This window comes from Thermobia domestica, chromosome 3 (genome assembly GCF_964235325.1).
Source record: "Thermobia domestica chromosome 3, izTheDome1.hap1.1, whole genome shotgun sequence".
Taxonomy (NCBI): domain Eukaryota; kingdom Metazoa; phylum Arthropoda; class Insecta; order Zygentoma; family Lepismatidae; genus Thermobia; species Thermobia domestica.
Window position 1 is genome coordinate 235350537 of NC_137456.1, and position 103915 is coordinate 235454451.

Genomic DNA, 103915 nt, shown 5'->3' on the forward strand with positions numbered 1-103915 from the left:
GAAATTGGGAAGCGATAAACTTAAGATGTAACCATTTCTAGTCAAAGAAGTAGCAAGTAATTGAGCCAAAACTCAAGCACTGATCGCTTGATTGTGACTTGAGCTTCATATCACAATAACTTCTGAAAAACATACACTAATGTCCAAAACTTAAGCACGAACTATGAAGTGACCTAAGACCTGAATATACAGGTTCTATGAGTGTTGGTTGGGGTTAGAAATACAATACATGAGGTAACATTATAGTCATTGTATTCATAGAGTGTCTAGTACAGAAACAGAATGTCATACATGGTGGATATGACAAGCAGACATATTCAATGTCGAAACTTATGTCCAGAATACACCAAAGAGGAGTACAGTAGAGTATTCATGTAGAGACATGAGTATGGAATGTGCCTTCCTCGAACAGAAATCACGATTGACATCGACATGCCACAGTGGAAACAAGATTACCAAGCAGTTCTTGTGGCATGGTTTGCCACTCCTCCTTGAGGGTCCTCGGAGGTCTGGAAGAGTACTGGGTGGAGGTTTATTCTCGGCAACCCGTCTCCCTAGAGTATTCCAAGCATGCTCTGCGGGAGTTGAGATCCAAGGAGTACGCTGGCCACTCTATTCAATGATTATCCTCTTCCTCAAGGAGGGTAGCTACGGCAGCTTACGATGTGGACGAGCATTGTCGTCCATAAAACAAAACTCTAGAGTCCCTCCCTCTAGAGTTAGAGTCCCTCCTTCTACAAACTGTAACTCACTACGTTCTTCCATCATTATGCCAGCCCAGACCAAAATTCCGCCGACTGGTTTGTTTATTTCACAATGTTTTCTTAGCGGTACCGACTGCCAGATTACGAATCTTCATTACCTCTTATTTACTGGATTTGTACTAGAAAAAAAGACTAAATGAAAATTACATGTTGCATTTTTCTTCACTATATCCAATCCATAGAATTTTTATACGTTTCACTAGTTCTTCATGCTCAAAATTTTCTAATCTTATTTTGACATTGTTACGGCTAGCTGAAATTTCTTATGGAAACTACCAAATCTGATATCTATCTCATAAAATTGATGGAATTACATTTTTGATCAACATTTCTTTATTATCATATTTTTGATCAACAACATCAAGTGTTTCATTTAACTACTCTCATTTATAACACTTTCTTTGCTGGAATGTTTGATGTAAGAATAAAATCAACATAAGTTTTTATTACGATCATCTTTATTGTATTAGAAGCATCGTTTCATTCCTTAACTCACAATCTTTTGTTTTGGAATACGAATAACATGCTTTAAAGCAAGAAGTTTACAACAGCGTTTCTTTGTCACCTTGAAGGGAAAAAGATAACTTCCAAACACCATGAAGTTTAAATATGAACTATCACAAGCTTAGAGCGCTTACAGATGAAATATGTAAAACAATGACCAGGAGTGAAACTTGATTCCCTTAAGCACAGAACGCGCTGTATATCGGAGCATTAGCTAAAGAACTCATAATATGGGTAAAAGAATTTCGAAATCTGCGGATTTTTTTTATTTAACATACTTTATTTGACCTAAAGGGCTTTTAATCATCTTTATTGAAGAGTACAAACAATAATTACCACGAATAACTAGATAATGGAAGCGTTCAGAGGATGAAGGCGTTATGTGACAAACTGTACATTTCGAGAAAATTGAAGTTTTATGATTGCATGTTTTATTGAATCAATATAAATATTGCAAATTGCATGACTTTAATTGTTGATGTATATATACGAAATTCGTACTAAGGCTTCTAACTTTCAAATGTTTCATGTTTCCTCGCCCATGAAAGAGATTGTGTACATAACTCTTTCATCTGCTAATAGTATAAACAGTATTGATAGCTCTAAAAAAAAGTTCTATAGGTGCTATGGATAAACTTATGATAAAGGCATGCACATGCTGGTGTCTATATCTTAGAGCAGAATAAAATTAAACAAAGTATGTGATATAATAGAGAACAACATACTAAACAGAAAAAAATCCCCAGACACTTTTAATACTAGTTTCATTCATCTTTCACAATATTGTTACGTAAATATAGAGAGAGACTATGTAGACCATTAAAAAAAAACAAAAAAAAAACTTAAATCTTAATTTATTGTGCAGTTTGCCATATTGATAATACTCGTTGAATACTCGATGAAATTACATTGCTGTTGTGAACATTGAGTTGCCAATCTGTTTTAAATCGACGAATTCCCACTTTTCTAAAAGGTGTGAAAGTATCGTAGAATTCTTTAAACAAATAAGAACCTAATTATTCTACTCCTATCCATTTAATTCCATCGCTGAAGGGAACGTTTTCTTCAAGCATATATTTTTTCCTATTTGTGAGTTTGAAAGGCGACGACAGGTTATCAATATCTGTGGCTCCATATCAATTACATGATTTCCTTTACTTGCTTAGATAATAACATGACGCCATTCCTTTGGCACACACACATTTGGATGGCGTCGCATTTCCTTCTCTATCTTGCCGAAATCATGATCTAAGTCTAGTTAACTGTGACCCACCTCGGGGAATTTGTGTTAGATTGAGTTGAAATAACCGATCAAAATCGGTATTGATACTCAGAAATTATTTGCAAATTTTTATTCTGTCCAGCACATGAGTTTGTATGTACGTATTACAGGATTGTCTTTTCCCCGCATGTCTTGATCTAATTCTGCGACAGTAGTGAACTTGCAGGGGCCGCGGTGGCTCAGTGGTAGAGCATTCAACTCTGGTACTTGGAGTCCCGGGTTCGATTCCAGTCGCCAAGTGAACTTTGTGGTGGACAAACACCGTGTGCGTGGGTTTTCTTGGGGTTCTCCCTTTTCCTCCCACTTTATTCATTCCACCATTTCATTCATTACTCATCATCACCGTCTCTTTTAGCCTAATCGGCATAACTGTGGGACGTAGAACTCAAAGATTTCATTTCATTTTTGATTTAGTGAACTTGCAACTACCGCGAGAACCATCATCTTCTGTCCAAGTGCAAAATACAGCTGTATCCATATCTCGAGAGATGATGTATAAACCACATTTGTCTTCTATAATACACTTTCGAACTACTCAGTTTTGGAAGAAGCATAGTTTACTGCAGATCTGTGGTAATAGGCTTACTTATCGTTTGTAGACCTTGCTACTTCTCCATCACATTTTTCCATATTGAAAACAATTTTGTACAACTCAATATGCTCAATATGTACAAGCATATTGAGTGGTTTGGGTACAAAACCTCGCGGCCCAAAATCTCGCCGAGCTGAAACCTCGCCGCCCAAAACCTCGCGGGACAAAATCTCGCCTGGCCAAAACCTCGCCGCCCAAAACGTCGCGGGGCCAAAACCTCGCCTGGCCAAAACCTCGCGGGCCAAAATCTCGCCGGGCCAAAACCTCGCCTTGCCGAAACCTCGTCTTCCAAAACCTCGCGCCACAAAATATCGCCATACCCAAAATCTCGCTTGACCAAAATGTAATGTTCCAACAGATGATAAGGATGACGGTATAAAAGACGCTGTTTCAGAAGAAGTATCACGGGTATTTGACCAAGTCCCGCGATACCATATGAAAATTCTATTTCTGTATTAGAGGATTTCAATGTGAAGATAGGGCAACAGGATGTTTCAAACTGGTTATAGGGAAAGAAAATCTGCGTAAGGAAAGTAATGACAACTAACGGGGTTAGTTTCGTGAACTTTGGAACATCCAAAAACTTAAAGTTTTAACAAAAATCTAATAATATTTATGAAAGTATGAAATAATATATGAGTTTTTACGACGTCCCTTGATTATGTCCTGTAGGTTAAAGGAGACGTAGATGACCAGGATGAAGGAAATGATCGAATAAAGAAAGTGGGAGGAAACGGGAATAACTCGAGAAAGCCCACGCACACGATGTTTTGTATCTTATTATTATTATTATTATTATTATTATTATTATTATTATTATTATTATTATTATTATTATTATTATTATTATTATTATTATTATTATTATTATTTGTAATGTGGAATTGCATATTAAGAAACTCATTGTGTAATTTTAAAGAAAAGTTTCATTCGCTGCGAGGTTTCGGCCCGGCGAGATTTTGTCCCGCGAGGTTTTGGGCGGCGAGGTTTTGGCCACGCGAGGTTTTGGCCCGGCGATATTTTGTCCCGCGAGGTTTTGGGCGTCGAGGTTTTGGCCACGCGAAATTTTGGCCCGGCGAGATTTTGTCCCGCGAGGTTTTGGGCGGCGAGGTTTTGGCCACGCGAGGTTTTGGCCCGGCGAGATTTTGTCCCGCGAGGTTTTGGCCGGCGAGATTTTGGGCGGCGATGTTTCGGCCGCGAGATTTTGTCCGTATCCCCTTCGGTACACTGTCCATCATCATAAGTCTACACGTATCGCTTTTGGGACGAGTGAAAGATAGGTTAAATTCGCTAACAAACGACTTGGTGTTGAGTTGTAGTAAGAGTTAGCTTAGTAGGAAGAGTTAGTAATAAGAGCACACATTTGTTACGTGACACCTTCTTTCACAATCAAACTCGTTTGTCGGTGTAATATATCCACTTCATCAATTTTTAATCTCTTTATTCAGAGGAGAAATCACTTAAATGTGCTGTCGTAAAGCAAGAATAACGTATAATACTTTCATCTACCGCCAGAACTCATTTTTTCGAAAAATGTAACATGACACCTTTATCCTGTAAGCGCTTCAATTGTAATCACATACATATGCAATTTGTAAGAGGTAGGTGCTTCTTACTACCAAAGGTGGGTTCAGCGTGATAAAATGTTGCAAAGAATTATAGACTTATGTCATTTAGTTTTATTTATTGTCATGTATATCACAGTAGTTTCTGCGATGCCACGGTAATAATTTTTTATTGACATTGCATCCACGTAATGTCTTAGGATGGTATGTAACAGATGGACGCGGGGACACAGTCAAAGATAAGGCCTACGGAGCTTAATGCGGTGTTGAGTCAATAGTTTAAGCGTCAAGAATTTGAGCATAAAATTTATTATAAAAGTCAACACCTGTAACTCCAACTCTATTATTGCGTCAGGTATAGATATAGAAGGGACTTGTGAGTTTTATATTAAAGCATTGTGTTATAAACCCCAAGTATGTAAGTTAGTTACAAGGAAACTTTCCAAAAGATTAAGTCTGCTGGTTACTATTTCTAATATTACAATACTAATGTTTCGAATCACTCCTAAATACGTTCCACTACAACTTAAGCTTCCCTTAGTTACATGAATCTTAGTATTGAAAACTAATTAATTACTTTAAAAAAATAGTTTCAGCATTGAAGTTAAACGACTGTAATTATTTCTGAATCAAAGCTATTCGAATATTTTGATAAGTGAATAAAAAAAGTTAAGTAATGGTAGCTCAGTGTTTTATGCTCATTACTTTTCTGGGAAGCATTTACATTAACCTAACTTGTACACTTTCAACCAGTTTAATATTAGTATTGTACATACAGATGGTGATCAGAAAAATGGAAACACTTGAACGAAATTGCAACTTACCAGATTAATATGGTGTCGGGCCACCTTTCGCCTTCAGAACAGCCTTGATGCGATGTGGGATGGAGGCATAGAGGTCGTGAATGGTAGCAAGTGGAATTTTACACCATTCCTCGTGCAGGGCATCGGCCAGTTCTGTGAGAGAGGATGAAGGTGGAAATCGTCGCCGGAGTCGTGTTTCCAAGACGGACCACAGATGTTCAATTATGTTCAAATCTGGGGATTGGGCGGGCCAGGGGAGGTGTTGAACTTCATCCCGATGTTCCTCAAACCACGCTGCAACAACGCCAGCTGTGTGAATGGGTGCATTATCATCCTGGAAGATGGCATCATTGTCCGGGAACAACATCCGGACCATAGGATGCAAGTGGTCTCCTAAAATTGAGACATAATCGTTGGCAGTGATTCGTCCGCTAAGTGTGACCACAGGACCCAATGAAAACCATGATAGGCGGCCCACAGCATCACCGAGCCGCCGCCATGTTTCACAGTTGGGCGGAGACACTGCAGATCATAAGCTTCTTTGGGCGTTCCCCACACATAAACACGGCTCGTGGTTGAGAATAGGGTGAAGGATGACTCATCCGACCAAATCACACGTTTCCAATCCTCAACGGTCGAAGTTGCATGGTCACGGCACCATTTGCGGCGTGCGAAAGCGTTATGGTCCCTGATGAGCGGTTTGGCCGTGCAACACGACCCCGTAAGTACATGTCATGTAATTCGCGGCGGACTGTGATTGTCGAAACAGGGTGGGGGAGGTGTTGATTGAGTTCCTCCGTCACTTGCTCCGCAGTGGCACGACGGTTCTGCGTGACAATCCGTTTTAATACACGGCGTGACCTGTCACTCATGATTTTCTTCCGTCCACTGTTCCGCTTCCCCGATGTTTTTTCCCGTGAGTTGTGTACGCCGTGATCACCTTCGACACTGTTCCACGCGACACACCTAACACAGTAGCCACTGCCGTCACACTCACTCCACATAACCGCGCACCAACAATTTACCCTCTTTGAAAATCTGAGAGGTCTCCCATTTTACACTACCTCCGTCTGCTGCAGCCACTGGACACTGCTGATCCACTGCGCCTGACGTAGTATGGAGACCGACCTAACACACCACAACCAGCGGCCCGGCGCTGAGGGCGCCACGACACCACTGCCAACCCATACATCTGATTTGTTGCCAACTACTCTTTTTCTGATCACCATCTGTATGTGGACTATATTTACACCTTTCATCCTGAATTATTACTTTAATATGTGTGTATAGTTTTAATTGTATGAAAATTTAGTCTGCTTGAAATGAAAGTTTTTAGATTTTCTGTGATTATTGTAAAGCTTCGTAAAGTAATTTAACTCAGGTTATAATCATACTTTTTCACATTTATTTTAGAATACTGAGGTAGGATACTCAACACGATAAGAAGGACAGTTTAAAGGTTAATCTGGATATCCATCACGGGATACTGGATCACTAGTTGGTATTTTATTAATTTCAGAAGTAATTTACTAACTTTCAGTAGTAGTCCGGTAATTTTAGTAGCATTTCAGTAAATGTAGTAGTAGTTTAGTAATTGTTAGTAGTGGTTTTGTAATTTTAACTGTAGTTTGGTAAATTTTAGTAGTAGTAGTAGTTACAAATTACTGAAGAATACTCTGGCAGTTGTGATCCTCCAGTTTAAAAGTTGACATGAGATTGGCATGAGAACAATTGCCAAATCAAATATGAATCAGAAGAGAAGTATCAGTGAGAAAAAAGAGACTAGGGCTTAACCCAGAAGTGGCCGATCGCCCTGGGTCGTTAGAAGAAGCAAGAGCTACTCCTTCACAACGGACTGAGGGAGCTAAAAAATCAGTAGTAAGTCAAGAAACAGCAGATCAGAATAGAAATGTGGATCGTCGAGACCTTGACAGGTAGAATCTACGAGTTATCGGAGACGCTGGCAAGAAAAGGAGTAAGCATAGCATGCATCCGGGAGACTAAATGGAAGGGTTCAAGATAAGGGGAAATAGGAAATGAATACAAGCTTATATACATGGGAAACAAGAACGGCGTTGAGATTATCTTGGTTATGAATATGGAAGAGAAATTAGAGAACGTAAAGAGAATAAGTAACTTAGTTATGACAGAAAACGCCGAGCTTTTTAACTTCCAGTATAAGAATTCGACGTAATTAATCTAATGCTATATGATGTGTTAAGATTTTTGAGTAACGGAATCTGCCTTGTGAAAAGATAAAAGGTGCACATGCCACATTTATGGAAAGAAATTATTTCATTGCATAATGTTGCAGTCAGCGTCAACGATCTCATACATACATATCTATCCATTACATTCTTTTAAATTTTTTTACAAACCAGGACACGTGACTTCGTTAGACAAGAAAATAAACCACCGTTTACGTAATTGAAGATGGAAACTTCCTTCAGTTTACATACTTGTATTATGAATTCACTTTATTTGTCTTTGTCTATGAATAGATATTTCTTGGTCTACATAAAAAGAATACACACTGAAGTGTCGCCGAATTGTGGATAGACGGCAACATGCACATATCATGGTGCTACTGTTCCCTGTTCCATTTCTGAATGTGTGGATGCTGCAAATGATAAAAGTGATAGAATAGGTGAAACGGGTGATTTAGGCGGGCGCCTTTGTTCGAGGATGAATAAGAGGAATTAGGGGCATTCAGTTTCAGAAATCTTGCAAGAAATTGAGTTTTCCTGTTCCACATTGTAACAGAAGAGAGTACGGCAAAAGGAAGAGTACATGGATAACGGTAAAAGGAAGAGTACTCGGGTAAATAAACGGCTAGGGACAAGTAGTCTTAAATGATAATGATAATTGAAGACTCACCCATATCGTTCGTTACTAGTGCTATCAAACCTTAGCAGAGGTAACCGCCCAACTGAATGATTGTCCATTCAGGTAATCAGTGGTAGAACTGTGCTTTCATACTTTATGTCTGCAGCGTTCACTTTGCAGTGTGAGATTCAGAAGCTGAGGACCCACAATAATAGCGTTACTCGTTGTACACTACCACACTCATCGTTTTTCATGACACATAGAACACTATGACTGGAGTATTGGCGATTGGAAGAGAGTAGCATGGAGTGATCAGAGTCGATTCCAGCTACATCACACTGTTGACAAGCTACACATATGGCGCCAGCATCGTGAAGGCATGGAACCAGCGTTGTTGGTGTGGACTATTCAGGGTGGTTCAGTGGTTGTCTGGTTTGTTAAATTTTATCATTGTTTCGCATCTTTGCTGCATGTACTACGCAGTCTCACTACATCGAAGTACGCAAAGTAAATGGGCGACTACTTACATCTCTTCATGTTTTTATTTATTTATTTATTTTTTGGCATCCGGATGGAAACCGAGTCTACCACCAGCAGAGTTTTCTCCCATCGTAGATCTCAGATGCCCATCACCTGCTTTGTGGAGCATTACATTTAGTTCTCCCTGCTGAAATGGCGATCTAGAATTCCAGACTTAAGGCACTTCAGTGCATTACATTTATTAATCTGATTGTCTAATATAATACCTTATTTAATTGTTGTAATTTGTGTGTATTGCAGTGTTGGGTACCAGTACTTTTTATACAGTGAATATGTAGAAGCTGTTACTGTTTACAATTAGACAGCTGCTTTATTTTGAGCTATCATAGTTTGAAATTTCTGCTAGTTTCTGAAAGGTGACTTGGGATTGTATCCTTTGTCTGGTATCTTACCTTGATTTCTCATAAATAATTCGGTAAATTAAATATTCATAGTCAACCATTAACGAACTGCACATATTTTCAGATGTGGATCAAGAATTAAATAAACACATAAAGAAAATATTTCAAACGACTTTATTCCATCATATTAATACTTAGTTCATAACAAATGCCAGATATATGATTCATAGTTTCAGTTCTTCATCCACGGGAAGCAAGATTTCTTACGTCCTTCATGAATGATACAGGTAAATTAGTGAACATCTGCAAAGAATAACAAAACAAGTTTCAAGTATGTACTATGTATGTATTGTAGTCTTGTCAAAAGTAACCTGGCCTCTTTGAAAAGTTCCGCAGACTTACCTACAGTTGGAATCAAATCAAACCAGTGTAAGTTCTCTTTTGCCAAATCAAATCTTTATTTAAGACTAAACTATTAATTATAATTTCCTACCTCTGGTTTCCAGAATATTGTCATCTAAAGCGAGGTGGTTTGCTAAGATTTTTATGAACAAGACTTATCACGATTATGCAATCATATACATAACAAATATGTAACCATTTTAAACTCATACATATTGCCATATAACCAATTATTAACCCTAAAACACATATGCTTGCTTGTGATTTTTTTTTTTTTTTTGTCTCATAGTTTGTAATAGTAAAACGCGTTTTCCACGCCACGCTTTGAGTACGAGGCGATTACGTCATTTGAAGCTTGGCCTAGTACCAAAGTCAAGTGTTTTAGGTTAGCATATCTGCCTTTGGTCCTCAACAGTTGAAGGAAAAAAAGTTTATCAGTAATGTTGATTTGTACTTTAGGTCCACACTTCATGCACTTACATTGAGAAATGAAATGCACTGAATGCTTACTGAATTGCGACCACTCCTCCATACAAGAAGGTGTGGCCAGCAGCTGAGCTGATAACATGACCACCCCGACTGGGAGCATTGCAGAGAAAGAACACACTCGATGCTACATGTTGGCAGACAGCACACTGTTACAATAGAAGGTAGGTAGGATTTATTCGCATTCCAAAAAGACATGATTGTGGGTAGCCGAACTACAAATAGGTCTAATAACACAGACAGCAACACTTGTCGGATGCGCCCGTTCCAGTGTAGTGAGGGTTTACTAGAAGTGGCAAGAAAATGGAGCAACTGTGCAGACAATTGTCGTGAATTGTAATCTTGTAATTGAATAATTTAATCAAAATATGAAATTAAAATAAATTAATGAATTTTGGAAATGCTTTGTGTATGTTTTAGGATTAACTAATTCATATCAAGCTTCCGGAGAAAAAAATTATGATCGTGTCAATAGCGACAACTCCCAGTCACGACCCCTCTTCAGTTTTATTAGAAAGAGGAAAAGAAAGAGAGATAAAGAAGAGAAGGAGGTAGAAGGAAGGAGGAAAAGAGAAAGAGGAAAAGGAGAAATTGGGGATAAATGTTTACTGTATAATTATGGACATGTGGTAAAGAAACTTGAATAGTTATTGAAAAGGTGGTTCATACTCAAAGGTTATTACTTGAGGATTGTCTCTGAAATGAACCTGAAGAGACACATGTTCTCTCATACTATCCCGATCTGGCTCCAGGCAACTGCGCAAGTGGGAGTTGCCCTAACCCAGCCCAGGTGACGAGAAGTTTTAATTTAATTGCTTGTCTATTGTTTCGAAATGTTGAATAATCTGTATCCAGTATTTGAACTTCTATAAAAGAGATCGAACACACATTTGAATCAGCCAAGAAAGAAAATCAAAATGTATATTTTCCACAGATAGAAGTTTTGAGATTTCTGAAAAGACTGTCGTTATTCTGGCTCATCCTGTTATTTTGTCTTTTCTTCTAGAGTCGATTTAAACTACTCTAGAGTCGGTTATCTTTCATGACCTCAACCATACACTAATACATATAACATGCTATTATACACTTATTATGAACATTATCACAGTAAATCAATATTAAATGCTACCGCTTAAGACTAAATTTACCATTCATTCACACACACTCACATACATACAAAACAGCGTATTAACATGGGTAATAATAGTTTTAAGTGAAACTATCTAACTACAATTTGGTTAACATTTATTACATTTACTGAGAAATTAAAACGCAGATATTTTATAAACATTCAATAAGTGTATATATTAACATATCAATTTATACATGAAGTTGAATACTAGTATTGTAATAGTACACACACACACACACACACACATATATATATATATATATATATATATATATATATATATATATATATATATATATATATATATATATTAATAGACAGCTTAAAAGAAAGAAAAAAATATATTTTATTTAACTTTTGGTAAAAATGATATATATTCATGAATAAGTTTAATATACAAAATGATGAATGGAAAGAAAAAATCTTAAAATGAGGGTTAGTAATGAGTCTTTATCTCATTTATGAGCATTTTGAAAGTAACTAAAACGAGTCCTTTCTCGTACTTTCAAAGTAGCTATAATAATATGCATATTGTCGAAGCACCCATCTAGTGTACACACGTTTCACTTTTTGCATTTCTTATATTCGCACATAAGGATGTATATACGTTAGTTATAATCAACACATTCAACAAGAAAAGATCACTCCTAACTAGCAGGCTCAATATTGGACTTACGAAGAAGTTGGTCAAGTGCTATATATGAAACATTGGACTGTATGGTTCAAAGACTTGAACATTACAGAAGTTAGAGAGGAAATATTTGGAGAGCTTCGAAATGTGGTGTTGGAGTAAGATGGAGAAGATAAAATGGACAGAGAGAGCAACAAACGAAGATGTTTTAAAACGGATAGAAGAAAAGAGGACACTTCTAGTCACCATCCTTCGTAGAAAGGCCAATTGGATTGGACACATCTTGCGAAGAAATTGTCTTCTTCACTGCCATAGAAGGAAAGATGGAAGGGAAGCGAGGAATAGGAAGAAGAAGAACACAGCTGATCGATGATTTGAAAGATAGGATAAAATATTGGGGGTTAAAAGAGGAAGCTGAAGATCGACAAAGTGGAAGAAACACTTTCAGGCCAAAATCTAAAATTGAAAAAAAAATCCTCATTAGTCCCAGGACCTGCCGAAAGGCAGACTACTTAATAATAATTCCCCGAAATATAATTCCTACTGGGTTATATCAAAGCTTCCACATTGATTTCGGTTTAAATAAAAAAAATAATGAATATACTACATGGACCGAAAAATATATTGTAAAAAATTGCATAGTACAGTAGGTTCAAAAAATATTGAACCTCTCCAAAAAAAATTCATTACACGACTGTAATGGTACATTACAACTGCCTCCAAGAGATGGAACTGCAGGGGCAAGAGAAAAGTCACACAGTGGGGCGAGCGTCCCCTCAAACTGCTTGTGACAGCCAAACAGCCCCAGTGTCCGGGAATTACATGACCAACACAATAGTGCACAACACCCATATCTCACGCAGCTACGTGACGTACATTGGCACGCATGAAATTCCTCAGCAGACATCCTACTCGTCACCTACTCCTCATGACTCATCACCGCCGACTTCGTCGCACTTGGGAACAGGAACACGCTAATCGGACAGCGAATGATTGGAAAATGGTGTGTTGGTCCGATGAATCATGGTTTTCACTACACCACTCGGACGGGCGCGTGCCTGTGTGGCGTCAAACACGAATCTATGGATCCCTCTTGCATAGTGCGTACTGTATAGGCAGGTGGGGCTGGGTATATAGTTTGGGGATGTTTCTGTGAGCACGGACTTAGACTGTTAGTGTGCATGGATCACAGTGTGACATCCGTTGTGTATATGTAGGTTTAAAGGATTACGTATATCCTACATTGCCACTACTCACACGGAAACTGCATTTTCCAGGACAACAATGTACGGTGCCACTGAGACAAGACTGTACTTACTTGGTTTGAGGAACATCTCACGGACCTGCAGTATATGAATTGGTTATCTAACTCATCGGATCTTAATCCTATAGAAAATCTTTGGGTTCCTGCATCGACTTCAGTGAGCTCATTGTGGAATGCCACCAGGAATATATAATGTTAGATTCCCGTGAAAGCATATCAGCAACTTGCAGAAACCATGCCACACCGTATCCAGGCCATCTTTCGAGCAAAAGATGGACCAACAAAGTATTAGGTAGGTTGTTGAAGTTCAGCGAGCACTAAGTGTATATATATCTTTTCCCATTCACCCTTCTCCTTACCTCCCCTTATGTTCAGAAAATTTTGTTTACGTAGTTATTTGTGAACCAAAGGAGAGAAATAAGCTGCTAGTGCTAGCTTGTTGGTTTGTAGTATCTCTACTAGCAAATAATAATTGAGTGGAGTAATTTGAGTGTATTGTATGGTAGCTGTTAATGAATTCATTTCTCCCATAGTATCTCATTGAAAGCACTTACGGTGTTTCTTTCTTAACCTGAAATTCTCGAGCCTCTCAAAGGATTTAATATAGGCGAAGAGGCGATGGATGTTGAGGTTGGTTCTGACAGTGAAACTGTTGGTGAAGAGCAAGGAGGAGAGAGGGGAAAGGTGTTGATGGTGAGGAAGGGATGAAAGAGGCTTAAGGATATTTGATGATGATGGGGAAATACGTACCTCCATCGGAGAAAGTGAAAATGAGTCTGACGATCCTATTCTACCGTCAACTAGCACGCACCTCCTTAGCTTGCTGCTTAATTGAGAGTAAATAGGGTCATAGATAGAATGCCATGATACCACATGTGTCCCCCTTTACGAGAGCACAAGAGATCAAAAACCCTTGGGACAAGGAAAAACAATCAGATGGATAACCTAACTTTCCTTCCACTTGCTTGACGCCACTGTTGTCAATTCGTACGTCATGAAGGATAAGGTAAAGGGACGGATGAGATGGCATGATTTCTCTCGACAAGCACAATTGAAAGAATTGGTCGAATTCGGAAAGAGTGGAATTGCAGGTCCGTCGCAGGTACACATGGGCAGCACATCATGAAGTACACTCATGTAAAATTGAGGATGTGATTTTGCCGCAAAAAGGAAGACAACAGAAGGAAAATAAGAATGAGAAAATTTGAAAGAAGCTACAAAGCTGTTTAATTGGGTTGTAGTTCATGTTGGCAGGAGTTTCATTATAAACGAGTGTGTGGTAAGTAACATATGTTGTACATGTCTGTGCAAAAATTGTTTTATGTATTGCTTTATGTCTTATGAAATGTGGTATTGTCCATAAGATTTCGAAAGTTTTTCCTCGTAACTATTCTAGACACTACAATGAAACTTGGCACGCGCATTATATGTATAGTTTACAAGATAGATTATATTTGAGTACCTGTAGCCTAGGTCGCTGCAGATGGTATAAAATTATATATATATTAGGAGAAAGTATCCCCCATTTATCTCCATCTCCATGTTAAGGAAATATGTACTGAAATAATTACCTCACAAAATTATTGAAAATAGAAATTGTACGTACAGAATAGCCTCCTGTTACCTGCTACTATAGCGGTATATTGGAAATTTAGTTGTTACTGTTTAATGTTTGCGATGATGAATAAAAACAGGCACCGACATGTTGCGAGTATTAGTACCTTCTTGCTATATGTAAAGTTCAGAATACATAGTAGTAAAAATCCTAAAAGTAAACAGCAAATCTGGTTAGCTGCGCTATTGCTTGCCTACCTGACGTTAATAGATGTCGCTGTCGACTGTTTTAAAACCATGCCGACAATTCGATAGCAACTTAAAACTGTATTTTTTAAAATAATTCCAAAAGTAAATAATTTTGATAAATATTACCAATTAGAGCTTCTATTAAGTACTATTTAACCTATAATGTACAGAAAGCTGAACCCTCGAGCGAAACCATTAGTAATTTTAATTTATGTATGTATAACGTAGTAATTTATTTATGTATTTATGTAGTTCAAAAGCTGCGTGGATGAACATGAGGAAAGGAGTAGGAAATATCGAACACTATTTGGGTATTTCAGTTAATTAGCAATATTAGACAGAACCTTGTTACAGAACCCGCTTTTGGTGCAAATAGCTCCAAGTTTGATATCCAGTATAAACAAAGCATATTCAATGTTTGCTCAATGTCGAGAACCATTTGGTCATGGAATTAAGAAGTACGTGATCTCCGTCTGGAAGGACCAAATAAAGTACTGTGAACTGATGTTCTGATACGCATTGTTTAGCTCTTTGATAACTCTCAACAGCTTTTTCTGGTTTAGTTTCCAAATTCTTTATCTAATTTTTGCAGAGATATTTATAAAGTAAAAAATAGATCATTTTGATTTTCCATTCACGACCTCACTTCATTCCTAAAACAAAACAATGTACAGTATAAACTACTTCGTATGGATGATTCTGAAGTGAAATTAAATTGTTACTGCACTTCACTTCTAAAAGTAGATTCAGATATAAAGATTAACGAACGTGAGAATAAAGATAAGAATAGAACAAAGAAGAATAACTTACCTTCAAGAGATGATCGGCAATATTACCCATCACTCTTCCATTTTCCCAGAAAAGATCTCTAAATCGAACTAGTTGCCCAGCTATCTTTCTCGTAGCTTCCGTTAATTTTTGGTCATACTGAAATGTGACCAAAAGAAAAAGTATTTCAATCTTGTGTTTAAGAATGTAACTACTTTCTCTATGATATCTTTATTTAAAAAAAAAGAAAGAAATGACATGAATATGCCCTTTTGGAGTAAAAGTAACCGATGATTAATGAAAGTGAATGATCGTGAAACAATTCAAGGAATAAGGGAACGGGTGTACATCACGGACACAATGATGTACACCAGTGGTGCCCACCCCCTCATGTCTATGACGCACCCCCTCAATTGTCTATCCGTAAGTGTTCTTCCATGAAAAAAAACTTTTCGATTAATTTTTACCCCCCCTCAAACATATTTATATAGATTTTAACCTCCCCCAAATATTTCAATGACGCAGTTTGCGTCATAGCCCCCCTTGTGGGCACCCCTGATGTACACTACAAACTCGTATGACTTGGGTTCGAACCAGTCACTTTCACACCAGAGGTGAGCGCTCTGCCACTTAGCCACCGTATTCAGCGTATTTTGATACAGTGTGGTGTATATACCTTTCGAGTCTTTCTGACAATATCTATCAAAGATGGAGTGGGTCAGTGGGTTATGGGACAACAGAACGTGACCCATTATGACCCACTCTGACCCACTACGACCCACCGATCCACTCTGCTAATGCATTGTACACATCTGAACGCTGGTGAATTAGTCTATATTTTACTTTCAAGGCCTCTATTTGTCTTCCTTTTTCATCTGTTTCTATTTACTTTCGTGACATGAGTATATCTAAGTGAAGAAAGAACTTCAGGTACTTTTGAATATTGATATTTGTAGTTGTAATAATATAATAGGATTTACTACTTGCCTTTCGAAACAGTCGATTTTTACTTTTTTCGTGAAAAGTACTGCAATTCAACAAGAAAATAATTATATATGATAATTAAATTGAAATTCATCGTAATGTGTCCTATGAGAAACACTTTAACATTTTATATCGTAAAGATCAGATGCACCCATATTGTAACAGAGTGGTGTTTACGCTCCTTTCCTTTAGTCCAAAATTATTACGCAATTTCCTATTTTAATTATATATCTATATTTCGCCTTCTCATAATTCATATTTACTTTATTTCCCTCTCTCTGTCTCTATATATACATATATCGTACGTAGATTATTACATTTAATATATAGTTCTTCTTAATACAATAACTAATATTTCCCTTTTTTATTCACAGGCCAGTCGACTTCCACCACCTAAAATGAATCTCCAGGGAAAACAATGTGTATGGCAATTATTGAACCTTTTAGACAATATATTTTATGAGATACCACTTTCCTACTACTGAAAAACATTAATTAAGTTTGTTCAATCACAAATAGAATAATTCCTACTATATCTCTTCCAACTTGATGTCAATTGTTATAACATTGTCAAAAAATAATTTGTAGTTTGATAGAAATTTAAACATATCTGGGATTCGGAAAGTATAGAATTTGATAAAACATGAAATTTTGAAGAGTTTATTTATACTCTTATATTTTTGGATTTCATTTTATGGTGGCAGAAGATTTAAGGAGAGGAAGAAAGTCTCTCCCGACCTAAAACTTGAACTTAACGTTACATAGCCATTTCTTTTCTTCCTGCCACAAAACAATTAAAATAAATATATTTATATATTACCTGTTGATATTTTATTTCTTTAAATCACTCTGTCGTTATACGTGCAGGAAAATATTAAAATTACTTATTTTAAACACACTTCAGCTGACAGTTTAATTTTCCGATATCAATATATTTGTTTTCTTGTCTTGTCTTGTCTTTTACACTATTATCAGTGTTCTATGGGCGCACCAGGTTTTTCACCAGTATGTGCTATAAATGTGAAAGAAATTTGTTATTCATTTTCCAAAAAAGTATTTATAAACAACAAATTGCATAAATTTTCAACAAAGTAATATATTTCCCATTTTGAATTACTGTTTCTGTTGATCTATTTTCACTGTGAATGTAATGTTTATCAGGATTTCCTGTGGCGTAATTGATATCTGGATTAGTAAAAAGATGAATAAAAAGGTTTTCTAGAATTCTTGTAGTTGCATATTGCTTCACTGTATTTCATATAATCCATTAGTAAATATTATGTAGTGTATTTTTTTTTCAAAATATTTATACCAGATTTTACGAAAAAATGTACTAGTGCTTTGATTGGTAGCCAGTTGTTAGTTGCCAATATGTATTTATAGGAAAAAGGTGCATATCCAAGATAAGAATATAATTGTTTTAATATCTGAGGACGTAGAAATTGAAACAATTCACACTCAAAAATGATATGATTAATAGTTCCTATTCCTTTATCACACCAACAATGATATGTGGTTTTTTTTCCTTATTTGAAATAATTTTAGAGGTGATAATGCTGTTCCAAGAATAAGGCGGTAGTAAATTATAATTTCTCGACTAGTCCACGTTTTAATATTTTGTTTCATTGAATTTTGAAGAGGAGTAGTAATTAACCAATAAAATTCACCAGGCAGTGGTTGTTGTTTATCGTACCAATTGTTTAACTCATCCTTATGATATTCTTTAATAAGATTAAAATAATTTCTGGATGATAATTTTATATGCGTTGGTTTTCCTTCTAGACATGCTGTTTTCGCCGCATTATCTATAATGTTACTATTTATTTCAATATTAACATGAGCCTTAATAAAAGTGAAATAAATTTTATAGTTATTTTCAGTCATGTTAAGATATAAATATTTAATAATCAGAATGCTCCAGGTTGTAGAGTTGTTCCAGTGAATAGAGTTCAATGCTGTTAGCACACTTAACGAATCTGAGCAAATAACAGATTTTTTATTTTATATTTTTTAAGATATAATAATGCTTGCCGGATGGCAAATGCTTCTCCTTCGAATATTGTTGTATTGATGGGTAACTTATACTTAAGTGTTGTTGTTCTAGATGGAATATATATTGCTGCTCCTACATTGATATTATTAAATTTTGATGCGTCTGTATAGATGAATGTAGCATCTTCATCAAATCTTTGTTTAAATTCTTTCCATAAATGTTGATAATTTATTTTCTTTTAGATCTTCATTTGATACCGAGATATAAGTAGGTTTCACCACTGCTATTTGTATCGTATTAACCTTATACTTCCAGACAAAGCATGGAAGTGATGGAACTTTATGTACCCTCGTATTTAATATTTTAAAATTGAGATATGCTTGGACTATCCATGGATAATTACGAGTGTAAGGAAGATTTCGTTTCTTAAGTAATATTTCTAAATGTTGAAGTTTGGTAATAATAGGTGATTTTGATTTACCAAATGCTTTTAATATAAATTTTGATGCCAACATAGAAAATAAAATTGGTAATGGAGTATATTTTGATTCCTTTAATAAGGCCATTTTTGGGCAGAATGACGATTGTAAAAATATTATTTTTGTTGAATTATATATTGATTGTTCTAAACAGTTATAATATAAACCAGACTTGTTATAAAATATACTACCATATGAAATTTTCGAAATATATCCTTGATGTAGTATTGGTAATAACGTAAATGGGTTGATTCCCCATTGCTTAGAGGATAGACATTTAATTATACTTAAGTATTTTATATATTCTTTGCTCAGTGATTGTAGTTGTAATTTCCAATTTAATTTCCGATCTAATAGTATACTCAAATATTTTATGTTTTTCTTATTTCAATTTATTATCATGGTATGTCAATTGATATTGTTGTAAACTCCTTTTCCTGGAAAAAATAATGAATTTTGTTTTATTCCAGTTTAGTGCTAGTCCATTATTATTCATCCATTTATTAATGATATCTAAGTTTTTCTCCATGTTTGGTATTGAACGTTCAACTTGTGTTGTATAAGAGCATATCTGAAGATCGTCAGCAAAATAAGTGATGCTGGTATTATCCCATGTTAAATTTATTAAATCAGCATATATCAGCAATATAAATATTAAATAAAATCGGACTTAATTTACTCCCTTGTAACAAGCCTAATGAAGTTATCCTCGGTGCTGAATATGAATTCTTCACTTTTATAAATACTTGCCTGTTAATCAAAGTATTATGTATGATTCTAATCATCTTTCCAGGGATATGAAGATTACGCATGCGGATGGATGTACACGAATCAAAATCACGGTGTCTTTAAAAGCGTTACTTTTGTGGATCAAAAGATCCAATAAATTTCAATCAAAAATTTCTTGTACGTCTTATATCTGGAGACCTACATAAAGTGTAGCCAAACCCAAACCATCACTTAACTCAGTATGATGTGCTTATTTCGTGGAAAATACGAAAACTCGATTTACGGGCCGTTGAAAAATTTTGTGGCCCCTAACAAAATTTAAGGTGTTATGGACCAGAAGGATAGGATACGCGGCTTCAAAAGTTGAATATCCAGAAATTTATATCATGGAATTATGTAAGTTTAAAGTAAATATCTTGAAAACCGTTAAAACAATCAAAACAAAAGTTGCGCAATATAATGAGAACAAAATGTCCTATCGAAAACCACAAACAGTGTTGCCATAGATGAAGCAGTGTTGCCAACTCAGTATAAAAGTGTTTTGTCTGAAATAGCACCATATACAAGTGTGCACAGATTTAAAATGCAGTATTATCACTAAAGATAACAGTGAAGTGTAATGGTACAATGTTGCACATTGTTGGAGCTACGTGTGCTGAAAATGTACAATAAACAGGTCTGGTATGTGGCAACAGATCATAATAAAGGAATCTGGGTCTCATACTATGAATTTAGTTCAAATGCATAACACCGATAGTATAACCTAGCAAAATGTCAGCAGTTTCACAAAATATTGATGCATTTGATCAACGAAATTAAGTGATGCCATTTTTACGTCCTGTGTCAGCACCGAAGCTATAGAGGACGGGACCTATAGTGTAAACTGGGATCCGAACCACTATGAAAGAGAAAGGTAACAATGAAATGTAAGATGAAAAGTACAACAAAAACATGTTCGAGGCGGGATGGAACTCGCGATCCCTAATATGTTGGTTGTCTAGCCTTCTAGACCACACGGCTATGACGGCCACTAAAAACGAAATGAGATAGTAATAAAATAATTATATTTCCAATGTGAATATGGTAATATTATAGTGTACAAACATAATCATATGGTATGTAGGAGAGGAAGTAAAAGAATATGTCACTTAACACGAGACATAAACTAACAGAGTACTCTTCCAAATATTGATAATCTGGATAACCTGTTTACAGAATTAGAAAATACGTGTTTCTTTCTTCGCGTGTATTATTTTGTTTTTGCGAGTTGTCTGCTTATTCACCTGGGCTACGGAAATGTAATGCAGATCCCTCACTTTTTCTAATGCATTCCATTATTACCCTCTGTTGCCACATACCAGACCAGAGATGTTCACCCTCGCGAGGGTGGCCCTCTCGAGGGCATCCTCACCCTCAAGTTCCCTCGCCCACAGTGACGCGAGGGCGAGGACAAGTTTTGGCCGCGAGGGCGAGGGTGCGCGAGGGCGAGGACAAGCGTCGATGGCGAGGGAGAGGGTGCGCGAGGGCGAGGAAAAGCTTCGACGAAGAGGGCGAGGGTGCGCGAGGGCGAGGACAAGTTTCGGCAGCGATGGCGAGGGTGCGCGAGGGCGAGGACAAGCTTCGATGGCAAGGGTGAGGGTGCGCGAGGGCGAGGAAAAGCTTCGACGAAGAGGGCGAGGGTGCGCGACGGCGAGGACAAGTTTCGGCAGCGAGGGTGAGGATGCGCGAGGGCGAGGACAAGCTTCGATGGCGGGGGTGAGGGTGCGCGAGGGCGAGGAAAAGCTTCGATGAAGAGGGCGAGGGTGAACGAGGGTGAGGGCCAAGTGTTACTGCGGGAGCGAGGGTGCACGATGGCTAGAGACAACTTCCTTCAGGAGAACGAGGGCACGCGAGGGAGGAGGACAAGCTTCCTTAAAAGCAACTGTTTTGGAGTTTGCTGTTTGACCTCTTTTGGAGAGAGGCAAAATTTAAAATATCATCTGCCATGTCCCCTAGATGAAAAGTTAGTGTCATAGCAAGGTTATACATTAATCGTATTTTTCCTTTCAATTAATTGCAGTAGACAATTTCTCGTGTGTACGTACATAATTATTAAAAATAATAATGCAAATAATATTTGAATAATATTTGAATAATATTTGATTTTTCCCATGAAAGTTTCCGGGTAGAAATAGCGCTACATTAAGAAGTAAGTGTGCCTCATTGTTGCCCTCCCTGTGATGGAGACGTTTTAGATAAGAAGTGTCTACTACACTGTCATGTTTAAAGAGTGTTGGTAGACAGACAGACAGTCACTCACGTCATTCAGCAGTAAATGACAAGAGCGCTGATATCTGAACAAACACAATCAATGAGAGAAACATCAGAATGCAGTAGAACAGATGGAAAAAGACTTGATGGAATGACTTTGGTTTATAGATGGCCATTTTGCTCTGGACTCTCTCGGACTCGGGCTCATTTTTTCCAACTGGGCTCTTGCTCATTTATTCCTTTGGGAATCGTGCTCGGGCTCACTTCCCTCAGTTGGACTCGCGCTGACTTATTTCATTGGCGCTCGGGGTAGCGCTTAATTATTGAACCCGAGAACGGTCGAGCGCGAATGCCGAGCTAGCAAGCGTTGGGCTTGTGAGTTTGGATGCCCATGAAATGGGCTGATTAACAGCATACATCCTCCTCCAATGTCCACCACTGATGAAGTTGTTACAATTAATCGGAATTTTTAACTTTTCATAGTTTTGTGACAGCCCAAACTATTATCTGAATCGATATTTGTTAAAATAATGTCAGTCACTATTGTATCGATTTTCATTGTTTCTGCTTTTATAATCTACGTGGGTAGAGCTATCATTTAGTTACAAAATAAATAATATGTTTTTTCTTGTCCTTAAATAGAAATATCTGACACGTTAATACTGAAATTTTGTTAAAAGAGCTGCTTTAACAAAATAAATTTAATAAGTTCCACAAGACATAAGTTGTTTATGCAGCCGAAATTTGCAACTGTTGACTGATTGCCGTTTAGCGTCCTCTTTCGTCGGCGAGGCTATGAGAAGTGGACCTATAGGTTTAACGCGGAATTCGATCCACTGTCGTTCAATGTTCTCCCACACGGAATTGTCCCCAGGACCCCATGCACCAAAGGTTCGCGTGCAAGCTAGTGAGATAGGGTTTGTATGTTGTGTTGTTCAATGCTTTTTATTAGGAATAAAATACGTTACAGGATGATATACTGATTGTAAATAATATAGTGCAAGTATTGAACGATTGTGTGGTAAAAGGAGAAATATAAATTTGGACAAATTAAAAAAAAAAGGCCTGAAAAAAACTGTAGGATATATGAAACATATAAAACTTAGGAAAAACCACTTCAGTAAAACGAGCAGGATTTTGTTGTGGGTAAACAGTTTAATCATATTATAATTAATTTCGCACAAATGTGCCACACATCATAGCATGGGCGGCGATTAGGGGGGCAAAGGGGGACAGCTACCCCCCACTATTTTGAAATGACCCATTAATGTCGCCATATAGTTTCATTTGGAAATAAAGTTTTTGTATGTATTAAGGTTCATAGAATGAAAATGGTGCCATAAAATATTTGCCGTTCCGTGAGTACGTATTAGTTGTCTTCCCGTGCAGTTAAGAAAGCTACAGGAGTTGCGTTTTAATTGCCACGAAAAATGGCTCCATAATTAACCTATCCGAGTGTACTTTCATATTCATTTCTTCTTACAAGGGCTCGATATGTTGTTAGTCAGCCGCTTTGGAACTAATTGAGATAACATTTCGCAGAAAAAGAAGTCCTTCATAAGCAGTGTTTCTTTCAGAAACAATGTTCTGGGGGGTGGGGCACACTTAGTATCCCGGGGCGGCACTGCAGGTACCATTCTATTCATTATTATATTATAGACGTATTATTTTGGTCTCCTTCGGGGGGAGGCTCTCAGAGCTTCGGGGAGCAGTACCCCCCAAAAAAACATGTCTGGAAGAAACACTCTTCAGACTGTTGATAAATGATGTAAACGTCACTATCGACCGAGATCTCCACTGTAACAGTTGTTCCATTTTAGGTGTTCCACAGTAAGTTATACGATGATAAGTTTAGTTTCCTTTCTTTAGGACTAAGCAAGGGCGGATCCAGGACGGACTTCTGGTGGGGGTGGTGGGTTGTAATACTGCTACTTAGAGCTACTTTTAAGAGCTCCAAACTCTGGGATGCGTTTTATTTGTATATATAAAATAAAGAAGTTTCCTCTTCTGGCGGGAGCGATCGCCCCGATCGCCCCCGCTGGATCCTCCACTGACGATAAGGAAATAATTCAACAAATAGATTGAATAATTGATGCTCTGATCCTCACGAAGGAGGCCCTCTCGAGGTCTCCTCACCCTCAATTACCCTCGCCCTCAATGATATGAGGGCGGGGTGCGCGAGGGCGAGGAAAAGTTTTGAGCACGAAGGCGAGGGCGAGCGAGGATAATGGACAACACCTATCGCGAGGGTGAGGGTGCGCGAGGGCGAGGACAAGCTTCGATGGCGAGGGCGAGGAAAAGCTTCGACGAAAAGGGCGAGGGTGTGCGAGGGCGAGGAGAAGCTTCGACAGCGAGGGTGAGGGTGCGCGAGGGCGAGGAAAAGCTTCGACAGCGAGGGCGAGGGTGCGCGAGGACGAGGACAAGCTTCGATGGCGAGGGTGAGGGTGCGCGAGGGCGAGGACAAGTTTTGGCCGCGAGGGCGAGGACAAGCTTCGACGGCGAGGGCGAGGGTGAGGACAAGTCTCGACAGCGAGGGTGAGGGCGCGCGAGGGCGATTGACATTTCCATTCGCGAGGGCGAGGGTGAACGAGGGCGAGGGCCAACTGCTACTGCGAGGACGAGGGTGAGTGAGGTCGAAGTAAAATGAACATCTATGTACCAGACTTCTTCATTGTTCATTTTCAGCACACGTAGCTCCAACAATGTGCAACACTGTACCACTAAACTTCACTGTTATGTTAGTGATAATCAGAGCCCGGATCTTGTTGACCTAAAATTTTCTAAAAAGTGGCCTATAAAATGACACTAAAATTCCTGAAAAATGACCCTAAAATTCACAAAAATTGACCTTAAAACTTGCGTTTTTTAAAACGTTTATTTTGTTAAACATTGCCATTTTTTGAATGTCTATTAGATTATAATTAAAATTTCTCACTCAAAAGTTTTGTTTCAGTTAGTTGCATGCAGTCTATTGATCAGTCCATTGTACGGTATTGTACGTACTGAAAGGCTAATTCACTCTCGAATTGAAACTAGGAAGCACACTTAAAGAATAAAAGTTCGCAAGTGTAGACTGTATACGTGAGAATAATATATAAAAACCCTTTCAAATCTTTGTACGTCTTTTAATCCATTTTTAGTTATTCAAGTGATCACATCCTTCACGTGGTCAATAATCTAAAACCATCTGTTTGGCCACTTATTAAACCCTACCCCTAGTCAACCTGCTACAGCTTAGTGTTCATTAACTTTTTAGGAATGCAGTTTTCCACCCCAATAGTCAGGAAGCAGGAAAAAAGAGATGACTTAGTATTTTTCAAATCTGTAAACAGTGTTCATTTTAAGATTTCCTTGTAGAAGAAAAAGACTAAAAAGACCGCAAGTGACCTGAAAATTACCTTTAAAAAATGACCTGAAACTTCAAAACGGCAAAAAGTGAGCAAAAGTTGACCCTAAGACAAAATACTTTTAGAACCTTGAGTTGATGGATAACGTTTTTATTTGAAGTTGCCTTGTCCTATGCGTAACGGAAAAAAGTTGACTTGTCAACAAGATCCGGGCCCTGGTGATAATACTGCATTTTAAATCTGTGCACATTTGTATATGGTGCTATTTCAGACAAAACACTTTTATGCTGAGTTCTCAACAGTGCTTCATCTATGGCAACACTGTTTGTGGTTTTCGATAGGGCATTTTGTCCTCATTATATTGTGAAATTTTTGGTTTGATTGTTTTAACGGTTTTCAAGATATTTACTTTAAACTTACATAATTCCATGATATAAATTTCTGGATATTCAGCTTTTGAAGCCCCGTAACTCCTATCCTTCTGGTCCATTACACCTTAAATTTTGCTCATTTCCATTTCTCATGATGCTCTATCAGATGTGCTATGTGGCAATCAGATTTTAGCGACAACTTGTGGGATCTTCCTGGGTCGGTATGATGTGCTAATTTCGTAAAAAAGTCGTTTGCGAAAATAAAGCGTACTCAAGAGAGTTTTGAAACCTTACCATGAATATACTCACACGAATACTAAATTTTCACGTGGAAATGAACGTACAATGCAAGCTCAGAGTTGTAAAAGATTATCAGCTCTTAGTAAGACATAAAAAGTAAAGATAATTGAAATACAGACAAATATGTACTACACTCTCTACTTACCGTTCCTGAATCTATAACATTTTCATCCAGTTTCATGGCTGTCGAGAAAAATTCTCCCATGGCATGGAATAGCTCAAAACTATATGTAAGGAACTTGAATACGGATTTCATGAACTGAAAAATAAATACATTAATAATAATAATAATAATAATAATAATAATAATAATAATAATAATAATAATAATAATAATAATAATAATAATAATAATAATATAATGCATAATTTAAGGTAAGTCTTTTTCCTCATCATAATGGATGTTGGAAATTTTCTTTCAAATTGGAAGGTGGTTGTGTAGCATATGAAATAAAACGATAGTTATCTCATAAATTCCTTGCGTTACCCAGATGTAACTCATGTGCTTCTGTTCAAGAGTTATTAACAGAAAAATAAAACTGCAACTATTTGTTTCCCAGAGAAATGTCACCAGTTCTCAAATAATACTTCCGCTCGCGCCAAGTGAGTTTTCTGGTGGACAAAGACCGTGTATTTTGAAGGTGTTCTCCCGTTTCCTCCCACTTACTTCATTCCATTATTTCATTCATTTCTCTTCATCACTGTCTCCTTTACCCTAGCCGGCATGACCGTGAGACATAAATCTTAAGGATTTCATTTTATTAAAGTAATACTTTCGATAAAGTGGACACTTTTAAATATCTAGGATCGATATTAAAGAGACCAAATCTATATTTACGAAGAAAATAAATGTCGAGTGAAAGAAGGGACTTCGTGTTATTATTCAGTCCAAGGTATTTGTCTTCGAGAATTCTGTCGAACAATTTGAATCTTAAAATACATAAAATGACAATTATGCTGTTCTGCTGTACGAGTGCTAAATATGGTTGTTTACTTTGAAAGAAGAACGCAGACTAGAAGTATTTGAAAATAAAATCTTGAAGCGAATATTCGGATCCAAGAGGAATGAAAATGGAGAATGACGGAAACATCATACAGAGGAACTGCATGATTTAAACCGTTTACTAATATTGTTAGGGTCTTAAAGTATATGAGGCTAAGGTGGACAGGTTATGTAGCCAGAATGGAAGAAAGTATGGACGAGAATTTTCTAGAAGGTCAATCAGGAAAAGATCATTAGAAAGACTTATGCGCAGATGGCAGGACAATATTAAGATGGATCCCGGAGAAATAGGAATACAAAATAGTGGCTGGATCCAGTTGGCCAAGGACGGAAGTCAAAGCAGAGCGTTTCTATGAATGCGGTATTGAACCCTTACAGTTGGTGCTATAGTACTACTACTACTACTGCTGCACATTGAAATAGAGCAAGTAATCAGTGTGCAATTAATTTTGTAAAAAAAAACAAAAAAAAAACAATTATAACAAATCATGACACCACTCACACCATGGCCTTTAACATTTTGCCACCCCCGGCCATGGAAAAACTTGCCACTTCCTCAATATCAATGAATACCGGAGTAAATAATATTTAAGGCAGTGAAGTGAATAATCAGTATAACATTCTAGTTCATGGGTTTATTTGCTTCGAGCTTCCGAGCTTAAGGTATAAGTAAAAGAACATTAAGAACAGATAATAAAGAAACTAAGTCTACCTGATGGATAACAATAAGAAATTACTATATAAAATACAATGAGCTGATAGGGCCGGCTTTAAGCCGATTGGACCGATTGCTTCCAATCGGGCCCCGCGCCTAAGGGGGCCCCGCGCTAGTGCCGTTTAATCTACTGTCCAGTCTCGAGTCTAATCTACTTTTCAGTGAAGTTTCAACAGCATATTAAGCCCTAGAGCAAACAAATGTGTTGCGGTCCCTATTACTAAATTTTGCTCCTAATACATGCCATTCTGCTCACGGGGCCCCCAATGCTTGTGAGCCCTCAACCAAGTAACTATGGTACCGTTAAGATGGCTCTGGTACTCTCGGTTGTCAAGTACACACAACAACATATTTCAATACAGGTACAGCCAGACTTCACAAGGGAGGTTTGGCCTCTCACTAACAAGTAAATGAATAGTTTGTAACCCCTCTCCCTAACAAGTAAATTAATAGTTTATATTAAGTTTCCGGGCATAAGTAAATATTTTCTGAATTTAATGCTGCAGTAGTTTCTTTATTTTTTTACGTTTACAACTTCTGTTGTAAAAAATGATATTATGTCCAGGGAGAATTCTGCTCACCCCAACACCCCTAACACTCTCCCAAATTTCCTTACCCCTGGGTGTAAAAATAGTGTCTTCTTTGACTTTGTGTAAAAATGTGTATCATTATTCTGGGTGCACACCCTCTTTTATTTTGAACACTCCACTAAGTAAAACTTCCTGGCATTCTTACTGATTATGCCATGTGATACTACCGTGAAAACCGAGATGTTATCAAATAAATCAGCCTCAGTGCGACTTCCATGCATATTCTTTCCTTATTATAGGCATATTAAAAATACAAAACCAGAGGACAAACTTTGCCTTCTCCTGCGAAAATACCCGTAGATTTTTTTTTTAATGAAGTCAGGAAAACGGAATATATACTAGTGCGTACTGAATAGGTAGCTTCTTTGAAGGTTTGTCTTCTAACTCAAATAGTCAAATGTTAAATATGTCATCCATCTTCCATCAGTTCCTTAAGGTTTGTGATCGTCTCATCACCATTTCATTTTATCTGTAGTCGATAACGATTTCAAACTGATTATACCTTTCATAAGTAGCTCCCTACAATGTTTTCACTAACGTACAGAGGTTTAGGTTTTCCTAACTAGAAATCTTTTCAAAAACATACAGCTGTTAAGAAATCTTTCAACCAACAAATTCATATCAATCTGCATTTCATTATCTCTTACAGCTATAAACTTATGGAAACATATACTTCACCATTGTATTTATCGTAAAATTCTAGCCCAACTTGATATACTATATAAACCCCTTCCTATTTTATTTAAAAAAAAAAGTCGAGCGAGATACAAGATAGGCAACTTCAAGATGGCGACCATGATAAGCATACACTCAAATAGATGTCTACTTCCTCCCGGTTTCGGTTAATGTGTTTTTGTTTTTATCTCTTTACCCGTTTTACAAATAAAATGAAATTTTCAAACTTGAAACACATTAATAAATATTCTCCATGGTTCTGGATAATCACAATAACATTTTAAAACACATTTTTCTGACCAGAACAAAATGAATTATTTAATAATTATACGATTTTTGTTACAGTTTCAAGGACCTAACGTCCTCTTCATCAGACATTGAGAAAAGACAGATGACAGCAAATCTTATATCTTCCTCAGCCGTTAGTTAGCATTTTCATTTATATAATTTTAATTGTTGTTTTTTATATATAAAATTTAAATTTGTAATATGTAACAATTTCATATAATTACATTGTTAATATATGTTAATTGTCAATGCAATTTACAATTCTATTGATCTTTATATAAAATAAAATAAAATAACAGAAATTTGGAAATATTCAAATTGCACTAATAGTCTTATGCATTTTTCTTTTCTATCACTTCTAATAATTTCTCCCATTGCTCATGTATATTTATACCATTTGTCCAGTTCATTAAGTTCTCCTCTTGTTCTTTCTTTATTCTTCTCGCTTCCTTCCACTTCCTAATAATCTTTCTTTTTTCTCTTTCTAAACCTTTAGCCCCTTCCCAATCTATCCTATGTCCCGTTTCTTTCACATGTTTGTAAATAGCATTATTTTCTCTTCTCATTCGAACATCATCTTTATGTTGTTTCAATCTGTCCATGAACCTTTTTCCTGTCTCCCCTATGTATTTCATTTCACACTCACTACATTTCACTTCATAGATAACTCCTTCTTCCTCCACTATATTGCTTTCCCTCCTTTTCTTTTTCTTCCTTATACACCTCAACAACGTTTCTCCTCCTTTTCTATATGTCTTAATACCTCCTTCTCTTAATAACCCCTTTAGCACTTCCGTCTTTTCTCCTATGCTCTGAATTCCATACCACTTCTTATTTTCTTCCTCTTCTTTCTTTTTTATATTTTCTTCTTTTTTCTTTCCTTTTATCTGTTCTATCCTATATCCTATAAACAACTTAAAAATAATGGATATAGGATAGAACAGATAAAAGGAAAGAAAAAAGAAGAAAATATAAAAAAGAAAGAAGAGGAAGAAAATAAGAAGTGGTATGGAATTCAGAGCATAGGAGAAAAGACGGAAGTGCTAAAGGGGTTATTAAGAGAAGGAGGTATTAAGATATATAGAAAAGGAGGAGAAACGTTGTTGAGGTGTATAAGGAAGAAAAAGAAAAGGAGGGAAAGCAATATAGTGGAGGAAGAAGAAGGAGTTATCTATGAAGTGAAATGTAGTGAGTGTGAAATGAAATACATAGGAGAGACAGGAAAAAGGTTCATGGACAGATTGAAACAACATAAAGATGATGTTCGAATGAGAAGAGAAAATAATGCTATTTACAAACATGTGAAAGAAACGGGACATAGGATAGATTGGGAAGGGGCTAAAGGTTTAGAAAGAGAAAAAAGAAAGATTATTAGGAAGTGGAAGGAAGCGAGAAGAATAAAGAAAGAACAAGAGGAGAACTTAATGAACTGGACAAGTGGTATAAATATACATGAGCAATGGGAGAAATTATTAGAAGTGATAGAAAAGAAAAATGCATAAGACTATTAGTACAATTTGAATATTTCCAAATTTCTGTTATTTTATTTTATTTTATATAAAGATCAATAGAATTGTAAATTGCATTGACAATTAACATATATTAACAATGTAATTATATGATATTGTTACATATTACAAATTTAAATTTTATATATAAAAAAACAACAATTAAAATTATATAAATGAAAATGCTAACTAACGGCTGAGGAAGATATAAGATTTGCTGTCATCTGTCTTTTCTCAATGTCTGATGAAGAGGACGTTAGGTCCTTGAAACTGTAACAAAAATCGTATAATTATTAAATAATTCATTTTGTTCTGGTCAGAAAAATGTGTTTTAAAATGTTATTGTGATTATCCAGAACCATGGAGAATATTTATTAATGTGTTTCAAGTTTGAAAATTTCATTTTATTTGTAAAACGGGTAAAGAGATAAAAACAAAAACACATTAACCGAAACCGGGAGGAAGTAAACATCTATTTGAGTGTATGCTTATCATGGTCGCCATCTTGAAGTTGCCTATCTTGTATCTCGCTCGACTTTTTTTTTAATAAAATAGGAACGGGTTTATATAGTATATCAAGTTGGGCTAGAATTTTACGATAAATACAATGGTGAAGTATATGTTTCCATAAGTTTATAGTTTGTAAGAGATAATGAAATGCAGATTGATATGAATTTGTTGGTTGAAAGATTTCTTAACAGCTGTATATTTTTGAAAAGATTTCTAGTTATTATGGTTTATTTTGATCAACCAGGTTTTTGGCCACTGTGGCCGTCTTTATAGACGGAAATATTTTAAATTTTGCTTACGGTCGTTTCTTGATATTCCACACTTCTCTGCCAAGTTTGGTCAAGAAACTAGATTTCGACATCGATAGGTTTACTTATAAGAGAGGAAAACTATGAAATATTGGTAGAGAACCTTGAAAAATTGCGAGGAACAAGGGTGAAATATGCATTTCAAAGTTCATTCACTGTCTGCATTTCCATTTGAGTTATTTCTCTGAAAAATTAGTTGTTATAAGCAATGAACAGAGGGAGCTTTTTCACCAGAACATTTTGCAGATGGTAAAAGTTATAGAGGGAAACGGATATAACTACTAGACCAGCAGGGAGTTTTATATCTATCTATCTATCTATATCTATATCTATATCTATATCTATCTATCTATCTATCTATCTATCTATCTATCTATCTATATATATATATATATATATATATATATATATATATATATATATATATATATATATATATCAGGGTGCAAAATTTCCGATCGCCATTGGCGAATAGAAATTTAGAGCTGGCGAGCAGTGTTCAGTAGGAATGGATTCTGTCTAAACTCACAGGGCTGTGCAGTTTCTGTTTAGCATGAAAATAATTGTCACTGAGGACAAATCCTTGAATTTGGTGTGGAAGAAATAAAACTGCTTTTTAAGTACTTACAACCAGATTTATACATTGAAAAAGTAGACCTTATCTTAGCAGAGTGGGCAGAATATAAACTTTTGTTTTCTTCATTGACGTTGAATCTGACACTGAAATAAAAATACAATGAAAACTTCACTACGAGATTCCCAAATATGCTTCCTCTTTGTCACATTTTGAGCAGTTTTACCTCTAAGTATTGTTTCATGTGAAACAGGCTTCAGCAGTCTTAACAGAGTTAAAACTACTACAGAAATTCACTGAAGACTGACACACTGGATGATTTGCTGACAATTTCCATCAATCGCCCTTTCATTTAAGGACTTTGATTCGAAAACCATAATCGTCAACTGATACTTCAGTGCAGAGATATCGTTACACAAACGTGTAGTCTTAAGGTAAGATATTTTTTTAATATGTGTATGAATTGTCCAATTCAAAATTGATTACACTGACACTATTTGTCTGGTTTTGAAAGGTTATGCCCTGATGTAATCTTTTTCTTTGTCAAACCAAAAGCCCGTGTGGGGAAGAAGAGGGTACTTATCATAATTTGTACCTGAGAGATATTGGCGACTGTCATTTCTGGATTGGCGAGTGCGTCTGACTTTGAAATTTTGCGCCCTGATATATATATACGGTTCTACAGTCTTTGGTGCAAGTAAGTTGTGAACCTGGGGCCCCGCAAAATGTTTCCAATCGGGCCCCGCACCTCCTAAGGCCGGCTCTGGGTACTGTATACCTACTTTTGGGCCACCCTGTATATCGTATAATAATATCAGACAACATCTGGTCCGAAAAACTTTCCCCTTGAACATAGGCCATGGTAGCTCCTGCATAAAAGCAGCTTTGACTGACACAAAGAATTGTAATCCTCACTGACCAACACAACGCTACTGTAGTTACAACAAAAAAGCAAAGTAAAACCAGTTTGTAAGTAACCTCTTCCGAAACCTTTGCTCGCACCAGCACGTACAGTACAGAAACCTTTTTAAAGCCATGGTAATAACGGTACCCACGGTTATCACTTCCAAAGCCGTAGGTTTCTTTAGTAAAGGCATATTCCGTAAAAAAGAAAAAAGAAAACAGGTATAGTACTCCCAGCTAGAAAATTCAATTTATAGATAAGCTTTCCGCCGGGAATGCCGGGAAGTGTATTCTTTCCGCCGAGAATGCCGGGAAGTGTATTCTTTCCGCCAGGAATGCGAAATTACCTCGAGATATTGAAAATTCGAGTTATATGTGGTTCACTAACAGAAGTTCGACTGTATTCTTTTACGTACAAGTGTATAATTATAGTACCAAACTCTTATGTTCAATAACAGGAGCAACAAATTCAATTTAAAGCAATTGTCCCGCACGTTACAGAATCTTTCACTTTTTACTCGTGGTTAAACTGGTAATAAATGTATTTGAGTGAGTATGTCGTGATTAGGTTATAGCAAAATCTACATCTGGTTACGGGATTGATTTTCGGTAGTGTCTTTGGCCTCTAGAAATCACAAATAAAGTATAAAGATATAATTATTTTATGTTTATTATCATCGTATTCTGGCTCCTTTTCACGATACCTTTTTTATTTTGTCTTCATTAATAACCACATCAGTTCGTAGCGTGTATGTGCCTGCATATAAGAGAACATGTTATTTTCTTCTGTTTTTGCTAGTTAAGCTGCAATCGTGTATCATCGTTACAAAATAAGTATAATTCATTACTTAAACAAGAAAAGAGCTATTATTATTATGCTGAGTACACCAATTCATTAGTTTGTTATATCATAGAAATATTTTTATGATACCTTAAAGCCTCTTACCAACTGCAATTTAAAGATAAAATCAAAGTACGAAGTACTACGAACTATAGTATGTGAATGACAAGCGTGTACTATCTGATGTGTGCCCACGGGTCGACTGCAGGTAGCTACGGGTCGGTTGCAAGGTCGATTTATTTCGGAGATAACCTGAGCAGTGATTCGGTCCCTACTTTAAACAGTACGTCCCGTCTCATATCGATTCCCTGCGGAAAGGAAACTTAATATCTAATAAATTAGGCTATCAATGTATCAAAAAATAAATACTTAATCCCATAATAACCAAAAACAAAATTTCCGTCTGAAAGAAATTTATGATAAAACAATTATTTCACAGCTTTCTCTAGCACCATAGTTTTCGAGCTGATGTGCTCCAAAAACTGTTTTTTTTTTAAATTTTGGTAACTTATATCATAGTTTCGAATGAAACACTTTTCAATCCATGTTAACTTGAACTTCCGTCGTTGATGATGTTAAAAAAAACTACAAGTTTTTTTCTCTCTCTCTTTCTAGCCGATTAGGAGTATTTACTACAGATCAGACGGCAGGCTACCTTGGACATAAGGAAGTTTATTGAAATATAATATTCTTACTTTTCCAAGAGAGGAAGCAAAATGCGTGATTGTCTCCACTGCGCGTCCGAATCTTTCAGGTCCAGGAATCAATTTGGCTAAGTTTCGTGCGGAACGTGACTGACTTACACTGTCCGTCTGCAATGAATAAAATGTGTAACATTAACAATATAAAAATCACCAAAATATATTTTATAATACAAAGAGTTATAAAACTCAACAGGAAAGTAAAACTCTGTAACTTAAAAACGAAATTTTATGTATACCTGTATTTACAGTAAGGTTCAAATTATTTTATTTATTTTTTTCTTGCTTCTTAAGATTCATCTCCATACCTCCAATTATGTATCCTTGACGTCCAAACATCATTGGAAACTTTTTCTGAAACTTAGAAATGCGTGCTCATGGAGTTTGTCCATAATACTCAGAATCACATCACTTATTTTGTCCTTTAGCTGGTTTCTGTGCATATATTTTGGTTTCTATATATTCCAGAGCTAGGAATCACAAGGTGACAAGTCTAGTAATTTTACAAGCAAAGCTGGAATCATCTTCCGTTAATCTATCTCTCCTGAAATTGTTCGTTAAGGAACTTCCGAACCTCTAAGGCATGCTCCTTCAGATTTCTGCTCCTCCGAGAAAAGCTAGTGAGTCGATTTGCTCAGGCAAGCAGCCAAAGGTTGTTATGAGCAAACTAGCAAAGTAACGTTTAACGTTTCCACTTTGATATTTCTGACACCTTATCGTGTAATTTGAGTGGAGTGAACTACTTATGTAAAACGGAAGTCACCAATCCTAAGTTCATTCAAACCCTCTTAGGAAAATTTGCATTTTTTCGTAGAAGACAGAAATAGTGCTAGTTATTTAACGTGTCGAAAAACATTAACGGGTTACACAAAGACGTTTAAGTCAAGCGACATTATGCAATTTATCATGCCAATGAGTACAATTAAGTTTAAAGAAGAGGGGAGAGTCCAGGGTTCTGCAGAAATAAAAAGAAGCTAACAAATATAACTCACAACTATTATTATTATTATTATTATTATTATTATTATTATTATTATTATTATTATTATTATAAATCATAACTATTATTGTTAAAATTCTCCTGATACTTCAAGGATAGACAGTAACATCGTACTATGTTACATAATTTTCAAATTTACCTTCAATGTATAGAATTCTATTTATGAAAAAGTAGTCTGAACCACTGGTGATTGCCTGCGTGGTTCCGAGTGAATTATATACGGAACATGATAATTCCATTAACATCCAGAAGATGTATTAGATGTTTTTCTAAGTTCCTCTATTCTATGTCGATACTACGTCTTGTACGTAGAGGCAAAGAGGTCAGTCACTGCTATTTCCACCTTCTGCTGGTTGGTAAAGCATCGTGATTTCAGGAAGTGTGCCATGCACAGGAATAGATCCTAAAAGGCAAAATCAGGACTATATCCCAGGATTATTCACTTCGATTGTGATTTTTTTTTATTGCGTTTTTCGAGCCAACATGGTTTTATCTTATCCCGTTGCAGAAAGGTATGCTTTCGGTTCATCAACCCAAGATACTTTTTGCGTGCTGCCTATGTATCAACTTCACTTATTGGGAATAAAGGTCGGTTTTGATTGTACGACCGTTAGGTACGAACTCTTAGTGAATCATTCCGTAGGAGTTCCATCACATAGAGAGCATGAATTTGTGCTCAAAACGGCCCTGTTTAACATCCGACTGTAGAAGTTGGGCCATTATTCAACCATTGCTTTTCCACATTCGAAGTTCGGAAAGACACTCACATTTCGCCACATGAGACATTTTTCATGAAACGCGCAGCAGTCGGATTTTGCAGCAGTTGTCGGCACACATCCACTCTCTTTTGTGCCTGAGCTGGGGTCAACTCATGTAACATAATGCATCCTGATGTTTTTTCCGAGCTGTAAAGATGACACATTAGAGTGGACTGGGGCATTCTGAATTGGTTTCACGATCATGGTATGCTAGAAGATGGAATTTCCTTAATGGCGTGTCATATGACTTCAGAATCCCTTGAGTGGCCGAACCTTGATTGATCTTCGACAATTTTTACACCTGCACGAAATTTGCGATGTGGTACACTGCACCTTCCCCTTTCGCATGGTTACAAATCTTTTGGATTGCTGCCGCAGCGTTGTACTCGTACAATAGCAGTTCATGTACCAGAAGTTGTTGAGTATTCATTGTCACTGCTGCTAAATACTGACTGAAAACACTTACAAAGTGGCGCCCTCTTTGTTAAATACTCGGCTTGCCACACTACCTTTTGAGCTAGTTGGACCTTATATTTAGGTTGATCACGGCGTATACTACATGTGCCTGCTGTTTGAGTTTTGAAAATATTTAAAGACTTATGGTTTAGCCTGGTACATTATCACAAAAAGGATCCGCTGGAACATTTCTATTTTGTCTCCATTAGCTCATTACTTGCATGAAATGTCTCTACAATTTGCTTTAGAAAAGAGGCGACATCATTGCCAATTTTCTACTATTGAAACAAATATGGTAGAATTTATACATCATGCGATTAGATTTTGCAGTGCTTGACATCTACCAGACGAAGGTGAAACTTTTGATGTGTGATCCTTTCTACTGTCTATCATGGTTAATTCCCTACAATTTTACTGATTCGCAAGTTCTGCAGACTGCTTGTATCATTTGTAATGACGTATGATTGACGTACATGGCCCTGTCATGTCACTATCACCTAATCTTATGGCCTATATATCTGGATGCCCAGTTCATGGACATCATATTAATTACACATTTAAATTTTTACGTTATATGAAAGGTCTTAAAAACAATTATGAGTTTATTAAATAGCATTTTGCAGATACAAACTATAAAAAAAAACTTTCTAATTTTTGATGACCATTGTAAGTCCGCGTCTCTCAAACTTTTACTAGTGAGAGTGTTCTACGGACGACGTTATTCTTGTCACTTTGGGAAACAAAATTATCACTATTTCTTTTAATATTTTGAATGTATATTTATATGTTCTTTTGGGGGTCACGGTGACTCAGTGGCAGTGCGTGGGGTGGCTGGTTAGATCCAAGGTTAAGTAAGTTTCTGGTGGATTTCATCGTATCCGTGTGTTTTCTTGCCTTCTCGTTTCTTTCCATAGTATAATTCTACTAATTTTTCCATCATCATTCATTTGCCTTAATCATCTCCCTTAGCCTAACGGTCATAATCGTGGAACATCAAACACACACACACACACACACACACACATATATATATATATATATATATATATATATATATATATATATATATATATATATACGGGTGGGCCATTTTAATTAATCCACGGAAATATCTGAAAAATGATAAAACATAGAAGAAATGGTTGAAGTACACGTTATATATTGCTAAGGGGGGAAACCATTTCCGCCAAAAGTACCCCTCCCCATCCCCCGGAAATGGGGGTAACGGGGGGTAGCTTTGAAATGTCAAATGGGAACATGGGTCGAGTAATACCTCGTTCGAAAGGTCTTGGAAAACTAAGTAACGCTGTACCAAAATTTGTTTCATATGAAGCACCAGTTTCAAAATGGCCGCCATGATATAGTTCGGAAACTCCAGTAGCCGTAGTATGAAAACCATGGGAGGTAAGTGAATGGAACAAAATTGAAATACGTAAATAGGGCATATCGAATGATGTGACCCCTGCGATCCCAGCGGCTTCCCTAAAGGGATCTTGTGAGCTAACTTCAAAATTTCAATGTCCGACCGGACAACGGTTCGGGCGTACGCTTGACCTACCCAATGCTGTTTGGAAGGCAGACTTCAGGGATAGAGAATTAGTGCACTCAGCTAATGCGGATGGCCACAGTCAAGGGCGCCCATAAGGGGGGCAAGGGGGCTCTCGCCCCCCTAGAGGAAATTGTACTTCGGAATATCGAAAACTCAATAGAATTTTTAGAATAGCTACAGCAAAATTTGAAACTATATTTGAAATGTCGCTTTTTCTTGCCTCCCTTGGAAACCACAACATGGGCGCTCTTGGCCACAGTTACATTTTGATTAACTATTAGCACTCATGTCATATTGTGAGCTTGAGGGACGAAACAGTGTGTACGTATATCCCCGAAATGCTTTCCGAATAACCAGCACGCATTGCATAAAAGTTTCTGTGGCGACGGAGATTAGCAAATTCACACGTTTGTAAGTTCCAGCAACTGCATTATTCGACAACTTCTTTCGTATAACATTCCTTCTGTTTTCGCGTCAAATCATACTTAGCCATACAGATATGCGTTACCATTCAAATAAAATTTCACCTTTTTTTAGTCACTACAGCGTCATCCTTACAAACAAATGTTTCAACCATACCATACCTATTTGTAAGGTAGCCTTAATTTGCGAATTAAAGTAGAGTTCTCATTTGAACTTTCACTGTTACTTTCCACCCCACTCACATACAGAGCACAGGAAAAGATTATTTTGCAGGACTTGGATATCTCTCTCTATACATTATGGCAATTTTACTCTAACATTTTTATCTCTGTTGTATCATTCTCGAACCTTGGAACGCTTCGTGGTTTTCCTATTTAATTTTCGTTATTTTCATTTATCTCTACCCGTATTCATACTATGGGCACTAGACATTCTCTTAGACACATTCACCATGTCTTGGCGATCATTTTGAAAACGGTGTCTCATGTCGAAAATATTCTTACACAAGCTGTTTGATATTCATTTGTCTATGTAACATGATGTTACTCGCTTCAAGTTGCTATTTGAAATTTTCAAGTTGGCCCCGGATACCTTTCAGTGGAGTCACCCCGACAACACCTCTCGATGTGCCTTACGTCAGTTACCTACTCCAGTTTTTCTTCTGTTGATTTATCTCCAATCGCTTTCATACTACGGATACTAAACCTTTTCTCTGACACTGATACTATGTTTCGGCGGCCTTTTGAGAACACTGCCATTACACCTCAATCGTTTTCTCCTACAAGATGTTTGATTTTGCAAGATTTATCGAACGAGGTACCACTCGACTCATGTTACTATATGAAATCTTGAAGTTAGCCCCCAAGACCCCTTCAGGGAGGCCACTGGGATCACAGGGACCACACCATTCGATATGCCCTATGATATTTACGTATTTCAATTTTGTTCCATTCATTTACCTCCCATGGTTTTCATACTACGGCTACTGGAGTTTCCGAACTATATCATGGCGGCCATTTTGAAACTGGTGCTCCATATGAAACAAATTTTGGTACAGTGTTACTTAGTTTTCCAAGACCTTTCGAACGAGGTATTACTCGACCCATGTTCCCATTTGACATTTCAAAGTTACCCCCCGTTACCCCCATTTCCGGGGGGTGGGGAGGGGTACTTTTGGCGGAAATGGTTTTCCCCCTTAGCAATATATAACGGTTTACTTCAAACATTTCTTCTATGTTTTATCATTTATCAGATATTTCCGAGGATTAGTTAAAATGGCCCACCCTATATATATATATATATATATATATATATATATATATATATATATATACAAGAGCGGATCCAAGGGGGCTACGGGGCTATAGCCCTCCCCTTGACGCTCAGGTTTACACTGAATAAAATGGGCTTCAATTCTGCTTTACACTGGATAAAACGGCAAATTATGGTTTAGCCCCTCCCTTGATCATATCCTGGATCCGCCACTGTATATATATATATATGTAAAATGATTGAAGGAAATCAAGAATATGAATATTTTATAACAGAAGTTCCCAACTGTATTTGCCTGGTACCTTCCTTCGTAAATACTTCATACTTTAGATGCCTCCCCTTCTCTGCTCGTTAGTCATACGTGCTCTCTCCTGCGGATTTCATGTGCAGCATTGAATTTTCACATCTTCAATAATAATATTAATAATAAACTTATTTCAAGTACTTTGAACAATTCATAGGTAAAAAATACAGCACCATGTTGAAACTATTTTATAGTCATTTTAAACAGACTAGAAATTTATAGTATATATAATAAATATTTGAGTAGGTTAAGGCTCTTTTCTAAAGGTTGATGTATTCAAATTATTAGGTGCAAACTTATATACTATAAAACAAGATTAAAATAAACAACTAATCAATTTCATAATATACCAGTAACAGAACTATGCAAATTGAATTTTCATTTATCTACGGTACCATTTAAAAGAATGAACCAACCTTGCATAAAATTGCATATCTAGCATGCAAAAAGTGTTGGTCACATATTGTCATATTTCAACATAAAATATTATTTGAATAAAAAGTTACGTAAAGATACACTGAAGATAGATAATAACAATAAAATTAAGGTTGACAGCTAGATCTCTTGTCACAAAGTAAAAACAGTTTAATTTTTGTAATAATTTGATGTTTCTCTTAACATATTTTCATTTTAAATTGTTGTACTTGTCACTCTTCTCACATTTCACGTCTAGAATTTGGTGCTACGAATGTTGATCGATTCCTAACACTAGAAATCGGCACTCATTCCTATATTTTCTAAACAAAATTTGTTACTATGTTTCTTATCCAATACCAATATCAATAATAATAATAATAATAATAATAATTCCTAGAATTGTGTAAATTGTATATTTCTATTTAGACCACATAGTGCACAACAGCCACTAAATTCGATAGAAATCAGATATAGTTTGGCTCTAAGTCCTTTGTACAGTACAATAACAAATAATAATAAGTATGCTCACTCGACATATTGTGTTGTCAAGAACTTCGAAATAAGCCGATCAGTTTTCATTCAATTTTAATTGTTTCACAAAGAGAAGGTGATCCTCTATACAATAGAATAAAATGTGAAATCTTTCAATTTAACGTTCCCTCAATTCAACTATATATTTTAGTTTATAATTTGATATGGAAAAACAAGATGTGGTTTGTGTACACTCACTTTTGTTGCTGATACTCGGCAATATACAATGGTTGAAAAAAATAATTGGATGTTATTAAGCCTACCATACGTCTCATAAAAAAACGGGACAGTCCCGATTTGGGACCCGAGTGTTCTGCGTCCCCGTAAATTTAGTCGGGACAGGCAAATGTTCCGTATTTTAAAATGAAATGAAATCTTTGAGTTTTATGTCCCACGGTTATGTCGGTTAGGCTAAAGAAATCCCGTCCCATTTCTATTATCAATATCAGCTTATGCGGAAAGTGAAAAATCAAAAGTTCTGATATTGGCTGGGAATCCTATAATTAGTGAATGAACAATAAGCTGTAATATGTAATATCTTCGAGTAAGTTATCACACCACCCTATTGATAGCGATCAAATCAATAGTCTCGCAGCGCAGAGTTGCAGTTGTCCGTTAGTAGTCAAAGGAATCAGCAATCTTGGATAAAATGCACGAGCTGAGTTGTCGTTGATAACACATTACAAATGAAATGTTTCGATTTTGTATCAACAAAAATGCCTAAACTGAAGTGCAAGTTTTCTTCGAAGTTGAAGGAGAATTACCCATTTCTGAAAGCAACAAAGTTGAACTATGAAGTTCACTCCAAAATTTGAAATACCACTTTTCCATTGCACCTGTTACTTTCCAACACACAAAAAAGCAAACATAAGGTGGTTTCGAATGCTTCTATATCTACAAGCACAGGGAAGATGAGTGACTTCTTCCCCAGCAAGACATCAGATAAGTTAATAAGAATTAATAATATTCTTTTTGAGAGGAAAAGGGCACAGAATTGTCCTTTGGTCCAGGGCTTAGAAATATGTAAATCCGACCCTGACAATTACACACGACGCAAAGAGAAAAATCAGCTAAGTTTTCATCAGATTAAACTGACAAACGTAATTTTGGCAAATACAGCCATGTAAATAAATATTGCTAAACGTGCGAAAGAAGATTGTATTACTGATTTAAATAAAACGAGATTCTTTGCATATTGTTTTCCTGTAAAGCATTTTAGTAAGACGTCATCTTGAGGTTTTAAGTCGATTCTTTTGTAGTTGGATTGTAAGTATCTTCACTCCGTAGAGTTAATTACAGGGAACGAAGAGAGAAAAGTAGCTGCAGCTTAGGGAATTTTCGCTTACTAGTATTATATTGTTGTTCATAGTTCATATAGTTCATTGGATTGTGTTGGAAAATTTGAGGGGAGGAGATCGAAGGTGTCCCATATTCTCATGAAAAAAATGGGAGGCTTAAAATCTACAGACTACAACATATATCACATTAAATTTTGTGTCTAGTGTAGAAATATTAGTAAGATAATAATTTGCATATACTTACTTCGTACATAACATCTTGCGGTATTGCGTCGTAATCAGTGTATGCACAAGTCAGTTGAACTTGGCAAAGAATGTAACACAAATACCAGAGTCCAAAAATCAGCATGTGTTTAATCAGCCACATTATCCTTAAATATAAAGAAATTATATAACATTTTAAAAATTATATAACACTTTTTGGAGTGTTGGAATATTGATAGTATGTAAAAGTAATAGTATAATTATTACTTCTTTCAAAGACTGTGTGATCCGCCGTGTATTGAACCGGTATTAAATGTGGTATATGAACTGCATAACCATTATTCTATACAAAACAGAATTTGCTGGTTTCAACAAAAGATATAAAAGGTTTTAAAGTGTGTTTTATAGAAAGAGATGTCTCTAAATACAATATAGATTCAAAAATGCATTTCTTCAATACATTCTGCCTTGAAATTTGCAAAATCTAGTTCATTTTTTGTTATCATTAATATAACTCTGGCTTCTGTTATCATGTAACACTGTGTTCAGTTGCATATCTTACGGTTAGTAAAAATTAAAAGAATGCTCTCTGCATTCATTTAATATTATAGTGCGACACAGTTGACAAATTCGACGGAAAATATGCGAACTAAAAACAGTGTTGCAAATTTATGAACTCTAGTAGTTACTGTTGTTATAAGAACTATATTGTGCTATTAATGCAGATAGAAAAAAAATGTTCAATTTTTGTTGTTCATGCTATTCCCTTCCGCTTCATTGTCGAGTCGTACTCGAGAAATACATCCTTTTACTTTTCGGTTGAACGACCTGTAGGCCCATATGTCATATAAGGAGTATAAATAGAGCGAGTTATGAATAAAATTAATTCCTTGTCTATTTAAAATCTCTTGATCTATTAATCACTTTTTTTTTTAAAAAAAATTTCGCTTAGTATGTTTGAACAAGATTTGATTCGTAACTCAGTTGCTAGAGAGGGAACTGAGCGAGTGTTGGCGACGTAAGGCATTTTAACTTAGAAGTAGAAAACATAAGCTCCCACTGGAAATCGAACCCAGGCCTCATAAAAAAATGTGAGAAGACAGAACCATATAACCATGATGGAGTATGTTACTTCTCTGAAAGAATTATTTCAGTTACCGCATCTCTCATATGTGGAGTTCCTAGTTCGATTCCAACTCGCACCAAGTCTGTTTTGTGTAGGACGCACACAAAACACTGTATGCGGGGTTTTCTCATGGTTCTTCTGCTTCCTTCCGCTTTCTTTATTTGTTCATTTTCTTAATTTTTATCAATGTCTTCCTTAGTCTCAGACCATAACGTGGAACGTTAAACTAAAAAATAATAATAAAAAAAACCGATGCAGCTACATAGATATAACCTGTTTATTATAATGATTTTTCTGAGTAGAGTAATATATTATTTTCAGCCTCATGTCAGGAGGGGCTCGGTGGCTCAGTGGTAGAGCGCTTATCTAGAGTGTGTGCCGTCCCTGGTTCGATGCTCGGGCAAGTAAGCTTGTGGTGAACAATATCGTGCTCTTGGGTTTTCTCGGGGTACTCCCGTTTCCTCCTACTTTCTCATTCAACCAATTCTCCCATTATCATTCATTTGTTTAAATTATCGTCTCCCTTAGCCTAACAGGCATAATCGCGGGACGTTAAACTCTAAGATTTTATTTCATTTCATTTTGAGTAAATAAAAAAGCAGACTCAATGTTGTTTGCCCTTACTACCCGAAACACATTATAAGTACAAAAGTTGTTTGAAATTAAAATAGGCCTATATTGAAAATAATAGTCCTTTTTCGATTTCATAAATATTATATGTGTAAATAAGAAGTTTTGTTAAAATACCGGCCAATGCTTAAATGTACTATCGGAGTAGTGAAATGTTCTCAGTTATTGCAACGCTCTTCTTCAAGACGACAAAAAAGTTTCAACCAATAGGGGTTGTAAACACATTACACACCCCCAGAGCGACTGTCAACAGAACTGAGTTGCCATACTTACAGATCTGCCACTCGCGCTCTTCTCAACAGATGAAAAGAAAAGAGAGAGAGAGAGAGAAAAAAAATGGGCAGAGGCGGAAAAGTACTCCGTAACCATAAATACTCTTTCGCCAAGAATATTAATTTAAACTTTTTACTATCATCATTTGAACATAATGCCTTAAAATGATATACAAATGAACATGCAATTTTAACAAACGACATTTTTTTTATTATTGAGAAATGAAAAATAAAATGCTGTGGCGACAAACTCACTTGATGTACAGTACATATTAATCATCATCGTCTTTTCCATCATGGAGAGCTAATATTGATATAATCATCATCATCATCATTGCTGCTGTCACTGTTTCCTAACAGTGTGACACGTTTGTTGACAATTTTTAAAAATTCCTCGCGTTGTCCAAGCCTTTTGTATTAAGTCCCATTCATGTTTCATTACATTATTTCAGAATAAATTGTCAACTTTGTCTATTGCATTATAACAAAGTTTTACGACATTCTTTAGTGCAAAATTAGTGTTCTTTCGTGTTACATAACTCTTTAAATGTAACCTTATCATATCAATTGCATCGATATGGCAGTTTTAAGTAAGACTGTAAGTAGTGTTGCGCCAGGCCCACAACTAGAGGGGAGCTAAGGAACCTTCCCCCCAAACTTTTCGTGGCCCCCCTAGACCTTAACACCAAATGCCATTATTAATACAAAAAAACACACAATTTAGCTATGTGTAACAGATTTTTTAATGACTTGGCCCCCCTAACATATTCACGCCCCCCCAAACCTCTGAGGCTGGATGGGGGCCTGTGTTGCGCACAAGACGAGTGCATTTTCAAATTAGAGAGGAGACGAGAAACATGCAAGTAATGATCCTTGTATCGTTATCAAGATCTTTCAAATCTAATGGGGAAACTAGTTCACCCAAGGCTTAGATCGCAAAAATTGTTTTAGTGTTACATAATTTATAGTATAAAAACTATACATTTTTAAAGTGACTGTGCGAATATAGTGAATAACATTTACCAACGTTCAAATATATACAAATCATTATATTATAATAAGAAATGTTGTTATATCACACTCTTTGTTGACCTCTTGTAACGCGCGTATTTTGAAAGTTGAAACTATTTAAGTTTGGACGTCGTTAATGAAATTCTGTGTACGTCACTGGTCCCACATGATAAGGACCGAATTGTATCTAAAACCAATGATAAAATCATTGAAACATTTTTCCTAGAGCAAGATAAGGTATGTCATGATGTATGTATTATTTCTTCCGTATTATTAATGCCAGTGTTCAAAATTTAGTCCAGAACTTTGCTTCCAAAGAGAAAATTCCTCAGGAACTCTCCCCTTGAATTTTGATCTAGACAGACCAGTGTGTAAATTGAGGTTAGAAAAGTTAGAAGTGTTTTACTACTTTTTTGAAAACAAAAAACTTTTTTTTTCTTTACAAAAACATTGGTCGACTGCATTTTTCTTGTAACACGTTAATATTAATAAAAATCAAGGCGTGCAATGATATTATATTATATGAAGCAAATCGACATCCATATTGTGTTGCCCTAAAGTAACCATTTCTCCATTCTTTCCTCAGATCGATTCTTTTTCACCACTACATAAACTAAACAAATAGGGCTATGCCTTTTGAAGGTTATTTAAAAAATAATAATTTGTCAAATATTTATTTTAATCAATCATCTGTTTCTTTTAGCCTAAAGGGCTCATCCTTTTTGTCGCAATAAATTGTCCACTTTGTCCCTTGCGGGGTTTCGCAACTTGGGATCGCGAAGGGAAATGAAAACGATACTTGTAATTAGGACCTAGTAGCAGAAAAATATGTATTTTAATATATATATTTGGTCTAGGAATTAATTCGTGCGGTTTTTAATAAAAATTGAAGCTTTATTTCAAAAACAAAGTAAATGAATACGTTAACAAAAATATTGTCCATCGCTAGCCACTACTTTCTCCCATCTTTCAGGCAATTTACGGATTCCGTGTCGAAAGAATTCCTCATCTTTTGACGCAATCTAATCAAAGATCCATTTTTCGATATTTTCTGAAGAAGTGAACCGCTGTCCAATCAAATCGTTATTCATGCAATCGATCAAGTAGTAGTCAGACGGAGCAGTGTCTGGTGAATATGGCGGGTGGAGTAACACTTTCCATCCGACATTTTCCAAATAGGTTTTGACCGGTTTTGCGACATGTGGTCGAGCGTTATCATCTTGATAAATAAGTTTATTATGCCTGTTAATCCATTCTGGTCGTTTTCAGGCCAGAGCTTGCTTCAAACGCATTATTTGTTGTCGATAGCGGTGTCCATTAATAGTTTCACCAAGTTTCAGAAGTTCATAGTACACCACACGTTTCAAATCCCACCATATATACAGCATAACCTTTGCACAATGAATATCTCGTTTCGGTTGTGAAGGACCTGGTTCACCTTGCTTCACCCAGGCCTTTTTTCGTTTAGGATTCTCGTAATGAATCCACTTCTCATCACCAGTTACAATTCGATGCAAAAATCCCTTCCTTTTCTGTCTTTGAAGCAGCAATTCGCAAACGGTTTTTCTTCTTTCAACATCTTTCTTTTCAATTCACGTGAAACCCAATAAGACAACTTTTGAATCATTCCTATGGCTTTGAGACGTTTGGAAACTGTTGTTTGCTCAACTCCAAATGCTTCTGCAAGTTCGTCCTGCGTTTGACACGAATCCTGATAAAGCAATGCTCTCAATTCTTCATCTTCAAATTCTTTTGGCTGTCCAAATTGCTTTTGGTCTTCCAAGCTGAAATCACCACCTTTAAACCGTGCAAACCACTTCTGACACGTTCGCTCAGCTAGAGCATGTTCACCAAACATTTCCACTAAAATATGATGACTTGCGGTAGCACTTTTCTTCATGTTAAAGCAATGAAGAATAACTCCCCGCAAAAACACTTTATCAGGCACAAAATGCGCCATTTTCAGTTGAAGAAAAAATGTTGTTGTTTCCGCTTCAAGCAACTGACATATACTAAACAAGATGCTCAATGACAGTAGTTTTCAACGCATGTTTGGATCAACGAAACTATGGGACAATAAGCTAGTTACGCCATCTTTTGTAAAACCGCACGAATTAATTCCTAGACCAAATATATATATATTTTAAACTTCTAATTTTGATAGACATATTTTTATTTCTATACTTTGTTACCAAATACAGCAAAAAATATTAAACAAATAAAGATTAGTTTTAAAAAAACATTTGGAATAAAAGGAGGAGAAACTGGTGAGAAACTGCAAATTGAAACACCAGAAGCAAAAAAAAAAAAAAAAAAAAAAACTTACAACTGTAAACGATTGGCAGCAATAATGAAAAACTTATTGGAAACCGGAAATTAATTATGGGGACTACAGGCAAGAGGATGTGATAAAAGGGGTCGTGATATAAAATGAGGTGAGAAAGCCCAGTTTATTGTATCGTTAGTAAGTCTTTCGTAGCAGTGTTGGGCAAATTTCAATTGAATTAACAATTAACAATTAATCTGTAAATTTAATTGTTAATTGCAATTAACAATTGAAATAAATAATGGTTAATTGTTAATTGCAGTTGGCCATTAATAAAGGAGAATCAATTGCAATTGATCAATCGATTGAAAGTAATTGCACTGGAAAGTAATTGCAATTGAATTCTGTAATTCAATTGCAATTGAAATTAATTGGCAATTGATTCAATTGCAATTGATTTCCACAGCAATTACTTTCAATTGATTGATCAATTGCAATTGATTTTCACTGATTAATTTTCAACACTGTAGTTCAGAGAGGGCGTGGGGCAATGAAAACTTTAGCCACGACCAATTGACTCACCACGCGTCGTCACCCACGACACACCGTGACCCACCATCCATCATAAACCACTCTTACCCACTGTGACCCACAGACCCACCAAAACCCATTGTCATGAACTCTGACCCATGATTCACGCCCTCTTCCCCTCTTCTCTGCTGACTAAAGAGTTTAAACTTGTAATAAAACAAGCCTATAAAATTATCACTCATCGGAGTTTGAATTTCTACGATCAATCGCTCAAGCACCGCACTAATACAATAACGGCGGATCTGACCTTTTTAATATAAATAAAACAGAGTTTGTTCGTGTGTCTGTCTGTCTATCTTTGTGCGGCCTGTGGACGAGACGAGTGGACCGAAACTTTTCAAAATTTGGTCACGGGTAGCTTGGTCTAGGCCCCAGACCAAGACGAAGATTTTTTTTTAAATTTCTTACTAAGGGTGTCTCCAGGGGACGTTTACCGGGACCGGCCTGGGGACCAGAAAAGTCAACCGAGAGTTACCAAAATTTGGTCAAAGATACCTTGGTCCAGGTCCCACACCAAGGCAAAGCGTTTTCAACAAAATTCGAACCAGAGGGTCTCAGGGGGGCGTTTACCGGGACATGTAAAAGTAGAACGATATCAGTGTCGATTTCATAGTTTTCGCGGTCGCTGAGATCAATGGTGAAACTCCGATCGCATTAACTTCCAAATTCACCGTGTTCGGCTGCGGGCCGTGGGTCAACGGGGGGGGGGTACCGAAACGTAAAAGTAATCCAAAATGACCGATATTAGTGTCAAATCCATAGTTTTCGCGGTTGCTGATATCAATGGCGATACTACCATTAGCGATGACTTTGAAATTCATCCACCGTTGTATGCGGGCCTTGGGTCACCAGAGGGGGGAATTCCGAGACATGTAAAAATAATCGAAAATGACCGATATTAGTGTCAAATCCATAGTTTTCGTTGTCGCTGAGATGAATGGTGATACTTCCACAGGCGTTGACTTCCAAATACAGCCCCCATCGGCTGTGGGCCAGAGGCATTGTTTTTTCAAAATTGGAACCAGAGGATTATAGGGACTTTTACCGGCATATGTAAAAAGTAGTAGAAAATGGCAGATGTTAGTGTCACATTCATAGTTTTCGCGGTATTGGTTGGGGGTTGGTGGGGGCCAGAGGAGATTTTTTCACAATACGAACCAAGGGGGTCTGAGGGGGGTTCACCGGGACATGTAACAGTAGTAGAATTTGTGTCGAATCCATATTTATTGGGGTTGCTCAGACGTATAGTGTCACCCCCGATAGTGTTTACGTTCGAATTCAGCCCCCATCAGCCTTCCCAATGAAAACACATGTACGTCACACAAAATATATCCAATTTTAGAAATGTTTCTTAATTGTTCTCCCGTTGTTCAGTTTGTTTACGTTGATATTTTATCTGATCCGTGCGAAGAACGGGCATAACAGCTAGTACGAAATGGTAAAGTGTTTGTTATGGAACAAATTACAATGAATTCAATTATATAGATAATAATTATAATTATAATTAATAATTATTTCCTTGTTGAATTATATATACTTTTCTGTGGAAAACTGAATAAAATTTAAAAGTCCCAAATCAACGTAAAGTAGACCAACGTAAAGGAAAAATGTATAAAATTTTCCATATAATTAAGCTTACAAACTTAATTACATGGGAATTTTTTGTGTTATTTTGTGCGCCTATTTCCTCGTTTTCTGCGTTACCGGAAATGGGTCAATGTTATCCTACAAATATGGCGGAACAAGTTAATGCTGTTCCGTCAGGAACGATTTCGAGGTCGTTTCCTTCACATCATCTTGTGCGTGTTTTCTACCGTTTTGTAAGCCTATTTCCACGTTTTGTGAATCAATGGTAGGGGGTCAAAATAGGCATTCAATGTGGGAAGAAAAATGATCCACTCTCCCGCCAGCATAGAATTTCAAGGTCGCTTTTTCGCATTGTTTAGTGCATGTTTTTACCGTTTCTGCGAATATTTTCACGTTTTGTAGGCCAACGAAAGTGGGTCAAAGACGACCTACAAATATGGCAGAAAAAGACATATTCATTCCACTTTCAAGGTCCATTTTGACCCTCTCCCACTGATGCACAAAGCGACACAAATCATGCATAAAAAATGTGAAGGAAACGACATCGACATTCGATGGTGACGGAACAGCATTAAGTTATTCCGCTATACTTGTAGGCCATTTTGACCCATTTTCGTTGTCGCACTAAAGTGGAAATAGGAGCACAAAACAGTACAAAGCAGGCACTATACGATGCGAAAGAAACGCCCTCCAAATTCGATAGTGGCGGAACAATGGCTCTATTTCCTCACACATTGATAGACCATTTTGACGCAATTCTGGTGATGCTCAAAACGTGGAAGTAGGCGAACAGAACGGTACAAAATACACACTAAACGATGCGAAAGAACCAACCCCGAAATTCGATAGTAGCGGAACAGTGAGCCATTTAACTCCCACTTTAAAGCCCTGTTTAACTCACCTCGGGTGATGCACAAGACGAGAAATAGGTACAGAAAACAAAAAAACAAAAAAAAGCACTAAACGATGCGAAACTAACGATCTAGAAATTCGATAGTGTCGGAACAGTGGGTCATTTTCGTCACACCTTGGAGGCTCATCTTGATACACTCCTGGTTACGAACAAAACGTGGAAATAGGGGCACGAAACGTAACAAAGCAGGCACTAGTCAATGCGAAAGGAAGGACCTCGAAATTCGGTAGTGGCGGAGAAGTGAGTCATTTTCGTCACACTTTGGAGATCCATTTTGACACACTTCTGGTGACGCGCAAAACGTGGAAATAAGGGCACGAAACGGCACGAAACATTCACTAGTCGATGCGAAAGGAAGGACCACGAAATTCGGTAGTGACGGAGAAGTGGGTCATTTTCGTCACACTTTGGAAGCCCATTTTGACACACTTCTGGTGACGCACAAAAAGTACAAAACAGGCAATAAACGATGCGAAAGAACCGACCCGAAATTCAATAGTGGTGGAACAGTAAGCCATTTAACTCCCACTTTAAAGGCCTGTTTAACTCACTTCCGGTGACGCACAAGACGAGGAAGTAGATACAGAAAACTTTTTAAAAAAAATAGGCACTAAATGATGCGAAAGAAACGATCTAGAATTCGATAGTGTCGGAACAATGGGTCATTTTGGTCACACTTTGGAGGCCCATTTTGACACACTTCTGGTGATGCGCAAAACGTGGAAATAAGGGCACGAAACGGAACGAAACATTCACTAGTCGATGCGAAAGGAAAGACCACGAAATTTGGTAATGGCGGAGCAGTGGGTCATTTTCGTCCCACATTCGAGACCCATTTTGACCGTCTTCCAGTGACGCACAAAACGTCGAAATACGCGCACTAAAGGGTACGCGATGTGAAATTAACGACCTCGAAATTCGATAGTAGCGGAACTCTTGGTCAATTTCGTCCCATCTTGGAAGCCCATTTTGACCCACTTCCCATGACGCACAAAACGGAAGTAAACGCACAAAACGGCACAAAACGATGTGAAGGAAACGGCCTCGAAATTCATTGGTGGCGGAAGAGCAATGATTTGTTCCGCCATATTTGTAGGCCCATTTTGACCCACTTCCGGTGATGCACAAAATGTGGGAATAGGCGCAAAAAGCAACACAAAACACGCACAAAAGATGCAAAACAAAGTACCTCGAAATTCGTTGGTAGTGGAACAAGTTAATGACGCGGTGAGCACCAATATAAGTATATACTGTAGTTCTTACCAGGGGGCGCGGTGGGTCAGTGGTAGAGCGTTAACCTCCGGTGCTTGAGGTCCCTGGTTCGATCCCAGCTCGTGCAGTTTGGACTTTGTGGTGGACAAACACCGTGCTCGTGGATTTTCTCGGGGTTCTCCCGTTTCCTCCCACTTTCTTAATTTCATTCATTTCCCATCATCACCGTCTCCTTTAGCCTAACCGGCATAAGCGTGGGACGTAAAACTAAAGATTTCATAACATTTTTTGTAGTTCTTACCATCAAGGCTGAGAACTGCAAGGTCAAATTTTTTAGCCAAAGTAGAAGCCCAACCGGAATAGTGATGTCAACCGGCCCAGCTCGGTTCAACTGAGCGTACAGCTTGAGCTGGCTTGGTTGGGATTACCCATCGACTGGGCTCAATTGAGCCAATGGCTTGAACCGGCTTGGTAAAGACGAGTTATCGACTCGGCTCGATTAGAGCCAATGGCTCGAACCAGCTCCGTTGAAACGAGTCCGTAGGCTGGGTTCGAGTCAGCTTAACTGAGCCAATGGCTCGAACCGGTTCGGTTGGGGTAAGCAATCAGCTCGGTTCGGTTCGGCTCGTGTGAGCCATCGGCTCGAGCTGGCTCGGTTGGATGAGCTGTTGGCTCGGCTCACTTCTCGGTTCGGCTCGATAAGTGAATGAGCTGTGAGCGAGTCGGTTGAGTCGTTGACAACCCTAAATCCGGGTCGAGCAGTTTTAAACATGTTTGGCTGGAATCCCATAACTTCTAACAATTTTTGGCTCGAGCCCGAATACTTACTCATTCTGAACTCAAACCAAGAACCTCGTGACCGATGTCCTTGCCTCCTGAAGATTTCTTGATTACCGAGATCGACAGTCAACTAATTTTTAGTATTCCGATACAAACCGCGTATATTCCATGTTTATACAGGTACACGGTGTTATAATAATAATTAGTTATAGTAGTAGTAGTAGTATCATTGATAATTATATTGTCCATGTAGGATACTTGAAGATAGTAGTACTTGGAAATACACAAAGGATTTAGCTCGAATTGGCTCGACTCGACTGGAAACTCGATCCGAATTCGAGTCGAGTTGGGGGAAATTTTTCGAGCCGAGATCTCGAGTCGAACTCAAATATGTCTGCTTCGAGTCGAGTCGAGTTTTAAAGAGAACTCGCTCGAACTCGTTCGTGCTCATTCCTATTGTATGCATGACGGGCATATAGAGTTCTTTCGAGGGGGATAGAACCATAAGCATAATATATTTAAAAAATACTTAGTTTCACGGCTTTCTTCCCAGGGGGGGGGAAAGGGATGGTAGGTATCCAGCATTTCTTATAAGTACCTTATTTGAAATATGTAAAACAGTAACAAGAGGATAATACAATATACACACATCTTCTTATCTTCAGTTTCAATTGCTGATTTCAATTGCAATTAACAATTACAATTAACAATTAAAAGTTTCAATTGTCAATTGCAATTAACAATTGAATATTTCAATTGCACCCTTTGCAATTGACAATTAACAATTAAAAGTTTCAATTGCCTGGTGACCAATTAACAATTAACAATTGACGAAAATTTAATTGCAAATTTTATGATTGAACTCAATTGCAATTGAAATTAATTGTCAATTACAAATTGAAATCAATTGCAATTGAAATCAATTGCAATTGATTTTCAGAGCAATTACTTTCAATTGATTGATCAATTGCAATTGATTTCAATTGATTTTGCCCAACACTGTTTCGTAGTATTTTATCTTCAGTGATTATTGTGTTAAGGAATCAAAGTGCACGAGAATTTAAATTCATTATTATAATAAAAGAATAGCAGAATATATACCTAAACGTGCCGGTATATACACTTAACGTGCAAAAAACTCATACAGATCCTAAATACTAACAGACACATGTAATTTGCAAACAGTTTTACAAAACAAACTGAAATTAAATTTTGTATCCACTACAAACACAATATCAAATGATCCTGAGTGAACAGAATCTTTCGCCCTTCTAATTTTTGGCGTTTGGGTAAAAGGAAGAGCGAAGGTTGGAGAGGGAGCGGAGGGTGAGAACATGGCAACACCGCCTTGTCAGAGAGAAAGTGGGGAGTGTTCCGAGTGCCTAACTGACCCTAGCGCCACGTAGAAATTGGTGTTCAGACATAACGTCATTTGTGTCGCACTATACATTAAGTCTTAAAACTAACCTGATATTTTGACGTGCCCTTATGGAACCGAAAAAGGGCACAATTGCTTGAAGAAAAGAGTTTCTTCTGTTGAAACGAGACGTCTGAACACCTTAGTCTTTAGCTAACAAACAGAAAACATTTCCCACATAAGTTGGTAATTCTCGCGTCCCCATTCGATCAAGTTATGTTCAGTAATTTGTCAATCGTGTAGCAAGAAAACGTAAGTGACAGAGCACGAGAATGAATTCATGTTGTAAGAAAATTTTGATTTGTAAATTATCCGGGGGGGGGGAAATATGGTAATTTTTGTAAATGTCTATGTGTCAGTACTGCTGTTTGACAGCAACTGTTGAAGTTCTCTTTTCTTAACTTTATAAGCTGGAAACACTTCTTATACTTGTGGAAGGAGCAAGTTAACAAGAAAAAAATTGAATTTTTCCTGGCGACGTGATTTTAGCAAGTGTTCTCGGGCTATCAGCCAGGTGAAGATATTGAAACTCGGCGTTTCAAATACAGTCATTGCATTCATCCATGAAGATGCATTCATTACTAACGTACAAACAGAACATTCTCGCCCAATGCTGACGAAAAGTTGACACAAAAGTCGCTGAATGGTAGTTGAAATGACTCCAATTTTTGGGGTTAAATGTCTCTAAAATATTGCTTGGGAAATTCCGTATTCTCCTCCTGTCTCTCTGTCTCTCTCTTTTTCTCGCTATCTATCTACGCTATAAAAATGTAATCGAATTAATCATCTATAACTAACAATATTTTCGTTTTTAGTATATGTATACGTCATGATCAATTTTACTTCAACGAAATCAAAATTTAGTTTAGAAAAACGAGCTGAAGTAAAAGTATACAAACAAAAAAAATATCTTACACCCACTTGACTTTTAGTCACGCTTCTACAAATGATCAGTTTGATATCAGACCAACGATTTTTTGGTGACGTGCGAAAATGTGAAATGTATCAGTTTTGTATGAAAATGTTGTGTACCTAATATATATATATATATATATATATATATATATATATATATATATATATATAATATATATATATATATATATATATATCATTATTTGTTAGGCCATATAACGCTCGCGAATAAACGTGAAATTCTGTCGAATTAGCGAAATTTGCAACAAGTCTCGATATTCAACGAAATTTACGCAAAAGTGACAATTACTTTCATTATTTTCACAATTTGTCAGAAGGTAGTGTTAAGTCTGTGCATTGTGAGTCTACATTTATCAAAGAACATTGTGCTTCCACTTCTGACTTGATAACGTGCTTCGAAAACTCCAACATTGCTTTGACCCATAAAGTTATTCCAAAGGTAAAAGAAATGATGTCCGAATATAAATTTGTGGCTCAACTCATATTTAAGGAAGAAACAAAATGAAGTTCAAGGAAGTTGGGGTGGCATGCAGCAACAAACTGGCTGACCTGCTTACAAGAATTTTAGGAATGATCAAAAAAATGGATCAAATGATTGCGAACTTGACCAATAATTAGTTTTTGAATCAAGAGCCAAAAAAGTTTGGAACGGCCCGTAAATCGAGTTTTCGTATTTTTTATGGAATAAGCAAATCATATTGAGTTAAGTTTGGCTACACTATATGTAGTTCTCGAGATATGAGGCGTTCAAGAAAATTTATGATTGAATGAAATATATTGGATTTTTTGGATAAGGGGCCACAAAATTTTTGAACGGCTCGTAAATCGAGTTTTTATACTTTTTACGGAATAAGCACATTTCCGTAAATTGATAGTTTTGACTTGACTACATTATATCTGGTTCTAAAAATATGAGGCGTACAAGAAAATGTTTCATTGAATGAAATATATTGAATTTTTTGGATCAGGGGCCACAACATTTTTGAACGGCCCCTAAATCAAGTTTTCGTATTTTTTACGTAATAAGCACATCATACTGAGTAAATTGTTAGTTTTGGTTTAGCTACACTGTATATAGTTCTCGAAATGTGGGGCGTACAAGGAAATGTTTGATTGAATGAAATATATTGATTTTCTTGGGTCAGAAGCCACAAAATTTTTGAACAGCCCGTAAATCAAGTTTTCATATTTTTTTACGGAATAAACACATCGTACGGAGTTAAGTGATAATTTGGCTACACTGTATGTAGTTTTCGATATATAAGGCCTACAAGAAAATTTTTGTTTGTATTGGATCTTTTGATCAATATATATATATATATATATATATATATATCCAGCTGGTGAGATCTTTAAGACGTTGACATCATTATTTCATCTTCTCCAGCTCAAACTTACAAAACCTGATGGTAAGTTTTCTAGCAACGTGATGATAAATCCCATTTTTGAGGAAATAGACCACCATGAAATTTTGAAATTTTGCATGTTACAAAACGAGCTCCAAACGGTGTCTACTGGTGAAGTCTCCAACTGATGTACATATCAGTTTCGAATGTTGATGTGGAGAGGGCTCTCTCTTCTTACAATTACATACTACCGACAAAAGAACAAAGTTAACACCAGAAAACATTGAAACAAATGCTTACGTGTTTTTTGCTTAAATAAACTATGAACACTAAAGTTATTTTTTCTATTAATGTTCTCTGTTTGTGTATATTGTTTTTCTTTAAATGAAACTTTTATTCAATGAGGATGCTTAGTGTTATTTTTTAAAAATATTAAATATTGTTTAATATAGTCATACATGAGCTCATGTCATGATGATTGATGAGTGGAAATTAAGGTGAAATAAAAGTTAACTAATTGTAATTGCCAAGTAAAATAGTGTTCTTAAATTGAACTTTTATTCACTGATTTTATCCCACTTTACGCATATTTTTATAACGAAATTAAGAATTCTTATTTACCACAAAATTGAGTCTCTAGCTATCAGTAATGTTGTATTATTTGTGCCTTTAAATGGAAGCTCTGCAAATTAAAGCACATTAAAGGTTGGGGTTAGTCTTTGTTAGAGTGTAAGAGGTAACAATAATCGAAGTGTAATTCTAGAGATATATGCTGTGTACATTCCCAGCTCGTAGACTCTTGCGTTAATTCAAATAAATAAAACGAGAACAAACATATGTCTAAACTTATTCGAGCTAATTGTGCTTGATTACAGAATAACATGTTATCCGCAGCACAAAAGTCGCTAGCTTTATAAGTCGCCAAACTGCCATTTAAAAATCACCAAAAAAGTCGCTAATCGGAAAAATTATTTTTTGTCGCAATCCTGTAAGTCAAATCCCCAAGATTTAGTGACTTTTATCCCAAATATGCTGCACTGCTCTCGCCGTCTATTTCTGCCCAATTGCACTCTTGTATTTTGCCGCCTTCTCCTTCAGTAAATAATTACAAATACAATAGTTTCACTAGCATTCAAAATTCATTTCAATATAGTGTACACTGACAGAAATTACTTATATTCGCACTGTTATTCTTTCGTACGAAAAATGTTCACTATAAATTTTCTACTTGATAGAACCATCTGCTCGAGTGAACCCTTCGTTTCTATAATGTTACAGTAATAGTTAGTTATAGTTATTATTACAAAAAGTTCTCGCAACTACATAATTTTAAGCATTTTGCAAGTTTTACTGATGTTTATCATATCTCCAGAGTATTTTGAAATATCAAATTACTGTAAATGGCATTATGATCTTTACGTATATTGAAAGCCACTAATCTGATGGTATGTGATACTTATTTAAACACTTAAAAAAATAAAGCCTTTTGAAGAAAGTAAAACTTTCAATCCCTTGTAACTTTCTTCCTATTTATTCGAAATACATCGCAAAATAATTATAATATTACACACTAAGGTAGTTTGGACGTGTATTGCACCATTCGTTACGTACGTTATTACTGTTATAGATGACTGTGTTTTATGATACTGTATGGGTGATTGTGACAATGTAGCGTCCAAAGTTTGCATCATTGAATAATGATTATAGTACAAAATGTTTTCGTTTGACATATAGATTTGCAATATGTAGTAACCTACCGTAGTACTGTTTGAAAAAAAATCAACTGTATATTAGGTTGGCAACATTGTTCAGCTGGTGGAATTGCAGAATATCTGAAACGATTTCCCCCTTTTGATATTTTAATCCACCTCATAATTTCTGATCTATTAATTGAGAAGTTGCAAAAGTATGATCCTGAAGCTTTGCTGGCGTCTACTATTAATCCAATGTTCTTAGGATTGCTGCCAGAGTGAGTGCTGCTATGCTGAGCTTTCGTTACCATACAGCGGCAACATCTTCAGAGCTCTGAAGATGTTGCCGTTGTATAGTAACGAAAGCTCAGCACAGCAACACTCACTCTGGCAGTAATCCCGAGAACATTCAATTAAAAGTTACAAAAGTGTTTGAAGATAAATAGTTCACTGTATCTGAAAATCTCATTTACATATCGTCGCATGAGAACCAGAGAATCGTAACTCCATTTTCGTAGGTTTACAGGCGAGAGGACAAAAATATTATTTTCTTAGAACGATGAGCTTTTAATAAGATGGTAATTGAGCTACCGTACATTACAACAGACGATTGACAAGGAGAACAGATGGCGTTACGTTCCATTTACAGCAAGTGGGGCTTTGAAAATTATGTCCAAACATGAAGAAAACGAAAACAGCATTTTTTGGAGTTACGTCCCTCTGGTTCTCATGCAACGATATGAAGAAATCACAATAAAAGCCACTATAAAGAATTCTTACTTTAGGTAAGTTTCTTCCTATTACCACGAAACTATAAAATTTTTATTTCGTATCAATGTGGTTTCCCACTTGCGGAACTCAGGAGTCGCCATTGCACAAACTCTAATTATGTCATACATCACATAAAATCTAACTCCAACACGTTATATTATAATATTACTCCCCCATATTTGAAATCAACTCGTGGCATATGTGATTTGTGTAATATGCTAAACTACTTTAATAAACACGTAACTTACAAGTTCTTTGCGAGGAATCACATGTTACTTAACAATAAGAGGAATCGCAAAATTAAATTTAAAAAAGTAAATAAGTAAATGTGATGATCGTGTAATGTCCATTCACTGTAATTTTCAACTTTCTTAATGAAATTCCAGTTACTTTACTACACAACGCAACATTATTTATAAGTGTTACATTAAATAAATTGTTAAAACTTATTTCACCCACCTCCTCGAGTAATGAATGAGTTCCTATGTCTTCATATACGTTTGATGACGCACGAAATGTGAGCTGTTAGACGAAACTTGAATTATGCCCTTGACTTTTGAACAAAAATAATGTCTGACCTATCCTCACTTCTTTTGTTAGTATACATATTTATAATCCATTGTATCATAAATTAGATCCAAGTTAAACGAAATGTGTTTGAAACAGTTGTAGCGTACAGAATTCAATGAAGTTGCTATAGCATTTACAAGTTTTGAAACAATGAATATTTATCTTATTGAAACAGAATAGTAACCTCTAAAAATAAAAAATTAATAATGCTTTCCTTTTTTATTAATATAAAATGTAATGTCCAAGATGGATAACGAGTAATGGAAACATTGATATAATTCTTACCTGGCTTTATTTGCAGAATAAATACGTTAATACCAGGGGCGGCGATTACGAGGGGACAAGAGGGGGCAGTTGCCCTCCCACTTTTTTGAAGTGACCCCTTAATGTATATAGTTTCATTTGGTAATGTAAAGTTTTTGTATGTATTACTGGTTCCTAGAAAAAAAAATGTTGCCTATAATATTTGCCGTTGCGTGAGTACGTATTGGTTATTTGTCTTCCCGTGGAGCTAAGAAAGCTACAGGAATTGCGTTTTAATTGCAATTCAAAGCCATTAATATTGGAATTGGTATTTCTTTAAATGTCGTAGCATATGCTTGTAGTATTTACTGTTTTTCATTTTCTAAGAGTAATAACATGCATTTAATTGCATATGTGGAATTAAAAATACAAGTTGTTCATTAATCCTTAGTTTCTATATAACTTTAGCAAAACAAATCTCATTATTCATTACTATGATTAATATTATCCTTTCTATTTATTTGTTTTACAAATTTGTTATTAAATAATCTGATCAAACAATTTTCCGGACAGAATTTTAAGATGTTCATGAGCAAGGAATCAAATCTCTTCTTACACTTTCGTTGTTTAGGTTAGAAACTGCGTGTGTTGCTCTTGTCAATTTACTTAATAAAATATGAAATACGATATACGGCATTTTAACTTAAAAAGATAGTATCCTATTAGTTATACAACCTTTCGTCAAACAAAGTGTTAGAAACTACCAGGAAAACTAACATTGATATGCAAATATTCAAATCATATCTTGCAACCCTACTTCTAATGTTCAATCGCCGCCACTAGTTAGTACATTGCTTGAGTGTAATTATCCACTATGTGTACGATCTTTTGTCATATCTGAGGAAGACGTCATACATCACCACCTCCATATTTGTCGAGATTTCGCAGTGACCGCTCTATAGCATCGATAATAACCCTCATGTGTTGTAATGCTTTCCGCGAAGTAATTCTTTGATCTTAGCGGAGAGACCGTAACCGCACCGACAGTGTTGGATGTACGAAATATGTTACCGATATTGTCATGTGAGATGATGAGAATCATTACCAGCAAATTCCGTCATTTTCTCTTCAGTACATGAAGGACGCAAATGATGCAAAAAATTTAAGTGGTAGACTGTATTAACCATCTGCATGTGGTATACAAAATGATGTAGTATTCATTACCTTGTAGTTGTCGTAATGCCACCATGAACATCAGTTTCAAACCACCAACTTCTGCCAGACCGACTCGACTGTCTTTAGACTAGGAGATTCCTGATGCTTCCACCCGTTGGACTGTGGCTTCAAGCGTGGTTCATACGAGCGAGCCCAGGTTTCAACCATAATGATGATCAGTCTAAGGAAATTGTCACCTTCTCTCTCGTAGTGGTGCACCAAGTCCGGTACAATTTCATACTATTGTCATTTTTATGCTTCAAGCATTGGATGAAGTGTTCACAACGCTATATTTTGGAGAACATAAGAATGTTGTGAGCAATCTGAAGCGTGATATTGTAGCATATGCTTACTTCTACGGGTAAGTCACGCACAGTTCATTGTCGATGCCCCCTTAGCAGGGTACAAAGTAGCTGAATTGTCAGTTTGGGTTCGTCCTGAACGGAAGCTGTCCTACATATCTTCCCGAAACACATTGAACCATTACGTCACTGCTCGTTTCACCCAGATTTGAAAGATAGTCTTACGTACTCAAAATACGTGTCACTTCAATTCTGATCCCACTTTGGTCTATATCCCATTAGATCTCTTGAACTCTCGTTAGGGCGCTTCAAATTTTCGTCTGTACTTTACAACACTCCAGTACTTGATTGAATAAGACATAACTGCTTCCAGGTACCATACTTGCTCGTCTACCCTTCCATCATCACCCACCGAATACTTCTAGCCATCTAACTCACACTTCCGCTTTGACAGCAGCTTCCGCTACTTTTATCAAGTTTATGTAAATAATCAAAAGTAAAATGACGAGCTTCATTTAAGTCATGTGTGAAGATGCGCAAGAAATATGAAAGTAGTAGCTTATCTTCAGCCCTAGTTTCCTATTGGTGTATTGGTTTGCAGTAGTTTTCCATCAGGGCTCAGAAGTAGAAAGGGTCAACTGAATACGCAGAGGCAACAAGATAGTTCCCATGCGAGAAATACAGCAATAATAATTAATAATAAAACTTTTGAATACTAGGTGGTCCGCAAAGTAAGGTTACAACGGCTAGTATTCATTCAAAAAATATGTATCTGACAGAATGTCTACTACAACGTATTTATTGATACAAGGGTTCCATTGCTTCTATTGTACAAACACTGTTAAGTCGGAGTACTAGCTTCTGTATCCACAGTCATTGCTCTCTAGCGCCTACTGCTGGAACATTTTTGATCTTTTCATCCTCTTACAGGGTGTGATTGAAAAGTACGGAACTTTTCCCGCCGCGCGGCTCCCTGGCGTTCGAAAAATGTGAGGGATAGGGGGGAATGTGCGCGGGACCTTCCTCTTTCAAGTGGAACTTGGCCCAGTGCGCTGCGAGCAGCGGTTGAGAAAGCATCGCTGTCCGCGCAAACGTCGTTTTGGTCGTCGGTCACGTTTTTTGAGCGCCGAAAATAGAGTCAAAGATTGACCAACGCTACGCCATCAAGTTTTGTGTCAAACTAAAAAAAAGACGTTCACCGAGACCCAGGACCTGCTCAAGGAAGCCTTTGGGGAAGATGTGATGTCCCGTACTCGGATCTTTGAGTGGCACAAGGCCTTCAGGGAAGGCCGGGAGGACGCCGATGACGAACCACGCTCTGGGAGGCCGTCGACGTCTAAAACCGATGAAAACGTCGACCGAGTTCGCGAATACCTGAACCTGACCGTCGGACAACCCTCCGGGAGATCAGCAAAGAACTTAATTTGACATACTATGCAGTGCAAAAAATTGTGACTGAAGAATTGAACATGCGGAAGGTGTGCGCCAAACTGGTCCCCAAGGTGTTGACCGAGGAGCAAAAAGAACTGCGAGTGAAAATGAGTCGTGTAGTGCTGGATTGTGTGGAAGCCGACGAAGAGTTATTAGACAGTGTGATCAGTGGTGATGAAACATGGTGCTACGGGTACGATCCCGAGATGAAACATGGTGCTACGAGCGTTGGTCAATCTTTGACTCCATTTTCGGCGTTCAAAAAACGTGACCGACGACCAAAACGACATTCGTGCGCACAGCGATGCTTTCTCAACCGCTGCTCGCAGCGCACTGGGCCAAGTTTCGCTTGAAAGAAGAAGGTCCCGCGCACATTTTCCCCCACCCTTCACATTTTTCGAACGCAAGGGAGCCGCGCGGCGGGAAAAGTTTCGGTACTTTTCAATCACATCCTGTAGGTCCTGCTTCCTAAGAATGCACAACACCATTTCGTTATCTGTTATCAACTCACAATCTTTCAATAAACGGGAACAAGTGGTCTGTCAATATCCGCTGGGTATTTCTACCTTGTACTTGGAGAAAACATATGACGGAACGCACTTCATATTTGGCGGGATTCTGAATAAGCGTAACCATTGTAAACATGTATTACTTTCCCATTAGACTTCACGTAATGAGGAGCAGCGACAAGAGGGAAGAGAAGGCTGACAGTAAAAGCCAGTATAGTCAATTAAGGTACGAAATATTTCATTTCCGCCTACAGGGATTGTAACCTTACTTTACAGATAAATCCCGTATCTGAATCTAGTTTTTGTTTTTCCATATTGTAATAGATAAATACAGTTTACCTTGTCTATTAGAAATAATTGCAACAACAACTAAAAAAACTGTATTTTTGCTTACTGTCAATATTTTATATTCCTATCAAAAACATTAACTATTACAGACTTCACCATAAATTAACTGGACCACGACTTGAGGTACACTAGATATTCATGACATTTTCATCTAATATTATGTTATATGTCATTACCAAGAAACAAGTTTCAAAAGAAGACCAAGGAATTTGTTGAAGATTAGTTAAAGATTTTGTGTCCCATTTACTGAATAAACATTTATAATCTGAAAAACATTTATAAACTGAAGTAAAGTGAAAATGAGGTGCCTTCACACTTACGTGCATACTGATATGTGATATTCATTTGTAGGTCTTCCTGATTTTGTGAACTTTTGAGGTGTGCTATGGATATTTTCACACTACACACAACAAATTGCAAAAGAGATAGGATATTTAGTAAAGTGAGTTAGAAAAATACAGGATGGACGTAGTAGGAGTTCAGGAAGTTAGGGGGGAAGGAAATGGGTCTGTGAATTCCGGAAATTTTACGTTCTTTTACGGGGAAGGAAATAAAAATCACAGTTAGGAACACGGTTTTTCGTTCATAAACGTATATTACCAGCAATTAAACGGGTTGAATTTGTTACTGACAGACTTTTTTTATTACTCTTAAGGGACGGTGGTGTGATATTATTGTTTTAAATGTACATGCCCCAACTGAAGATAAGGATGACGATATAATAGACAGTTTTTACAAAGAAGTGGAACGGATATTTGACCAACTCCCGCGATACCATATGAAAATTCTATTAGGAATATTTGAATGCGAAGGTAGGACGAGAGGATATTTTCAAACCGATTATAGGGAACGAAAGTCTGCATAAGGAAAGTAATGACAACGGTGTTAGACTCGTGAACTCAACATCCAAAAACCTAATCGTGAAGAGTACAAAATTCCCACACCTCGACCTTCATAAATACACTTGGACATCACCAGACAGGAAAACACATAATGAAATTGATCACGTTTTAGTAGATAGAAGAAGGCAATCTAGCATAATTGATGTCCGGTCGTTTAGAGGGGCTGATTGTGACACTGACCACTACCTGGTAGCAGCTATAATACGAGAGAGGTTATCGTTGAATAAAGATAATATTCATTGTCCGAAAACGAAGAGATTCAATTTAAAGAAATTAGAAGACAGCCAGGTAAGACAGAAATACCACATTGAAGTTTCGAATAGATTCTCGGCTTTAGAAGATACGGAGTGCACTAGTGTTGAGGATACCTGGATTGAAATTAGAGATAGCATTAAAATTTCAGCAAAACAAAATTTGGGACACGCGGAAATACGTAGGAACAAACCATGGTTCGACCAGGAATGCATAAAACTAGCAGAGAAGAGAAAACAGGCAAAATTACGCTGGCTACAAAATCCGAATGATATAACTACACAAAATTTCGCAGATATCAGGCGGGAAACTTCCAACTTTTAGAACAAAGAAACGCGATTTTCTGAAAGCTAAAATTAAGGAACTTGTAGATAATAGTAAAAATAAAAACATCCGGGACATGTATAAGGGAATCAACGAATTTAAGACAGGCTACCAACCTCGTGCTTATATATTAAAGAAATCTGACGGTACAGTTCTCACTGATACGGATAGCATCTTAAATAGATGGAAAGATTTCTTTGACAATTTGCTTAATACGCAATCAAAAACTAGTGTGCGTGGAGAAAAGGAGATACACACCGCAGAACCGTATATTCCTGAACCCAACCGAATAGAAGTAGAAACCGCTATAAAGAAATTAAAGAAACACAAATCTCCGGATGTAGATGACATTCCGGCTGAGTTAATTTTAGCTGGAGGCGAAAAATTGTGGACAAGATACACAAACTCATTTTCCTTATCTGGAACAAGGAAGAATTGCCACAAGAGTGGAAAGAATCAATCATTGTTCCAATTCACAAGAAAGGCGACAAAACTGACTGTAATAGTTATCAAGGCATTTCTCTTCTGTCAACATCCTATAAAATCCTTTCAAATATTCTATTAGCAAGACTGACCCCATACGAAGATGAAATTATTGGAGATTATCAGTGCGGATTTAGACGAAATCGATCAACTATCGACCAAATATTTACCATTCGCCAAATACTCGAAAAAAAGTGAGAATGCAATACCCCGGTACATCAACTATTTATTGATTTTAGAAAGGCGTACGACTCGGTTAGGAGAGAAACCAGTGGCGGCTAATGTTAGTGTTGCAGCGTTGCGCAACGACCAAAGTATTTCAAGAAAAGTATTATTATCAATAGTAGTAAAGAACAGAAAAAATACTTTTTAATACTCGCATATATACACTTTAAATAACATTTTTTTACTTCTGTAACTGTCCGTTCCGTTAATCCATTTTAAAAAGCGAAAAATAATCCATCTCAGAGTTCTCTAATTTATATTGTGTTGCAGCGAGCATGCAACGACCAGATTCCTTCAGCGCGGCAATTGGAGCAAATGTTAAGTCTCCTTTCTCCTATTTCAGAAGTTAAAGGGACTGGTCGTTGCAGTGCTTCTGCAACACAGCACGGTTTCCAGTGAACGAGAAGGTTTTTCGCGCTAAATGAGATTCCTAAATTTTCTATCACTAGCAATTAACAAATGGAATTTGTTTTTATGTATTCATATTTTTAAATTACGGGACCATACTGAAGCAAATCAATATAATGACAATTTAAAAAAGTGATCGCAGAATTACAAAATAAGAAAGAAAATGTCTAGTAGAGGAGAAAACAAATGAAAGTAGATCCGCATTTACAAGTTAATTCTTAGCTTATATTGATAATGAAGGCTTCTTCTACAGTAATTTGTGAATCAAATATCAATAAGTCAGTATGTAGAATCGTTCCCCCCCCCCCTCTGTGGATAGTATTTTAGTATAAACATATTTATTTTATAAAATAAGTATATTTTATACTCTTGATAATTTCCACATAAAACTGCATGATGGGCAACGCCACATTGAACTTGGGACTAGTTAGCAATGCTCAGGGGCGTATCCACGAGGGGGGTTCACCGGGTCCGGACCTCCCAAAAACTTCGAAACTTGACTAACATTTGTAGACTTTCTTAACGAACTATACTTGTTTAACAGAGAAACGATTGATGTAGGCTAAATACAGTGAAACCTCCCTTAACGGACACCTCTCAACAACGGACACCTCTATAATACGGACACAATATTTTGTCCCGGCAAAATTATATGTTCCCTTATGGAACAAAACCCTCTCATTTACGGACACTCTCAGATACGGACGCGGACAGTCCTATTTCCCCCCAGACGTTTCAATAACCTCTTCATAACGGACAGGAATTATTCTCAGTTCTGTGATATATTATTCCTTACAAGTATATCTATCATGAAGTCTAGACCTGGTGAACCATCAAACAGAACAGCTTCAAGCTGAATTTGAAATTATTATTTTTTCTGCCCGCAATGAACTGCTTTCTTCTGGAAATCCTAGAAAACCTTCAATACGCGATAACACTCATGCAGGGTCAGTCGTATGGCCAAGAATTCTATGCGAACAATCTTCCTTTCTCTAACAAATTTAATCCTTTTGCCTTTGGGCCTTCCATCTTTCCCGACAATTTCATAGATAACAAAACAAACATTGTTTTACAATAACTTTTTCAACAAGCAATGTTTCCTCTCTCACTTTTTTTTTTGGGGGGGGGGAGCAACATTTTTCTTTTACTTATGATACTGGAACAAGTCTGGGTTGGAGTTTTCCGGGCTTCCTTTTTCACTTTCTCTAAGAAAGTATTCTTTGTAATTGGAGCTAGATCAATAAAAATATGCACTTCCATAATGCCTTTTCATTCATTCCGCCAACGAAGATACCGCACCAGTACAAACACACACACACACACACACACACGTTTCTTCCGCAACCGTACTGAGGATTCTCAGAGGACACTTGCTAATGACTTTTATACCCTTGTAGAGGAAAAAAATATGCATTTTTCACTAAACAAAAGAGTTTAGCCGATTACTTGGTTCCTAACGCATCTTTTCAGAAGGTTCTGAGATTTTGAAATAAATGAGAAACTCTTACAGGGTAATGACATGTACTTAAGAAAGTTAACATACCCGCATTATCTTTTGCAGTACCGGTATACGAATATATTAACACATCCCCCAGCAATAATATTATTTAACAGAAATGAATTTCTCCTTCATCCCTTCCAGTAATTCAAGTACATACTAAATAGAGTATTTTCATATTGAATTTTACGTACTTACGTTCATACAGAATGTATTTACTGCATATTATAGCACACAATTACCGTTATGAGATTAAATTTATATAACCTCTCTGTAACGGACACCTCTCAATAACGGACAAAAATTCATGTCCCATTGGTGCCCGTTATTCAGAGGTTTCACTGTATTTTATTTTACGTCTCATCATGTACTCTTTCTTTTCTTATAGAAACAATCGTTCTATCATTTTTTCTAAAAATATAGGTGACAGTAAGTAAGAATTACTTATCGTCTTTTCGGGTGCAGAATAAGACGGGTTCCATATTATGTAGACGTATTGGACCTCCCTCAAATATTTTGGACCCTCCCAGTTAACATTTCTGGGTGTAGAACTGGCAGTGCGGTTTGTTTTGATGTTCTTTGATATTTGGCTTCTGTTACATGCTGATCCTTCATCTAGCGGGTTTCGAGGTTTCCTTTCCAGAACATATCACATTGGTAAGCGTTGTTTCGCCTCATGTGGCAGTATATTGTGTTCATCGTGCATTGCGTAACAACCAAGACAGATGATCTGGAATGTAGTTTTTTCTTTCACGCACATGTGTGTGTGTTGATGTATGAATATGTGACATTCGGAATTCATATACCAGTACCTCTTTTGTATAAGCTGTTTTGGTTTTTAATTATTAGGTTTAATTTTTTGTGTGTGCTTTAATTCTGTTGTATACCATGATTTCTGTAAATAACTTACAAAAAAACATTGACCAGCTTTCAACTGAGGAAAAATTTGCAATTAAGGCTTAGACAAAACAAGCAAAGGGCAATTCAGGAGGGTGTTCGAAAAAAAAAGTCCAGTTTAAATGTACAGGATATCTTATCGCAGTAGTGTTGTTTGCACCAGATTTATTTCCTCAATTTATTTTAAATTTTCCTGGATAAACTGTGAATAAAGTGTGTTCAATGTACATTTTTTATAACGCTAATCTCTGCTACGAACTCTCTTCAGTCAACGCTGAAGAGTAATTCGGATCACTGTCAGGGACTGAGTTTGATAGAATGAATCGTTCGCAATAATCTAGAAAAAATATTTAGTGAATCTGCAAAGCTTCTGAAATTAATATTAACTGTACCTATAGTGTCAGCAAAAGACGAAAAGTTTTTTTTTCCACATGAGAAAGAATTGACACTTTCAAGGAATTGAATGTCCCAAGAAAGGAAGATCGCCATTGGTTATACTTTCCATCGAAAAAGACCTGACAATAAGAATACCAGAGCTCAACCAGCATGTATTAGACAGATTTGTTCCAATCAAAGAGAGAAGAATGAACTTACTAATTAATTAAGGGGATTAATCGGATAAAATGTTCTGCATTTATATTTTTTAAAAGCAGAATTTTATTTAATTTAACATGTCACATAGCATTTGCATCTAAAGTTATGCTGATTAGTCAATGAGTCAACTTTATATCTTCTGTCTTTTATCGTTCGTACTGCAACACCCGAAACCACAATCCACCAGCCGCCACTGAGAGAAATATTATACAACGTTCTTACAGAACTTGGAATACCGAGAAAGCTAATTAGATTAATTAAGATATGTTTAAATGAATCCCAAAGTAAAGTCCGGGTAGGAAAATTTTTGTCCACGAGCTTTCACGTCGAAAATGGCCTGAAACAAGAAGATCCGTTGTCGCCATTATTATTTAACTTCGTTCTGGAATACGGTATAAGGAAAATCAAAGATAGCAACCAGGGTCTACAGTTGAACGGTATTCACCAGGTTATGGCATATGCTGATTATGTAAATTTAATAGGGAATGATAAGAGAACAATAGAAAGAAATGCAGAGATTTTATTAAAACGTTTGCAGGGACATGGGTTTAGAAGTAAATGCAGAGAAAAAAATACATGAAAGTGCGTCGGGATCGGAAGACGGCAAATTATGGATGCGTTAAAATATTAAATAATACTTTTGATAAAGTGGATACTTTCAAATATCTAGGATCAATATTAACAGAAAAAAAAAATCATATTCACGGAGAAATTAAATGTCGACTAAAAGCAGGAATTCGTGTTACTATTCGGTTCAAGATCTCTTGTCGTCGCGAATTCTGTACAGGAAATTGAAGCTTAAAATATACAAAACGATAATCATGCCTGTTGTTCTGTATGGCTGCGAAACATGATCACTTACTCTGAGGGAAGAACATAGACTGAAAGTATTTGAGAACAAGATCCTGAGATGAATATTCGGACCCAAGAGGAACGAGAATGGGGAGTGGCGGAAACTTCATAACGAGGAACTACATAATTTATATGGTTTACCCAACATTGTTAGGGTCGTCAAGTCTAGGAGGCTTAGGTGGGCGGGTCATATAGCTAGAATGGAAGAAAGTAGAAACGCTTTCAAAGTCTTGACTTTAAGACCAATCGGAAAACGACCATTAGGAAGACCTAGGCGCAGATGGGAGGACAATATTAAGATGGTTCTCGCGGAGATTGGAATACAAAGTAGAAACTGGATGCAGTTAGCTAAGGATAGAAGTCAGTGGAGAGCTTTTGTGAACGCGGCATTGAACCTCCGGGTTCCATAGGCCATAGAGTTAGTTAGTTAGGAAATCAATTTCAAACTTAGCTAAATATTTCGAAGTGCTCAAAAGTTTTCACTTTTCTTGAACATCTAATAATTAAGGAGAAGCTTGCTTCCAGAATTGAATTAAATAATATGATAAATGATTTAAGTTGAGGAGGATATTTGCATTTTAATAGTTCTAGGCTATTAGGCTATATATATTAGGGATAAGCAAAATCGTTTTTTCTACAAATCAGTTCCTGATTTTTAGAAAAAAATAAAAACCAGAAACCGATTCGGTTTTTCCACAATTCGGTTACTCATCGAAACTGATTCGGATTAGTTCAAGACAGGTTTCGATTTTGTTCAAAAAAGTGTGCGATTTTCAATTCAAATCAGTTTTCGTTTTCTCGAAAATAGTTTCGGCCTTTTCACTGAAAACAATGCAATTTTCAGTTCGGCTTTCAAACGTACCCGTTTCAATTTGGCCTTCTTTCTATTGATAATTTATTAATATTTTGGATATTCAACCCCATATATGTTCTAACAAAACATCTTTGGCTTTGTACAAAATACTGCGTTTGAGTTTCTAATTAAAATCCAGTTTCTATTTTTATCAAATCTAATTGAAAGTTTTGTTGAGATGCTACTTAATTTCTTCCTTTCTTTCTTCTTCTTTTCCTCTAACTAGTAAGAGGATCAGAATTAAAATCGAAAGAAGTTGTATAGATTTCTACAGCTTCCGGCTTTTGTAGAAAAATAAAAGAGGAAGCAAAGGTTATTTTTGTGGCATTGAATCCATTTCAAAAACAAATCGCTTCTCGATATCTACTACCATTTTTTTCCCTCTATGGGATCAACGTTGAAACCAGAAATGGTATATTTCTACCATTTTCGGTTTGAATAGAGGGTTAAAGGTCGAGATGGAACCTACTCCTGGAACACTGAATCCATGTCAATAAACATTTCTCTCTAATCTTATCGTTTTTTCTCTCACACTTGTCGATGGACAGGCGGACATAGCTGTTTTATGACCTTCAATACTTATGCATAGTATAGCTTCGAAGTCTAAAAAGTGATGGAGATGTTTTCTATATTACTTGTTAAAACAACCCTTCTCTTTTTCGCGCAATGCAAACCCTTTGACAGAACACACATTATAATGATGTTGAAATATGAAAGATTTTAGAAAGAGATTTGATTTCAATTCATTGGAGCTTATTAGAAGGGAAACGATGACGTAACGATTGCAGAATGGTTAAGCGAGGGGTATTCTTACACCCCATTATCTTCTTCTTCCTTCCTCGCCACGACAGTTATATCATTTATCCTCTTTTATTGTGTTAAGTTTACCGCCATTAATTAAATCTTGGTTCAATATTGTCGAGATTATTGCGCTGAGGGTCCTTCAATGGTAATGCGATTGCAAGCTAAATGGGTTGGCGGGGGAGCTTCCCTCATCCCTTCCTTGTTCTGTAGATGTACGATGAGCAAGATTTGTTTATGCAATCGTGCAGTTACGCCAGCCGGCTGTCTCAGTCAGTAGGCCTCGTCCAACTAATGATTTGTCAATAGTTTAGCTAGTGTGGCACCCGGAACCTGTACCATATTGGCCCGAGTAAATATTTCACAGCAATTTCATAGTTGTCATGGCGAGCCAGAGAGGGTGATTCATTTTGAACTCGACAGCCGGGTGTCCAATGACGCTGATTATCACCCTTTCCTTCTTTTTTTCTTCCTCTTTTAATTCTCGCTTTCGTTTTTTTCACTCTTCTATTCATTTTCTTTCATTCGATTCATGCATTCCTGGTTATCCCCTTTTCTTTCTATCTTTCGTACACCCTCTTCACACTTCATTGATTTGATGGGCTGTTTTCTTGCACGACAGCGTTGCAAAAAATCGTATACATTATATATACAGTGAATAACCAGTGTTGCTAGGTTTTCAAACTGATGGCCAATGGTTTAAAACCATCTTCAAAAGTTGTTGTTATCTTCTGTGTGTCCATCGCTTCGTTGTGTTGTCTGCGTTAGCGTTATTAATTCACATTCAAGTAGTGAGAAAACTAATAGAAAGTTAGAATACCATATTTATTTATTATTGTAAGAGATAGTAATTTGAAGAACTCAATTATAATGTCCGTAACATACGCTGTTTAACTATTTAAATATCATCTATGTGTTTGTCATATACAATAATTCACTATAAGACAATTACATAATGTACATTCATTCTATATTTTCAACCTCTCCTTCTTAACATTGATATGCAGTTCAGATTTAGCTCTCACTAACTTATTGTAAGTTGCGTCCAGTCTCCATACTGGTGACTGTCTTATAGCATTCCGGCGGAATGTATCACAATAATAATAATAATAATAATAATAATAATAATAATAATAATAATAATAATAATAATAATAATAATAATAATAATAATAATAAAAGTTATATTTTCCGGTCAGATTATATTTGTTGGAACATTAATTAGAAATTCGTTAAGTATGTCCATACAATATATGTTACTATAAAACAGTATTGCCTGTATGGTTCTTCTCTATTCTATACTTAGGGCATTAAAGTTTAAAAGATTGACTGTTTTATGTCATTGGATATATTTGTGTCTATATATCAAATATCTTAAAAGTCTATTCTGAACTATTTCTAATTTGGTTGCTTTTATTTTTGAATGTGGATTCCATATAGTGTCTGCGTATTCGAGCTTGCTACGAACGTAGTATTCATATATACAGGCGAATGCTACGAACGTAGTATTCATATATACGTAGTTTACATATATATATATATTCAAATATATTCCTGTATTTTGAATGTCCTTAGTATTATTGAATTCTTTAGAGATGCTGACTGTGAATCTAAGACCAATTAAACAACCTCTTTGAGCATTGAATGTTAAATTTTGATCATGATGGAGATTTACTCCTAGATCTATTACAGTTTCCAGAAATGGAATAATAATACTGTTCATTTCACACAGAAAGTGAATTGAAGTTTTACGATTTGTGAAGGACATGATACATAATATTGGTTTTGTTAATGTTAATATAAAGAGTGTTGGTTCTGGACCTCAACTTCTGCAATTAAGTCATCCCGAAACAATTTTCAGTCATCTAGGGATTTTGCTGACTAATATATTTATCTGCAAACAAGAGTGTCTGTAATTGTTTTCATCCAATGAAGTAAATAATTAATAAGCATAAGGAACACTAACGGACCTAAATTGAGTTCCTGAGGCACTTCTGTTAGGTGTAAATATTCTCTGTAGATTTACAATCTTTGTATATAGTAATTTGTTTTCTGTTTTCGAAGCAGGATTTAAATATATTAATTAGTACAAGACAAAATCTGAATTGATTGAGTTCGGAAACCAACCAACAATGATTCACACTATCGAAGGCTTTGGCAAAATCTACATGGATTATATCTACTTGTCCTGCCTGTTCGAATGGCTTAGCTATGAAACTAATTATTACACCTAGATTTGTTATCATTGATCTGACATGAACTAAATCATGTTGGAATTCTGTTAATGACATTCTGGTGTGATTCATTAATATAATCACATTAAGATAGAATAATTTCAAATACTGTAGCAAATGCGCTCCGTTTGTGATTTTTCAACCTCCCTTTCATGTTACCAGATTTCGGAATATGATATACTCTAGATATTTTCCATTCATTTGGAAATCTACTAGTTCTAATAGATAGGTCAAATAGCACACTTAATTGTGTCAACAAGTAGTCTACTCAGCTTTCCAAGATGTAACTTGGGATTCCATCGGGGCTTATTGTACTTTTTAACTTAAATCTTTTTTAATTACATTGAATTATCTTTTTATGTATTGCGTTCATTGACATCAAGAAAGCATCAACTTGGTGAAAATGTGGGTGTTTTTTTAATGTTCTTAAATCAAGCGGTATCATAGGAACTTATATCGAAATTGTAAGTGGAATTTATTCAGTTGTTCAGGTGCTCAAAAACTGTGAGAATGAAGAAGAGAATATGACAACATGAAGCTATTCCTCCAAAGCATTTGACAAATATGCGTAAATATGTATCTTGATATTTTTAATGGGAAAACAAAGGAATAAGTCTTTAGTAATAATAAAATTATATATATATATATATATATATATATATATATATATATATATATATATATATATATGTGTGTGTGTGTGTGTGTGTGTGTGTCCGTCTGTCTATAATCAGCTTTTGTCATAGAAAAAGAGTGACGTAGAGCCACCAAATTTTATACTCGGGTCTAATCGTGTAGCTTCAGATCTCATCCTACACTGAGAAAAATCCGTTCTCCGGACAGCGGTATACTGTACAAATATACGGTATCCTTTTGCTTACTATAGAAATCAGTACGGAGCATACGTTATCCCTATGCAACATAGGCACTGCCCTTAGATGTTACATCATGCCGTTGCAGGATGTCTGACATCTAACTGTTTTCCGTATATCACACGCATATACTTATGTTACCTTCGTCAGCTATATGTTATATACGTCCATTTGTATGTGAGATCCTGACCGCCTACATTGTTTCATACAGAAAGTACGTATAGATGGAGCACTTATACAGAAAGTATTATAAAACATACGTTTTCAGTTATACGTCTGCTGTACGTTAAGTCCAAAAACTACAGGAATTACGCATGTAACCTATCTTTTTAAGTACGCCACCTACAATTTTTTTTTCTCAGTGTACACGAAGCTCTTTATTCGAATTTTGACATGCGGGAAATTATAGGAGGATCAAAATGTATCCACAAAGGAAGATGACAAATACCAGAATATCTTATATTAGTGTCAAATTCATAGTTTTACGGATCGCTGAGATGAATAGTAACTCTCCCTACGCTGTTCAAGTCCAACTTTAGTCCACATCGTCATGGAAGAAGCGTGGGAAACAACGATCGATTCGAAATGATCGATATTGATTGCTCTTCCTTATTTATTTATTTTACTGACTTCTTTACCTTCTAAACCTTATTCCCCTGTGCGAGGAATGGGTATTTTAGCTAGTGTCATAAACGGGGAACATCTGGCTTACCGTCGGGTTTCTGATGGCATCGTTAACTTTCAACTGTAATATATGATAAAAGGGCTTATTTTGAAATCAAGGAAGGTCAGATTAAAAAGAAAAAAAACATACAGGGAAAGTAAAAGTAATGTTTAACAACTTCAAGTCAAGGATAGAACTGAGGAACCGGAGTTTGAAGTGAATACGTCTGAGACATAATAGCATTAAAGAAAAAAAATAATAAATGACATCTTGAAACTTGGCTGGAGTGGATTTAGAATTAATGGATCTATATTAAAATAAGAAAATACCGATGTATCTGAGAAAGAATATTTTCAGTGAATTAATTCCATGTATATTTTATAGTACATTCCATATAAGTGTTCCTAATAAACGTACTTTCCGTACGAACAAAAGAACTGATATATGCGGTCAGGATCTCACGTACAGATAGACGTATATAACATATAGCTGACGTATGTAACATATGTATATGCATATAATATACGGAAGTTATATGTCAGACATCCTGCAACGGCATGATGTAACATCTAAGGGTAATGCGTATGTAGCATATGGATAACGTATGCTTCGTACTGATTTCTGTAGTAAACATAAGGATACCATATATTTGTACAATATGCCGCTGTCCGGATAATGGATTTTTCTCAGTGCATATCAATCGGAGACATGGGCAGTAGAGGTCTGCACGAGCCTTAATTTTTAGCTCGACCTCGGCCCGGCCCGTGAATTTATAATGTGAAGCCCGACCCGAGTCCCAGGTATGTTTTAGCCTTTAGGCCCGAGCACGTTCCGACCTCGTGCCACAATCAAATGAGCCCGAAATAACCCGAATTACAGAAACTTAATAATTGACGTAAAATTGTATTTTTATTTACAGCAATTAGAAGTGTAATTTTCCAGTTGTGCTTTGAAAATTCTCTGGAAAGAACGGTCCTATAAATATCGTTGTACACTATATTTACAAAGTTAGGCCCGAGAAATATGGTTGTATGTTTAAAAATTTAAGGCCTAAGCCCGGCCCGAACCCGAAGTGATCTATGCTTTATAGGCCCGAGCCCGTGCAGACCTCTAAATGGACACTAAAGAAACCAGGCATTCACTGACTGCAACTACACAAAGAATGCTAGGAATGAGAAATGTATGCTAAAAATTCTCCCAAAACATGGGCAATATAGATAAGGAATTGAATGTTCACTATAACATTGTTCATAACCCACATAGTACAGGGTGAGCCGAAAGTCTCATACACCCTAAGACTGATTTGTCCCTCAACTGCAAACTCAAGGAATATAGTTTCAGCACAGTGGAACCAGGCATATTATTTGCTTGTCGTACGATAATGTCTTAAAGAAGTGTTTACCCAACCAATGGATTGGCCGAGATTGTCCACAGTTACCAGCACCTCTAGTCTGGCCTTTCGGAAATCCCGATCTGATTTCTTTAATAATACATTGTGGGGTACATTAAACAGAGACTTGCAGTGATGAAAATTTTCCGGAAAATTTTGAAACGGAAAATTTTCCGATTCATAAAAACATACTCCACTTATTCCTACATCCTTGTATAGCCGTGAGGTGAGGTGGAAAATTTTCTTCTATACTTTTCCGGAAAATTTTCCGTTCTTAACAAATATAAGTGATCAAGTAACAGTTCCTCAGTATTCATAAAATTGATTGAAATCATGTATAAAAATGTTAAAAAGTGAAGATCGTTTAAAGAATCTGAAAATTTTCATGGCTCAGAAAATTTTCAGTACTATGTAGGAACAAGTGAAACAATTTTTAATGAATCGAAGAGTTGTCTGTCCTGTACAGTGATGAAAATTTTCCAGAAAATTTTGAAACGGAAAATTTTCCGATTCATAAAAACATACTCCACTTATTCCTACATCGTTGTTTAGCCGTGATGTGAGGTGAAAAATTTTCTTCTATATTTTTCCAGAAAATTTTCCGTTCTTAACAAATATCAGTGATCAAGTAACAGTTCCTCAGTATTCATAAAATTGATTGAAATCATGTATAAAAATGTTAAAAAGTGAAGATCGTTTAAAGAATCTGAAAATTTTTATGTCTCTCACAATTTTCAGTACTATGTAGGAACAAGTGAAACAATGTTTCATAAATCGAAATATTTTGTGTCTTGTAAGCAAAAATTGAAGAACTTTTTATGAGTCGGAAAATTTTCATCATTTTGAAGCAAAAAGTAAAACAACTTTTTGTGAATCGGAAAGTTTTATTGCTCTGTAGAAACAAATGTAAGGAATTTTCATGAATCGGAAAATTTTCATCACGATGTAGAAACAAGTGAAAACACTTTTTTAAATCCAGACAGTTTTGGATATTATGTATAGTGATGTTAGGTGGAAAATTTTCCACTATATTTAACTGCACATTGAGATATACAATTCCTGTAGAGGAAAATTAGACAGCAACAAATTATAATTTTCTAATTAGATTTCGGGAACCAGAAAATTTTCTAATATTTCAAGTTGGGAAGTAAAAATTTACATAGTGTTGCTCTCTCTCTCTATTATATCTACTTATTTATAAATGTTGCAGAATGTAAATCTATAAAAGTAGTAAAGCTATGAGAAAACCGTCTTATGCGTATTAAACTGACGAAATCTAATATTGTAAGATCAAAGGTGGATTCTGAGGGAAGAACGCATTGAAGGTTTTGATACATTCTTGAAATGAGGAATCTTTATATTTTCACTTCATGAAACTTTCTAAGACAATATTTATTACCAATAAATTTTACGGCTAAACAACGATAAAGGAATAAGTGGAGTTTGTTTTTATGAATCGGAAAACATTCATGACTTTTAATAAATTGAAATTTTAAATAATAAAATGGGATATGTGTACTCTACAAACCCATGTCCTCTGCACTTTGCGCGCGCGCACACACACTCACACACGGAGAGAGAGAGAGAGGGGGGAGAGAGAGGAGTTGAATTGAGTTGATTTTGAGTTTAACGTCCCTTTCAGCAGCGAGACGATATAATACGGGACCAACTGATTAACGTGAAATCCGATGAAAAGAGAGAAAGAAAAACTGTGTAAAAGTTTACTTCCCAACTTGAAATATTAAAAAATTTTCCGGTTCCCGAAAGCTAATTGGAAAATTATAATTTGTTGTTGACTAACTTTCCTCTACAGAAATTCAATTTTGTAGCTGAATGTGCAGTTACATATAGTGGAAAATTTTCCACCTAACATCACTATACATAATATCCAAAATTGTCCGGCTTATGAGAAGTTTTTTCCACTTGTTTCTACATCGTGATGAAAATTTTCCGATCTATGAAAATTCCTTTCACTTGTTTCTACAGAGCAATAAAACTTTCCGATGCACAAAAAGTTTTTACTTTTTGCTTCAAAATGATAAAAAGTTTCCGACTCATAAAAAGTTCTTCAATTTTTCCATATAAGACAGAAAATATTTCGATCCAGGAAAAATTTTTAACTTGTTTCTACATAGTACTGAAAATTGTCTGAGCCATGAAAATTTTCAATTCTTTAAACGATCTTTCACTTTTTTACATTTCTGTACATGAATTCAACCAATTTTATGATTGCTGAGGAATTGTTATTTGATTACTGATATTTTTTAGAACGGAAAATTTTCCCGAAAAATGTAGTGGAAAATTTTTCGCGGAAAATTTTCCACCTCACATCACTACTTGTCAGCACTCGTTATCACACAATTGACCAGCTTAAATAAGCCGTTCGAAATGCATTTGCCAGGAGCACGCCAGTAGTACTGCGGAAAATTTTGCTGCCTATCTGAAGGCGAATTATTCTCTGTTATGAAAATAATTACACACACATAGAGACTTGGGAATAAAGTGTTGTCATAGTATCTTCTGTTGTTATATATTATTCACTTTAGATTAACCGACATCAGTATAGAGGTGATGGAAATCAGTACATAATTTTAACATGATGGGATTGTGGTACAACATATACTTTTTTTCTAGAGGTGTACAATAATCCCATTACGTTGAAATTGTGTTTATTTTACTCTTCTATGTTGCTTTTCCATTTATTGAAGTTCTTAAATGAGCCCTTTTAACTTTCACAGTATATGGCCCTAATATGCTAAACGAGTGCAGAAATCTCCAATGAACATGTGTGAGGAGAAATTTCAAATTACATTTTATTCGTGATAATTACTACACTAAAAACCACCTCACATCATTACTTGTCAGCACTCGTTATCACACAATTGACCAGCTTAAATAAGCCGTTCGAAATGCATTTGCCAGGAGCACGCCAGTAGTACTGCGGAAAATTTTGCTGCCTATCTGAAGGCGAATTATTCTCTGTTATGAAAATAATTACACACACATAGAGACTTGGAAATAAAGTGTTGTCATAGTATCTTCTGTTATTATATATTATTCACTTTAGATTAACCGACATCAGTATAGAGGTGATGGAAATCAGTACATAATTTCAACATGATGGGATTGTGGTACAACATATACTTTTTTTCTAGAGGTGTACAATAATCCCATTACGTTGAAATTGTGTTTATTTTACTCTTCTATGTTGCTTTTCCATTTATTGAAGTTCTTAAATGAGCCCTTTTAACGTTCACAGTATATGGCCCTAATATGCTAAACGAGTGCAGCCATCTCCAATGAACATGTGTGAGGAGAAATTTCAAATTACATTTTATTCGTGATAATTACTACACTAAAAACTAAAACATTTGTAAAGAGATGCTTTAAGAGGTATTTTATATTAGCATATTTATTTATTTATTTATTTATTTATTTATTATTTTATTTATTTATTATTTTATTTATTTATTTATTTATTTATTTATTTATTTATTTATTTATTTATTTATTTATTTATTTATTTTGAAGTTAAATCTCAAGTTCGTAGGATTTTAAAGGAAAATATTTATTGGCTTCATTGATTTCTGATAACGCAAGTGTGAAGGAATATACTCCATCAAAATGGACGAAGTATCAGTGCATTTCGTTTTATAGGATCAAGTTTAGGATGATAAAGTTTAGCCCTATTGTTAGTACTATGTGGTAGGGGAAGTTGCTCGCCAAAGTGACACTTGTTATATTTTGCTTTACAAAAGTGCCTATACCTATTTGTGCATATCTAAAGAAACCCCCTTTTTGATTAGCTTGATATTTCGGCTTCATACTGTAAAATTTACAAGGGGGTTGTACTAATGTACAAGAATTATTTTTGTCGTGGAAGTCATTTAGGCAGCTTGGTTTCAAAAATAGATATTTTAATTACAACAAATAGTGCTCATTACTATATAGTGGTCATTATATATAGTGCTCATTGTCCCTTGATACATCAAGACACATATTCCTTGGAATAACTATTGCTCAAATCATAAAAATAAAACCAAATTCTAGAAAAGAATTGCGTAATAGAATATATTAAAATTACCTACATGTAGAAACAGTAGATAAACTTATAAATATACTGCAGTACTTCCTTGTCACCTACAATTACACGCAGCATGAAAATAGCTCCAAATATCGAAACCAAAAACCACATGTTTCAACTCGAAAAGTATAAATGGTCTTCTTGCTAGCTTGTTTGCTTGGCATGTGCAATTATTTCATTATATACAAATCACTCGGGAAAAATGGCTTCACTGGAAGAAAGAAATGCCTAGGAAATTAATTAGGGCTGTAGGTGCTATGTCCCCTGATACATTTTGCCTCTGGACTGAGCTATTTCCAATATACATTCCGTTATATGGAATCATGTTCGGACCATGTATTTTGGCACTATTGCTCGACAGCTCCTACTAAACGTTTCTCACATTAGACGGAATATAGTGTAAAACAAATATCGGCATTTCGAATGCATGACACAATTTGTCTGTCAATCTGAGTTTCAACTAAATTGGCGTGTCAAAATGCTCTGTATTTGGTGACGTAGGATAAAAATCCAAGCAGGGCGGGCTCAACCACATGTGCAACACGTACGTTTGCACAAGGCGGCAAAATCTGCAATAACTACACTATTTAAAATAAATATTTCTTCTTGGAAACAGACTTCATGATGATGGTAATTAAATTTATCAAGCTGACCTATTTGAATACTACATTCATAAATCAGGTTTAGATCGCATTAGTTTAAGATTACATGAACAATGCTAAAGCAAATGATCAAACAAATCCCAGTATGAATTGCTTGATTATTGTCAAATACAAGAACTCAATTCTCGAACAGTAGCGAACACCTGTTCCATTTAGTTAGTTAACACAGTTTTGATATGAAAACTACTCCTGTCTTTGTCACAAACAAATTCATTATCATTGAAGGTAGAGACATTTTTAGATTTTTTTAACAGATGTAGAAGGAAAATTAAGAAATAGATAAAAGAGGTAGTTGCACTGGAATTGAAAACTGATTTATTGAGATTGAAGTTAGATATAGAATTCTATTTTTAAAAACAGAAGAAAAAAGGATTACCGTCTTTCCTCTGCAAATGTGTTTGCTTTATCTTTCACTAATATAATAGATTATTATTTAAAGAAGAAACAGACACAACAAGATTATTTGTAGTGTTTAGGTCTTTCTGAGTGCGAGTGTTTTTTTTCGGAGTAGCATGCTTAAAATTGTGGCTTTTTAGATTTGATCTTTCTGCAGAAAGGGGCGGCAATTGATTCCATTGTACGGGGCGGCAAATTGCCTAGAACCGGCCCTGGTAAGCATGATACCAGCTTCTCAATTAAGTTTAGAAGTCTGATTTTAAATCAAATCTAGTGTATGATTTGCCACATTAATACGCATTGTATTACTTATATTTCTTTAAGTCTATCAGGAAAAGAAGTATAAATGGATTTACTTCATTATATTCATTTGCCTATTTTTATTTCTTTTTTTGTTTAGCAAAAGCCATAAGTAAAATAATTGTTTGGCAAACAACCATTAATAAGGAAATAGTTATATGTACCGAGAAAGCGTCTCTTTAGAAATAACATAGCAAAGCAATTTTCGCAATAACTTTCATGGTATTGGATTTCAGAGTTACCACTTACCACCACAATTACCATATGTCACAACTGTATGAAGTTTCATTAACGGTAATCTGAAATCAATTACGAACGGAGAAATAAACACAGACATTCACATTTATCTTGAACTGCCACCAGACGTTTAATTTTCATGAAACATGAAGATTTTATATTCTTGGGTAATGGAGATTTTGCTACTTTTTCTCATTCTCATTTTTCCTTTGCTTTACATGACATTTTTCTTTAGGCTATTAATATACAACCGTATATTTATCAACTATGTTATTCAACAATTTATCAGTACCCATGTTATTGGATTGTGAATGACATGCGAGCTTAGTATGTATGTGTGTGTGTGTGTAACCAACGCGTTTAACTATATATATGTGTGTAATTACGTGCATTCAATATAGTTTCTGAGTTTTTATCTTCTAATTGGAGTATAACAAGACATTTACGGAAATAAAAAAAAAATAATAATAATGTCTCTATTAACAATTGTGCATATGTGAGAAGGGGGCGTTATTTAGCACGTATATACACATGTTCAGAACTTGTAGAGATGTCAAATTAACGTCATGCGGTAATACCTGGTGAAACGTTCGTGTCTTGTAATCCGGAGGTTCTGGGACATCCCAGCAGTAAACTATTATTCCTTTTTTTAGCCGAATACTTGTATCTTGAAACATGTGGCGATTTTCCTCCAATTTCTAATTCCCATCAGTTGTTGTTAATGTCTATTGCAAAATCCCTTGATCTCAATATCTTATATGTAATAAAACTCTGTTTGTTTCTATGTCTGTCCGCTATACAAATCCACACCGTTGAATTGACATACGCCTAGGTAACTGTAGGGAAGATTTAGGATTAGGATGAGGATTTAGATTTCGGGATTTCGGTATTAATGGCCATGTTAGTCCGTCAAGTATGAGGGATGACGTCCCTCTGCGATCACCCTATCCGAGGAAAGGGAAGGAAAGAAGCACCCTATATATTAGGTACTACCCAGGAAAAATTGAGTAATTATAACTTCATTGCACTTGTGTACGTTAACTAATATTTCTCAGATACAATGCATTTCTCATAAGGTTTAAGTTCCCAATTTTGTGAGAAAATTACAATTTGATAAAGTAAGGAGTTGAGGAAATAATAGGTACAAAGTATTATAGGTAGGGATAAAAGTGAGGGGAACGAGGAAGGACGTCATCCCCGCACTTTCAAAAAAATATTTATGGCGTACCTCCACTTCCTAAAAAATTACAATGGGCAAAGATAAGCACGGGGAACGGCGTGACGTCAAGCGTTCCTTACCTTTTCCGATCCACTTTTACCCATGGTTATAGGTAGCTATATACCTAATCCTGATTAGAACGCAGGTAAGGTTTAGTTTCTGTGACAATGAACCTCAGGTATCGTTACCTGATTAAAGTTAGTGATGACTAAGTTCAATTTTTGTGTCAAAAAATTCTTAAGGAGTTTACTTATCTTTCAAAGTAGTATTTAATAGATAGATGCTAAAAATCTGTTTATAAATTATACAAGAATAACTTGAACGACTCACTGATACAATTATCACCATATCTCCAAGACTATCAGCCGTAGAACCCTGGAATTTTGTAAAACGTTTGCTTTTGTACTCTAGATTTTTATATTAGGGGGGATTTTACGCAATGTGACCCCTAGTGAGTAAAAAAGGAATTAAAATTTATTTGCTACTCTCAAGATTTCTGAAACTATAGGCAAAGAACTTGGAAATATTGTAGAAACTATCTCACTGTGCCCTACGCTGCAGTTAAAAACGAAATTTTGCGAGACGCGAGTCTTAAAGGTGTGAAAAGTTTCTTTTCTTTATATTTCTTTCGTTTCACAGGTCTCCGATATTATTAGGTGAACAACCATGAAATTATGTATAAATATTACTGATGTATCCAAGACTGATAACGAAATAGTGTTTTAGGAAATGTGACTCCTAAGAGACGAAACTGAGTTGAGAATTTACTAACACTAGTGAAATCAAATAAACATCAACAAATGTTTTGATATCAGAAAAAAAAGTGTACACATCTTTCAAATATTTTTTATAAATCTTATTTATCTCGTCAAAGAAAGAATAGTCTACTCGTATAATTATATTTCTCTTATGCTTCTCTTAAAAGTCTATCACATCCACCGCTCGTTTAGGAGGAATACTCCCGAAAGGATATGAACTTCTTCTTCATTTAAGTTCGGTTTGATTGTTCACAGACATTCACACTCTTTTATATGGTTAATTTTACTAATACGCAAATAGCGTGTAATTACCCTGTATGTTTGACAGCGGATGTTACGTAGTGAGACCTCTCTGTGACAGCAACTTCCTCATCCTTAGACGCAGTCTAACTTTGTCCATGATACTTCAAAGGTGAGCTGGCAGAAATAATTACTATTTTACTTCTTTCTTTTATTATTACTGTTTCCCTACAACTCAATGTATAACAGCCAATTTAGTTTTTTTTTCTACTTTGGAAGCTTTTAATATCAATCCCACTCCCTTTCACCATTTTTAATTATTTATTCTCCTCCCCTTGCACCTGAGAGAACTTTTCAATTGCCATTACCTGGCACTTTGCTGGTTAAGGACAGGTGATGAACAGAAAAGTGTTATAAAATGGGGAATGGGGAGAAGAAGAAGAAGAAGAAGACCAGTGGTAATTTCCCGTTCCTTTTCAACTGTTCCATCAATATGACTATTATTTGCCACCTCCCAAAGAGGTTCAACAGGCAATTTTCGAAAGCGCGTCCTAGATATCCTTAAACTGTGCATAGTCATCATCAGCAACGACTGTGCATGTTAATGATATTCAGACCAAACCCCTCATTTCTTTCTGTCTCTCTCAAACACTCTCTTAGGACTGGTAGACACGTAGAAAAAAGGAGAGCGGGTTTTATTCTTTACCACCCCTTTTCTAAACAACTAAATGATAATAATAACAATAATAAAAAGGATAAGTGATGTCTCTATAAGGAACCACAAAAGTAATTACTTTGGACAGAAAGAGGTAAAAATTTCTTTCACTATTATTATCACTAGCGCGACCGCGGACTCCAATGATGATTGCAACCGTCACTTTTCTGTGTATGAATTATATAAGACGACGGGCGTTCTATGGTTGTTATAACGTTAACAGAAATAAAAGTGACGTGTTGAGTGTGCTAACAAGCAAAGAAGCAAAGATAACTTTATCATTCATATCTAACGCAATCATATTTACATCACATCCACAATGAAGCAAGAATGGTGTTGGTTTTCTTTCAAAATTCAGGTGTTCAAAACTCTTTGTGGTTTACAGGAGCCCCACCTGGACATACGGACATTATCTTTGATCAGTTTTTAAACTGGACAACTCTTCATCCAGTTTTTCGTTTCAGAAATGTGTAAGTGTAAAGTATGCATAAATAGAATGTCATTTTCGAGGAGCTTTTTAAACCTTTTTGCTCTCTGGGAAGATGCCATTACGTTGTCAGTACGTAGGAAGAGTAACAACCCCTTTTTGCATTATAGAGTAACGTTGCATTATGGAAAGTAGAGCTAAATCGACAACAGGCAATTGATATTTTTATCATTCTCCATAATGACAAGGTGAAAACGGTTTGCAACCGTTAACTTTTTAACGAAACGATAAATGATTCAAAAGGTTTTCCCTTGTCGCATTAAGACTCAACTATAAAACCATATATTACATAAAATTTTCCTGCTAAACGGTAATAATCATTTCGACCTCTTTTACAATAGCTTTCTTGTGCTGATGGGAAAATGTAATGCTAATAATAAGTTCATTGTGGACTTGTTGGATGTATATGATGGTTTACCTCATTACTTTTGTGTCTCCAGCAGCTACGTGACGTCAAAATGACTGGTGTTTTTCGCAACGCTAATTTCCTTTTATTCCTTCTTTTCGGACTTGTAATTTTAAAGTTCTGAGTGCATTATTGTCATAATATTAAGACTGGCAAAATTGCATGCTACACAAAATCTAAAAAGCCTTTTAACGCAATAATGGAATATATTTTAATGAAAACCTGAATCGCTTATATAAATTTGTTTTATGTCTCGCTTCTCGAAAGAGAATTCCGCAACATATCATTGGGATATACCATAATGCTTTGTTTATGTCTACTGCAGTATTATTTCAAATTGAGAAATATTTCAAAATATGAATGTAAACAATATATAACAATAAACAAAACAGCAATTTCAACATTTCATGAACTCCCTTATGAGTACGTGGTTATAGTGTACTCACCTTTGGCGCGGAATACTGGAGTTCGATTCTCGGTCAGAATTCGTGTGGTTCTGATTGTACGTTAATATGTTGGGCCCAGTCTCATACAGCCTTAGTACTGAAAGGGGCACTAAACTTAAAATCAGCCAATCCAACATTTCACTTTGTATCTTCTTATAACATAAAGTGAGCATATATTAGAAAGCTCATGTTCATTTAGCATCTTCCAGAAAATAAACAAGACCTCTCACTATTCTAGTATACGGAGTCCTGAGTTCAGTTCCTACTGGAGAGTATTGAATGCATTACAATGATTCGGATTCCACCTTAAATTGTAGGTTGACGTCTCATATAGCTTCGGTGCTAACTTTAACAAACAAAATCATGTAAAAATGTACATGATTTTGTTTGTTTCTTGAGAATAAAATATTACTAACGTTATCAGATATTTAATAAATCATCATCATCATCGTAGATATTTTGTCATTGGTAGGTCACTTGCCGCAACTGAGAGGCTTCCATCTTCCATGGTCTTCCACTAATCTATTCGTCTTCAGGTACAATTTTTCTATTTCGAAATCAGTTGTAACCTTCTTCGCCCTCTTTGTCTCTTTCATGACACTATACCCTCTAACACGTCCCTTATGATACAGTTCTTCCTTATCCAATGTCCCAGCCAGTTTCTCTTTCTCTTCCTAATAATATCTACAAGTGTTCTCTTTATCCCCCACCATTTCTAACACCCTCTTATTCGTTTTCAGCTCGATCCAGCTAATTCTCTCAATTCTTCTCCACACCCACATTTTTAAAGCTTCCAGTCCTTTTTCATCACTTTTGGGTAATGTTCATGTTTCTGATTCATAGAGACAATAGTTTACACGAAACATTTTAGAAGTCTTTCTTCTCAACTCTTTATTCAAAGTCCCCAAAAAACAGACTTTTCTTCCTCCTAAAGGATTCTTTCACCATTCCTATCCTTGCTTTTATTTCACGTTCGCACTTCATATCATTATTTAATAAAGATTATGAAATAATAAATAAAGCAAAAATAATTAAAGAACAAAAATAAATAAATAAATAAATAAATAAGAGGAACTAATTATAAAAACTAATGGTCCAATGTCCGTAATTACTTTATGATCGAATTACACCTACAGAAATCTCATAATCGAGCCTGAGAACAACTATTGTAAGAATATTCCTTGTTAAAATATTCGCAAAAATAGTTATTCAAACGATGGCTTGAGAATCGGGACGTTCAATGGACAAGAGAACCAAGTTCATATTTTAACACTTTGGACATATTTCCTCTCTAAGATGTTTTTCTGAAGCTCCTTTTAGAACTTAAAAGATTCATGTCCAGATATTGTAAAGTACTGATTATATAAGGAATAGTGTTAACTTTTCCACGTACTTAAGCGTACCTTATAAATTGTATGACTCTTGTTGTCAGAAGTTTGAAAGTTGGTTCCCTTGTGCTCTGAACACCGCAATTTACTTATGTCAATAAATTATGTTAGAATAGCAAATGATATTATTTTAATAATTATTCGAATAAACTTATGCTAAGTGGTTAGTATACGCGCCTTCGGCGCGGAAGACCCGGGTTAGATTCCCGGCGGGAGCTCATGTGGTTCGGATTCCACGTTAATCAGTAGGTCCACGTCTCATATAGCCTCGCTGCTGAAAAGGAACGTTAAACTCAAAATCAACTCAACTCATCAACTCGAATAAACTTATAATTGTTCTTATAATAACAAAATAACGAAATTTTGAGTAATTGACAGGGATTATTCGAAGAATTCTAGCTGAGCAAGCATTATGAAAAACATTAATTTTCTTTGTACAGCTTTTTCTGTCTTCTGACTTGTTATTAATTATTAATTTTGAGTTAAGACTTACGTACGTGCTATAATGTTTCCGATAGGGTTAAAGGTTTCTGGAAGAATTCTTTACCAAATATATCAGATATTGTAATAACGATCTACTCCAAATAAGAAAATATATCAGCAACTAACAACTATTATGCTTGCATTTCGAAACTACATTATGGACAACAGATAAAGATAAAATGAGACAAGAAATAATATAAGCAAGACATAAGTAACAAATGATCTTAAAAATATAATTCCTAAAATCACTGTTTCATTCGATTCCGAAAGTATTTCATATATAAGAAAACTTTTATTGGCTTATATGACGCTGGTAAATGCACCCGGATCACCGTTGATGTAAATATCTTACTCTTCCATCTTGAACCCTAACCCTCCATTATATTGAATTCCTATAAATGAATGATAGATTCATATTTTCTTATATGAAAACACCCCCACAAAATGTCACGTTAGCGGTTGAGAAAACATTTTCTTCTCCCTTCTATAGCACACTGTCTCATACACCAAGTTTTGTTCCCTTAGTCCAGCATACCCAATGAAATATAAAAGTATTTCCACTGAAAATAGTAAAATTTGTCACACTCAGCCAGATGGGAGTGAATAATCACAAGTAAGTTACACATAATGCCACAGGCAATCATGATAATTACATGGTCGCGATCGACTAGATTTTCGGAATAACGTAAAGATATGATCTCTTTTACAGAATAGACTAGCAGAAATAGTACCCGTTCTCGTTAATAGGATAATATTTGAGAGTTTATTGCCTCGGACGGAGGTGTAGTCGACAAGTTGAGGCGATCTTCTATCTGGGCAAACTAGGTAGCTGCCTACAGCTCTAAGCTCGGAGGGATGCCCGGTTAGGGTACGATATGGATGGTACAGCTTGAGAACAGAGAACGAAAAACGAATCAGTCTGTTGTCTATAGTAGTGAGGTCATCCGCTCTTTTCGGAGAGAAGAAAGTTCATCGCATGGCAACGTAATCTCGTAATTATAAATGTGGTGGTGGGATTGGAGTGTAGTGTTCCATTAAACATCGACGCTATATGAAATGTAGACTTGCAGCTTAAAGTGCGAACCCGGGTCTTCCAGCAATTACGAATGTAAAAATTATTGTCCGAGACAATAAGAATATAGTTGTTACTTTTCTACTTCATTTCTAAGTCTGCTTGTTTATATTCTAAGCCGTTGAATAAATCTATATATAAATAATAAGTAACAGTATAACGTATACGCTACGTGAAGGAACTTGATTTGTGTGGTGTCATATTGTCTCCATTATCATTTAAACCAGAAGTGATAGTAGATTTATACCACTTCCGGTTTTAGTAGAAAGTTTATAGTAGTATTGGAATATATTTTGGGACACTTCATTGATTACAGAAAATCGCTATCTGTTACCGTTTTCACTCTATGACAAATCAATAATACAACACAAAGTGTTTTATTTCTACGACTTCCGGTTTCAATAAGGAGTTAAGGGAAAATATAGTACTTATTTTTAAAACGCTAAATTGCTTTCATGGAACCGCTTTTTGCTACCTTTTAGCGTTTCTGCTTCATGTAGATCAATATTGAAACCGGAAATCGTAATGGATTTCTTCCATTTCCGGTTTTAGTAAAGACTTCAGAATATATATATGAAATGTATTGTTGAGAAGCTTAATCGATTACAGGAAATAATTTCTCTATATACAGGGTGTTTCAAAATAACACCGACAACGTTTGGGAGGTGATTCTTGACACCAAGATAAGACGAAAAGTATAGACCAACCTGGGTGCACAAATGCTTTTGGAGTTATAGGCTGGCGAAAACTTGAAAAAATTAAATTCCAAGGTCCATAGCTCCAATGCTATGGGACCTGCTGTAGTCGGGTCGAGAATTTATTTAGGGAGTTGTATATGCTCTATCCAATATCCATGTTTCAGAATCCTGCGGTACTTCAGCAACAATTTTTATAGAGGTAGTTAGTGAGTACTTCAAATTATATGCCTGTTGCCAAATTATTGCTTGGAGCTGAATTCATGTCAGAAATTTGTTTCTCGCTATATTTTACCGTTTTTAAACTCTTATACCTATCAATATAAAGACGGGTAGACGAACATAGCCGTACTACAAGACTTTCCTTACTTATTCATCTAAAGACCAGCAGTAGTGGCAAAACAAAATAATAAAAATGGCAGGCAAAATAGCACTAAACAGTGGCAGTTCATATCGTTAAAAAGTAATATATCCATTGCATTTTTTGTTATTAATTTATTATTGAAAGATCACATGAAACGTTATAATTTACATTAATCCTACAAGTATCAAGACCATATCTGCTACGTGTAGTACCAAGGGAGGAGGTCAGTTTTGTCTGCGTGTTTTTCAACATTTGTTACATTATATCTATAAAATTTAATTTAACATTTTGAACTAAACTAATAACAGAAATCTTTGAAGTACTTCTGTTTTACATTTATAGTAAATGGTTACATATGTCATTGTTTACGTTATTAAATCACAGGTATGTGTTATGTTACACTCTGAACTTCGGTTTTGACTTGGCAATGTATGTCTGGTTTTAGCATAAAATTTATCCCGCTCATGTACGGTTCAGTAGTTAAATAAGAGACAGAAATCACACTTTAAAACAATGAACAACACAAACACAAATTTTTGGCGAGAACAAAGATGGGTTATACCTAGTACCAACTGGAAGGGGGGAGACAAATCTGCCGGTAAAAAATTATTTGTTTTTTATAAAAAAAATTAATGATATAATATAAAGCTATCAAATGTGAGTATTACATTTAAAGGAAGAATGTGGAAAAATCAAGAGCTCTTAGGAGACACTTTCTCCTGAAAAAGAATCAAAATTTCAGTGCAAAATTGACTCTTCCTACGGTATTTCTAAGAAAAGATTAGAAGTAGAATTAATTAGTTAAGTATGACTTTCAAAGTATCAATAACCAAAATACATCAAAACGAAGAAAAACAAAGAAAATTACAAGCGCTAATGAATACCATGAACCAAAATCTACACAAAGAAAAACTATTCATATTGGGTAAACTCTACCGTGGTACTTTTTATGCCATACAATACACAGTTCGCTTTTGATTATATGATATTAATAATTTTCTTTAGATTACTCATGTACAAGTTTTGTCGTCTATCTCTCAAGATGCATTCCAGGTGTAAAAGTGAAAATGATCGTTCAACATCTACCGATTAAAAGGAACATAATTGCAACACGTCACAACGTTAGGATTTACACCAATAGACCCTACGTATTCGGAGTACACCGTGTTTTCCGTAATATTTGTTTCGTCAACAATGATTCATCTTCTCCGATAAGGAGTGTATCTAAATTCATAGGATTAACGCCAAAGGAGGCCACTGGAAGTCGTACTGAACCAAGACATGATATGAGTTCCCTTTGATCGAATGATCTTGATTTCTTATTGATAATGGATAACTAAAACGACTTCCTTTCTAACCTTGAACATATATATAATGGTAAAATGGTGGAATCTAGAGACTAGGGTCGTACTGGACAGTTTTTTGCCGCCTAGGGCCATTAGAAAAAGTCGCCTTCCTAACATCAATGTTTGCCAAAAAAAAATTCTGTAATTCCGTGGATTATTAGAAAAACTGATCCAAGTAAGTTGGCGGCCTTGGACTACGGCTCATGTTTGTCCCATGTGCAAATATGATCCCGGAAACAGAATCATGTCAATTGTTAAAATTAGAGAGAAACATACAGAAGGTGGCTATGGTTTTCAGCATCTAGATAATACAGGTGGCAATATAGATAAAAGCAAGGATAAGAATGAAGAAAAAGTGTATATAAGCATCCCACTTCACTATTACAAAAGAGTTACTAGAAGGGACTTCTTTGCAATTTTGGTATGATTGAGATGGTAGAAAATTAGCAAGGTGGCGGAGGAAAATAATAAGAAAATGTTTAAAAAATGAACAAACTGAAGGATTAAAACGATTAAAATAATTAGTTTAAATTGTTTGAAAAAACTGTATTCTTGCAAATTTGATGGAAGATACTTGTGAAAAAAGTATTCTTTAACTAGTAGAGTTTAATAAGAATATTTTCACGATAACTAGCAATTGGTTACTTGGTTGAAAGGTTAAAGTCCTTTTTAGCACTAAGAGTAATTTATAAGACGTAGATCTACTATAACGTAACATCAGATACGAACTACAGTTGTGCTCCCACCGGGAATTGAAGGCGGGTCATCCGAAGAAAAGGTGTATTCGCTAATTACATAACCACCTGGAACCTCAATAAACAGTAAAGTATCAATTATTCTATAATGAAGAAACGTACGAAAGGTCTCACCTTACAGTCCTAAGGTGATTCTCAGCCTTCAATCCTTTATGTGAACTGCAGAAAGATATTGCTCTTCCTTTGCTTAATATGAACAAATAAACTTGTTTGCGTACAAAACACACTATCAGTATTTCTTTCTGCCAATTAGCAGCAGACCATTTACTGCTTCTACATTATAATCCGACAATACTAACAAATAAGCAATAGGCAAACATAGCTTTCAACTGTATATAATCAATTGCTCATTAATGTCTTTACTAATACTGACAACACATTAAGAAGTACTGCTTCGTATTCAAGTTATCTCTTAGTCACGCCAAACATAATCTAAGCTATTTTTGTTCTCACTTGTCAGTGAACAAAGCAATGATATACGTATTAGACTACAGCTTTTTCCCAAAATATTTATGTTTCAATGTCAGCAAAAGAGCTGCATACCTTTTGTGAAACACATTTTCATTTTCTATAACATATTCGCTAAGATTATGTATTTGATACCCATGACGCTACAACTATCTATAATTTGCATATGCAAGTCCAAAACAATTCGAATGTTGTCATAAAAGAGATATCTGTTTATTCTTTTTAAGACAGTTTTTGCCATAAGCATGTAAGATTTAAAAAAAGTTGATTTCAATTGTCTATTAATATTTCCCAATAACACCGTGTTGTTTTGCTTTCTACTATTTCGAATTATTCGTTACGTAGGCCTACAGAGTGACCAAAAACTCCCGTTACACCCATGTACAGGACGAGACACCCTGTACTACAACAATGAAATCTATCGCACTATGTTGCAGAACTGGTTTGTCCCTCAACTACAAGTCGAAGAGCTTATGGATCGGGTTTGGTTTCGGCAAGATGGAGCACCAGCCCATTGTTCGGTTGCCGTACAAGAATATCTGAACGAAGTGTTTCGTCACTGATGGATTAGACGTGGGTTGCACAGTTACCAGTATTTCTGGACTGACCTCCCTGAAATACCTATCTTTCATCATGTTATAATACATTGTGGAGTTACACAGGGCCAAATTAAGGGGGCTAGAAGCTATAGCTCCCGGGTCCCGAGCTGCGGGGGCTCCTGTGTAATTGAAAATTTTACATTATGTTTCCTACACATTCCGTTCTAATCGACTTTCAAAGATTTAGTACGTTACATACATACTAATAAAAGTATTTACAGAAATTGTCAGTTCAATTCTTCTTCACTTAATTTACTTTCCTTGGATCCTGTTTTGTTTTCAGATTAAAATTAAATTAGTTTTTTTGTAATTTTGTAAAAAAAAAAAAAAAAGAAAAAAGAAAAAAGAAAAAGAATCTTTATTCTTCGTATTATGCTGTGATATAGCTTATTTCGAGGTAAGGTCGATGAAACAATAGTGGAATTTGCTGTGTTCAGGACTTAAACCAAATGAAAACAATCGAAGACAAAACTGAGTCTTAAAATCACTCGGTGATACTAGATGGTCAAGCCACGCTGAATTATGTAAGGCTCTAGTTTTATATTTTCAAATAATAATGAAGATCCTTGAAGAAATAAGCAAGAATGAAGAAGACCGTACCGATACTCAATGAGATGATGAAATATGAACTGCATTTTATGGCTATTTTGTGGTACAGAATATTAACAAGATTTAATGAAACAAGTAACTACTTGCAAGAGCCTGGCTTAGATATTGTAACAGCAGTTAATTTGATGAAAAGTCTGGAAACTTTCGTATCCTCACTAAGAGACAAACTTGATAAAGTTGAAGAAGAGTTACTCATATATACAGAAAATGTTACAAATGGCAACGATGCACCTGAAAGGAGCAGAACCAAAAGGTTCCCTGACGGTAATGATGACATTTATTTAACGCGAAGGAAAAAAAAAATCCAAGTTGAGACATTTACTGTTATTGTCGACACTTTTTGTCGAAATCAAGAGAAGAATTGCCGCATATGAACACGTCTGTTCTATTTTCCACTTTATTCCAAAATTAGGAATTGAAATACTTTATGAGAAAGATATAAAACAATACATTGCAGTTTACAAGGAGGACGTGGAAAATGAAAATATGTAAAGACGAAATCACTCATTTTTCTAGCTATATGATGAAAATGCAGCTTGAAGCACAAGATAAGACTGCACAAGGTATAGACATATGTATAACAATGATTTGCAATCAGTTTTACCAAATATATTTATTACTCTTTGCCTGTATTTAACTCTCCCTATTTCTAGTTGTGAGGTTGAAAGAGCATTCTCAAAGTTGTGACTCATCAAAAACCCACTAAGAGCTGCGTTAGAGAAAGATAAATTGAATGCTTTTACCATTTTATCATCAAAATATATCATAAGTAGGAAAATGAGCTTTCCTGGAAAAAAAATCAAAGTTTGCTGCACTGAAAGCAAGGAAGAAGCAATTCAGTGTATGAAAGTAGGCTTATTTAAACTCAATGTAAGTGTTTCTACCTAATTTAGTGCATATGGTTCCAGATATTTTTTTCTCGAAAAGACATTTATTTATGGAAATAGAAGTGAAATGCCAGCAACTATGTTAGATTTACTTTTAATGTATATGCAATTAAAATGAACAAATCAACAAAGATGAGTTATTCTCAATAGAAATAATAATGTGACCTGTCTCCTGTTTATGAAAACTGGAATAACGTAAGTTTACTGTATATAATAATAATAATAATAATAATAATAATAATAATAATAATAATAATTATTATTATTATTATTATTATTATTATTATTATTATTATTATTATTATTATTATTATTATTATTATTATTATTATATGCGGCTTTCCTTTCTATTATTTGTATTTTTAAATGCGACCTAATATACAAACTAGAGTATACCTAGGTACTAGAGTTGTTATATATGTTTGTGTGCCTGTTAAATGATCTTCGTGTTTTCCACATGACTACTCACAAAGGGCCCCCTACCAGACTTCATCCCCCGGCCCTTCCCTTACTGCTCTTAAATGGGTCCTGGAGTTACATCAAACAGCAGGTTGACAGTCCGCTTTACCACACGTCTATCAAAGTGAAAGAAGCTGATCTGCATGCATTTTCCATGATCACTCGCGCAATACTCAAAGAATTTCACAACGTACCTGGAGACGCATAAATATTTCTTATGAAAATGATAGTGTCCGTACAGACACTCTGGATTAAATTATTGTTTTGTCCCTAATCATATTGAATGCTTTTTTCTGATCCATAACTTTATCTCATCAAGAAATATATAAATCCATTTTGGATATAATGAGACTTTTAGATCACCTTGTTGTTGTTTAACATTATAAAAATTCACTAATTCAGGAATTGTCAGAGTAAATCACGAAATCATCTTGATAGAAGTTAGGTAAGGGGTGAATAAGAAGAGTAGGTGAAGTTTTTGAATGACCAAAAAAAACTGATAGATCAATTTCTTGGTAGCTAAAACTCCTATGTCTCATGTACTTTATAGCATCATCATAAATGTTCGATCATTATTGACAAGTCACTTACCATAAGCTGAAAACCTTGCGTGCACCACGATCTTCAGCTAATCTCTTCATCTTCATGTACTAAAAGAACTTGTAAGTCATAGGAAAATGATTTATAAGAATTAATATTATCGGTCTCTGTGCCTTAAGCTGGTTTAGGCCTATAAAATGGTCGGTTTAAAGACTGTTAAGTCTAATGAAAGTTAATATCCATATTGCAAGTGGTGATAAGCAACTTATCAAATAAACTCATTACATTTTTCAAACATAGAATGCTGAATGTCGTGAAGGTCAGCCTTTGGTTTTCTCGTTATTTTTGTAAACGTCAGGAAGTTACACAGCAACCTAGAAGAATCATACACATCATTTATTGAAACAACTGAAACATCATCAATAACAAAGAATAATTAAGACAGGTTCCGGTTTGCTATTCTAATAGTTAAATCTCTTCTTCTCTCCCCTCGTTTACCTTCCACCTAATATAGTCGTTATTTTATCATCTGCAACTGTTGAGCTTCATTCATACGTTGAAGTATAACCTTTCATGATATTAGTTGCATGAGAATTGTCAGTTCTTATTCTCATTTACGTCCTTTTGTTCGAGTAATTTATAATAATACAAGAGTAATAACTCAATTTCTGAGCTAATTGAACTGATATTCCACACCTGTACATCTATAAAGTATCCTTCCTTACTAGTCCTCATGATAATGGATCGATGAATAACAACTTCAGTCTCCAACGATAACTAAGGACATTTTACATAATTTCAGATGTATATTCGCATATTTAAAGTATATATATCATCTTTACTTTATAAGTTGCATAGAAGATAATCTAATACATAGATATATAGGATTAGCTTAAATGATTCGTCGGGTTTGAAAGCACTGTTTATTTACAACCATACAACGTACAAAGACGGGTTGTACATGAAAAGGTACATACACTCACAAAGCTTCTGGTACATTCTACAAATGTCCAATGTGAGCACCCTTGGTCACCCGGCACTAGAGGTCTACATGGGCTCGGGCCTACAAAGCATATATAACTTCGGGCCCATACCGGGATCGGGCTGTAAATTTTTAAATATACAATCATATTTCTCGGGTCTTTTCGGGCCTCACTTTGTAAACATACTGTACAACGATATATATTGCACCGTTCTTTCTGGAGAACTTTTAAAGCACAACTGCATAATTAAACCTCTAATTGCTGTCAATAAAAATGCAATTCTGCGTTAATTATTGTTTCTGTAATTCGGGCTTATTTCGGGCTCATATGTTTACCACGCGAGCTCGGGCTTAAATGCTAAAACATATTTCGGACTCGGGTCGGGCCTCACATTGTAAATTTACGGGGAGGGCCGCGCTCGAGCTAAAAATTCCGGCTCATGCAGATCTCTATCCGGCACACATCCAAATGGAAATCCAGTTTTGTATATACATACGTTCATTAACATGTTTTCGTCAACGTCCGTCACAGCAGCAGTCCTGTAGTTCTTGCAGCGTTGTTGACATTGGGGGTATCGGTACATAAGCTCTGTCCTTAACGTAACCCGACAGGAAGAAATAACTGGCTTGAGATCTGGGGGGGGGAGCGCTGATTGAAACCCGATTAATCGTTTAGGCCAACGCTGTATATGCCTTATCTCAACGACGTATACATAACTTAAGCCAAACGGTTGGAATAATGCAACCCGAACTTGAAGAATTATATATAAATTAGAAACGAATCGGTTTAAATACAATAACCAGGTTGCTTATTACAGATATAGCGTTGTAATTTTGAAAAAAAAAAAATCCTTCAGATGAAAAGAGTGAAATAAGTATTACATGATGATTGGTATGTATGGGGTTGTAGAAAAAAAGAGTTGTTTCAGATGAAAATTAGAAACATAGATATCAAACATGAGATGCACTTTTATGGATAACATGTTATCATAAATTTCCAAACTGCAGCAAATGCAACTATGGGAAGTTTTATAGTACGTCTCTGTTCATCCATCCGCCCAACAACAACAGGTATCAGAACAAGAACGATAATAAATAGCGTGAATTTAATATATATGTGGATTCAGTGTTCCATAAACAGATTTCATCTGTTTTTATTCCGCTATTGAGACCGACAGTGCTGGTAGAAAACTGGTGGTTATAATATTAAATCATACACAGTACAGCCAAAATTTGATTTTGATTTTCATTCAGCATACTTAAAAAATATCTCCATCCATACTCATCAATTGAAACTTGAAGTGGTATATTTGCACAGCGGCGCACAATTTGTGAACCGCCATTATATTTTTAGAACCAAGAAAGTACACTGTTTGTACTTTGTTTTAAAGTTTTCCTTTCAGCTCTTAGTATTGTTTGCAGCATCGTGGTCAGGACCAAAAATGCGGTGTTCAGTTGGGTTTGAACCATATAATACAGTGATAGTTTATAATCGTTCATTTTCGATATAAGTATTTTATTATCGGGATTTTAAACTGGTGAAACAATATAACTTTGAAGTTTAAACGGATCCAGAAAATGTCGTTCTATTTAGTACTCGTCAACTTTCATAATGAAAAAAATTTCTACATTTAGAAAAGACAGTAAATTAAAGTGGTTATAAAATACTATATGAAAGAATCAAGTCTGGACTCGCTGTCACCAATGTTCTTAGAAAATTACTTCCTGCAATCGTCATCTATTGTATCAAAACTAAGGATTCCCAAGTGTACACCATAATAATTGACATCTTAGCGCCAGCCCAATGTCGCTGCAAGGCAATGTCGACTTGGAGGCAGCGCTTACGCTGAAACATAAATTCGACTCCTCTACGCAAGTTCTTTGGCTGAAATATACTATGCTAAGCCGCTAAGCGACAGTGTCTATGGCTTTTGGCAACGCTTCAAATCAGTGATGCCAATTTAGCCTATTTTTGGCTAAATCTAGCCTATTTGGAGAGGCATTTAGCCATAAAATCTTTTGACATTTTTGGCCTTTTTTATTAGCCGTTGAATTAATTGTAAAAATACGTTTCTTTGAAAATATAGTGTATTTTTTAAAAATTAGCCTATTTGTCATTATATATTATCGTATTAATTGATTTCTCTAGACTGAGGAGTTTTATTACGGAACAAATATTTGGTTTTCATTCTTCTTTCCTCTCCCCACCCATAGATTTACTACTATTTAACAATAATTGCTGATTCGAAAACAATTTTAATGTCGCTTCCGTAACGGCCCCGTCTCGCATTTCATTGCAAGAATGAAAGTTTTCCAATACAAATTTAGTAAACTGCTCGGTTCTTCAAACCATGGAAATTGTTTTTGTTTATTAAAGGAAACAAATACCATATCTAATTAGCTTGAAAACTCTCAATGCAAGCATGATGATTCATGTGGATGTACGGAGAAATAAGAAGTGTTTGTAAGGACAGAAAGTAGTACTACTGAAAATTTGGGATAATAACAGGGTACACAAACACAACCAATCCCCAATCCAACGATGGTACATCCAGTTCCAGCGTCTCGACTAGCTGTGATATCGATAATTACTTATTTCAATTCAACTAATAATACGGCTGTTGATTTTCACAAATCAGATGAGTTGTTGATGGATTTTATTGTAGTTTAAAGTCATGTGTATTGCTTGTTAGTTTTAAGAGAGTAAAATTCAACATTTCAAATTTTACTATAACTCACTTAAAATCCTACACACAAAAAGGGGTTTAAAATCTACAATGTAGGTTATAGGTTAGCAGTTCAAAAGCTAGCAATTTTTTGCATAAAAATGCTTATTTCTGAAGGCATTGGAGCCTATTTTCTTCAGAGATTGTTGACAGCACTGCTTAAAATTCGTTTAAACGCTATTAGCAAATGAAAGAATTGCGGTGTTATCATGTCTGAGTCTGCCTTGTTAAAGAGACAACAACATATCTTTGTCACCTGCCCATTTGATCGCATTATAGTGCACCTATTAGCCATCGCCTTCTGTCACACGGTAACGCCATGTCACAGCCTCCGTTTCATCGGCCTAGCCCACATGCCAATTGTCTCGATCATTACTTACTAAAATGATGAACAGCAAATCCACTCTCATGATTTTCGTATGGATTACTTTTATTATTATTATTATTATTATTATTATTATTATTATTATTATTATTATTATTATTATTATTATTATTATTTACAGATTTTACATTTATATCTCGTATATATTTAATAGAAAATGAGTATCTCTGCAGTCCTTTAAAGAGAAAAATAAAATTAAAAGCAAATAGAATTTTAATGTTCACCAACTAAATGAAATACTTCAACAGAATTTTAGTCCAACTGAATAAGAAAAATTCTACAGAGTTTTAATTCAACTAAATTAAACAATTCCTCAGAACTACAGTACCATCAAAACATAAACGACGGACACCTACAGAAAACTGTGTCACGCCAACGCGACAAATTTGAAAACTAACTTAGAAATCCATGCTGAAAATCTCAACAAGCGAGATGAATTATTAATGAAAATTAATGATTACCCTATACTCTGTAGAATGAGAATGTGGGAGAAAAGAGAACTTCGACAAAACCCACGGACACGATGTTGTTCTCCACAAACTCACATGATTTGAATCGAAGTGGGGACCTCTCACACCATAAATAAGCGCTCTACTGTTGAGCCATTGTGCACGCACAGGGAAATAGTATTTCCGTTCGAACGTGGTTTCGATCCCATTTCCTTCTCCCCCACTCTTCTTAATTGTCGCCATTTTCCTAATTTAATATGAACAATGATTCTTCATTACTAGAGCCCGGATTTTTGGTACTCCAGCAAACATCAAAATGTATTAGGGGGTTATTGAAAACGCGAGTTTAAGTCAGTACACGGTCCTTGAAGGTCCAATTTGTAATTTGATCTCCACCAAACTCCACCATAAAGAACCATCACCACCAAATCAGTAATTTTGCACCCCTCCAAAAAAATGAATTTTATAGGCGTGATGCATCGTAAAATGAAAATACTCTACAATTAAAGGAAATTCTTTCCCTAATACGAGCTCCAAGCAGCCAAACATTCCGAAAAGCGCATGTTGAATTTGTGAGTACCTCAGTTCTGCCACTGCTTGCCCCATTGTATATTATTCAACCTATGCAACATGCACTTCCGCAGGCATCTGATGTCATTCCGGAATGAGTGCCAGACTTACCCAAATTGTTGTCGGTTTATTTTGTCCCCCACTGCTGGCAACTAGGTGGAAGGGGGCAATGGTCTTGTTTCTTATCGTTTGTTGCTTTAAGTTGAAAGAAAAAGTGCAGAAAGAAACAACGTTCGTTGATTCGTGTTTTATTATTATTACTATTATTCATGAGATGGAAAATATTTGAAATGATAGAGGTAAGTTTTGCTGTGTAACTGACAAGTTTCTTGTAATACTGAGTGAGCTCGTTGGGGAATTTCTTGGTTGTTGCTCTTCTGCTTTATTCAGTTTGAAAATTCCCAAATTATCGGCAGCAAAGTTGAAATCAATTGTTAAGGGACATGAACAAGAAGGAATTGTTACACACTGTAAGATTATTCGGTGTAATCCGTGCAATGCAGTTATAAATATGGATGAGAATCACCAATCAACGCGAATTCCTAGTCACATAGGCAGTGCAAAACACGCTAAGAAGAAAAAAATGTTCTACAAGTCAAAGGCAAAGTTTCATTTCCGAAAGCCTGCCATCTTCAGCCCAATCTCAAAGTGAAAAGTTTGAATTTTCTACGCATTTAGCTTCTGCCTTTTTGCAGGCCGACATTCCCTTAATAAAGTGAATCACCTGGTTGTGAAGTTCTTCCTGAAAAAAAAATATACTAAGCGGCCAATCCCAGATGAGAGAACTCTTCGAAAATACTATGTACTTCCCGTTTACAATGTGACAATTAGCCATGTGAAATCAGTTCTTGGGGATCACCCTTTGTTTCATTTTGGATGAAAGTACGGACTCGACGAACAGGTATGTACTAAATATTCTTGCTGCACCATTAAGTGGTGAACTTGTAAAGCCTATGTTGTTGACAATGTATAGCCTAGATAATGTTAATGCTACAAGTATAATGCAGACTTTCAACGACACTTATTCCTTTTTATGGCCGGAAGGCATTAAATATGACAGTGTGTTTAGTGTTAACAAACAAAGCAGCATACGTGCTTGTTGCTTTCAGATCGCTTAAATACCTGTACACTAAATTACGTCACGTTACATGTATACATTGTAGCACACGCATTGCATCGTGTATGTGAATTTGTATGATCTACATATTATAAAGCAAACCGTTTTGAGGCTGGAATGAAAAAAAAAGTTCTAATAAAATCTCCTTACCGGTACCGGTTTCAAGTATACAAGGAGTCAACCGAACTACCCCTCGCTCCTGATCCAATAGTCACAAGATGGGGCACTTGGATTGTTGCCATGGTCTTCTACTGTGAACATTTTGATAAAATCAGACTTTGTTGGGCAACTTGATCCCCCTGAAGTTGAATGTGTGTATAATGTTAAGCAATTTATTGCCGAACAACAGTGTGTTAAAGAATTGTATGAAGTTCACCGGTTCAAAATTCTTATCGAATGCATAGAAAAGTTGGAAGCACAGGGACTTTCTAAAGGTTAAAAATTGGCCATTCATCGACCTGCAAAGCAGATTCTGCAGGAACCGGCGAAGCACAAACTTGAAAGCAGTTTCGCGAAAAACCCTGATATCCTAGAAGTGGGCGATCCAAATAACGTAACAGACCTTGAGTTTACTGCGAAAACAAAGTTTGCTCCATTGTTGTGTGTTGATATGGAATGTTCATTTTCACAATACAAAGCACTCCTGACACCCAACCGAGAAAGTCTAACCT

At 35.9% G+C, this 103915-nt stretch overlaps 1 protein-coding gene across 2 annotated transcripts; it reads right to left on the minus strand.

Moving 5' to 3' along the window:
- Positions 1 to 9381: 9381 nt before the first annotated feature.
- LOC145681596 (uncharacterized) lies at positions 9382 to 93778 on the minus strand. Of its 2 annotated transcripts, none has more exons than XM_081753220.1 (6): positions 93568 to 93778; positions 43025 to 43151; positions 34767 to 34883; positions 26302 to 26415; positions 15746 to 15862; positions 9382 to 9520 (listed from the first exon to the last, which is right to left on the minus strand). In XM_081753220.1, exons 2-6 carry the CDS (start codon positions 43145 to 43147, stop codon positions 9458 to 9460), a joined length of 534 nt encoding a protein of 177 aa, XP_081609346.1. In that variant the 5' UTR covers positions 43148 to 43151; positions 93568 to 93778; the 3' UTR covers positions 9382 to 9457. The 2 variants fall into 2 exon arrangements, with proteins under 2 accessions (XP_081609346.1, XP_081609347.1); XM_081753221.1 differs by lacking the exon at positions 93568 to 93778 and adding an exon at positions 59993 to 60097.
- Positions 93779 to 103915: the final 10137 nt, after the last annotated feature.

What these genes read in the sequence shown, in the direction of transcription:
- LOC145681596 (XM_081753220.1), bottom strand. Translation starts at nt 43,147, where the DNA reads ATGTGGCTGATTAAACACATGCTGATTTTTGGACTCTGGTATTTGTGT. An exon ending in TTGCTTCCTCTCTTGGAAAA is followed by an intron (nt 26,416 to 34,766) that starts GTAAGAATATTA and finishes TTTATTTTTCAG; the next exon opens with TTCATGAAATCCGTATTCAA. An exon ending in ATGTTATAGATTCAGGAACG is followed by an intron (nt 15,863 to 26,301) that starts GTAAGTAGAGAG and finishes GTCACATTTCAG; the next exon opens with TATGACCAAAAATTAACGGA.